Source organism: Acipenser ruthenus, chromosome 20 (assembly GCF_902713425.1).
Source record: "Acipenser ruthenus chromosome 20, fAciRut3.2 maternal haplotype, whole genome shotgun sequence".
Classification (NCBI taxonomy): domain Eukaryota; kingdom Metazoa; phylum Chordata; class Actinopteri; order Acipenseriformes; family Acipenseridae; genus Acipenser; species Acipenser ruthenus.
In genome coordinates, this window is record NC_081208.1 from 15,670,133 (window position 1) to 15,814,311 (window position 144,179).

General features: G+C 43.2%; 6 protein-coding genes and 1 long non-coding RNA gene across 8 annotated transcripts in view; 3 read left to right on the forward strand and 4 right to left on the reverse strand.

Annotated features, from left to right (window-relative positions):
* Positions 1-20,036: 20,036 nt before the first annotated feature.
* On the reverse strand, positions 20,037-38,022 carry LOC131698927 (CD209 antigen-like protein A). The gene is made up of 5 exons (XM_058993987.1): positions 37,883-38,022; positions 27,895-27,987; positions 22,797-22,948; positions 22,473-22,597; positions 20,037-22,348 (listed from the first exon to the last, which is right to left on the reverse strand). The coding sequence occupies exons 1-4, from the start codon at positions 38,007-38,009 to the stop codon at positions 22,568-22,570; spliced, it is 402 nt and encodes a 133-aa protein (XP_058849970.1). The 5' UTR covers positions 38,010-38,022; the 3' UTR covers positions 20,037-22,348; positions 22,473-22,567.
* A 12,911-nt stretch (positions 38,023-50,933) lies between these two features.
* On the forward strand, positions 50,934-63,214 carry LOC117962999 (C-type lectin domain family 4 member M-like). The gene is made up of 7 exons (XM_058994083.1): positions 50,934-51,012; positions 53,699-53,791; positions 54,545-54,712; positions 54,880-55,374; positions 61,636-61,787; positions 61,986-62,125; positions 62,339-63,214. Exons 1-7 carry the CDS (start codon positions 50,934-50,936, stop codon positions 62,514-62,516), a joined length of 1,305 nt encoding a protein of 434 aa, XP_058850066.1. The 3' UTR covers positions 62,517-63,214.
* A 1,812-nt stretch (positions 63,215-65,026) lies between these two features.
* LOC131698929 (uncharacterized) lies at positions 65,027-73,753 on the reverse strand. Its single transcript, XR_009307939.1, has 4 exons — positions 73,692-73,753; positions 71,378-71,450; positions 70,598-70,714; positions 65,027-65,166 (listed from the first exon to the last, which is right to left on the reverse strand). It is a non-coding gene; the product is annotated as an uncharacterized LOC131698929 (long non-coding RNA).
* Positions 73,754-75,468: 1,715 nt separating this feature from the next.
* LOC117425220 (asialoglycoprotein receptor 1-like) lies at positions 75,469-89,115 on the forward strand. The gene is made up of 6 exons (XM_058993989.1): positions 75,469-75,569; positions 80,929-81,045; positions 81,512-81,841; positions 85,791-85,942; positions 86,141-86,280; positions 86,493-89,115. Exons 1-6 carry the CDS (start codon positions 75,473-75,475, stop codon positions 86,671-86,673), a joined length of 1,017 nt encoding a protein of 338 aa, XP_058849972.1. The 5' UTR covers positions 75,469-75,472; the 3' UTR covers positions 86,674-89,115.
* Positions 89,116-93,947: 4,832 nt separating this feature from the next.
* LOC131698928 (glutathione S-transferase kappa 1-like) lies at positions 93,948-95,478 on the reverse strand. Its single transcript, XM_058993990.1, has 2 exons — positions 95,077-95,478; positions 93,948-94,268 (listed from the first exon to the last, which is right to left on the reverse strand). Exons 1-2 carry the CDS (start codon positions 95,252-95,254, stop codon positions 94,156-94,158), a joined length of 291 nt encoding a protein of 96 aa, XP_058849973.1. The 5' UTR covers positions 95,255-95,478; the 3' UTR covers positions 93,948-94,155.
* A 12,470-nt stretch (positions 95,479-107,948) lies between these two features.
* Positions 107,949-119,952, forward strand: LOC117425210 (CD209 antigen-like protein B). Its single transcript, XM_058993988.1, has 7 exons — positions 107,949-108,116; positions 113,357-113,449; positions 114,297-114,413; positions 114,805-115,134; positions 118,135-118,286; positions 118,487-118,626; positions 118,840-119,952. The coding sequence occupies exons 1-7, from the start codon at positions 107,990-107,992 to the stop codon at positions 119,018-119,020; spliced, it is 1,140 nt and encodes a 379-aa protein (XP_058849971.1). The 5' UTR covers positions 107,949-107,989; the 3' UTR covers positions 119,021-119,952.
* Positions 119,953-135,708: 15,756 nt separating this feature from the next.
* LOC131698930 (pleckstrin homology domain-containing family G member 6-like) overlaps positions 135,709-144,179 on the reverse strand; it is a 25,822-nt gene continuing 17,351 nt past the window's right edge. For both annotated transcript variants that reach the window (XM_058993993.1, XM_058993992.1), the window contains exons 11-17: positions 143,901-144,020; positions 143,615-143,747; positions 142,888-143,003; positions 142,205-142,341; positions 139,848-140,810; positions 139,322-139,570; positions 135,709-136,872 (exon numbers count right to left, since the gene is read on the reverse strand). In XM_058993993.1, coding sequence (XP_058849976.1) covers positions 136,863-136,872; positions 139,322-139,570; positions 139,848-140,810; positions 142,205-142,341; positions 142,888-143,003; positions 143,615-143,747; positions 143,901-144,020 — 1,728 coding nt within the window. In that variant the 3' untranslated portion in view covers positions 135,709-136,862. The remainder of the gene's footprint in view (positions 136,873-139,321; positions 139,571-139,847; positions 140,811-142,204; positions 142,342-142,887; positions 143,004-143,614; positions 143,748-143,900; positions 144,021-144,179) is intronic.

Genomic DNA, 144,179 nt, shown 5'->3' on the forward strand with positions numbered 1-144,179 from the left:
GTTTATTCTATAGATAGATAGTTAGTTAGATAGAATAAACGTACATATAACTGATTGGGGAGAAACGAGCGTGTTAGATTGCACGTTTGGAGTTTGATTTGTATTTTACTTTTGATTTGAGTATTCCAATAGAGATTCGTGTGCAGGTTGTTATTTTGATTTGACCCTGTGTTGGATTGTTATGTTTGCTTTCATTTTGATTTGTGTACCATAGTTGCATTGAGTTTCATATTTATTATGCGTGTTTGTGTGGTTTTATTTCTATTTAGTTGCACTTAGAAATTTCTCCACTCCTGTATAACTTTTGATGTTTAGTTGAATGACTGCTAATACAATATTGATACCCAGATTAACTTTACACTATTGTATTTGTAAATCCAATAAGAACTCTTTAACTGGCTAACTGCTGAGTGTTTGATAGCATTGCGGTGTCTCAAACCTGCAAATCCATTCTAACTCTAGTAACCATGTATTGATTGTTATTGCTGAATTTGCAGAATAACACAGTGTAACAATTTTTTTTTTTTTGTTCCTGGGTAGTAAGTGTTATTTCCTAATTGCTTATGCCTCAAAAGTATAGAAAATGGCAATTATTCCCCACAAACTTTGCTTTTGTGACCAGGACAGTGATATTTTGAAATTTACCTATTTTCCAGAACATTCCAGATAGATTCAGTGCTGAGTAAACTTGGAGTAACTTCTAGAACTTTCCAGTAATATAAATAGTAGTATAAATACAGGGGCCTTAAGCCCACCAGTTCAGTTTAGTTCCAGCTGCCTAAGTGGATACATATCTGCATTTTTCTGAGATGGCATCAAGAGGCTGCAAGCATCCGGCAGACGCATTTTGCTATGTATGCGGCCAATTTATCAAGACAAGAGTGAAAAAGTACTCCGTGGAAGCATCTGCTAAGATGTGTGAGACCTACAAGGCATATTTCGGCATGCCTGTCGGGGATCAAGACAAACCCTGGGCACCTCACCTGCGAGCACTGCAAAAAAACTCTGGAAGGTAAGATGGACAATTGTTGCTCGGAATTTTATGTTATAAAATTTGTTAACATTTTTAAAATTGTAAAAGTTTTTAATTTTAAAATGTTTTACAATTTTCAATGTTATTGAAAAAATATATCATATATGAAAAATGTTGCGAGAATCTCTTACACATTAGTCATGGGTGAAATAAATGTATTTTTGTAGGATGGTACAGAGGGGAAAAGAGAGCCATGAAGTTCGCTATCCCAAGAATTTGGCGGGAACCCACTGACCACTCAAGCAACTGCTACTTCTGCATGGTGGACGCTTCCAAGCGGACCGAGTTCTCTGTGGGGAGGAACAACGTCAAGTGGGAGCCACTGGTGGACCCCCGGAAGGTGCTGATGCCAACACTGCACATCAAATTGGGCCTTATGAAACAATTTGTCAGAGCTCTAGATAAGGAGTCGGCAGCCTTCAAGTACCTTCAAGACTTCTTCCCTAAGCTGTCTGAGGCAAAGATCAAAGCCGATGTCTTCATCGGACCACAGATAAAGAAGATCCTGGAGTGCAATAAATTCCCCAAGAAGCTCACTAGTAAGGAGAAAGTGGCTTGGAACAGCTTTGTCGCAGTGGTTCAGGGCTTCCTGGGCAATCGCAAGGCCAAAAACTATGTGGAGCTGGTTGAGAGTCTGGTGAAGAACTACGGCACAATGGGCTGTAGGATGTCCCTCAAAGTCCATATCCTTGATGCTCATCTTGATAAATTCAAGGAGAACATGGGAGCGTACTCGGAGGAGCAAGGCGAGCGCTTCCACCAGGATATACTGGACTTTGAACGCCGCTACCAAGGACAGTATAACGAGAACATGATGGGAGACTACATTTGGGGGCTGATTCGTGAAAGTGATTTACAGTATAATCGTAAATCTTGAAAAACTACTCGCTTCTAAATCTTTTGTAGTCATTTTTGTATTACTTTAGTATAAATACATGTTAATTTGGATTCATATGTTTTTTTTCTGACTTTACGTGAACGAAAAGACACACATTCGCCCGTTTTCTCATTGGTAAATTTCAAAATATCACTGTCCTGGTCACAAAAGCAAAGTTTGTGGGGAATAATAGCCATTGTCTATACTTTTGAGGCATAAGCAATTAGGAAATAACACTTACTAACCAGGAACAAAAATTGTGTTACGTAGTGTAATCATATGTACTAACAGCAGTGGTAAAAATCTTCTTAAAATAAATAAAGAAATCAAATCGTGGTTTGTTATGTTTTGATCAGATAAGAATTATCTAAATATAAAATATTATAAAAATGTAGATGATATAAATAATCCCTCCTACTTTAACAGCTATATTTTCCCTTTGCTGAAAAAAATACTGGAATAAATCAGCTTCTGTTACTTGTACAAAAAAAAAAAAACTTTCGGAGAATGTCTAAACTTTTAACAGTAGTAAAGTGAAGCAGGACATGTTTAAATGTGACCCCTAGGTACTTACCATCCTGTTGTGCACCTGCTCTCTTGCCCTGGGGTTGGTTTACTGTGGAGTAGACATCCTCCGAGGGATTCTGCAGCACATTGTAAATGCCGTCCATCTCCATTGCTAGTGCTGTAGAGAAGTGAGCTAGAGAGGAAGTTGTGACTGTTAATATAACAGTACAGACTCTGCAGGGCTGGACAGGGGCTAGAGGAAGTGGGGTTTCACAATTCAGTCTGTGTGATGCAGTGTTACCGCTGCCCATCTCTGTAGCTATTGTGCTGTATGACTAGTGAGCTACAGATGACTAAGATAGGGGTTTAAAAGGTATTGCAAGTGGAATCTCTCTGCCTTTCACTTTCAATAGGGGTTCCAAATCCTCTTATCCTGCGATTCTAACAGGACACAGCACCGTCTGGATAAACAAACATCACAAGGTGTCCCATTGATACCACATTGTGGTCTTGCTGCTTGTACAGTGATTGAACCTGGTATAACTGAGAAACAATCCACACACTCACACATTGAGGAAGGAGTGCAATAAAACAAGCAGGAGACCTTTAAAGAGATCCACACTTTATTATTATATAAAACACAGCAATGTTGATGGCAGTTACAATGAGAGAGAGTTTATACCAGATCACGCCGACCTCACAAGCATTAAAGGAAAAAAAAAAAAAAAGATGGTTGTATTTTTTTTAATAAAGCTAATACAAAGTAAGCAGACGTAAAGCATTGGTTAGCTCTGTATTAAAATGTAAAGCTCAGAGTATGAGACCCGAGTGTGTGTGTGTGTGTGTATGAAAACATTTAGTAAATAGACACCAGGGAATTATACTGTATATGAACAGGATTGTGGGAACAACTCCTCTAACAGTAATGAAACTTGATCAGGACATTCTTTAGCACAAGTTATTGAGATGATCACAATCTGGGGGTGTGTGGAGTTGCTGTTTCTCTTCATATGCCTCAGTTCCATTAGTCTCTGTGTCTTTGGTGGATGAAGGTTGTGGTGATCTGCTTTCTTTCTCTGCACTGTAGGTTTCATATTCTGAATCCGGGTGTTTTTAGTCCTGTTTGGGGTCTAGCAAAGCTGCGTCTAGCGAGCAGTGTCTGTTTGTATTTCAGTGGCAGCCTGTCTGCAGCATGAGGGTAACCAGGTGTAGAGAATATTTAACCAGCGGGGATCGCTGAGATAGTTTCACAAACCCTTCTGACTGGCACAGAGCACAGTGTATCACCCCAGCTCTGCAGGGAAGCTGCTCTGTAATCGATGACGGCACAGTCTGCATTAGAATGCCGTTTACCATTATGAGAACACAATGCGTTGTCTGGCTCATTGTCTTTCCAGTACTTGAAATAGATGAATATTTAATGAATACCTTGCCATGGTAAACCATACAGCAAGTGAACTGGGACCAGTGCCTCTGACTCTCTTAAATGGACAGACAGCGGGCTAGTTCAGCAGCCTCTCATTCATGCCTTTCACCTTCCTCTTGAGGAGGCCTGGGTTCCAGTCTTTTCACTTTCTGAACACTGGGACTGGAGCCTTCAATTCAGAATGAGATGGCACGGGAATTCACAGCAAAACATTTAAATGAATACATTGAAAAATACATACATACATACAGTGTAGATTGTGCTTTAGGGTGTTATTGCTCTGCACTGTGCCACAAAACACAGTGTCACCAGGTTAGTGTCATGTTCTCACGTTGTGCTCTGTGTTGTCTACCCAGAGAAACTCTCCCTCTGTGACCTCATCAGAGTCCAATCCAAAAGAAATCTCTGATTCGTCTCACCTGGCTGTGTATGAACTCCTAAACAAACCACAACCACAGTCAACTGGAGTCATCACTGACATAGTTTTAGTTTCAGATTCCAGAGTAGAGCCAATAAGGAGGCCAAGTCACGTTCATCAAACCTGAAACTAAAGGAGTCTGGAAACCAAAACAACAAAATGAACAGCAAAACAAGAAGGGGCCTGGGAGAATGTTGTGCTCAGGTTCATGTAAAGTTCATGTAAAGCCTTGGTCACGACACATTAATAAAGAGTTGTATGAGAATAGATTAAACTAGGGAAATTGTCTTTCAGTACAATTACAAATAATACAAAGTATTAATATAATGCAATGTGTTGCAAATGTTTCATAATTCCCGATAATGTTTAATAAGAATCTATTTACTTCCATGTGATCTGACAGTTTGAAAATATTTCCTTGCATGTAATTGGAAGTTAGCCAAAGTGAGTTCTTTAAAATATGAAGGTTTCTTTTGGTGTTTTATGGGTTGGGAGGGCTCACACCAGCTCTCTTTAATTGTAATGTTTTAGAGGAGGGAGGAGGACGGTTTAAGTGTCTGATTGTTTGTTTAGAATGTCAAGATGTTTTTTTTTTTTTTTATTCATTCTTGTCTGTTGTATTCAAAGTGCGGGATACGAGCCCCCTCTGCCCTATGGGTTAGGCCCTGTGATTCTATCAACTGTTTAAACTCTTTCAACTGAAAGATTACCTACCCTGATAACTCATTTAAAGGTTCCAGTGTCTTATACAGCACTGTAGATACAAAACTCTGCTTCATCAGAAACAGTGCAGACAGTGTTGGCTCTCCAGTTTGTTTGCATTCCCTCAGGTAGTTTTAGCTGCAGGCAGGCACACAAGCTTCCTCCCTCTTTGAAGCTTTCTGTCACTCTTTCTGTCGCTCTCATGTGAACTAAACATTCCCGTTTGTTTACATTGTTGTGTTTTTGTACACCCTCGTGACGTCTGTGCTGTGTGGGGACTCGCTGTGGTGAGGAGAAAAAAACATAATTCGACATTCCAAATTGGGGGGGGGGGGGGGGGGTAAAAATAATAATTGGTCACTCAATTACAAAAAAAAAGGACGCCTTACCATTTAACTAAAGAGCAATCTCTTCAGTCGAGGTAAGTACATGTCTTATGATCTTATGACGATGTCACTGTTATTAACTCATCAGCCACTAGGAGGAGTTTGTTTCACGTGGTTTAAAGAACACTTTGAATGCAGAAGTATGAGCTTCACCCCCAGTGTTCATGATTGTGCTGATCCATTCCCCTCTGGAGTTTAGAATAGGACATGTGTGTGTGTCTGGCTGTGTACCTTGTAAGGATAAATGACCACAAGGGGGTGTGCAGCTGTAATTGCTGTCCCCTCTGAAACTAGGTTTTGTGTTTGTAGATTTTCTGTTTACTAATTCACAGTTGTCACTGTTGCAAGCAGGGCTGCAGCCAGGAATTTTGGGACCCGGGACAAGTCCTATGAGAAGGGCCCTCCTCTCAATTCAGCTAGCACACATTGACAGAATTTACCTTGTAAACAACCTTCTAATTTTATAACGTATTTTAACAAAACCTCACTTGTCACCCATGAACAAAGACATGTATTCATCTTGATTCAAATACAGTAAACCTATTTGAATAATTAATTTCTAATCTATTTAGATACACATTCACATGTACTTATTCACCTACAATTAATAGCCCATGTCAAAGAAGCAAAAACGGCTCACATTTTTCTTATGCAGATACTTACAGACTGTAGCTTAACTGCTTGCTATTAGCCATGCAAGGAGGCGGAGACAAGATTGAATTTTCAAAAAAAAATAGTTTAATTTTAAAAGAAACAATTAAATACTGGAGTATAATTATTGTGCAAATTCAGCAATAACAATCAATACATGGTTACTAGAGTTAGAATGGATTTGCAGGTTTGAGACACCGCAATGCTATCAAACACTCAGGAGTTAGCCAGTTAAAGAGTTCTTATTGGATTTACAAATATTCAGTGTAAAGTTAATCTGTGTATCAATATTGTATTAGCAGTCATTCAACTAAACATCCCCTCTCCCCTCCTTCCTGTTTTCTTTCTCCAGTTTTAAATGCAGCGGGTCAAAGTTGATAGGCCGAGCTTCAATAGGCTTCCTGCAGTTGAGCCAATAGCAGAGCAGTATTAGCGGTTGCCGAGGCAACAGGTACGCAGGTTAATAATGCACAGACACAACACGGAAGCAGATTGCAAGGCTGGACCAGAGAAGGAGCAGCGTTCGAGAAATCTATGACGTCAGCACATTTAAAACGGCGATTCTACTGTAAAAAGCAAAATACATAGCCCCACCTAAACACACGCTACATCTTATATCTAAAAAAGCAAAGTATGCATGAACATGGAAACAACGTATTATTACTTTTTAAATATCAATTCATTATATTCAGTGCAGCAGAATTATCAAAGAGGAAGTGAGAATTTGAAAACAGTTATTGATTTACATGACAGCAGCATTAACGCTTCTCAGACAGGTTTGTTTGGTACTTCTCGTTTACATAGATAACGTATCTTCTTCATAGGTAATCTATTGTGTCCAGATAATGATTTATAATACAATTAGTTTTCCAGTTTATACAGCCTAGTACTTGTACCGCAGTTCAAAGGTCAAGTTCAAAGCTGACAATGGATTCTCACATCACCTGCCCGAAAAACAATGTTCTATCGAATGCACCATTGGAACTGAAAGACACTGAAGAACACATATTGAAGGAGAGAAGGACAAGGTCCTTCAGTTTAGCAGCACACTTTTTTATGCTGTTTACATCTAATCAGATTTGAACTCCCTGCTTGAGGAATCGATTGCCATGTAAAAACATTTTTGCAATTTTTTATTTCAGATTTAAAATCTCCTAAAGAAGACCAAGAAAAATATATCGTCCAACTGAGAAATGTTTCTTTATTTTATGGTCAGTTGGAGACGAAGCAGCACAACTTGACCAGTCAATACAGCAGACTCAATGAAACCCATTCAGAACTGCAGAGCAACTGCAGCAGACTCAATACGTCACTATCAGAATGCAAACAAGAGAACGAGACGCTGTCCCTGAAATCCTCAATCTTGGATAAATATTGTCCTCTCCCTTTGAATGGTGAGTTATTTTTATGTTTTTTACATTTTTATTGAAACTTGGCTAAGACATTCTTCAGCAGAAGTGATTGAGGGTATCATAATATGGGATATATGGAGTCTGTCTGTCCATCCAACAGTCTATCAGTCTGTATGTCCCATTAGATTTTTGCATTTCTCTAGAACTGTGATCACAAATCCAAATGTGACTACGAAATTTTACTTTTGTTAACTTTAATATATACTATAACTAGATTTCCTTTTAGTTTCAGTATCTAGTGTTTTAAACAGTATATTCCAGCTCTTGGTTCAATTGTGTAAAACAGTCACAGCCACCTCCCTCTAGCTGTAGCTCTGCTTCCCTCTGCAGCAACACCTCCCTCCAGCTGTAGCTCTGCTTCCCTCTGCAGCAACACCTCCCTCTAGCTGTAGCTCTGCTTCCCTCTGCAGCAACACCTCCCTCTAGCTGTAGCTCTGCTTCCCTCTACAGCAACAGCTCCCTCTAGCTGTAGCTCTGCTTCCCTCTGCAGCAACACCCCCCTCTAGCTGTAGCTCTGCTTCCCTCTGGAGCAACACCTCCCTCTAGCTGTGGCTCTGCTTCCCTCTGCAGCAACACCTCCCTCTAGCTGTAGCTCTGCTTCCCTCTGCAGCAACACCTCCCTCTAGCTGTAGCTCTTCTTCCTCTGCAGCAACACCTCCCTCTAGCTGTAGCTCTGCTTCCCTCTACAGTGCAGGAAGCAGCAGTTTATCTATAGTGTTGCATTTGAAATAATTGCATTACCTGATTTAACACTAAAAAATAGGGGGGTGGGGAAATAATGTTAATAAAGCTACTAAGAGGTAAGAAAATGTAATATATACAATTATTACATAATGAAACCTAACTAACATAGCACATTCTAATCTCCAGTAACTGTCTGTGTACAGCACTTTGGGTTAGGACTGTGCCTTATTTAACAATTTTTAAACTAGCGTACCCTGACCCAGGTGTTTCCTGTGTCTATCAACTAGACAGAAATTGAGAAAAAAAAGGAATACATGGCTATGCTGTTTTGTGTAGTAACCTATTTAAAGGTGGGAATCTCATAGTGGTCAGTGTACAGGTAACCAGGGACTGAGGCAGATAGGTAAGTTCCTGCTTCAAGTAATTTTAAATTAACTACATTCAGTTACATTGTAAGGTGGTGTTTGAATTAGCTGAGTTAGTGTGTGATTAGTACCAGGTGAGTGGTTAAATTGAATAGAAGTTGATTTGCTATTTGATTGGTTTCCACACAGTTTAGTTGGATCTTTTGCCACGCAGTTGTTATATTTATCAGGCAGCTTATTTCCGCGTCAGCAAGAAGCACCAGCAAACCGAAGAGCCACAACAAAAGAGCCGGGAGTCTAGCTGTGGTAGTCCAGCGAGGGGAGGCCTGCGCCGAGACGCTGTTCGAATAGATCCGAACCCAGCGCTCTAGAAGAAGCCATCTACTAGTCAGGTCTGTACCCTCCACCCCACTGCTCCCACTGTACCTATTTGTCTCTCCTGTCCTGCTATGACTGTCTCTCACATCCCTGTTCTGTCCTCTCGCCCTCACCCTCTGCCCTCTTTCTGCCGGTGCTCCTCCAACACCTCTAACCTCATCCCTCTGCTTCTCCCCCCCTCCCGCACACTCTCTGGTGCACTCTGGAAATGCCAGTCTTCTGCTAACAAAGCTGATTTCATCTCTGCCTTTGCCTCCCACCTCTCTCTCGATTTCCTTGCTCTCATTGAAACCTGGCTGTCCCCTGATAACACTAACTCCTGCCACCCTGTCCTCTCTCTACGTCCTGTCCCATACCCCACGTCTCACTGGACGGGGAGATGATACTGGTCTTCTCCTCTCTCCCTCCTTACTCTTTTCTGTCCCCTCCGACCTCTCCTCACTCTCTGTTGATACCTTTTGAATTTCATGCAGTCCAACTAACCTCTCCCTGTCAACTCCTGCTAATTCTACTGTACCGTCCCCCTGGGCCTTTCGCTCACTTTCTAGATGAACTCGACTATCTACTCTCCTCCTTCCCCTCTCTGTCTACCCCAACTGTCCTGTTAGGTGATTTCAATATCCATCTCTCCAACCCCAGCCACTCTGCCGGATTCCTCCCTCTCCTTCACTCCTTCGACTTCTGTCTCTCTCCATCCCCCCCTACCCACAAAGCTGGCCGTCAACTGGACCTCACCTTCTCCAGGGCCTGCTGCCCCTCCACCCTCTCTGTCACCCCCCTGGACCTCTCTGATCACTATTTCATCTCTTTTTCTCTGTCTCTCCCCTCTCTCCCTGCTCCTCCTATCCCCACTGTCGCCTCTCGCCGTAACCTCTGCTATCTCTCCCCCTCTGTCCTTGCCTCCACTGCTCTCTCTCACCTCCCTTCTATCGGCTCCTTCTCACCTCCCGACCTGCTCGACCCTCCCCACCCCAACCCTGGCTCTCCTCTGCGCTCCGCTCAGCAAGAACCACACTGCGATCTGCTGAAAAGAAATGGAAGAGAACCAAACTCCCTGCTGCCCTAGACCTCTACCGCACTCTCCTCTCCTCCTTCTCCTCTACTCTCTCCTCTGCTAAATGTACTTATTTCCAATCTGTAATCCAAGCCTCCACTAACAACCCACGTAAACTATTCTCTACCTTCTCCTCCCTCCTAACCCCCCCCTCCTCCTCCCTCCTCTATCTCCTCTGATGACTTTGCCTCCTTCTTCTCTTCTAAAATCTCAGATATCCGCAAACTCTTTAACACCTCTCACTCCCCACACCCCCTCCTGCTCCAACCCCTACACCCACTGCACCCGCTACAAACTCACCCTCCTTCTCCACCTTCTTGTCCCTCTCAGACTCTGACCTCTCCTCCCTGCTCCAGGGTCACAAACCCACTATGTGTGCCCTGGACCCCCTCCCCACCCCCCTCTTTCAAGCTGCTACTCCTGCTCTACTTCCCTTCATCTCCTCCCTTCTCAACACCTCTCTCCTTTCTGGTCTCTTTCCCTCTGCCTTCAAACAAGCCTCTATCACTCCCCTCCTCAAAAAACCTACCCTCGACCCCACCTCCCTCCAGAGCTACCATCCTGTCTCCCTCCTACCCTTCCTCTCCAAAACCCTCGAGCAGACTGTACACCGCCAGCTCTCTGCTTTCCTGTCCAACCACTCTCTGCTCGACCCTCTCCAATCTGGCTTCCGCTCTGCTCACTCCACTGAAACCGCCCTCCTGTCTGTCACCAACTCACTAAACTCTGCCCGAGCTGCCTCTCTCTCCTCTGTCCTAATTCTCTTCGACCTCTTTGCTGCCTTTGACACTGTCGATCACTCTATTCTACTATCCAGTCTCGCTGACCTGGGAATCTCTGGCACTGTTCTGGCCTGGTTCTCCTCCTACCTCTCCAACCGCACTCACCAGGTAACCTGGCGTGGAGCAACCTCCACACCTCACCCTCTCTTAACTGGAGTCCCCCAAGGGTCAGTCTTGGGTCCTCTCCTGTTCTCTCTCTACACCCGCTCCGTGGGCCCCCTCATCACATCCTATGGTTTCTCATACCTATCTGTCTGTCAGCTATCTCCTTCTGGATGCACTCGCATCACCTCAAACTCAACATCTCTAAATCTGACCTCCTTTTCTTTCCCTCCTCCTCCTCCCCCTCCTCTGATCTCTCTATCTCTGTTCCTCTGGAATCTACCACACTCTCTCCCTCTTCCTCCGCTAAGAACCTCGGAGTCACCCTGGACCCCTGCCTGTCTTATTCCCAGCACATCTCCACTCTGGCACGCACTTGCCGATTCTTCCTGAGCAACATCTGAAGAATCCGACTCTTCCTCACCAACTACGCCACCCAGCTCCTGGTCCAGGCCTTGGTACTCTCCCACCTAGACTACTGCAACTCCCTCCTGGCTGGCCTCCCTGCGTCCGCCACCCGTCCGCTCCAGCTCATCCAGAACTCCGCTGCTCGCCTGGTGTTCTCTCTGCCTCGCTTCTCACTCGCAACTCCACTACTCCGCTCACTCCACTGGCTCCCGATCACCGCTCGCATCCAGTTCAAGACTCTTGTACTAGCCTACAGATGCCTTGACCAGACTTCACTCAGCTACCTCCAGACCCTCATCTCTCCCTACACCCCCACTCGACCTCTCCGCTCCACCTGCACTAGAAGACTGGCTCTACCTCCTTTACGCTCCCCTGCCTCCAGAGCACGCTCCTTCTCCACCCTCGCCCCGCAGTGGTGGAATGACCTTCCTACAGATGTCAGGACTGCCCAGTCCCTGATCATCTCCCGGTGCCTCCTCAAGACTCACCTCTTCAGAAAGCACCTGTAGATCTCCTCTGTTTTTCCTCTTAGACACCTATCACCCTTCCTTAAATGCGCTTTACTTGCTCTTATCTGCCCCCTATTTTTCTGCATTTAATCCTGTACTTTAGAGTACTGTAATCTGCCTAGTGTTATTTATTTAATCTGTAGTATTTTGTATTTAATTATATCCTGATGCAACTATCACTGACACTGTTATCTGCTCCATTACTGAATCGTATTTTGTCACACTTGTACTTGCTTGAACCAAAGTCATTGTATTTATCTTGCTCTTAATTGTATTATTACTTGTACTGTGATTTCTTGAAATGTATTTGTTTACGACTGTAAGTCGCCCTGGATAAGGGCGTCTGCTAAGAAATAAATAATAATAATAATAATAATAATAGTGAGCTGTAACCGAGCTTGAAGAGATCATTCATAATCCACTACTGCAGGAGATCAGCATGTCTGCCTACAGAGTGCCCTGCACTGCCACCTAGTGGCTAAACCTGCAATACAGTGCGATCATTGTCATTAGAGGTCTGCTTGGGCCTAAATTTAAAACCCGTTCCAAACCCGACCCGAGCGTGAGACCTTTGAAATATTTGCATACCCGACCCGACCATCTCCACAAATATATTCCAAACATACGCTATTGAAACTAAGTACCTTCAGTGTAGAGTATTCCGATTTCCAGTTAAAACGTAAATAAAGAAACTATCGCTCTCAATTAATCATATCTCATTTACTTCCTTTCCTAATAATCCAACACTGTGTTATTTACCATAAATAGCCACACAGAAGATGCTCTTGCAAATTAAACATTCAACAACAAATATTACACCACAACCATGGCTTTTTTATTTTCTATCAATTTAGGGTGTCCAATTATTATTTAAGCTTGGCTCACCGCTACCACCCCTGTGCTGACTCGGGAGCGGCGAAGACGAATACACGCTGTCCTCCGAAGTGTGTGCCGTCACCCAACAGCATCTTTTCACGCTGCAGACTCACCATGCAGCCACCTCGGAGCTACAGCTTCAGAGGACAACACAGCTCCGGGCAGCTTACAGGCAAGCCGGCAGGCCAAACTACAGGGGTCACTGGTGTGCAGTGAGTCGAGGACACCCTGGCCGATTTCCCTTCTTTTTGCTGTCATATTTCAGTAATATTTTGCAAGATTTGCATTGTACAGCCACGTGGACTTTTATTATCGCTGAATACAACAATGTCGTAATTTTTCCAAACAGTGAATTTAGACGTACCGTTTCTAGCAATGTAATGATCCACTGCTACATATTCACCTGTTGATAGTTTTTCAGCCTATATATTTTAAATGTAGAGAATCTCTCCTTTGCACACATTTTTGGTTAACTGACGTGCACACTAGAAGTCCTCGCCACTCACGGCAGCGCTTCACTCACGTGAGTTATTTCTAGACAGGCAAAAAAGAAGAGGGAAGTGATTTTCAGAAGCACTTACACACAGAGGAAGGAACAAATACTCACTAAAAATGAAAAACACCATAATCCACTCACTGATAACACACCGACCCGACCCGAGCCCGAACTAGAATATACAAACTACACCTGACCCGACCCGAGCCCAAACTAGAATATACAAACTACACCCGACCCGACCCGACCCGAGCCTGAACTAGAATATACAAACTACACCCGACCCGACCCGACCCGAGCCTGAACTAGAATATACAAACTACACCCGACCCGGAATATTATAACTATCCCCCTTAAAGTGTTACCTTATAGCTCTGTTAACATTATCACTGGCTTCTCTTCTACTGTGAAGATTTTTTTAAAACATTGATTCAGGATATGCAGAAATTTATAAATCAACTCTGTAGGTGGAAAATTGCTGCTGCTTCCTGGTACCCAATCACTTCCTGCTGTATTTAAAGACTGGTACAGACCCATCTTATCCAGATTAAAAATACCAGGGAGTTTGTCCACACTGTCCCTTGAGGCCTTTCCTCTCTCCAGTGCAGTGCTACTCAACTCTGACCCTCGACGTCCATTCCAGTCCAGGTCTTTATTCCAAGCAGGTCCTCAGTTAGTGATCTGCCTCTTCGCAGGTTCAATCTGAGCAGATTCAACTGTTTTAGAACTCCTGCTTGGAGTAAAAACCAGGACTGGACTCGATCTCGTGAGCCAGAATGGAGTGCCACTGCTCTAGTGTAGCACAGGAATGTGTGAAACAGGCATTTGCATTTAGAGCACCATGTGATTGGAGAGGTCTGCCGGAAATCATAACTAATGAGCTCAGCAAAACAGACTTGAGATCATTAGAAACGTGTGCTGGTAATGTGTGTTGTAATTGTACATGATGATACTGTGTTGCAAAGTGATAATTAGTAGCAGGTGCAGTGCGGATGCAGTAATTCCAATAACAAACAGACAACAAAGTCCAGGTGAAATGAGGGTTTTAATGATTAGAAATCCAATTGTCTGATGATCAGCCAGAAAACAATAATTATCTGGCAATACACAACTATGTGTATTGCACAGTAATGAAAAAGTGTTGCAGTCCTGCAAACAATAAACACGGTACAAAACACACACAGTTAGACACACACGATCACCGGTCCAAAATGAGTGCTCTCAGTGCTTGTGGTCAAGTACAATATATTACATGCTATTGGTGAAAAACAAGTGCTGTGGTGATCCGGCTTTGTGCTGGCCCCTGGCGACAGCTCCGGATTTGTGTTTAGCCGTCTAGTGCTATTTAACAAAAAAACCACACACAGTTACTAAACAGAAACTCTTTCTTTTATTTTTGGGATATCTCCCGGTCCTTCCAATCTCCTCGTATCTTCTAAACCCAAGCGAAGGAACCGATTACAAGTCTCTCTGTCCCCTTTTTATGCTGTCACGCATGACCCCTTGGTAAACTAATGCAGCTGCCTTTACAATCAGTGCCTGCTACATTGTTTAAATTCCTGGTCAATACTTTCTTGCAACAGAGACTTGCCTTCTTCCAGACTGGCCAACTCCCCGACCTGGGAAAGAACTGTCAGTCCAGCCCGTCAAAAGAACTTTCTCCTCACTGCTTAGCACCCTCACAGGTCGGGAGGGAGATTTACAACCAGAACTCATTATTTTGCCGTCAGATATCCACCGCTCTGAGTGGAGCCGAAGGAACACTCGGCTGAATCTATCTTTCCCATTACTCCCCCCTCCCAGGAAAAATAAACTGCATTTTGATGGTCTTTCCCTGCACTGTGTACCATATGGTACATGAAGGGCTGCAATGCCAGATACCACGAGTTATCCGGGCATTGCTGTCCTTCATTGTGCTTAACCACTTGAGTTGGGCGTGGCCTGTGACAAGATCAAATGAGTGTCCCAGCAGGTAGTATCGTAAAGAGTGAGTAGCCCATTTAATGGCCAAATACTCCTTTTTCGACTACAGAGTAGTTGTGTTCCCGAGGTAGCATTTTGTTACTGATGTACAGTATCGGGTGTTCTACTCCGTCTACCTTTTGAGACAAAACAGCACCCAAACCCACATCCGATGCGCCGGTGTGGAGGATGAATCTTTTCTTGAAATCTGGTGTGATAAGAGTGGGGGCCTGGCAAAGTATACGCTTAATAGTATCAAACGCCCCCTGACACTCAGCTGACCACTTAAATAAATTTGGATCACTCTTTGGTGAGGTCAACTAAAGGGTTAACCACTGTGGCATACTCGGGGATAAAGCGGCAGTAATAACCGGCTAATCCCAGTAGTGACTTCACCTGAGTTGGTTTTGGGGATCGCTGCATCAACCAAAGCCTGGATTTTAGTGACTACAGGTCTCACCCTTCCATTCCCCATTACAAATCCCAAATATTGAGTCTGTCTTGGCAAACGCACATTTTCTCAAGTTAGCTGTCAGCCAGGCTACCCTTAGAGACTGAAGGATAGCTGCAATCCTAGCCAAATGGTCTCGCCAGGTGGAGCTGTATATGACCACGTCATCAATATACGCTGCTGCATATTCATGATGTGGGCAATAAACCTGGTCCATCAGTCTCTGAAAGGCAGCGGGCACACCATGTAGCCCAAACGGCATGGTTTTAAAGTGAAACAGCCCCTCTGGTGTTGAAAATGTGGTTTTCTCTGTAGAACTGCGTGTTAATGGGATCTGCCAGTATCCCTTCGTCAGGTCCAAAGTGGAGATAAACCTTGCCTTACCCAGTCTGTCTAAAAGTTTGTCGACCCGAGGCATAGGGTACGCATTGAACTTGGCAATAGCGTTTACCTTCTTGAAATCCATGAAGAAGAGGTTGGTGTCGTCTTTTTTAGCCACTATGACAATATGACTGCACCATAGGACTGCTCCTGGAAGGTTCAATCACCACAAGTTCGAGCATGTCCCATACCTCTTTGCGAACGCCACTTCATCGACTTTCTGGGATTCGGTCTATGATATTGCACGGTATTGTCAATTAAATTCTCATGCCATGTAATAGTGGAATGTAGTATTCTTTGGTAAAACTAAGTCAAGCTGATGTATGTTTCAACTGGTACCATCATTAGTTTAATCAGTGTTTGACAGAACCTCTAAGGGTGCGTTTTCAATGTGAGCAACAACACTCAAGCGTGTCTGAATTGTCTGCTTGACTTGGTTTCGTATAGTTTACCCCAGTAGCTCTGATGAAGGCACAAGCCCAAACATTTGTCTGTTATAAGTTTTAAGTTTTACCTGTTCGCTGATTGGTCGATGTTTCAACATCCCAGGCTGGAGAGAAGACGAGGCTTCCCGCATATTAGTTGCAGAGGCTTGTGGGATTGGCTGGCTCACAGGAAGTGAAATAGAAGCTGAAACAGGTGACCCAGGAAGCACTGAATCGCAAGGTGAGTGTGTGACATTCTGATGTGTGTGTGTGTGTGTGTGTGTCTACTGCAATGTTTATACTGTCTGTCTTCGTGTTTAATGTATTGTTGGTACCCTAGTGTGTCTGTGTGTCACGGGTGGGGTGACCTGAGATAACCTTGACGATAATACCTATGTAGCTGACGACTATGCCACCTTGTTTTTAATAAGGCAAGGACCTTATTAACCAAATGATAATTATACTCTCCCGTTCAGGTTTTTTGATCCCCAGGTTCCCACACACAATGAAACCGTATTGGGTAAAACAAATTTTATTGTTCTCGACAGGGTACTAAAAACAAAAAGGATTGCTAGACTAAAATCGAAAAAAGGACCACACTAGGTAATGCCAAAAACAAAACAGAAAAAAAGCAAAAATCCACAGCACACTAAGACAATCCCCTCCTGTCGGTCACTGGCTCCAAGACAAAAATAAAAACAAGGTTCACATAAAACACCACAGTCACGGACGTAACACAAAAATGGGACAAAACAAAAAGAAATAGTCTGGGGCTAAATCCCACGCTCCCGGGGTCTCCCCCTCCAACTCGCTTGGTCCGTAATCGGACTCCTCGTCACTGGTAGGACAGCCGCTCTTTGCTGGAACTCTCCCGGCCGATCGACCACCACCCCGAAGAACCTGCGACCAGAAAGCAGGGTAAAGAAAAAGGGGCCGTCAGGAACTGTACCACAGGTAGTAAACTGCACCCCGTCCTCCGAGTTCTGATCACTTCCCTTCGGCCAGTCTTTCACTTCGCGTTTCCCTAAAAAAATAGACTAGGAATTTGTCTGTCTGTGTAAACAATAACACAAATAATCCTTTCTTCTTATTTCTTTCAGTGCGGGTAGCATTCAGAATATAACCCCTCTCCCAGATCCGTGGGGAGAAAAGCCCAGGTGTCCAAAAGCAGGGACACCAACCAATAACCTGTATCTTGTTCCAGAAACAGTTCAATAACAAAAGCGAGTGAACAAAAGAAAACTATGTTGGTTATCACATATAATAGCAGCCACAAAATACAGCCTTCCATCCTATACTGTCCCGCACAAAAAGATAAGAATAAAGAATAAAAAAAAACAGTTTTTCCAAACCCGTTGGATCCAACGATTAAAACTCTGGCCAGTTCCCTCAGCAGCGTTCCAGCCAGAAGAAAAATAACACCGTGTAACAATTTTTTTTTTTTTGTTCCTGGGTAGTAAGTGTTATTTCCTAATTGCTTATGCCTCAAAAGTATAGAAAATGGCTATTATTCCCCACAAACTTTGCTTTTGTGACCAGGACAGTGATATTTTGAAATTTACCTATTTTCCAGAACATTCCAGATAGATTCAGTGCTGAGTAAACTTGGAGTAACTTCTAGAACTTTCCAGTAATATAAATAGTAGTATAAATACAGGGGCCTTTAGCCCACCAGTTCAGTTTAGTTCCAGCTGCCTAAGTGGATACATATCTGCATTTTTCTGAGATGGCATCAAGAGGCTGCAAGCATCCGGCAGACGCATTTTGCTATGTCTGCGGCCAATTTATCAAGACAAGAGTGAAAAAGTACTCCGTGGAAGCATCTGCTAAGATGTGTGAGACCTACAAGGCATATTTCGGCATGCCTGTCGGGGATCAAGACAAACCCTGGGCACCTCACCTGCGAGCACTGCAAAAAAACTCTGGAAGGTAAGATGGACAATTGTTGCTCGGAATTTTATGTTATAAAATTTGTTAACATTTTTAAAATTGTAAAAGTTTTTAATTTTAAAATGTTTTACAATTTTCAATGTTATTGAAAAAATATATCATACATGAAAAATGTTGCGAGAATCTCTTACACATTAGTCATGGGTGAAATAAATGTATTTTTGTAGGATGGTACAGAGGGGAAAAGAGAGCCATGAAGTTCGCTATCCCAAGAATTTGGCGGGAACCCACTGACCACTCAAGCAACTGCTACTTCTGCATGGTGGACCCTTCCAAGCGGACCGAGTTCTCTGTGGGGAGGAACAACGTCAAGTGGGAGCCACTGGTGGACCCCCGGAAGGTGCTGATGCCAACACTGCACATCAAATTGGGCCTTATGAAACAATTTGTCAGAGCTCTAGATAAGGAGTCGGCAGCCTTCAAGTACTTTCAAGACTTCTTTTCTAAGCTGTCTGAGGCAAAGGTCAAAGCCGGTGTCTTCGTCGGACCACAGATAAAGAAGATCCTGGAGTGCAATGAATTCCCCAAGAAGCTCACTAGTAAGGAGAAAGCGGCTTGGAACAGCTTTGTTGCAGTGGTTCAGGGCTTCCTGGGCAATCACAAGGCCGAAAACTATGTGGAGCTGGTTGAGACTCTGGTGAAGAACTACAGCACAATGGGCTGTAGGATGTCCCTCAAAGTCCATATCCTTGATGCTCATCTTGATAAATTCAAGATGAGCATCGGAGGAGCAAGGCGAGCGCTTCCACCAGGATATACTGGAATTTGAACGCCGCTACCAAGGACAGTATAACGAGAACATGATGGGAGACTACATTTGGGGGCTGATTCATGAAAGTGATTTACAGTATAATCGTAAATCTCGAAAAACTACTCACTTCTAAATCTTTTGTAGTCATTTTTGTATTACTTTAGTATAAATACATGTTAATTTGGATTCATATGTTGTTTTTTTCTGACTTTATGTGAACGAAAAGACACAAATTTGCCCGTTTTCTCATTGGAAATAGGTAAATTTCAAAATATCACTGTCCTGGTCACAAAAGCAAAGTTTGTGGGGAATAATAGCCATTTTCTATACTTTTGAGGCATAAGCAATTAGGAAATAACACTTACTACCCAGGAACAAAAATTGTGTTACATAGTGTAATCCAGCAAAGAGTCGATTTCCCAAGATTTATTTCGATTCCCAACTCTGAGCTGCTCGCCAGCAGTGGCAGGGATTTTCAGCAGGGACAGCACCCATTGGAGAGCACACAGCACAGCTAGGCTGACTGCAGGAACAGCACCCATTGGAGAGCACGCAGCACAGCCAGGCTGACTGCAGGGACAGCACCCATTGGAGAGCACACAGCACAGCCAGGCTGACTGCAGGGACAGCACCCATTGGAGAGCACACAGCACAGCCAGGCTGACTGCAGGGTCAGCACCCATTGGAGAGCACACAGCACAGCCAGGCTGACTGCAGGGACAGCACCCATTGGAGAGCACACAGCACAGCCAGGCTGACTGCAGGGACAGCACCCATTGGAGATCACACAGCACAGCCAGGCAGACTGCAGGGGATTTTGTTAAACACATGATTACATCATCCATAATCTGTGAATAAAGGTGTGTGTTAAAAATAGACTAAGTGGAGTGATCTCTCCTGTACTATTAGAGCCTTCTACAGTGTTGAGTGGAGTTCTCTTTCCTATAGACCTCTATACAGCTTTGCAGTGTTGAGTGGAGTTCTCTTTCCTATAGACCTCTATGCAGCTCTCCAGTGTTGAGTGAGGTTTTCTTGGCTTTATAACTCTAGATCAGCAATGTTAATAGTTAGAATAAAAAAATATTTCACATTAAAAAATGTTTATTAATTAACTCAAATAATATACAAACTTGAATAGTCCCCCCAGAATCACTACCAAATACAGCGCAGAGGGGTCTGCAGAGTTCAATACAAATACAAATAGAATAAAAAATAATAAACTCATATAATATACAAAGCAATAGTTTAATCAACCTGCTGAAGAACATTGTACAAGTAAGACATTGCACTGAAACCTGCATCTCATAATCTTGTTCAATTTGACTCTACAATCTGGCTAAATATTTATCACATTCTTCCAGAGTTTGGCCTTTTGTGTGTGCACTCTGCTTTATCAGTAACAATGCAAGCTTTCTGGCTTGTGAACTAAACAGACAGCCAGCAATTGTTTTTACAAAGTGTTGTAAAAACAATGGCTAACCAGCACAAGCCTGCTAAAGCACAGGAACATTTACCAGGGTGAACTTTTATAATGAGTATCAGTGCAGGGATATAAAATGATAATACTAATCTGCTGAAGTAGTTGTTTCAGTGGGTTGCTCTATTGTAGCTCAGAGCAGAGCCCTCGGATATAGTTTCGAAATGTCTGGATCCTGTGTGACTAACTAGTCATCCCTCTTGTGAACAACTAGAGGGAGCAAAACTCCAAAGACTCGGTTATACAATTAAGCAAAACATAATGACTTTGAGAAAGACTCCACTTGGTGAAATATCTTAATTTCATAAGTTATCTTCTTTTAGTTTTCTTGTCTGACTTCATTTACTTCACACAATCATAAACTCTGCACAGTCTGGTGCCTTCATCAGTGTGCTGATTCAGACTGTTTGTGGGGGTGTGCTTCTATCAGTTAGGTAGGGCTGGCCCCTCCCTGTGAGGAATCAGGTTGAATCTCCCCATCATTACCATTAAGCCTTTGATTCCCAATCTTGTTGTTGGGGTCCTCATTCAAGATGTGGAGCTTTCTTCACTGATCGGGTCTTTCTGTCTCTCCCACTCTGCATGGTGAACATGATAACTGTTTATTTATTTATTTATTTTTTTACAGGAGATCAGGGTTCGGGAGTCCCCTGGGTGTATGTGTGCAGTGGTTTTAAATAAACACTGACCTTTCTGTTCACATTGCTAAACTACCTGAGATCAGTTTTATATCTCAGCTGCAATTTCATATTGTGAGATTCTTAATGTTTCAGCTTTGTTTATGAACAAACAATGCAATTCTGTTGTCACGGCCAGACTTCATTCAGTACAAACAACCACCAGCTCATTGTTATCTCTGCTTTTTCATAATGTGGAATCAAACGGTTAATATGGTAATGTTGGGGGATGACCTGCATGCTTGTCTATCTGAACTGAGTTTCTTCTATTCTTTCTCGTCTCTCTTTGTGCTTCAGTGACGTTAGTTTCCTTTTTTCCTGATTGTCCTGTGTGGCAGGGCAGAGGAGAAGCCCTGAACATTGTTAGAGGGGGCGGGGCAAAGCCCTGCCTGGAAATCATGTATTGGGTTGTGTTTATGTAGCACGGGTGAATGTGCTGGCAAAAGGGATTTTGTGTTTATTAAAAAGACGAGTGTTTTGTTTATTATTGGTTTGAATGTGGTCTGGCACAGGCGGTGTTAGCAGCTCGCCTCTGACAGACAGCTCATGAGAATGCGTGGTCAACAGTCAGTGATTATTGACAAATTGACTGTCGGCCACGCAAACCAAAACTCTCGTGCAGAATGTGTCCGTCTTCAAATTAATTAATTGGGTGTTGATTCGGAGATGACCTTGAGTATATGAACCTGTCTGTTTCTGTGTTCAAGGTGGGTGTTTGAGGGAGAGGGAGAGAGAGAGGGAATAGGGAGGGGGAGGGAGACAATCGAAAACGAAAGTAAAAATAAAACTACAGGATCAGTGAAGGCGACTGCCCAGCCTGACCTAGGTATCGTTTTGTTTTTATGTGTTCGTGATTTGTTTTGTTTTAAATATTTATTTTTGCTCTGTGAGCGTTGTTTTTGTTTAATTTTATTTTTAAATAAATACGCATGCACCAGCGCTTTCACCCGAGTACCTGCCTGTGTGTGTCTGTGTCAGCTTTCTGCTCTGGGGACGTCGTCACTCGGTCAACCTGTCACATCCTCTTTTTAGACTTTCATTGCCACAAATTGTCACAAATCCTTTGATATTGTTTTTTGCATGAGACATAGAACCAGGTCTCATAGGAATTCCAGTCTGGTTCTAGTCGTGCACAGTCTTCACCAGACGGGTCCTCTTCCTTATGGTCATCAGGCTCATTACCACCATCACTCCTAGTGACCCAGAATCTGAAAGAGATGAGGAGCAATGCCAGTCAATATCACACAATATCAGCAGAAAATGACTAGGTTGTTTGCTGCTGTATCCTTTTAATCCTCAGCAGTGATTTCAGAATGAGATTGAAGCTCGTACTTTGCCTTGTCATTGAGAGGAGTGTCGTCCACCCAGAGCCAGACTCCTTCAGTAACAGCATCAGTCAGACCTATCCAGTGGGAATTCCATCCAGTCTAGGCTTTAGCTTTATCCAATAAGAATCTCTACACAGAAAACAAACTCCCTTTAGCAACAGTTTACAATGGAGCTGTAACATCATGAGGCAAAGAGGGGTGTCTTTTTAAAGAAAGAGAGACCCTTACTGTACTTAAAGGAAATTAAGAAATACATGAGAAGCAATTTTTCCTGACAGTTTGTTTTCTGCAAAATTATTTTTAAACTTGAATATTTGCAATACTATACCTGCTCTGCCTCGCTCTCTATAATCACCAGGTCTGCTCCCATTGACACACAGCTAGCCCGGCTGGAGTTCCAGTCCATTGTATCAGTTGAGAAGTAGTAGCACTTTCCATTGGACTCCACCCAGTTCACTGGACAGGCTTTACAAACCCGCTCTGCACAATGAGAGAAAGAAAATGTGCCTGTTAAACAGAAACACCTGGAGATCTGAGGGTCTGGAACCAACTCCCCAGTAATGTTGTTGAAGCTGACACCCTGGGATCCTTCAAGAAGCTGCTTGATAAGATTCTGAGATCAATACGCTGCTAACAACCAAACGAGCAAAATGGGCCGAATTGCCTCCTCTCGTTTGTAAACGTTCTCATGTTCTCAAGAAGAGGGTTGCACCTACAACACAGGGCTAAATTCTCAGCATTAGCATTAGCATGATTTTATGGGGGGCAGTGGTGACTGTACTGACAGCCAAGACTGATACCCCATTGAGTACCCCACCCCCAAACCAGTCAAACCTGACCCGTCTGGATCCATGGAGAGAGACACAGATACAGTAGATAGGTGAATATAATCTCTCTCTCTCAGGATTGTGGGATTGTGGGAGGGGCTTGCGAGCTGAGAGCGTGGTGTTTGAATAGTGTAGGTCTGTTTTACAGCCTTTTTTTTACTATTTTACATGCTTTCTAGTTTAAAGAGATTTGACATCCTTTTCTTTAAACTTTGATTTATTTTATTTTTTTTTAATGATCATTATTTGTATTACTTATTTATTAATTTATTGGTTTGGCCGGTTGGATGTTTAGTTTGTGTAGCCCCAGGATGGGCTCTCACTCCGGCGGGATGGAAGCACTAACACAGAGACATGTGTTCAGGCATTTCTGACAGCGGGGTCGCGCTTCAGGACGTGCTGCTATCTGTGGGTAGGATTACTGGTTTTAATAACATCAAGTCCGCTTCTAGGATGAATAAGGCTATTGCTGTGTTTTTAAACCAAGAAGCACTAGTAAACAGGATTGTTGAAGAAGGTTTCAGTATTAATGGTGCTTTCATAACTGCAATGCCCCTATCAACCCTACTAAAAAAGGTTATCTCAAATATTCCTCCTTTTATCCCCAATGCTATGATAGAACGTGATAAAAAATGTGATAAATTCCGCTAGGCTGCAAAAACCAGAAATTAAACATGTCTTGTCCTTTCGCAGACAGGTGTTTGTGTTGCTGCACAACCCAAGGCAGTATTTAAGTGTAGCCTGGAGATTTGTGGGGGAGAGCAAGGAGTGAAATATTTTTCAACTTCAGACACAATGAAATACTTTCACTGCAGTGAAGAGGGTCATATGAAACAGGCCTGCCCTAAACTCAAGAGGGAGGCTGCTACGGAGGGCAGAGCAGATGAAGGACAGGGGACTGCTCAGGCTGAGGGTGTTCGGGGAGCGCAGGTGGAGGAGTTGCTGAAGAGACCCGTGCCTGCATCCAGAGCTAAGAGGAGTCTTGCCACAGCAGAGCCGCCCACAGAGACTGAGTCCACTGTACAAGAACACACTGCCAATTCAAAAGGGAGTTTCACAGCAGTGATTAAAAAAAGAATGAAAATGAAAAAAGGAGAATCAGTGCTTAAGGCAGCTCCCCACAGTGGCAGAGGGGGGTCTCAACCCAGCATTCCAGGGGAGCCGAGCCTTGTCTGCGGGAGAAGACAAGGAGGAGGAAGGAGAGCTCTCTGACATCTCGCTGCTTTACGACATCCCGGACAGCCAGCACAGAAATAAAAAGTTGTACCCGCTAGAGCTGTTCAGTAGATTTATGGATGAAACTAAAGGTAAAAGGGGAGTGAGATTGCAACTTTCTTCCCAGATTTGAAACTGTTTTTAATTTAGGCTAATATAGTTTTAAGAAAAGTAATTGAGTTTGATAGAAAAAAAGATTTTGTTTGAAAAAGTTTGTGAGCACTGCTAGAAAAATGGTGGGTGAATGAAAAAGCTCTTAAATGGATCAAGTCACTTCTATAGCTTTTACCCTTGTTTTCTGTTATTTATTGTCATATTTTTATTATTCATCTTAATAGAAAGGTTTACTTTAAGCTATTTTAATCTAAATGGCTGCCGTGATGTTAATATGAGAGGCCAGTTACTTGATTTTATTGAGTCAAATAAGGCAAACTCTATTTTACTGCAAGAGACTCATTCTGACAGCAGTACTGTCAGAGTGGAAGGGGAAGGTGATTTTAAGTCACGGCTCTAACGTTAGTGCTGGGGTGGTAGTTTTATTTTCACTGGGGCTGGGAGCAGAGATTGTGTCTGTGGAGGAGGTCGTGCAAGGGAGGCTTTTAAAAGTTGAAATTAAATTAAATGGGGGTTTCATTGATCTTTATAATATTTATGCTCCTAATTTGGGCATTACAACTATTACAAGGCACTCAGTTCATAGATTTTTATACTGTTATGGGACAACTGGAGAAGAGAGAAGAGGCGTTTCTCCAGTTTGAGGCAGTGGTGGGATGTGGAGAAAACTCAAATTAAGATTTTCTGCCAGTAATACACCCAGAACATCACTAGACAAATGAATGCAGAGGTCAGCCAGTTAGAGATTGAGATTTTAGAGATTGAGAGAGCGCTGGCCACAGCACGGAGGGGACATATCGCAACCTGAAAAAGAGGAAACCGCTCCTGATCAAGGGGTCGCTGGTGAGAGCAAGATTCATTGAACTAAGAGACATGGATGCCTCCACAGCCTTCTTCGGCTTGGAGAAGAAGGTATCTGAACACAAGCAGATGCTGTTACTGAGGCTGCCTGGGGAGAGAGATCTCCAGCACTGCGGAGCTTCGTAGGGCCGCGGTGGACTTTTACTCTGAGCTGTATCTGGCTGAGAAGTGCGACCAGGAGTAGACGGAGTGGCTATTGGAGGGTCTCCCTAGCCTGAGTGAGGGGGAGCGCTGCGGCCTGGACAGGCCTGTCTCATTTGGTGGGCTCACGACCGCCGTCACACAGTTCTCCAACAACACAGAACCTGGGCTGGATGGACTTCCGGCTGAGTTTTATAAACACTTTTGGAAATGTCTGGGAAGTGATCTGCACAGGTGCTGAAGGAGTGTGTGGTGGAGGGAGATCTACCCCTGAGCTGCCGCAGGGCAGTACTGACTTTTGTTACCCAAAAAACAGGCGCCCTGTGTCGCCATTGTGGTGCGATTATAAAATCCTCTCCAAAGCTCTGGCCAGCTGTCTTGGAGAATGCTTGAGCGCCATGGTGTACAGAGACCAGATGTACTGTGTGCCAGGGCGCTAGATTTTGGGCTGGTGTCACTTGACCAGGAGAAAGCTTTCGACAGGGTGGACCATGGCCTTTTATTCCACACACTGGAGGTGTTTTGTTTTGGTCCTGTTTTTATCTCTAACATCAATATTGTATACCCTGATATTTTTAGCTTTAAGTTTAATAGCAGTCTAAGCCAGCCTTTCCCAGTGGAGAGAGGGATCAGACAGGGCTGCTCTCTGTCGGGGATGCTTTACTCGCTATCCATTGAACCGTTGCCACATCGGCTGAGGGAGCGTCTTGCTGGCTTGGCCATGCCTGCCCTCCCCTCCGCCCAGCCCGTCTGTCTCTCAGCGTACGCCGACAACCTTAACATTTCTGTGACCACTGATAGAGACGTGATGGTGCTGGAGTCCTGCATGTGATGCTTTAAAAGAGCTTCCTCAGCGCAGGTGAACTGGGCCAAGAGTGGGGCGTTCCTGGCAGGGAGCTGGCTGGGAAGGAAGGCCTACGTGCAGCAAAACTGGGAGAGTGTTTTGGTGAAGGTGGCAGGGAGATTACAGGGCTGGTAATGGCTGCTGAACCGCCTGCCCTTCAGGAGGAGGGTCCTTGTGATTAATAACTTGGTGGCATCCATGCTGTGGCACAGACTGGTGTGTTTGAACCCTCCCCCAGGGCTGCTGGAGCAGATCCAGAAGAAACTGGTCAATTTCTTTTGGAATGGAAACCATTGGTTGAGGCCAGCAGTGCTGTACCTGCAGTGGCGCGTCCTGCATGGCTTCATGTCCACGAACCGCTAGCTAAGCCAAGTTGACCCAGATGTGGGGGAGCAGTGTCCCTTCGGCCCCGCCGTGGAAACAGTGTTTCACAGACTGCCCACGACCCCGGCCTGCTGACGAACCTCAGGGTGCGTTTTACTAAAGCGCTGTTCATTTTTAGTATTACATATTCTTACATATGCCGCTATCGGTGTGCCCTGGTCATCTTTCTTTATGTCTTGACGGTGTAGCCGTGTGTTTTGTTGTTGTATTGTTTTGCAGCGTGGATGGGAAGCCCCATCCATATTAAAAACCGCGTGCAGAAGGTGACTATGTCCCGAGTTAATTGTTTAAATTTTTGATAATTGTGAGATGGTGACCTGTATATAAATGTCAGATGTGTGACTACTGTGCACTGTCTTTTGCTTTATTAACTGTGTGTTTTATTTTAAGATTTTGAGTGTATTTATTATTTACTTTTTGTTTTGGTTGTATTTAAATAGCAGCAGAGCTTCCACCTGCCCTGCAGCCACACACCTACATTCATACTACAAACTACATTTAAATAATAACAATAATAATACAAATAAACACAGGGGCCGTGTGTACCCCGTCACACCCACACACTGTGCTGTTAGAGGCTGGGAGCTGCTGCTGGGAGCTCAGAGCGTCTGCAAAAGCAATGTCAAACTTGAGGAGCTCTTTAAAACAGTCCAGCACTGCTAGCCCTGTTCACAAAGCTGCAGCTCAGGAGCTAGCTAACAGGTGTTTCAACAGGGTGTGTGGATAAATACAGCAAGGCTGTTCTGCTGTTGGCTTACAAGGAAACTTGATTCACAGTATGTGTTCACTAGATTGCACTCTCTACAATACAGACACTCTGCTGATCCAGTCTGTGTGGGTAAAGGGAACCTGGCAGCTAGAACTGAAGAGCTGGCCCTGAATTCAGGTCAAAGCACCTTAACACCCAGACTAAAGGGAATAAACCATGGCTGAGTATTGACAATGAGAAGCACTCTGAATGATTCCAGACATCATGAAAAGGTAAGGGAGAATGTAATGTAACATGATGACACTGACAGCAGTGCTATTCATGGGCTCACCCGCTGTGCGGCTGGGGTCTGTCTGCTGCTGCTGCTGGGAGCTTGGAGCTTCTGCAAACTTCACTGTAGCATAGGTGACATCGTCTTCCCTTCCTGGGAGTGAAGACAAACAAAACACAGGAGAAGTGAACATCTGATCTGACCATTTTACTAGCAGAGCATCAGATAGTAGGCTCTTATTAACAATCCTTTAAAATCAAGTTCAACTTAAAGCAGCACTAAACAAGGCTTTATCAAATCCATTCCCTTACCTCTTACTGGCTTTAAATTATTACTGCCCAGCCTTTAAAGGAGAGCTAACCAAGTCTGAAAATCCATTGTCTTACTGCTTATTATCCCGAGCAACATTATCTGTTCCTTTGTTTATGGTTTAGAGAAACGCTGAAGGATGAAAGTAAAATAACCTTGAGTGTTTGTTTGTTTTGTTCTGTCTTGTCTAAGCAATTCGCCAAAGGCCAGAACTTACCCGGACATCACTGCACTTTGTTTCACAAAGACCTGTAATTACACCACAAGCACTTTAGCACGCACTGTGGACTTGTTCCTGCACCTGCACACAGTTAACCACCTTGCCACAGTGGGGAAAAAGTATTTAAAGCCTATAATTTGTAATGAATAAAACTGAAGATCCAGAATAGTTGTGTGATTCGTATGCTGTGTATGACAGCTCTGCACAGTCCAGTGCACTTCCTGCAGAGCGCTCTCGCTCGCTCTCTCTCGGGTTGTGGGAGGGGCGTGGGAGTTTGGGAGCGTGTGTGAGTTGTTGCTAGTCGGCTCTCACTGCATTCTTTTTTTCTATATTATATATATATATATATATATATATATATATATATATATATATATATATATATATATATATATATATATATTTAAATATATAACGGCAGAGATTATATTGTGTTTGCTACTACAGACACCATGAAATGTTTTAATTGTGGAGCACAGGAGCATCTTAAACATACCTGTCCCAAATTACAACCGAACCCCCCTGCTAGTACTGCCGCTGGCGATGGCGAGGCAGCCGGGGAGGCTCGGGGAGCTCAGGAACAAGAACCGGCGAGACAGCGACCTGTACCCCCACCCCGACGATCGAGACCAGCTGAAGTGCAGGAGCCCGTGGTGCAGACTGCTGCCCCGGAGACTCCCGCAGTCAGTGCTACTGTGACTGAACGTGACGGCATGTTCACAGGAATAATTAAAAAAAGAAAAAAAAAAAAAGCATTCTGGGAGGGGAGCGGGGAGGAGTCGATCTGGGGCCCCGTTTCGGTTTCCCAAGCCAGCAGCGGAGGGTCTCAGCCCCTGTGTGCGGCGGGGCCGAGCTCCGTCTCCGTGGACAGTGGCAGTCAGGGTCAGGCACACCCGCCCCATACTGCCGCTCCGGGTGACTCGGAGCTAGGAGGGAGCGCCAAGGCTGAGTCTCATCTTGGCCGGGGCGAACCCTCCTGTTCGGGGAAGGCTGAGGACGTGAGCACCAGTTCTCATGCTGGTGCTGTCGCTGTCTTAACCCCGGATGCTCCTTCTGAGCCGACTGGAGCTGCAGAGACGGCGTTGGTTGCGGACCAGGAGATTGAGGAGGCAACCCTAGAACCGGAGGTGACCGTAGAGGGCGAGTGGAACATGGAGTGGGGGATGTCGGAATGCGGAGAGGAAGAGGAGGATAACGGAGAGGTTCCTGACTTCTTGCAGCTCTCTGACCTCCCGGCCAGCCAATCCTCCAAGCGAAAATTATACACACTTGCTCAGATTAACAATTTTTTTAGGTAAGACAAAAGGTAAGAGGGGGGTTGAAGTTTCATCCTTTTTCCCGGATTTGAAATTGTTTTTGTTGTCTGTCAATATTATTCTCAGGAAAACAACTTTGGCCGAATTTGATCAGAAAAAAAACGCTATCGTTTGAAAAAAATTGTTAGTAGTTCCCGTAAATGTTTAACTAAAACCAAGCATTGAAATGGATTATTTTACAGTGCATACTTTTATCCTTGCTTGTTTTATTTTTTCAAATGCATGCCTCACTTTGTTATCCATGGAGAAACTAATTTTAGCAACTTTTAATATTAATAGTTGTAGAGATTTTAAAAAGAGAGCCCAATTATTTGATTTTATTAACCAAAAAAGGGCAGATATAGGTTTTTTTTACAAGAGACGCACTCAGACAGCGCTAATCAGGCTCACTGGCTGTCTGAGTGGAAAGGCGATTGTATTTTAAGCCACGGCTCGAATCTCAGTGGGGGGGTTGCTGTTTTATTTTCTCCTGGATTGGGCGCAGAGATTTTATCAATTGATAAATTTATACCAGGGAAACTTTTAAGAGTGCACGTTAAGCTTGGGGGGACTTTTATTGATCTTATTAATATTTATGCTCCTAACCTAGGGGGAGAACAGATTTTATTTTTTAATAAATTATCAGAGTTATTGGGAAAGTGTGACCCGGTACGTTTACTCGTGGTAGGGGGGGATTTTAATTGTACTTTGAATTTTAATCTTGATCGCAACCACGGGGAACCCCATCCCCAGTCTGTCTGTAAACTGACTGCTGTTGTAAATACACACAACCTAGTGGATGTTTGGAGAACTGCTCATCCCAATGTTAAACAATATACTTGGATTAAATTACAACATAGTCAGCTCTCTGGTGTGAGGTTAGATAGATTTTATACCACTAGAACTCACAGCAATAAGTTTATTGGTTGCCATATTTCCCCTTCGCCATTATCTGATCACCACTTTGTGTCCACCACTGTTTCTTTACCTTCTGAAATTCCTGTTAAATCTTATTGGCATTTTAACATCAAACTCCTTCAAGACCTACAGTTTTGTGAAAATTTTAAAATTTTTTGGGCCAATTGGCAGACACAGATGCGTCACTTTGACATCCTGAGACAGTAGTGGGATATTGGTAAAGTACAGATTAAAGTGTTTTGCCAACAGTACACTCAGTACTCCACTAGGTGTGTGGCAGCGTCAGTCAGTGAGCTGGAGAGAGAGATATTGGAGTTGGAGAGGCAGCTGGATGGCCAAAGCAGTGAGACAGCGTGTCAGAACCTACGGGAAAGGAGGCAGTGTCAGGGCAGGCTGCTGGAGGAGAGGGTGCAGGGCTCGCTGCTCAGGGCACGCTTCACTCAGCTAAGAGACATGGATGCTCCCACAGCCGCCTTCTTCGGGCTGGAGAAGAGGAGGCTAGAACAAAGACAGATACATTGTCTGAGGCTGCCCTGTGGGAAGGAGGTGAGCAGCCCAGCGGAGCTGCGCCAGGCGGCAGTGGAATTTTATAGTGAATTATATAAATCTGAAGGCTGGATGCGGCACAAATACATCAAGGTCTCCCCAGATTGAGTGAGGGGGAGAGCAGTGAACTGGATTCCCCCCTCACATTTCAAGAGCTTTCCAAGGCTGTTATGCAGCTGTCCAACAGCAAGGCACCCGGCATCGATGGACTGCAGCCGAGTTTTACAAGCACTTCTGGCCCTTGCTGGGTCAGGATCTGTACCATGTGTTGACTGAGTGTATCAGGGAGGGAATACTCCCACTGAGCTGTCGCCGAGCCGTTATCACCATGCTGCCTAAAAAGGGGGACTTGTGTAACCTTAAGAACTGGCGTCCAGTGTCTCTTCTCTGTTGTGACTACAAGTTGTTTTCCAAGGCTCTGGCTGTCCGGCTGCGGGGCTGTCTGGCGTCAGTGGTGCACCGGGATCAGTCTTACTGTGTGCCCGGTCGCTCCATCGCCGACAACCTCTTTTTAATTCGGGACCTTTTAAATGTATCCAAACCTTTTAACCTGAATTTTGGCTTAATTTCGCTTGACCAAGAGAAGGCATTTGACAGGGTTGATCACAAATATTTATTTGCCACATTGAAGGCTTTTGGTTTTGGTCCTGTTTTCATTTCTTATATTAATCTTTTGTATTTTAATGTGTTTAGTACAGTGAAGTGAACAACAGCCTGAGTCGGCCCTTCCCAGTTCAGAGGGGGATTCGGCAGGGATGCTGTCTCTCCGGAATGCTGTACTCCCTCTGCATAAAGCCCCTGCTGCATCAGCTTCGTCTGCACTTGACTGGCCTGGCAGTGCCTGCACTGCCCCACGCCCTGCCCACACAACTCTCTGCCTATGCTGAATGTCTTTGTCACTGGAGACCGAGATGTAGCCACCCTGCAGGATTGCATCCATACCTTTGAGAGGGCTTCGTCAGCCCAGGTCAACTGGACCAAGAGTGGGGCGTACCTGGTTGGCAGCTGGAAGGGTGCTACTCCTCCCTCCTTACCCCAGACCTTGTCCTGGAATACAGTTGGTCTCAAGATCCTGGGAGTGTTCCTGGGTAATGAACAGTTTATGCAGCAAAACTGGGAGGTGCTGCTGGAGAAGGTTCAGGGGCAGCTGCAGAGATGGCAGTGGCTTCTCTCCCAGTTGTCTTTCAAGGGGAGGGTGCTCATCATTAATAATCTGGCTGCCTCCATGCTGTGGCACAGACTGGTGTGCCTGAACCCCCCCCCTGGACTGTTGGAGCAAATCCAGAAGAGCTTGTTGCAGTTTTTCTGGAGCGGGCATCACTGGCTGCGCCCCATGGTGCTGTACCTTCCCCCAAATGAGGGGGGCTTGGGACTGATTAACCTCTCTTGCAGGGTGGCTGTTTTCCGACTGCAGGCAGCCCAGCGGCTGCTTTACTGCACGGGGCTGTGCTGGCAGGGGCTGGCCTTCTCTCTGCTGCACCGGGCAGGCCGGCTAGGTTTGGACAAACATCTTTTTTTAATTTCCCCTGACAGATTCCCCAACTCAGGACTGGACACCTTTTATAGTACTATGTTTAATGCCTGGCACCTCCTTCACACCAGCAGGACTGACTCCTCCCTGTGCAGCCAGTGGATATTCGAAGAACCCCTGTTTTTTAATCCTATTTTTAATCACACTAATTTTAATTCTGTCACTATGTGTGGTGTGTTTCTAAATGCTGGACTTACAAAACTGGGCCATCTTATTGAATTCACAGATTTTCGGTGGAGGTCCAGCAGGGAACTGAGTGTGTTGCTGGGTATCAGATCAGAGAGGTTCCTGGAGAACATGCTGGCTGACCTGAAGGCCTCCTTGAGCCCGGCTGTCTCTGGGTTTGTGGAGAGGTGTCTGACGGAACGTGTGGTCCTCGAACCCGATCCATTGTTCCCCACAGTGCTGGTCTCTCTCTCAGTCCCCCTGGCGAAGGAAGAGCAGCCAGGGAGGCTGCTGTCAGTGCACAACCTCACTGAGCTGCATTTTCATGCCACAGAGAAGAAACAACTGTACCACCTGTGTGTTAAATCTCACTGTTCCCCCGAGTTGAGAGATCTGGTGGATACTAAGTGGAGGGCACACCTGGGGGTGAGCGAGGCCGTGCTCCCGAGTTGGCGCTCTCTGTATAAACTGCCCCTGCCCAAACGCTCAGGAGACCTGCAGTGGCGTGTGTTGCACAGCATTGTGGCCACAAACCGCTACTTGAGCCATGTAGAGCCTGGAGTGAGTGAACAGTGTCCCTTCTGCCCTGCCTCCGAGACTGTGTATCACCTGTTCACTGACTGCCCCCGATTACTTCCTTTTTTCCAGCATTTAACAGACCTGTTGGCATCTTTTGGTGTTATTTTTAGTAAAACGTTACTTGTTTTTAGTATCACCTACAAATCAAAACAGCGTCAAAAATGTGTGCTTGTTAATTTTATCCTTGGTCAAGCGAAGTTAGCCATTTATAAATCTCGAAAAAACAAGATTTTAGCCACTGGTTTTACCGATGCCTGGAGTGTTTTTAGAGTTCTGCTTGTTAGCAGGATTCAGGTAGATTTGTTTTATTACCGTTTGGTAAAGGACTTGGACAAGTTTAAACAGAGGTGGTGTGAGGAGGGTGGGCTGTGTGACGTGAGTGAGGAGGGGGAGCTCAGTTTGTTATTTTAACCTTGTCACTCTAAAAAGATTTATTTTGTAACTTTGGTTGTTTTTTTGACAGCTTAATTGTTGTTGTTTTTTTTGCTGTGATGGTTTCCTTTTGTGGCTATCTTGTTTTATGTATTTTGTCTTTTGTTTCAATAAAGGGATTTTAAAACTCAAACTCTCTCTCTCTCTCTCTCTCTCTCTCTCTCTCTCTGTGCAGCACTGTGGACTCAGGCTGTTGCATCCTTTACTGTGCAGCGTGTGGTTTTCTTCACACTGCTCTGTGGCTCTCGATACTGTATCGCCTTGTGCATCATTTACAGTAAACTGTCACACTTCTCTCTGAGTGCAGACCACACTGTACCAGCTTGAGGGAGTGTGAGAGAGTACAGTGGCGTAGTGTACAGTATCTCACAGCACAGAAGTGGCATGTTAAACAAATACATTAATACATTAATCAGCCATTGCTGTGGACCTACGTAATAGAATACACTCGTGATTTCCATTACACGAGAGTAGATGTTAAAACTTCATGCTGATTTGAACTCGGCTCTCGCCAAGATAAGCACCAACTAAGACGTAGCTTTACAGTAAACTAATGTGATCCATATGTGTCTCCCTCCATTTACGTTTCCTTCCATATGATGATGTAGATATCCTTCTGTCTGGTGTTAATGGCTGAAGTGTAATGCTGGCTCCAGGGATCAGCTTATTTTGCCTCCCTGGTGCATCAGCACACACAACAGCTGCGATGCTGGCTCCGGGGATCAACCACAGTGCGGCCTCCCCAGCGCATCAGCATGACAACCGTCTGGATTGAGCTAAGTAGGGTACATCTCTGGGGTTTTCAAGTGGGCACCTTCCATCCTCAGTGTTTCGTCGACTAGCCCATGACACCTCAAGAGGGCTCGACGGTGATTCTGGGGTCCCAGCATCACTCCCCTCCGTCCCCCACTCAACTCAGCCCAGCTTACTTACCTGTACATCAGCGTTCTTTCTTTCTATTGTGCTTGAGATCCCCAGCCAGAATCTTTCCGTCTCAACCACAGCCAGTTGCTGCTCCTCTCTGCTGCTTCAGATAAGTTCTTCACTGTGTGACGCAACTCTTGGCCACTGAATCCGATGTCTATGAGAAACAGGGTTGTAGAGTGTGCCACAAATCCTCGACAACCCACTTCCACTGGGTAAACCCGAACTCTCCATCCTCGCTGTTCCGCTTCAGTGGCTAGTTGAGCATACCGCAGTTTCTTCCTCTCATACGCCTCATCTACAGCATCCTCCCATGGCACTGTTAACTCTACCAGGTGAACAACTCGTTAGTGACTTGTGACTGGGATGGGCTGAAAAGAAAAAAGATTATTTTTGTTACTGTTTAGGACCAATAAATTCAGGACCAATAATTTTCAAAGTTAGGCTAAAATTTATATTTACAAAATGAATTATTCATGTAATATATTCTAAATGAATAAGACAACATCAGTATTACACTTAATAAAATAATAGTTATAATAATGAAAACATACATACTGTTAAAAGGCTAATAAGTCAATTGGTTAAAGTCTCCTGTTAGCATTAAGCTTGCTTTGCAGTGGTGTATTAGTGTTTGCTTTCTAATTGTCTGTATAATGTTATTGAAGGGTTTTGTATTCAATAAGCTTCATTGATAAACCAGGAGTTGAGTTGAGTTGAAGTTGGAAGGCAATGTGTACAGCGTGTGAGCTGCAGTAATGTAAGAGTGGAATCTGTCTGCATCCAGCTCAATTATTGATACAAGAGTTATTTCTTCACCACATCCGAACCCCGATATTACAGTGAGAGATATGCGGGCGGTAATGGGGCGTGCAATGAAGTCTGTAGGAGGCTGAAGTTTACTTCTTATTCGCCAGTTGCTTATTTGCCCAGCTTCTTATTCGCAAGCTTTTAAGTGCATAAATGTATTTGTCTATGTTGAAGAAGTAGCCTTGAATTTAACTGGTTAAATCACTTGGGCCATCGATTTCTCTGTAGGTACCTGAAGAGGGGCAACCGCTCTACAAGCCCCACTTGTATTTAGTCCAGCCCAACATGGTTTACTGGGGCAGAACAGAGGGCAAACATACCACATATGCCAATTGCACAGCTTCTTTGCTGGAAAAAAGCCTTGTATTTAAAGGGTTAAATCACTTTGGGCCGCAGATTTTTCTGTCGGTACCTGACAAGAGGCAACCCCTCTACAAGCCCCACTTGTATTTAGCCTGGCCCAACGTGGTTTACTGGGAAAGAACAGCGGGTAAATATGCCACATATGCCAATTGCTCAGCTTATTGTTCGCTCTTTATGGATGTACGTTGAATAAGTAGCCTTGCATTTAACGGGTTAAACCACGTTGGGCCGGGCTAAATACAGGTGTAGCTTACAGAGGGGTTCCCCCTCGCCAGGTACCTGCAGAGAAATCGGCGGCCCAATGTGATTTAACCCGTTAAATGCAAGGCTACTTATTCAACATAGATACATAAAAAGTGAATAAGAAGCTGAGCGATTGGCATATGTGGCATGTTTGCCCGCTGTTCTGCCCCAGTAAACCACGTTGGGCCGGGCTAAATACAGGTGTAGCTTGCAGAGGGGGTGCCCCTCGCCAGGTACCTGCAGAGAAATTGGTGGACTAACGTGATTTAACCAGTTAAATTCAAGGCTACTTCTTCAACGTAGACAAATACATTTATGCACTAAAAGCCTGCGAATAAGAAGCTTCTCACAAATCTCAGATTCAAAATGCATCCAGAGTTAAACATTGCCTTAATCCTAAATGTGGACATCCTCACTGCAACACAGTAAGTTAACCTCTGTATATGTATTAGTGAAATGTACATTCAATGCATATAGAAATTGAAAATTGATGTGTTTGAGTGGTGTTTATTCTGAATAACCGAAAAATAACCGATTTTACCAAATAATAATAAAAAAAACAGAAAAAAAACAGAACTAAACAAAAAATAAAAATCCAATGCCTAGTCCTAACTTGGCATGGTTAGTTTTAGTACATTTCAAGGGCGAGGTTCAGCAAAACAAAAATAAAATAAATTTTAATAAAATCACGGAAAAGTCAACAAATAATGTAGTTTTAGCTACATCAACATACACAAGAGCTTTTAAATAGTAGACCTACAGCAATAATATAAAGACTTGACTACTGACAAGTTTAAATGTTACTTTAGAGTACAATAGTGCATACTTCAGTTTCTGGTTGGAGTCGGGTCTCGTTTTCCACGATTCTGAAGCAGCATGTTGTAAATGAAGCCTCTGTATGTTGGTAAAATTTTGTTCTCCGATGCATTTGTTCTTCCGTCTACCCCCTTGCAACACTCTCCTCACAATGGATTGTTCTGTGTGGTGTTTCTTTCTGAGAGGATGCCATCTCATTAACAGAGCAGCAGTTCACACAGAAGGACCCACACACAGACACCCCTACACACAAATGCACAAGCACAGAGACACACACACACATACATAGTACAGCTCAATTTCAAACAAGTCAGAATTACAGACAGTTCTTAGTATTTTAAAAGTAGTTCAAAAGGCAATATATTGCAGGATGAGTTCTGATTTCTGGTTTGTTTGCTGTAGTCAGCACTACCCATCATTTTCACTCCTAAACAAATATTATTTATGTGCATATTTATTAAAATCAATTAGACTGAGACCATTTCTCCCAGTGCAATTCAATACATAAACCAGAAACAGAAAACTTGTATCGTCATTCCAGCAAACTGTTTAACTTTGTTGAGAAAAAAAAAACATTAAAGAAATTGAGAAAATAATCTAGTCAAAACGTGTGTAACTGAATTTATGAAGTTTCCTTATTTCTAAATGTAGCATTATTGAGTGTTTAATAGTTATGGATGAGCAGAAATATCCTTCCCACCTCCCCAACATTAGAAACCCGAGTCTGGTTACAGCAAAGCAGCTCTTTACCACTGCAAACTGGCAAAGAGAGTTACACAGCAGAGTCTGAGACCCAGTCAAGTGTGTCAGCAAAGCACAGAAAAATGTACGCAGCAATTTTAAAGGGAGCCCGTTCTTCATGTAATAAAGCATCAAGTTTACAGAGACAATGCTCACCTGCACACAGTTTAGCAGCTGCTTGGTCGCCTGGTTTCCGAGTGAACTTGACACTGGAGTAGAGAACTTCACCAGACATCTTGTTAGATTGTTGTAAGATTGTAGCAGAATGGAGGGAGACCAGCATGAAGCTAACACAGGAAGAACTTATAAGATCTGGAGTGGCTATTTAAAACTCAGTGGCTATGTAGTCTTCCTGTATACTGAACAACTCAAAATCAACAACACATCTTTTTTACAGTGGTTCATTCTGTAAAGAGGAAGCTACAAAAAACAGCACTTGTTTTTCTCAAGAAGGATGATTTTTTTTTTCAGGGTGTAGTATTCAATTTTATAAGCTGCACCCCTCTGTGATTTAGTATCTTTTGAAGCATCCCTGTAAGGGGAGCCTGTATTATAGTATGAGTTAGTGAACCCGCTGTCACTGCACCTACTACAGCTAATATCTCAAAACCATTGCAGCTGCAACTTCATATTTCCAGTGTTGTGGAAACTCTGCAGCAAAATCTAAACACACCTTTCACATTGACCTGTGACCTAATGGCTGCCACATTGGGCACGCTGTGTACGTTTGCTGTAATTGATGATCATTTTGGACAACCCCTTTACTGAATACAAGTGAAATGCAACAATGGGCTGATTACGCAGAGGAGAAGAATGCTTCTACTTTTCTCTACTCCGACTCGCTGGAGGCCATGATGTTCATCTTCCTTCAGTGTACTGACTGACGCAACGTACTGACGATAATCGTGCACCCCCCCCCCCCCCCCCCGCTTCACGGTTTGGTTCTCACTCGACTCAACAAACAGCCAGTGGAAAAATCACCCGCACTGCGAGGGCTGGGGCCGGGATGTGCCAGTGGAACAGGGTGTCAGTGTCTTTATAGTAGTAGGAGCAGCACTGTCTAGTGCACAGCTACTGTGTATTGACAGCAATAAAAAAGGAAACTTGATTCACAGTGTGTGTTCACTAGATTGCACTCTCTACAATACAGACACTCTGCTGATCCAGTCTGTGTGGGTAAAGGGAACCTGGCAGCTAGAACTGAAAAGCTGTCCCTGAATTCAGGTCAAAGCACCTTAACACCCAGACTAAAGGGAATAAACCATGGCTGAGTATTGACAATAAGAAGCACTCTGAATGATTCCAGTTGTAAGATTATGGTGCCAGGAGTGGCGTGCCTTTTAATGATGCCAGAATAGGTGCCGAAGGTGTAGGAGAAGGAGGAAAGCACAACAACGAAAGTGTGTCTGAATCACAACACTTTATTATGAGCCTCTATAGAAATGCATTCAATTATATAAGCAGCAAGTATAATACTGAACATGGATATTACCCAGATTCTAGAGGGAACACAGGCGACAGGCGTCTGTCCTTCAACAGTAGGTAGCTTCGGGGAAGATCAGCTGGCTCTGTGTTTTATCCTCCAAGTCTGTGTCTCAGTCTTGCTCGCTAACCCACCTTTTTATCTCCCTTACTTTCGGTCTTAGTCACGTCATCCCCAAGCAGCTACTCGGGCGAAGCAGCAGGTGTTGGCCAGGAGCTGAAAGAACTGGTGTTTCACACTTCAGTCTGTGTGGCACAGTGTAAATGCTGCTCATCTCTACACATAGGGCCTCATTTACGAAAGGGCACTAAACATTATGGTGATCATGATTTCATGATTTCCGTATTTACTTTGCAATTGTATTCATTATCGCATGAAATAATGGGCATATTAAGGCACACACTGATTTTATTGTGCCACACTATGGTAATCAGAATGACTATGTGATGTGCATGGTCATGCATGATAATCAACTGTGCACCTTAAAGAGAGTGATAATTTATTTTTTATACACCAGGCTTTAAGCACTGATAGACACACTATTTAAACCTGTTTTCCTGGGCTGAAATGTATCTGGCATCATGGAGGGATTACTTGCACACAGAGGTGGTATGGGTAGCAGTGGTGGCGTTTGTCCCGTGGTGGCCCTATGCAAAGCTTGATTCCTGGGCCCCTATTCCCTATTCTTACCAGTAATACTATGCTACAATACCATGACTTTCAAACAGGGCAACGACACTATTAAATGTATTGCATTTTACAGCAATCGCAAAAATGAGTTCATTTTTAAATGTCTTTCTGTTTTTTGCTTAAATCGTGGTTACATGGTTACGCAGCACATACTGAAATAAACTTGCACACAGCTTTAAACCCCAACAGTTTTTTATTGTTTTTTTGTTAATCGCCTATGGCGTACAGATAAAAAGAACGGTAAAATGGCTAAAAGTCATTAATTCTGGTACAGACGAGGTGAATATACATTTTTTCTAGTAACTGAGCCACGTCAACAGGGACCCCCTTGCCGCCCAGGACCCCGTGCAATTCCATGGGCTGCGTGTGCCTAAAGCCGCTGCTGTTGTGAACGAATCGCTATCGTGCCAAAAAGGTTTTCTTTAAAAGGGTGTTTTCTTATCCAAAGTGTTCTTTTAGGAGGTGTTCCTATACGCGGACACTTAATTTTTTAATTTTTAGCTTAAAAACAAAATCAGACGCAATAATAATAAACATTTGAAAAGAGATGGGTTTCATATACAATCGCAACAGCCCAACATGTTCTCAAAGAGGCCTAAGTGTTTGCACAATCCACACAGATGTTGCGCTTCTCCACATAGTGCAGTGCACTTTCCACACACTGCCTTGGGCACAGCTATCAAGAGTCTTGTTCCCTTTGCATTTGGCACCCTGGCATTGTTGTCTCTTGGGGCTGGCACCGGGGTCGCTACCTTCAGCTGCAGGTACCTGCTTTGCACTCATCTTCTGTTCAAAATGTTTCTGGCAAATTTTTTCGGCTAGCTGCCCGAAACTGCACAAGAAAAACCAACCCAACAAACATGATCCAATCTCTGGCTGCCCTGTTGTCTTTGCAGCCAATCACAGTAAGAATAAGAACAATTCAATGTAACACAGGTAGAAGCACCCCAGTCCAGCTACAAATCCAAAACCATCTTCAGAGGCAACCGCAAAAAAAGGGGCCTATGAAATCAAATCAACTAGTTTATAACTTATTACTGCATGTCCTTATTTTATTTATATGTATGGCTTCATATTGAAGCTGTAACATGTTCACTGAGTTTAAAAATTCAATTAACTTGCTTGCTGAGCTGATGAAGAACCTTGTAGAACACACGCATGGTTGTACAGGAGTTATTATTATTATTATTATTATTATTATTATTATTATTATTATTATTATTTATTTCTTAGCAGACGCCATTATCCAGGGCGACTTACAATCGTAAGCAAATACATTTCAAGTGTTACAGTACAAGTAATACAATAATAAATACAATGACTTTGGTTCAAGTAAGTAAAACTGTGACAAAATAAAATTCAATATTACAGCAGATAACAGTGACAGTGATAGTTACATCAAGATATGATTAAATACAAAATACTACAGATTAAACACTTGGCAGATTACAGTACTCTGAAGTACAGGATTAAATGCAGTAAAATAGGGGGCAGATAAGAGCAAATAAAGCGCATTTAAGGAAGGGTCCCAGGGGAAAAACAGAGGAGTTCTACAGGTGCTGTCTGAAGAGTTGAGTCTTGAGGAGGCGCCGGAATGTGGTCAGGGACTGGGCAGTCCTGACATCTGTAGGGAGGTCATTCCACCACTGCGAGGCGAGGGTGGAGAAGGAGCGGGCTCTGGAGGCAGGGGAGCGTAGAGGAGGTAGAGCCAGTCTTCTAGTGCAGGCGGAGCGGAGAGGTCGAGTGGGGGTGTAGGGAGAGATGAGGGTCTGGAGGTAGCTGGGTGCAGTCTAGTCAAGGCATCTGTAGGCTAGTACAAGAGTCTTGAACTGGAGTTCAAAGTAACATTACAGTTTAAAATATAAGGCTATTTTTTAATGCCTACCCCATTACCATTAAAGATTGTACAGTATTTATCGAGATTACTCATGACTTCAAGGTAATGTTGTATTTTACCCCTCTGAAAATACATTTTACTCTCTCAGTGTTAAAATCAGAGGGTAAGTTACTCCCAGACCCAAAATAAAAAGGCCTCCTAGCAAGATGGCAGCCAGTTGGACTGAGCAATACAGAAACATGACTTTATAACAACATTTAAATATTAGAGCTGGGGGCTTGGAGCTTCTCTAAACTTCACTGCAGCGTCGGTGACATCATCTTCCTTTCCTGTGTGTCATGATAATGGAGAAGAAACAAAGAACCCACCAGTTTGATGGGTGGATCTCTATTAAATGTTTTCTGTATCATTGTACTTGAAAACTCGCTATAGAATCCTGGCTTTAAAACGATTGTGTATCTGTTAATGAAAGGGACAAACTGACAAGCTGTATTATAGCAGGGAGGCACAGGAGCAGCAGCACCACAGTACTCAGGTAAAGTCGTAGTGCCACAGTGTGCTGAGTGGAATCTGTACTGGATAGCGGATAGGCACAGTGTTTGAAACTGCTGGGAAGTGAAGGCTTTCACTTCCCCATTCAGCAATACTCAGCTATATTAAAATGGGTGTGAAAACCCTAAACTAACATAGTTCTGACCAAATCGCTGTTTCTCTGAAATGATGCTCTGTCGATTGAGGAAGTTCAAAAGCTAAATAAAGGGGGTGCTAAATAAAAACTTCCTGTTCTGCACAAATTAACATAGCCAGCCTTTGCAAAAAGCAAAGCACAGTTCAGCATCACACAGGGGTGCAAAAAAGGAGGCAACTACACTGCTGGTTTGTGCTGCATTCTACCAATAGCAGCCTCATCCCATTGTAGCTGCCCTATACTTGTTAGCATTGCTCCTCAGTATAATACAGAGCTACTGTTGTTGTGCCACTGTCTGTATTGCAGTTAAAGATTGTTATTGAAGGTTACGGCTAGAAAATGTTTGTGTCGGGTGCGTTTATTTAGTTTTCTATCAATGTGGCCCTTCTGGCATCCTCTGAATGCCTTTTCAATTTGTTATTTCATTTTAAACCGTTAAAGGCAAAATCATAACAAAACATAGAATAGTGTGTATACAGCTCTGGAAAAAAAGTTAGCATCACCTAGAATGTTTGAATTGAGACAGAATTAAAAAAAAAAAAAAAAAAAACTATATGAACATAATTTAGATATTTTATTTAAACTAATATAATTAAAGAAACTACAAAATGATATTGTAAAACAGTACCGGAATCCATAATAGTTGCACAGTGTGTTATGTTAGATTTCAAAATGTTGCATTTTTCAATTTGTTAGTTTTTTAAGTATATGGAAAACTACCAAGCGGTATGTAATTCAATATGTTAACATAACATTATTCAGCAGGTTTTATTTGATTTTTTGAAGTGTGTTCATTCTAAAGAGTGATGCAAAACCTTTGGCCATAGCTGTACATTGAGCAAAAAAAGTGGAGGGGCAAAATATACAGTTTGCCGTCACGTGCCCTTTCTGCCCTATGGGTTAGGCCCTCTGATTGTATCGACTGAAAGACTGCCTGCCCTGATAACTCATTTAAAGGTTCCAGGTAGTTTTAGCTACAGGCAGGCACACAAGCTTCCTCCCTCCTTGAAGCTTTCTGTCACTCTTTCTGTCTCTCTCATGTGAACTAAACATTCCCCTTTGTTTACATTGTTGTGTTTTTGTACACTGTCAACATTTTACAAGAAGCTCCTAGAAAGCTGATACTGTGAGGCATGTGAGGGTACATATGGAAATGAATCCATTCAATTCAAATACACTGCATCTTGTAATACAGAGCTGCTTGTCCAATCTCTAACATGAGTTATGGATGTCTGATTTACTTGCCTTCTTTTTTCTTTTTCATGATACTGAAAGCTATGATTGTAGGATATTTTAACCTCTGGTTATTTCCATGGTACAGACCACACACTCTTCAATATCCAGTCTTGTCCAGTATAAAGGAATCGTTGTCAGGCCATGTCAGATTGCTTCAAATGTTTAAACCTTAGTGTATAGATGCCATTCCTCTTGCATTAGGCTTCGTTATTGTTTTGGTTTCTTCTTTCTAGGTGTTGTGTCGCTACAGAAACGCCTGAAACATAGATCTCAAACTGATGCACAATTCTGCGCCGATTTGGTTTGCAGATAACGTCCCAAATTCTGGGCTGCTTTGGTTTTTAGATAACGTCCCGAATTCTGTATTTTCAAATTCAAGCCAGTTTTGGAGATATTCTGCTCAGCTGACAGCCGAGTTTCTAAGTCATGCATGCACAATTTACCATAAACTGGACCGTTAATTCATTTAAGAGTAACCCTTAGTACATGAATCAAAGTTAATGTATTTTTACTCTCCCCAGAAAACATTTAGGAACATGGTATACCAAAAAAAAAGTACATCACATTTGCTTATGTAATGTCCATCAATATATAGTGAGGCTTTGGGGTTTATCAGAACTTCTGGGTTTAAGAGACCAGTGCCCTTCAACAACTTCAAATAAATCCTATTGTATTGTATTAGTCAACATTTCCCTTATCTATTCCTGATAGTTTATACTGTAGGTCAGGGGTTTACAACCTTTTTTTGAAACTGTACCCCTTCTATCTGGAGATTTCAGCTCGAGTACCCCTTTACAATTTTCGCTCAACTGAATGGTACCTCAATTACAATAAAATGGAGAATAATCTGATGACCCCCCCCCCCCCCCGTTTATTTAATAAATTTGGGTGACAAACTGCTGGTTTAGGACAGAACAACATACAGTAGGCTTAATTCTTAAAACTTTTAAATACAAGTATTTGGATGCACAGAATTAAAAAGACAAGTATTGGGTTAGGAGCACACCTATTTTTTTGTAACTTTGACAGCCTTTTTTAAATTCTGACAGCCTTTTGTAAAAGTGAAGGCCTTTTGATACCCAGCATACACTGCAATACCCAGCAGAGTTATACACTGATATTCTGATAGCACAGCAATTAAAATGAAGTTGTGTTCCTCAAATACACAATAAATAGTGATATTTATAGGGTATACAGTTATACAGCGATACAGTGGTTTCGGATACTGATACTGTGATCACAAAACACTTGGAATGGACTTAAGTTGGTGCTTCTGTTGCATAAATACACTACAAAATGTGCACATTTCAGGTCTTATATATAATGGACATTTTTTGTATGTATTTTGTTATGGGAAACCGCGGTCGGGGGGGGGGGGGGGGGGGGGGTCCTCCTGTCGTACCCCATGAGTCCACAAATCCTGGGCCAACAAACTCGCTAGTACTCTCTTTAGATGCACAACAGTCTTAGCTAAAGAAAATGGCTTCTTTCGAGTTCATACGACCCACGACCGCCATTAGCTGAGCCTTACCCCGATGGTGGTTTTATAATGGGATTTGCCATAGGGAAGGGGGTGGTCTCTTATCGTACCCGTATCTCCACGACCCCTGGGCCAACAAACTCAGGACATTCTTTGCGTGCACAAGAGTCTTAGCTAAAGAAAGACATCAGCCACGGGTTCATACGCCACCCCACCGCCAGATGGTGGGCGTTGCCCCACAGGGGTTTTATAATGGGATTTCCCATAGACATTTTTCAGGGTGCTATATCTCAGGTTCCGGGGGTCCCCGAGACTTGAAAATCGGTACCGAGGTCCACCTCGGGGCCCCTGTCGATCCCTCCAAGCGACGTGTCCCCAGCTAGAAAGGACACCAGTTTAGACTTTTTTTTGCCAACCTGGAGCTTAAAAACTATTGGAAATGCAACCTTGACATGCCATCATGCTGGAAATGTGTAAATTTGTTGAAAATGTACCATTTGAAAACGGGTGGCTCCCTGTGAAAGAGGGCCCCCATACATGACCCTAGGAAGTTCAACCCGGTTTCTAGGCCCCAGGGTCATGGAGATATGACCACGAAAAGGGTAGTTTTTGGACATTTTTGACAGGGCGTATCTCGGGTACTGTGGGGGTTAAGAACTTGATTTTTTTTTTGCGGCGGGGCCCCATGGGGACCCACACAAGGAGTCACCATTTTCATTGGTTCAGATGCCAGGATGGCTTTGCAAAGTGAATTTTTTCGTCATGACATGAGTTTTTGGGTGAACCACCACACTGTTTTAGGGGGTGGTTTGGGGTGCTCCCCTGAGTCTATATCACTTTGAATGGTGGTTCTACGTGCTCGGGTTCGAGAGATATGCCTGAAATGTGTTTTTCAACCCTGCTATAGACATGAATGAGGCTGAACACCCTGAAAATATTTTTTGCAAAGAATTGCTACGAAACTGGGCATATTACATTCAGGCTGGTCTAGAACCCTTCGAACGGTGGTTATAGGTGCTCTGGTTCGAGAGATATGACTGAAAATGTGTTTTTTAACACTGCCATAGACATGAATGGGGCTGAATACCCGAAAATATATTTTGCAAAGAATTGCTACAGTGGGTGTATCCGTGCTGGGGTTGCATGGTGGTGTGTGCATGCAGGGGTTGCATGGTGGTGTGTGCGTGCAGGGGTTGCATGGTGATGTGTGCGTGCAGGGGTTGCATGGTGGTGTGTGCGTGCAGGGGTTGCATGGTGGTGTGTGCGTGCAGGGGTTGCATGGTGGTGTGTGCGTGCAGGGGTTGCATGGTGGTGTGTGCGTGCAGGGGTTGCATGGTGGTGTGTGCATGTAGGGGTTGCATGGTGGTGTGTGCGTGCAGGGGTTGCATGGTGATGTGTGCGTGCAGGGGTTGCATGGTGGTGTGTGCGTGCAGGGGTTGCATGGTGGTGTGTGCGTGCAGGGGTTGCATGGTGGTGTGTGCGTGCAGGGGTTGCATGGTGGTGTGTGCATGTAGGGGTTGCATGGTGGTGTGTGCGTGCAGGGGTTGCATGATGGTGTGCATGCAGGGGTTGCATACTGGTGTGTGCATGCAGGGGTTGCATATTGGTGTGTGCATGTAGGGGTTGCATGGTGGTGTGCATGTAGGGGTTGCATGGTGGTGTGTGTGTGTCCAGTGGTCTTATGGTGGTGTGTGCGTGCAGGGGTTGCATGGTGGGTGTATGTGTGCAGGGATTGCATGGTGGTACACGTGTGTGGAGGGGAATTGGAGTTCAGGTTTTGCACAAAACAGGGGCGGGAAAAGACTGGGAAGGGTAGGGCAAAAGAAAAATTACTACAATCATTTATTTTCACTGTCGACTCCCAGTCTCCTTTCCCTCACTTTATGATTTTATTTTGTGATTATTTAATTATTGTCAAAATAAACGGCCTTCATCTACTCACAGTTGCAGTCTCATTTCTGTCCAAAAATAACCTGATACACTTCAATATATTGATGGACGTTACATAAGAAAATGAGATGTCCTTTTTTCGGAATACCATGTTCCTTCCCAAAAATGTGTTTTAATATTAGCCTTTAATAAAGGAAAACGACTGCTTTAATTAATTGTCATGGATGACTTAGAAACTCGCTGTCAGCTGAGTCCCCAAAACTGGGCTGAATTCGAAAATGCAAAGCGGCCCAGAATTTGGGACGTTATCTGCAAACCAAATCGGCCCAGAATTTGGGATGTTATCTAAAAACCAAAGCGGACCAGAATTTGGGACGTAAATGAAAACAGGAGCAGTCTATATGTACAACTGTGATTACATTAGCGATAAACTAATGTATCCTCTAACAAAACTGCAATAGTGTATACATTTTATATTAAAATATATCGCAAAAACGATTATAGATATATGCTACTTGAAAGAAAAAAGTACACTACCACAGAAAGCCAATTCTTACATTTGTGCATAACATGATAATTCATATAAAGAAATCACCCATAGTTTGTTATATCAGTACAGCGTAATACCACATTATATTTTAATGATAAGTTTGTGGAAAGCAGATCACTCTCTCTGTCTGATCACAATGTTAAAAATGCCTGCAAGCTTTTCCACTTGTGTGACGACGTATTCATGTGACAGACATGGACCAATCAAAACGCGAGACTGTTAAGCGGTTCCATCCCAAAAACCGGGCCTGTGTCATACCTCACCAGACCAGACCAGACCGGACCAGACCAGACCAGACCAGACCAGACCAGACCAGAGCAGACAAGACCAGACCAGAGCAGAGATTTTAATAGCGTGACACTTTGGTGTTCTTAAGGCGAAGCATAGTTACTACCGACCGGAATAAGAGACCTGTTGGAAGGTGTTCAGAGGGTGTTTGGTGCGGTGAGTTTGTTGATTTGTTGTTTTGGACGTTGTGTAAATTATATTTCATATTTGCCATTCGCTTTTAGCTATGTAAAGAGAAGCTATGCTTGTACTGGGTCGCGAGTTTACCTCTGTTACAGTTTTAGTGCATTGTAATTTGTGATTGGTGTGTATGCTGCTGCTTATTGTTTTACTATATTGTATGTATTTGTATTAAGATATTTGGGTTTGTCTGATTTTTTTAAAGGGGAAACTGGGTTGCATAACTTGCTGTATTGTATTAAATTATCATTATTTTTTTTTTATCCTCCCCAGATGTGCAGATACTGTAGTTGTGGGTAATTAGTATTGATTTTGCTTGTCTGTAGTGGATTTGGCTATTTACACAGAAGGTATTTGGAGTTTTCACTGCTGTTTGAAATTGTTTGTATATTTATGTTATTTCTATTTAATTATATGTTTCTTTTGCTTTTTGACTGCGCTTTTGGGATTTGATATGACTGTAAATTGACTGCAATTTAAGATTTAAATTGATCCTGGTGCCTGTTAACCCTGTATCTGCTGCTGTCCCCCTGGGACACCTTTGGAAATGAGCTCCTGAAACTCAAGCAGCCTCAGGGTTTGGGTTCCCGGTTCGTTGTTGTTGTTTCCTGGTGAGACCGCTACTAGGCCAGGGGCTGGGAGATTATTATAGGCTGGACTGTCAATATTTTAATTGTGTATTTAATAAAGTATATACCTTTTTACCAAGTACTGCATTGTGTGTGGTTGTGTATGGTGGGTCGGTGCTGGGTTACACTGGGATCCTTGGAGCAGTGGTCGGGTGGACATCCCGACGTTGTGGCCAGCAGTGTGGAGTAGTGGTTAGGGCTCTAGACTCTTGACCGGAGGGTTGTGGGTTCAATCCCCAGTGGGGGACACTGCTGTTGTACCATTGAGCAAGGTACTTTACCTAGATTGCTCCAGTAAAAAACCAACTGTATAAATGGGTAATTGTATGTAAAATAATGTGATATAATGTATAATATGATATCTTGTAACAATTGTAAGTCACCCTGGATAAGGCGTCTGCTAAGAAATAAATAATAATAATAATAATAATAATAATAATAATAATAATGGGGCCACTGTTCTGAAGGTGGAAGAATCTGGGGCTGCTTACAGATACGATTTTGTCACGGAGGTCATGAATTTGAAATGGATGTAAAACGCATTTGGTTTGGCATTTCCTTTAAAAAATTCAGTACGTCATGTAGTGGAAATACAAATATGCGAGTATCTGTTTGGTTGTGTATGCACACAGTATTTACATGTAGCTATGTAGGTCAGCGAATGAGATTTGTATTTTGTCGCTGAGCGAGCATGTAAATGAACACAGATCGTATGTTTCTGTAAACTCTCGGTTGTGATCTTCACATACATACAGCACTTGTCTGCTTGACTCAGTCTCTTCTAGTTACAATAACACTGATGAAGGCGCTAGCCTTGCAACACTACATACTGTGATTGTGGAAAAATAAAATCAAAGCATCCCGGGTAGATTACTCTAAGGGGTTATTTTTTCTTGTGCAACACCCACAATCAAACCTGACCTAGAGAATCACAGAACACAGCTGTGTAGCGAGTATGAAGGCAGAATCTCAAAGCGTTTTTATCACCTGGGAACCAAAAAGTCACCTGACACCAATGTGGCAGCCATCTTAAATCACAGGTCAAAGTGGCTGCACAGTTTCCACAACACTGAAAATATGAAGTTGCAGCTGCAATGATTTATGAGATATTAGCTGTAGTAGTGCAGCGGCGACGGGTTCACTAACTCATACTATAATTAGGGCTTCTGATTTTCAGTTTTAACTGATAAAGCATCCCGATACAAAAAAAAAAATGAAATCGGTGGATAGCCAATAAGGAAAGCACCAGAAAAACTGTGGAAATGGTTAATCAATTCACGTTAACTTTACCCCTTTCCCATTAAAAAATAAAACCTATTACAAAAATAATAATAAATACATTTCTCAGTGCTGATGGGCAAAATCCCGCCTTCCTGACTTGTATCTATCATTGATTCGTTCTGAATACTTTGAACCAGCCCCAACTACCGAGTGACAGCACATTCCTACATTTCTATTGGAGACTCAGCGCAAGAGATCTAAAACGAGATTACAATCAGGATGGAGGCTCGTTAGCGGGATTTAAAGCTGTATTACAGTTAAGATACAGAGGATTTAAAACAGAATTGTGGTGAAATGTACAAAAATGCCGACACACAAAAACCCCAGAAGAATGAGCCCGTGGCCAGAGGGATTTTGTTGTGGAAGACAGCAAAACAAAAGAAGATACCACTTAAGTGTGCAAGTACTGTCGAGTCAAAACTATACATATTTTGACAGAAAAAAAACTAAAAACTAAATGCTGAAGCATTTTGGAAAGTAACCGAAAACACTAATTTCATACAATATATCAAAAACGAAAGCCCCCCCTTCAAAAAAAAAAACTATTTACATAAAACTCAAAAATAGCTAAAAATAAGCACCAAAAAATACAATTAATAAAACCCGAAAAACAGAAGCCCTAGCTATAATACAGGCTGCCCTTACAGGGGTGCTTCAAAAGATACTAAATCACAGAGGGATACAGCTGATAGAAATGAAACTCAGACCCTGAAAAAAAAAAAACATTGCAGTTGTTTTTTAAAAAAAGTACCGGTGCTGAATTTGACAATTTTGCTTGTTGTTTGTAGCTTCCTCTTTACAGAAATAACTTCTGACACGGGTTGTTGATTTTGGGGAACTGTCTTCATTACCGTATAATTAAGAATACAAGAAGATCACATTGCCCATGGGGCTCTAGATCTCTTAGGTTCTTCCTGAGTTAGCTTCAGGCTGGTCACCCTCCATTCTGCTACAATCTTACAACAATCTAACAAGATGTCTGGTGAAGTTCTCTACTCCAGTGTCAAGTTCACTCGGAAACCAGGCCACCAAGCAGCTGCTAAACTGTGTGCAGGTGAGCATTGTCTCTGTAAACTTGGTGCTTTATTACATGAAGAACGGGCTCCCTTTAAAATTGTTGCGTACATTTTTCTGTGCTTTGCTGACACACTTGACTGGGTCTCAGACTCTGCTGTGTAACTCTCTTTGCCAGTTTGCAGTGGTAAAGAGCTGCTTTGCTGTAACCAGACTCGGGTTTCTAGTGTTTAATTTAGAAATACCAATAGAGCCAATACCTTTTATTGGACTAACTAAACAATAATTAATCACAAGCTTTCAAGACCTCAGCGTTGTCTTCTTCAGGTGTAAGTAGGATAGAGAGAGTGATGTTTTTCCTACTATCACATCTTCTCTTTGTCCATCGTCTCTAGACTAATAAGGCTACCATTTCATCTATCAATGAAATACCTAATGAAACTTCATTTTTTCAATGTTTTTCTGCTCAACAAAGTTAAACAGTTTGCTGGAATGAAGATACAAGTTTTCTGTTTCTGGTTTATGTATTGAACTGCACTGGGAGACATGGTCTCAGTTTAATTGATTTAATAAAAGATACGAGAAAATAATATGTATACTATAAAGAGTATGTGTGTGTGAATGTGTGCGTGTGTGAATGTGTGTGTGTGCGTGTTTCTGTGTGTGTGGGTGTCTGTGTGTGTATGTGTTTGTGTGCGTGTGTGAACTGCTGCTCTGCTAATGAGATGGCATCCTCTTAAGCCCCATTCACACTGGCATGCTCTACCCAGGTCAGAACCTACCCGGGTCAGGACCCGGTGTCATGCGGGTCGGCTACGCGATTTCACACGGCTTTTGATAAAGCAGGATCCACCTGGGTGACAGAAGCAAACACACAACACATGTATCAATCCCCCGGGAGCAGCTTGTTACAGACATTTCCATCCAAGCTTCTCTGGATTGAACTGTGAGTGTTGATTAGAGCAAATGTTTCTACATCCCTGTTGCAATCTGGCTCATGGTGTGTCTCAATCAATAAAAATATGGCTCATCAGAATAAACAGAAATGTTCCTTGCAGTAGAAACCTTCATGCAGGCGTGGCTGTTTGTTATTTCGTTGGCTTACGAATGACCGTCATGCATTTTATCTCGCTCGGGTCAAAGCGTGTCATCCCACATCCTGAGGTGGGTCGCTGGGACCCGGGTCAACCCGGGTACAACCTAGGTACGTGGTTTCACAGGATTGTGACCCGGGTAACCAGAATACGAGTAGGAGTGCCAGTGTGAAAGGGGCTTAAAAAAGAAACACCACACAGAACAATCCACTGTGAGCAGAGTGTTGCAGGGTGATTACACTCTGGTGTACCATCTGGACTCTGTGATTCTGAGAGCTCTACTGAGGCCAGAGGGGTGCTTTATGTTACGACTGAAACATAAACTGGATCTAAACAACAAGACCCTTTAGAGGGTCCCTTTAAAGCAAGTGCAGAGACAATGGCAATTTTCCAGAGATGAATGCAGTTTCTGTAACTGTACAAAATGAGTCAGAAACTGAACTTCTCCTTCCACAGATTTCTCAAGCAACCTCAAGTTGTTAGTTTCTCCTTGTGAACATTGTAATGATTACAGGCTGGATGAAAGGCATTTAGATGATGTGCATTATTGTAAGATGCCCCTCTTTCTTTCTGCTTCGGTTTCTGTTTTGAAACTGCCTGCACACTCTAAAGCAGAACCAGCTATTGAGTAACAGCTTGGATTTTTGGGTTTCATTTTTAAATATGTATCTTTAAGGAACAGGTTTTTTGTGATTTTGTTTTTGCACACCAAGAATTTTGGTGAAAGAATTGTCTTAGTTTCTATCAGCATTTCACACACACAAGGGCAATGGGACATCCAGGGGAACGGGACAATGAGGCTCTATGAGATCAAATCACAAATAGCCCTCTTATTACAATCCACTCATTAGACATGTATCCTCTCTCTGTGGTGTTGTGTCAAGAGTACACACTGTCAAAAGATCTGCTCTTCCACTGATAAATAACTCAACCTACACTTGGGAGTGGCACTTTCATTCTACTACAGGAAAATTAACATTATTATTAATGTATTTGTTTAACATGACACTTCTGTGCTGTGAGATACTGTACACTACGCCACTGTACTCTCTCACACTCCCTCAAGCTGGTACAGTGTTTACTGTAAACGATGCACAAGGGCATTAGGGTGAAGAAAACCACACGCTGCACAGTAAAGGATGCAACAGCCTAAGTCCACAGTGCTGCAGAGAGAGAGAGAGAGAGAGAGAGAGAGAGAGAGAGAGAGAGCTCTGCAGGAAGTGCACTGGACTGTGCAGAGCTGTCATACACATCATACGAATCACACAACTATTCTGGCTCTTCAGTTTTATTCATTACAAATTATAGGCTTTCAATATTTTCTTCCCCCTCATGTAACTTTCTTCTCATTCTTCTGTAGATCAGCTAGTTTTACAGGCTTCTTTATTTTCACTTTCTCTATGAGAAAGAATTTTCAGTCCTTGGTTAGCTCTCCTTTAAAGGCTGGGCAGTAATAATTTAAAACCAGTAAGAGCTAAGGGAATGGATTTGATAAAGCCTTGTTTAGCGCTGCTTTAAGTTGAACTTGTTTTTAAAGCATTGTTAATAAGAGCCTACTATCTGATGCTCCGCTAATAAAATGGTCAGATCAGATGTTCACTTCTCCTGTGTTTTGTTTGTCATCACTCCCAGGAAGGGAAGACTATGTCACCTATGCTACAGTGAAGTTTGCAGAAGCTCCAAACTCCCAGCAGCAGCAGCAGACAGACCCCAGCCGCACAGCGGGTGAGCCCATGAATAGCACTGCTGTCAGTGTCATCATGTTACATTACATTCTCCCTTACCTTTTCATGATGTCTGGAATCATTCAGAGTGCTTCTTATTGTCAATACTCAGCCATGGTTTATTCCCTTTAGTCTGGGTGTTGAGGTGCTTTGACCTGAATTCAGGGCCAGCTCTTCAGTTCTAACTGCCAGGTTTCCTTTACCCACACAGATTGGATCAGCAGAGTGTCTGTATTGTAGAGAGTGCAATCTAGTGAACACATACTGTGAATCAAGTTTCCTTTTAAGCCAACATCAGAACAGCCTTGCTGTATTTATCCACACACCCTGTTGAAACACCTGTTAACTAGCTCCTGAGCTGCAGCTTTGTAAACAGGGCTCGCAGTGCTGGACTGTTTTAAAGAGCTCCTCAAGTTTGACATTGAGCTTGACATTAACAGCAGCTCCTAGCCTCTAATTCTTCTTATTATAATTATTTATTTCTTAGCAGACGCTGTTATCCAGGACGACTTACAATTGTTACAAGATATCACATTATTTTTTTACATACAATTACCCATTTATACAGTTGGGTTTTTACTGGAGCAATCTAGGTAAAGTACCTTGCTTAAGGATGCAGCAGCAGTATCCCCCACCTGGGATTGAACCAACAACCCTCCGGTCAAGAGTCCAGAGCCCTAACCGCTACTCCACACTGCTGCCCTATACTGAAGTGTATCTTTGACTGAGTGTTTGAAGTTATAACTCCAGAAAGTTTCTTTAGTATACTGTGTACTGTATCCTGAGCTGTGTTCTCTCTCCTCAGACCCCACCCCGCCTGTGAGTGCTGCTGGCAAGGCCTCTTCATACAGACAGCCTGCACTGGTCCTCCTCATCCTGTGCTGTCTCTTACTGGCTGCCATCATCTCCCTCGCTGTCTATCGTGAGTATTAACACACTGCTGTTTGTTAGCAGGGTTTCAAATCGCTGCATTTCAGAGTCAGATTTACTGAACTGATTAATCAGCTTTAAACATGTACAGAACAAGCTGGTTGAGTGCATTCAACTGAACAAAACTGTAATTCACGCTTGTTTATTTGTTTTTCTCAGATTTCAGAACTAAAGAAGATCCTGAGAAATACACCAGCCTGTCCACAAATTATTCATCATTACTGAATCAGCTCCAGGACTTGAGCAGTGACTACAGCAACCTCAACAGGAATCATTCTGAGCTACAGAGTAACTATAGCAAGCTCTCTGGATCTCATTCTGAGCTGCAGAGTAACTATAGCAGGCTCAATGAAACTCATTCTGATCTGCAGAGTAACTATATCAAGCTATCTGGATCTCACTCTAATCTGCAGAGTAACTATAGCAGGCTCAATGAAACTCATTCTGAGCTGCAGAGTAACTATAGCAGGCTCAATGAAACTCATTCTGAGCTGCAGAGTAACTATAGCAGGCTCAATGAAACTCATTCTGAGCTGCAGAGTAACTATAGCAGACTCCAAAAAGAAAATTCAGCATTGAAAAAGCACAGTACTGAGCTGTCTGTCAAATCAATCTTGGATAAATACTGTCCTCTCAAAGAAGGCTCTTCAAAGGGTGAGTTGTGAATTCTATACAATCCCATCATCATCAACAGACAGAGAGAGAGAGAGAGCTTTGCAGGAAGTGCACTGGACTGTGCAGAGTTGTCATACACAGTATACGAATCACACAACACAGAGATAGAATTTTGAAAATCAACACATTCTACACCATAAAACAGCAGCAACAATGACTAAAACACAGACAGCAGCAACAGTGATAGATCATTTTAAAAATTTAAAATGAAATTGCCATCTTCACCCACCACACACACTCCCTCCTCAATGCACCACCGCATCTTGCTTTTATTCTGGTTGCAAACAGGACTCTAAAAACACACAAAGCATCATCTATACCAGTGCAGGACATACTGTTCTTGTGGGATTTCAAAATGGTTAGGTTCGCTTGACATTGAAGAAAGTTGACCAGGGCACACCGATAGCGGCATATGTAAGAATACTTAATACTAAAAATGAACAGCGCTTTAGTAAAAAGCACCCCAAGGTTCGTCAGCAGGCCGGAGTCGAGGGCAGTCTGTGAAACACTGTTTCCACGGCGGGGCAGAAGGGGCACCGCTCCCTCAACCCGTCTCAGCTAGCGGTTCGTGGCCATGATGCCATGCAGGATGTGCCATTGCAGGTCCCCGGAGTGCTTAGGCAAGGGCAGCGTGTACAGCACCCTTCAGGACAGCAGCGGCAAAGAAAGACGTGAAAGATGCAAAGGCTGCCCTTCGAATCGGTGATATCATGGGGCAAGTTCAGCATGGAAGAGTGGGCCTTGGTCTCAGTTCAGCTCCTCCTACATGGCACAAGGCAGCCCCAGCTCAACGAAGGAATCTGGTAGTCAACAAGGTGCAAAAGCAGGAGGAGAGGATGAGGTGCTTAAAGGCCATTTCCCAGGCCAAGCAGGAAGAATGGATGAGATGGGAGAGTGTGGAACAACGCAAGATCGGCTGGCAAGACTTATGGACAATGGAACAGAGCAGGATCAGTTTCCTCATCAGATCAACATATGATGTTCTCCCATCACCACAGAACCTAAACCTCTGCGTGGGTGAGGATCCCTCATGTCCTTTGTGTTCATCACCTGCAACATTAAGGCACATTTTGACAGGATGTAAGGTGGGTCTTAGCCAAGGACGGTTTACTTGGCGCCATGACCAGGTGCTGCGATGTTTGCCCTTACAATTGGAAGACAAGCGTAACATGACCAATAAGTTGCAACCAGTTCCATCAAAGCATTACACAATATTGTGACAATATTCCTCCTTCCAGGAGAGCAACAGCCAAGAAAAGGTGTAAAAGCCAAGCCTCGCCCAGGACAACTGGAAGCTGCTAAATGCTGGCAGATGTTGGTAAATGGCTTATTTTTCCACCCGAGATTGCCACCACTAACCTTCAACCAGACATTGTCTTGTGGTCTGGATCAGCACGCCTTGTTCATCTGGTAGAGTTAACAGTGCCATGGGAGGATGCTGTGGATGAGGCGTATGAGAGGAAGAAACTGCGGTATGCTCAACTAGCCACTGAAGCAGAACAGCAAGGATGGAGAGTTTGGGTTTACCCAGCAGAGGTGGGTTGTCGAGGATTTGTGGCGCACTGTACAACCTGATTTCTCAGAGATGTCAGGTTCGGTGGCCAAGAGTTGTGTCGCACAGTGAAGAACTTATTTGAAGCAGCAGAAAGGAGCAGCAACTGGCTGTGGTTGAGACGGAAAGATTCTAGCTGGGGATCTCAAGCGCAATAGAAAGAAAGCAACACTGCTGTACGGCTAAGTAAGCTGGGCTGAGTCGAGTGGGGGACAGAGGGTGGTGATGCTGGGATGCCAGAATCACTGTTAAGCCCTCTTGAGGTGTCGTGGGCTAGTCGACGAAACACCGAGGACGGAAGGTGCCCACTTGAAGATCCCAGAGATGTACCCTACTTAGCTCAATCCAGACGGTTGTCATGCTGATGCACTGGGGAGGCCGCACTGTGGTTGCTGGGGAGGCAAAATAAGCTGATCCCTGGAGCCAGCATTACACATAAGCCATCAACACCAGGCAGAAAGATATCTGCATCATCATATGGAAAGAAACACAAATGGATGGAGATGCAGATGGATCACATTAGTTTACTGTAAAGCTACGTCTTAGTTGGCGCTTATCTTGGTGAGAGTCGAGTTCAAATCAGCATGAAGTTTTAACATCTACTCTCATGTAATGTTAATCAGACAGGGGCAGCTTGTACAGCACCTTCCAGGACGGCAACGCAGACTCATCCACCGGTAGGTGTCACTCAGGTCTCTTAACTTGGGGTACAACTGTGCTGTACAGCTGCCTCTTCAATGCAGAGTGGAATTGCAGGTCTGACTCTCTGTCCAGTGATAACAGCATCACGGACTGCTCACCCCCCTCCTCCTCCTCCAGCATCGCAGGGAAGAGCAGCACCGAGGGTGAAACTGGCTCATGCTCCAGGGCCTGTCTCTCTGAGTGGCACTGCGCCACGAACTTCGACACAGCAGGGCTTAAGGGAGGCTTTGCTCTCTCCCAGAACCCTCTCCATGAATCGTACTGAGAGCAGGCCCAGTGCTGCAGTCAGCTCAGCCCCACTCTTCCATCGCCACTCAGTCCAGTCTATCAGGTGACACAGGGTGGTGAATCTGGCCTCTAAAAACACTGAAAAAAGCTGTTTGTAATTAAAATAAACGCCACATTTAAAAATGTCATTAAAAAAGAGGCTCTTTGAAAACACAATTAGTGCATTCTGTCCTTAAAACCTTTACTAACCTCCAGGCATTTAACATGTTCTTATAAAAACTTTCCAACCCTGTCTAAACTGAGCTCTCCAGCCCACCTCAGGAGAGACAGAGCTAGGCCTTTCCAGTTCAGTTTGGGGGAGTACAGCAGACTCTGGGCTGCCTGCAGTCTGAAAGCAGCTAACTGGGAGGAGATGTCAATCAACCCCTGCCTCCCTTCATCTCAGGGCAGGTACAGCACCGCTGGCTTCAACCAATGGTTTCTATTCCAAAAGAAATTGACCAGTTTCTTCTGGACCTGCTCCAGCAGCCCTGAGGGAGGGTTCAGACACACCAGTCTGTGCCACAGCATGGATGCCACCAAGTTATTAATCACAAGGACCCTCCTCCTGAAGGGCAGGCGGTTCAGCAGCCATTACCAGCTCTGTAATCTCCCTGCCACCTTCACCAACACCCTCTCCCAGTTCTGCTGCATGTAAGCCTCTGTACGCAAGTATGCCTTCAGCACGTTCAGTCCAGCTCTGTTCCAATCCAGAACCCGAGGCAGAAAGGGAGGGGCTCTTCCCAGCCAGCTCCCTGCCAGGAGGCCAAGCCAGCAGGACACTCCCTCAGCCGGTGTAGCAGCAGTTCAATAGATCTCGAATAGAGCAGCCCTGTCTGTTCCCTCTCTCCACTGGGAAAGGCTGGCTTAGACTGCTATTAATCTTAAAGCTAAAAATATCAGAGTATACAATTTTGATGTAAGAGATAAAAACAGGACCAAAAGCAAACACCTCCAGTGTGTGGAATAAAAGGCCATGGTCCACCCTGTCGAAAGCTTTCTCCTGATCAAGTGACACCAGCCTAAAATCTAGATTTAAAAACATTAGAAACATTAAAAAGGTCTCTGATTTAAAACAAATTATCAAATATAGAGCGCCCCGGCACACAGTACATCTGGTCTCTGTGCACCATGGGGCTCAAGCATTTTCTAAGATGGCTGGCCAGAGTTTTGGAGAGGATTTTGTAATCACAGCACAACAGTGACACTGGGCCCAAGTTCTTCAGCTCAGATAGGCCTCCTTTTTTGGGATAACAAAGTCTGTAATGCCCTGCGGCAGCTCAGGGGTAGCTCTCCCTCCACCACACACTCCTTCAGCGCCTGTGCAGATCACTACCCAGACATTTCCAAAAATGCTTATTAAACTCAGCCGGAAGCCCGTCCAGCCCAGGTGCTGTGCTGTTGGAGAACTGTGTGATGGCGGTCGTGAGCCCACCAAATAAGACAGGCGTGTCCAGGCCACAGCGCTCCCCCACACTCAGGCTAGGGAGACCCTCCAATAGCCACTCCGTCTACTCCTGGTCGCACTTCTCAGCCTGATACAGCTCGGAGTAAAAGTCCACCGTGGCCCTACGAAGCTCCGCAGGGCTGGAGACCTCTCTCCCCAGGCAGCCTCAGTAACAGCATCTGCTTGTGTTCAGATACCTTCTTCTCCAAGCTTAAGGCTGTGGGGGTGTCCATGTCTCTTAGTTCAATGAATCTTGCTCTCACCAGCGACCCCTTGATCAGGAGTGGTTTCCTCTCTTTCAGGCTGCAATATATTCCCTCCGTGCTTTGGCCACCCAGCGCTCTCTCAAAATCTCAATCTCTAACTGGCTGACTGCTGCATTCATTTGTCCAGTGATGTTCTGGGAGTATTGCTGGAAGAAAATCTTAATTTGAGTTTTCCCCACGGATTGGGGATTGGGTTCATCATGATTTCTGTCTAAATAAAATCCCCACCCACCAGTATAAAATGTTCTGGATCACACTTTCCTAAAATCTGATTCAGACTTTTAAAAAATAAAATCTGTTCTCTGCCCAAATTAGGAGCATAAATACTACAAAGATCAATAAAACCCTGTGGCAGAGTAGTTGCAATGACGTCACAGACCAGGAAAGAGTAAATCATAAACAACGAAGTGCTGGGCAAACTGTAGCGCAACTGGCGCTCAGCGCGTTTATTTAAATAATAAAACAAAATATTTAAACAGAACAAAAGACAGAAACAAAAGGGCACGTTGGCCAAACAAAACAAACAAACAATTGTGCTAACAAATATTGTGCTGGCAATTCCAGCACAATAGCAGTTGTTTTTGCTTTTCTCTTCTCTCCTTAACTCCCGTTCCTTACTCCCTGAACACTCTCTCCTCGAGTGCAGAAAAGCTGCACGTTTTTATACAGGTGACCATCTCCCGATTAGCAACAATTAGTCAATTAATTAAATTGGGAGATGGTCACCGGCTGCACGGGGTTTTTAAATAATCAAATGCAATAAACAAACACACGGCTTTCCACTGTCATCTCAAAATAATAACTAAGACGGACGGCTTTGTCCGCCTGCATAAAACTACAATACTACTACTAATAATAATAATAATAATAATCATAATAATAACAATAATAATAATAAAACACACATGAATAAATATAAAGGGGTGGGCACTTTGCCACAAACCCCCATTTAATTTCATTTCAACTTTTAAAACCTCCCTTGCACGACCTCCTCCACAGACACAATCTCTGCTCCCAGCCCCGGTGAAAATAAAACTACCAGCCCAGCACTAACGAAAGAGCCGTGACTTAAAATCACCTTCCCCTTCCACTCTGACAGCCAGTGTGCTTCATTACTGCTGTCAGTGTGAGTCTCTTGCAGTAAAATACAATTCGCCTTTTTTGACTCAATAAAATCAAATAACTGGGCTCTCTTATTAACATCACAGCAGCCACTTTCATTAAAAGAGCTTAAAGTAAACTTCTCCATGGAGGATGACGCATAAAACATGACAATAAATAACAGAACACAAGGGTAAAAGCTACACAAGTGACTTGATCCATTTAAAAGCCCATCATTTTTCTAGCAGTGCTCACAAACTTTTTCAAACTAAATCTCTTTTTTCTATCAAACTCAACTACTGGTGCTTTTATTAAACTACATTAGCCATTGTACCAGTGTATAGTGAGGGAATAGCAGAGCGTAGGTTGGAGACCCGAGCTGACCGGTTTAGCGGTGGTCGGGGACGCTGCATGAGCAGTGTCTTTTGTTTGTAGTTTTTATTACTGTGTTTTATTTTCCCTTTTTCTTTCACCTTTTGTTTTCATTTTTATTTCTCAGCACCTGCGCGTGCTGCCTGATACAAGTGCAACCGCTTTACCATCGTTGGTATTGGGGATAGAAGAACCAGTGCCACCTGGTGGTTAATAATGGAAAGAAAAGAATAATAAAACTGGGCACCAGAGAGGTGTTTCAATTAAAACCTTCTGTCTCCCATGTCAGTGAATTCCCACACCCTCCCACAGGGACAAATAAAGCCTCCCCCCCCCCCCCCTCCCTCCATTTACTCATCTGTCCCAATACTATTTGGAGTGGAGGGGAGATGTATCCTTGTGTAAAAAAGTATCCTTGTGATCAAATCATGCTAATGCTAATTCTGAGAATCTAGCCCTGTGTTGTAGGTGCAGCCCCCTTCTTCAGATCTCCAGGCGTTTAACATGCACTGCTTCTTTCTCTCATTGTGCAGAGCGGGTTTGTAAAGCCTGTCCAGAGAAGTGGGTGGAGTCCAATGGAAAGTGCTACTACTTCTCACCTGATAAAATGAACTGGAACTCCAGCCGGGCTAGCTGTGTGTCAATGGGAGCAGACCTGGTGATTATAGAGAGCGAGGCAGAGCAGGTACAGTATTGCAAACATTCAAGTTTAAGAATAATTTTGCAGAAAACAAACTGTCAGGAAAAATTGCTTGTCATGTATTTCTTAATTTCCTTTCCTTTAAGTACAATAAGAGTCTCTTTCTTTAAAAAGACACCCATCTTTGCCTCAAGATGTTACACCTCCATTGTAACTAACAGTAAACTGTTGTTTTCTGCTCAGAAATTCTTATTAGAGAATGATAAAAGCAAACCCCTATTGGGGAATGCTGAAAAGAATTCTTACTGGATCGGCCTGACGGATGCTGCTACTGAAGGAACCTGGCTCTGGGTGGACGGCACTCCTCTCAATGACAAGGCAAAGTAAGAGCTTCAATCTCATTCTGAAATCACTGCTGAGGATTAAAAGGATACAGCAGCAAACAACCTAGTCATTTTCTACTGACATTGTGTGATACTGACTGGCATTGCTCCTCATCTCTTTCACTAAGTGCTGATTAAGTGTTGCAGTGAAACAGTGAGCATGTCCAGTTTAGTGCTGTGATACTGACTGGCATTGCTCCTCATCTCTTTCAGATATTGGCACGGTAATGAGCCTGATGACTGGAAGGGAGAGGACTCGTCCGGGGAGGATTGTGCACGTCTTGCATACTTGACAAGCCCGGCAAATTCTCTCAAAGCCTGGTTTGATGCATCGTGCACACGACAGCAACATAGAAGGATTTGTGAAACCACGGCATTGATAAATATATAAAACCAGTGTGGGTCTGTTTCACTTTCTCTCTCTATTTAGATAGCAAGCAAGCTACAAAATGAATCCCACAAGTTACTTACATTTCACTTTATTAAACTATAGTATCTAAGTGTTTTTATGAAATATATAAAAAGTACAGTAAAAAAATCAAACCAGAGCTTTTATAAAGAGTTTGTGATTCAAATGCCATTGTGATTATTGTTTTTATATTCCCCCTGACGTTTGCAATCATTTATAAAAACAGATCTAGAGAACAATGATAATAACTCAGTATTGGAGGAACAGAACAATTACAAACATCCCTTAGAAAAGCTTCCCATAGTAAAAGCACAGCAAAGTGTAATGAAGCACAGTGAAAGCATGGGAAAGCATAGGCAAGCATTGTAAAGCACAGAGAGGTATGCTAAAGCATATTAAACATGGCAAGCCAGGGCAAGCTCTGGTAAATGCATAATATAACCATGGGAAAAGTGCAATAATACCATATAATAGTAAGGGAAGTGAAAAACACAGTGTATGACTCACCCTGCACACCACACGGTCCAGCCTTTACCAGGTGAGCCACTCAGGGATCCTTAAAGTGAATATTGATAGGTATGAAAGTTTAATAATGCTTTGCTTGCCTTTGTTTTGAGCACATTTCAATTTTTTTTTGGATGTATTGTTAAGTTTCTTTTTGTACGTTTGAATATTAAAATAATGATATAACTCCCGAGCATTCAACTATACCAGCATTCTTACTGCAAGCTTTGGTTATCGTTTTTAAAAATGGTTGCGTTTATCTCCGACATAACTTCCTTTTGTACCAAAAATCGTCCCTTGAAGAAACTGCGTTTATCTCAGAGAAGAGCGAGTAGAGTCATGTGACGAGCCCTGCAAGAACACAACCAGTTTGACAAGAAATACAAGCACTGATAAATCATAATAATTTGTTTCAAGTTTTATTGGGGGGGAGGGGGCAGAATTATCCCTGATTGGATAATTGCTACAGCATGTTTAATCATAATCTGATATTCAAGAGGGACTCCACAATGACTGGACTGGGAATGATCTAGTGCAGAGGTTCCCAAACTGTGGTACGCGTACCCCCACTGGTACGCGAGACGTGTTTAGGGGGTACGCGTTACAAATTGTGTAATGGCGAACATTTTTGTTTTGTTTTGTTTGTTTTTTTTGCATTTTCATAAGACTTGCCATACTCACAAAACTTTAAAACGCATTGGAAATTCATTTTAATTTCTGCCAAGAAATGGAGAAACAAACAGAGCCGTGCAAGACAATCTCGCAGCAGCGGGACACTTGGGATCAACGCTGTGGTGTGCTCGTTTATTTCAAACCTCCAAGAGGTAACAATGAGAACAAGGATACACAGGGACAGTGACGTACAGAACTCTCACCACCAATAACTGTACAACGCGAATTAAAGGTATTATATTTATGACGTATGTTTTTAGTTTTTTATTAATTACATTTTTTTGGTGCTTATTATGAGCTATTTTCGATTTTTATGTAAATCATTTTTTCAGAGCTTTCGATTTGTATGTACTGTATGAAATTATTGTTTTCTGTTACTGTACTTTACAAAATGCTTGTTTTTTTTCTGTCACAAAGTAGTAACTGTACAGTACCACACTTTGTACCTTCTTTCCTTTGTTGTCTTCCACAACGAAATCCCTGTGGTCATGGACACATTCTTCTGGGTTTTTTGTGTTTAGGCATTTTTTTTTTACATTTCGCCACAATTTGCAATTCTGTTTTAAATCCTACGTATCTTATCTGTAATATAGCTTTAAATCCCGCGAACAAGCCTCCAGTCAAGAAAGTATTCAGAACTAATCAATACAAGTTAGGGAAAGGTAGTTTGTTTTTGTTGTTTATGTATTAGGTTTTTGAGTTATGTGAATTGAGTATATTTCCAGTGTTTTTCTGGAGTTCATTATACACAGATTATTATTATTATTATTTTTTTGTATCAGGGGTGTTTTATCAGTTAAACCCTAAAATCAGAAGCCGTAATTATATTATTATAGTCATTTATATTGTAAGTATATTAATGTGTATGTGTATAAATCTGTGTATTATGAAAGCATATATTAAAAACAACATGAAAATATAAATCTGTATGCTAGGGGTACGCAGACAGTTGATAGGTCTGGAAGGGGGTACGCGGCAATCAAAAGTTTGGGAACCTCTGATCTAGTGATGACTGGCGCCCTCTTGTGGCTGGTAGTGGCATGGCTATAGTAACTGAGGCACCAGACATTCTTGATAATTTGCTATTTCCTGTATTAAAGTAGATTCTGTGATGCCTGTATGTGTATATAATGTAGTTTAAGGATATTCAGATATAGGACTCCCCATATAAATGCATTTTATATTTGTATTGATATATAAATAAATAACTGAATTCCTGTTGAACATTCTCATAGTTTTGAAAACTTTCATTTTATCAAGTTATAAGCAAAAAAGGCAGTTAAGAATTGAAAATCAGAAAATGAATTCTACCCAGCATGATGTCAAATGATCTAACTAGTGACTGATAAAGCAATTGATTTGACACAGTATTCATAAGTGCTCACCAGTAAGTGTCAGGGTGCAGCTGTTAAAAAGGGTCTCCTTCTCTTCACTTGCAATCTCTTGCATGAGGGAGCTGGATAGGGAACAACAAATGAGAAATTTAAAGAGGCGTCCTTTTTACATGAAACAAACACAGTAATTGTAAATCAAGGGATTCATTTTATTTTGGATTAGGAATTTGTGCTTTAACTGCTCTGCAAACGTGCCACCTGATCCTCACGGTTGTACATGCATTGAAGTGGTAAAGTAGCAGAATTTTTTATGCAATTGTTGCGAGTTGGGGGCTGCCCCTGTTCTGCTTGAAGTCAAGGTATATGCATTTAGCCTTCTAACAGTAGTGCCCTATTTTAGTGTATGGAGCAACTATGATCTCTGCAGCAGCCCCACTACAATGCTTTGCAGGTGAAATTGGGATATTTTCAAAACGCATATTCCAATTGTTGCATTTATACATAAGAAAGTTTACAAACGAGAGGAGGCCATTCAGCCCATCTTGCTCGTTTGGTTGTTAGTAGCTTATTGATCCCAGAATTCCATCAAGCCGCTTCTTGAAGGATCCCAAGGTGTCAGCTTCAACAACATTACTGGGGAGTTGGTTCCAGACCCTCACAATTCTCTCTTTGTAAAAAAGTGCCTCCTATTTTCTGTTCTGAATGCCCCTTTATTTAGTCTCCATTTGTGACCCCTGGTCCTTGTTTCTTTTTTCAGGTCAAAGAAGTCCCCTGGGTCGACATTGTCTATACCTTTTAGGATTTTGAATGTTTGAATCAGATCGCCGCGTAGTCTTCTTTGTTCAAGACTTAATAGATTCAATTCTTTTAGCCTGTCTGCATACGACATGCCTTTTAAGCCCGGGACAATTCTGGTTGCTCTTCTTTGCACTCTTTCTAGAGCAGCAATGTCCTTTTTGTAACGAGGTGACCAGAACTGAACACAATATTCTAGGTGAGGTCTTACTAATGCATTGTAAAGTTTTAACATTACTTCACTTGATTTAAATTCAACACTTCTCACTATATATCCGAGCATCTTGTTGGCCTTTTTATAGCTTCCCCACATTGTCTAGATGAAGACATTTCATCTAGTCAACATAAACTCCTAGGTCTTTTTCATAGTCCCCTTCTTCAATTTCAGTATCTCCCATATGATATTTATAATGCACATTTTTATTGCCTGCATGCAATACTTTACACTTTTCTCTGTTAAATTTAATTTGCCATGTGTCTGCCGAGTTCTGAATGCTGTCTAGATCATTTTGAATGACCTTTGCTGCTGCAACAGTGTTTGCCACTCCTTCTATTTTTGTGTCGTCTGCAAATTTAACGAGTTTGCTTACTATACCAGAATCTAAATCATTAATGTAGATTAGGAATAGCAGAGGACCTAATACTGATCCCTGTGGTACACCACTGTTACCTCACTCCATTTTGAGGTTTCTCCTCTAATCAGTACTTTCTGTTTTCTACATGTTAACCACTCCCTAATCCATGTGCATGCATTTCCTTGAATCCCTACTGCGTTCAGTTTGAGGATTAATCTTTTATGCGGGACTTTGTCAAAAGCTTTCCTGAAATCTAAATAAACCATGTCGTATGCTTTGCAATTATCCATTTTCAATGTTGCATCCTCAAAAAAGTCAAGTAGGTTAGTTAGACACGATCTCCCTTTCCTAAAACCATCCTGACTGTCTCCCAGGATATTGTTGCCATATAGGTAATTTTCCATTTTGGATCTTATTATAGTTTCCATAAGTTTACATATAATAGAAGTCAGGCTTATTGGTCTGTAGTTACCTGGTTCGGTTTTGTCTCCCTTTTTGTGGATTGGTATTACGTTTGCTATTTTCCAGTCTGTCGGTACAACCCCTGTGTCAAGAGACTGTTGCATGATCTTGGTTAGCGGTTTGTAAATAACTTCTTTCATTTCTTTGAGTACTATTGGGAGGATCTCATCCAGCCCAGGGGATTTGTTTATTTTAAGAGCTCCTAGTCCCTTTAACACTTCTACCTCTGTTATGCTAAAGTTATTTAAAATTGGATAGGAACAGGTCGACATGTGGGGCATGTTGTCCGTGTCTTCCTTTGTAAAAACCTGTGAAAAGTAATCACTTAATATATTTGCTATTTTTTTTTCTTCATCTATGATTTTGCCATTTGTGTCTCTTAGACATTTAACCTCCTCTTTGAATGTTCTCTTGCCATTTTAATATTGGAAAAAGATTTTGGAATTGGTTTTACCCCCCTTAGCAAATTTTTTTCTCTCTCTCTTGGCCTTTCTAACTTCCTTTTTGACTTGTGTTTACAGTTCTTAGTACTCTTTCTGTGTACTTTGTTTTTGGTCTCTTTTAAACGCTCTGTAAAGTGCCTTTTTTCGCTGATTTTTTTTTTAATTGATCCATTAAACCATTTTGTCCATTTTGTTTTAGATTTAGATTTGTCTACTTTTGGGATGTAATTTTTTTGCGTCTCTAGTACTACATTTTTAAAAAACAGCCATCCTTTTTCTATAGATGTTTTCTCTATTTTACTCCAATCTACTTCTGTTAGTCTCTGTTTCATACCTTCATAGCATGCGCCTATTATTATGCCCTTTGAATTTGTGTCCATTATTCTGACCCATATTGATTCAGCATTGTTTTCTTTGTCCAGATTTAACACCTGGGCTTCAAGACTATTTCTTATGTATAGAGCTACCCCTCTGCCTCTTCTGTCCTGCTTGTCTTTCCTATACAGTGTGTACCCACTAATATTATATTCGTCTCCATCACTCAGACAACCAAGTTTCTGTAACACCTATCACATCGTAGTTACTTGTTAGTGCAGTAGCTTCAAGTTCTAACATTTTCTTTCTGAGACTTCTAGCATTGATAAATACATTTAATAGTTGTCTTACCTGAGTTGTTGCCCTTGTTTTGATGTGGTCTCCCTTCTGTTTTTTTTTTGTTTTCTCCCCCCTTCCTTTGTAGTTTAAATGCTTCTGGACCTCCTCAAGGATCCTTTCTCTGAGTACATTGGTTCCCTTTCTGTTTAAGTGCAGTCCGTCCCACCTATATAGATAGTCCTTGTTGTAGAATGTGCTCCAATGTTCAAAGAAAGGTGAAGCCTTCCTGTGTGCACCACGATTTCAGCCATGCATTTTGATTTTGTATTTCCAGCTGTCCATATGGTCCTTTGTAAGGTGCCGGCAGTATCCCAGAAAATACCAGTTTTGGTCTTGTCTTTTAATTTCCTTCCTAGCTCTCTGAATTTGTTTTGCAGGGATCTTGGTCTGTCTCTTCCAATGTTGTTTGTACCGATGTGGATGACTACTACCGGGTCGTCTCCTGTTCGTTCTAGGAGCCTGTCCACGTTCTCAGTGATGTGCTTGACAGAGGCTCCTGGAAGGTAGCACACTGTTGTAGTAAGGGGGTTCAAACTGTGAACTGAACTTGCTGCGTTTCTCAATATGGAGTCCCCATCAATCATGACCTCCCTTCTTTTTGCTGCCTGGCCAGCACTGTTTATAGTGTCCTGGATGTTGTTCCTTTCATTCTCTTGATGTTGGTTTTGGTCATCTAAATGTTGAAGTGGCTCAGATTTGTTGGCTGTTTGGATTTCTGGTGGTTGTGTTTGATGAAGTTTCTTTTTTTCTCTGGTTCTGCCTATCTGAACCCAGCTGTTTCGACTCTCTTCCATCTCCCTGGTGGCTTTCAGTCTGCTAGGGGTGCAGACTTCCATGAATTGTGGGTGTGTCAGCTCCTTAAGCTCCTGTTGCTGTCTCATTTGCTCCAGCTCCTTTTCTTGCAGACTTACTTGTTGAAGCAAGTCCTGGATCGTGCGGCACTTTACACAAACTTGGTTGAGCTCTGCTGGGTTTTCTCGGATTTCCCACATCATGCAGTTGTCACAGATTTATTATTATTATTATTATTATTATTATTGTATTTGTATTTGTATTTAACTCTGTAGACCCCTCTGCACTGTATTTGGTAGTGATTCTGGGGGGACTATTCAAGTTTGTATATTATTTGAGTTAATTAATATAATAATAATTTTTATTTTATTTTATTTGTATTTAACTGTTAACATTGCTGATCTAGAGTTATAAAGCCAAGAGAACCTGACTCAACATTGCACAGCTGTATAGAGGTATATAGGAAAGAGAACTCCACTCAGCACTGCAGAGGGCTCTTATAGTACAAGAGAGATCACTCCACTTAGTCTATTTTTAACAAACACCTGTTTTTGCAGATTATGGATGATGTAATCATGTGTTTAACAAAATCCCCTGCAGTCAGCCTGGCTGTGCTGTGTGCTCTCCAATGGGTGCTGTCCCTGCAGTCAGCCTGGCTGTGCTGTGTGCTCTCCAATGGGTGCTGTCCTTGCAGTCAGCCTGACTGTGCTGTGTGCTCTCCAATGGGTGCTGTCCCTGCAGTCAGCCTGGCTGTGCTGTGTGCTCTCCAATGGGTGCTGTCCCTGCAGTCAGCCTGGCTGTGCTGTGTGCTCTCCAATGGGTGCTGTCCCTGCAGTCAGCCTGGCTGTGCTGTGTGCTCATTACTGGGCACCCAGCTGGTACATACAATCCCAGAGAGGGTTTACAGCAGATAGAGTCGTGGAGTACAGTGCTGCAGATAACAAACAGTTCAAACCAGAACTCCACAGTATTACATTTAAATGAACCAGTTTAACCAGCTCCTCAACCAGCACCTAGTCTCCTGAACCAGCACGACCAGCTGCAAACCAGTAAGACACACCAGCTCTGACCACACCTGCTGTGGCTTACCTGGCCTGTGGTGTGAAGTGTTGCTCAGATGAACTGTCACCTCTCTCTGGCAGCACTGAATCTCTTTTAGAATAAGAGGACACTGCAGCATGAACCTCCATGGAGTACTGCAGCTGTTCCAGGTAGGAGGGGGCGAGTGGGTCGCTTACGGCTCTCCTCATGAGTGAATAACCACAGCACTCTAACGCTCATGGAGCATTCTGTTTATTTAGTCTGGGGGGACGTGGACCAAAGACCTGGATGTTTCCACCCCAGTAGTGTTACAGCACTAAAGAACTGAACATTAAGCATACAGGCAAAGACTAATCACACACACACTCATAGTGTCTGAACAACATAGCATTAAATAAGACTACGTGCACACAGATTATTATTATTATTATTATTATTATTTATTTCTTAGCAGACGCCCTTATCCAGGGCGACTTACAATTGTTACAAGATATCACATTATACATTATTTCACATTATACAGATATCACATTATTTTTACATACAATTACCCATTTATACAGTTGGGTTTTTACTGGAGCAATCTAGGTAAAGTACCTTGCTCAAGGGTACAACAGCAGTGTCCCCCACTGGGGATTGAACCCACAACTCTCCGGTCAAGAGTCCAGAGCTCTAACCACTACTCCACACTGCTGCCCAGATACACTAGGGTACCAACAATACATTAAACACGAAGACAGACAGTATAAACATTGCAATAGACACACACACACAGACTGTCACACACTCACCTTGTGATTCAGTGCTTCCTGGGTCACCTGTTTCAGCTTCTATTTCACTTCCTGTGAGCCAGACAATCCCACAAGCCTCTGCAACTGATCTGCCGGAAGCCCCGTCTTCTCTCCAGACTGGTCGATGTTTCAACATCCCAATCAGCAAACAGGTACAACTTATAACTCATAACAGACAAATGTTTGGGCTTGTGCTTTCTTCAGTGCTACTGAGGTAAACTATACGAAACAAAGTCAAGCAGACAATTCAGACACGCTTGAGGGTTAGTCTCACTTGAGTGTGGTTGCTCACGTTGAGAACACACCCTTAGAGGTTCTGTGAAACACTGATTAAACCAATGATGGTACCAGTTGAAATATACATCAGCTGACTTAGTTTTACCAAAGAATACTACAATCCACCATTACATGGCATGAGAACTCCATTGACAATACAGTGCAATATCAAAGACCAACACTAGATGGCAATAGAATGCCATTCACAATTCAGTACAACCCAGCCAAAAATACTCAACCACAGATACTCAGGCAAAACCGAGACATTTATCTACATGCCAAAAATACTAAATGAAACTTAATAAGTTAAATGTAAAAAGCTTACTGACTAGATGCCTATTAAGATGTCTTTAAATGAACACACTGGAAATACTGTAGTTGAAACATCTGTCACTGAATTTATTATGTCTATTTTATTTATTTCTAAATTTGATTGAAATATTACAATCCAGCACTATCCAGTTTAAGCCATTCTGTATAATTATTCATATAGCCACCCCTCACCTGTTGCAGGGACTCTGGGGTGGTGATGTCCTGGTCTTTGCTCCAGATTTTTCTCCTCCACCAGACAGGCTTCCTGCCAGCACAGGAAGTGAGGTCAGCGCTGGTGAGCGACACTGTCTGCACTTCCCACTGTCAGCTCCAGGACTGCGCGAGGCATGGAACACTCGCTTTAACAAATCTGTTACTTTAAAAAGCTTTCCATCTCCTACCTTCAACATAGTGAATTACTTCCCTGTTTAATATCCTAGAATGTGTGTCCTCAATGAATCTATATTGCTGTTTCCACTTTGATCATTATTTACAAGGGTTACTAAACTAAAGCCCTTTTCTTTTTTAACCACTGCTTCTGAAAAGGCTCCTAATACAACCTGAATTCATTTCACTTTGCGGGAGTGCGTGGTTTTAGAAGTGACCACTAGAGGGTGTGCACCTGCAAGTTCTGCCCCCTTGCAATCGCAACAACTGTGAATTAGTAAACACAAAATCTACAAACACAAAACATAGTATAGCCTATTGTGTAAACTCAATCTGTGGAGAATGGTAGATATCTGTGTGTGAATGTGACAGCGTGAGAGTCAGTTGACGCAGACAGTAGGTAAAGGACAAACACTTGCGGGTTTGGGTCGGGTTGCAGGTCTTATTAAAGCAGGTCGGGTCGCGGATAAGAAGACGGTGTTGCAGTGGGTTGCGGGTCGGGTCCTGTAGTAGTGGTTCCGGTTCGTAAGAATCGGACCCGGACCGGACTCTACCTCGGGGTCCCCAGCAAAGCTCAGCCTCTTTGCACAAGGCATTCATTGTTTAACCATGAAGCCAGCGGTTCATGTCCAGCTCTTTGCCTCACCTTTCCATTCCACTATATATTTTGCCCCTCCACTTTTTTTGCTCAGTGTACAGCTATGGCGAAAGGTTTTGCATCACTCTTTAGAATTAACACATCAAATGAAACCTGCTGAATAATGTTACATTATCATATTGAATTACATACCACTTGGTAGTTTTCCATATACTTAAACTGACAAATTGAAAAATGCGACATTTCGAAATCTAACATGACACACTGTGCAACTATTATGGATTCCGGTGCAGTTTTACAATATCATTTTATAGTTTCTTTAATTATATGATTTTAAATAAAATATCTAAATTATGTTCATATAGTTTTGTTTTTTAATTCTGTCTCAATTCAAACATTCTAGGTGATGCTAACTTTTTTTCCAGAGCTGTATACACACTAATCTATGTTTTGTTATGATTTTGCCTTTAACGGTTTAAAATGAAATAACAAATTGAAAAGGCATTCAGAGGATGCCAGAAGGGCCACATTGATAGAAAACTAAATAAACACACCCGACACAAACATTTTCTAGCCGTAACCTTCAATAACAATCTTTAACTGCAATACAGGCAGTGGCACCACAACAGTGGCTCTGTATTATACTGAGGAGCAATGCTAACAGGTATAGGGCAGCCTTTTGTGCACTCCTGTGTGATGCTGAACTGTGCTTTGCTTTTTGCAAAGGCTGGCCATGTTAAGTTGTGCAAAACAGGAAGTTTTTATTTAGCCCCCCTGAGCTTGTGCACTTCCTCAATCCACAGAGTATCATCATTTCAGAGAAACAGCGATTTGGTCAGAGCTGTGTTAGTTTAGGGTTTTCACACCCATTTTAATATAGCTGAGCATTGCTGAATGGGGAAGTGAAACCCTTTACTTCCCAGAAGTTTCAAACACTGTGCCTATCCGCTATCTAGTATAGATACATGTGCCATTCTATACATTTAATCCATTCTCATACAACTCTTTATTAATGTGTCGTGACCAAGGCTTTACATGAACTCACCCTCCTGAGCACAACATTCTCCCAGGCCCCTTGTTTTTGTTGTTTTGTTTTCCAGACTTCCTTAGTTTGAAGTTTCAATGTGACTCGGACACCTTATTGGGTCTACCCTGGCATCCAATTTAGATTTGAATTAAACATTAAAACTATGTCAGGGATGAGTCCAGCTGACTGAGGTTGTGGTTTGTTTAGGAGTTCATACAGAGCCAGGTGAGACGAATCAGAGATTTATTTTGGATTGGATTCTCTGATGAGGTCACAGAGGGAGAGTTTCTGTGGGTAGACAACACACCTCTGAGTACAACGTGAGAACATGACACTCTACACTGTAGTGCACTGCATTCAAACCTGGTGACACACATTGTTTTGTGGCACAGTGCAGAGCAATAAAATCCTGATGCACAATCTACACTGTATGTATACATTGTTTTTATTTATTCATTTAAATGTTAAACACACAGTGATAATCTGCAGCTCACCCTGGTTCACCACACAGTCATGAGGATCCTTCCCCGTCACCTCCAGGCTTGTAGAAGAAAGCACCAAACAAAAGAAGAACCAAGGGCAGGCTCTCCAGCCCCTTTTTAAAGGCAGGAGACCAGGGTTAATTGATGATCAATTCTTCAATTGACACCTGGCCACCTGCTGCACATTCCTTTCCATTAGGCAGGAAGGGGAGTTTACCCTCCTAACCCTGCCATATCCAAAGCTAAACATTTATGTGTAAGTTAAACAAACCCATATTCTTTACAGGGGCAGGCCCGCCACATTCATTTAAATGTTTCAATGTGAATTCCTGTGCCACCTCGTTCTGAACTGAAGGCTCCAGTCCCAGTGTTCAGAAAGTGAAAAGACTGGAACCCAGGCCTCCTCCAGAGGAAGGTGAAAGGCATGAATGAGAGGCTGCTGAACTAGCCCGCTGTCTGTCCATTTGAAAGAGTCAGAGGCACTGGTCCCAGTTCACTTGCTGTATGGTATATCAGGTACTAAAAAGACAATGAGCCAGACAACGCATTGTGTTCTCATAATGGTAAACGGCATTCTAATGCAGACTGTGCTGTCATCGATTACAGAGCAGCTTCCCTGCAGAGCTGGGGTGATACACTGTGCTCTGTGCCAGTGAGAAGGGTTTGTGAAACTATCTCAGCGATCCCCGCTGGTTCAATATTCTCTACACCTGGTTACCCTCGTGCTGCAGACAGTCTGCCACTGAAATACAAACAGACTGACACATTCACAGCCCTGCTTGTAGCAGCTCAGCATCGCTAAAACTGAAAACACCCTGATTCAGAATATCAAACCTACAGTGCAGCACCCGCCACGGCTATCAATACACAATCAGAGCTACAGGATCAGAGTCATGAAAGAGAAAGAAAGCAGATCACCACGACCTTCATCCACCGAATACACAGGGACTAATGGAACTGAGGCATATGACGAGAAACAGCAACTCCACACACCCCCAGATTGTGATCATCTCAATAAATTGTGCTAAAGAATGTCCTGACCAAGTTTCATTACTGTTAGAGGAGTTGTTCCCAGAATCCTGTTACACCTGGTGTGTGTTTACTACTCTGTTACACACTCACACACTCTGGTGAAATCGGGTAGCATACTCTGAACTTTACATTTGAATACAGAGCTTACCAATTGTTTCCAATCCATCTACTTTGTATTAGCTTTATTAAAAAGTGACAAACACACAAGCATATATATAAAATATTTTCTTTAATTCTTGTGAGGCCGGCCTGATCTGGTATAAGCTCTCTCTCATTGTAACTGCCATCAACATTGCTGTGTTTTATATAATAATAAAGTGTGGATCTCTTTAAAGGTTCCCTGCTTGTTTTATTGCAGTCCTTCCTCAATGTGTGAGTGTGTGGGTTGTTTCTCAATTATATCGGGTTCAAGCACTCTACAAGCAGCAAGACCACAATGTTATATCAATGGGACCCCTTGTGATGTTTGTTTATCCAAACTGTACTATGTTCTTTTAGAATCGCAGGATAAGAGGATTCGGATCCCCTATTGAAAGTGAATGGCACAGAGTCCACTTGCACTACCTTTTAAACCCCTATCTGAGTCCTCTGTAGCTCACTCCTCATACAGCACAATAGCTACAGAGATGGGCAGGGGTAACAGATTTAAGTGTGAATCCCCACTTCCTCTAGCCTCTGTCCAGCCCTGTAGAGTCTGTACTGTTAATATAACAGTCAGAACTTCCTCTCTAGCTCACTTCTCTACAGCACTAGCAATGGAGATGGACGGCATTTATACTGGGATGCAGAAACCCTCGGAGGATGTCTACTCCACAGTAAACCAGACCCAGGGCAAGAGAGCAGGTGCACAACAAGGAGGTAAGTACCAGGGGTCACATTTAAAGATGTCCCACTTCACTTTACTACTGCTAAAAGTTTAGCCATTCACTGAAAGGTTTTTGTTGTTTAATAGAAGCTAAAGAAAGACATATTGCTTCACATGTGCTTTATTTATTCAAGTACTTTTTTCAGCAACTTAATCTTGAGGGAAAATAAGCTTTATTAAAGTAGAAGGGACAAGTAATATCATCTACATTTTTATAAGGTTTTATTTCTTATCAAAACATGACAAACCAGGGTAAGCCATGGTGAATGCATAGTATAATCAAGCGAAAACTGCACAATGACCCTGCAAATGTACCATGGTACACTTTTATAAGAGAATATCCTATTATGTGTGTTCTCCATCATTCTCTATTGTTTCTGTTTAGATCATTTAGAACAGGGGTCTCCACCCAATCAATCTCTGAGTCTTTGAAAGTCAATCTCACAAGGTTTACTGATTGTTTTGTATTCACTGTATTTTAAAGAATCACGTTTATATTTGTATTTCGAGATGCATGAAATACTTTGTGCATCTGGCTTTGTTTTCAATTGCTCTGCAGTTCTATCACTGCGTCCTCTTGTCTTTATTGGTCATGCACGAGACAGACATCAGCGTTTAGTCTGCAGTAAGATTCCAGGCTTGAATTGTTGTGTTTGATTTCTGTTGGAAAGTGTTACGGGAGTAGCATTCACTTGGACTGGTTATTGTGGGGGAGTGCTGAATTTGCAATTTTGCTTGTTTTTTGTAGCTTCCTCTTTCCAGAAATAACATGAAAAAAAGATGTGTTGTTGATTTTGTTGTTCAGTATACAGAAAGACTACATAGCCACTGAGTTTTAAATAGCCGCTCTAGATCTCGTAGGCTCCTCCTGTGTTAGCTTCAGGCTTACAATATTCTATGACAGCTATAAGACCCTCCACAGCGGTGCATTACCAGGGATTATGGACTGTTTGGGTAATGGGGCCGAGACGAAGTTGTTACAGCACAATTAATTATTAATTTTATTTGAACTATTTATTTTGTTTTTGGTTTTTTGAATGAATCCTTCCACGTAAGCACTCTAAAATGAATGTGCTACAGACTATAGTCCTCCATTATAAGAAAGTTGCCTTTGAGCTTCTCTATGAAATGAGGGTACAAAACAGCGCGTTTAAACTAACTTTTGCCATTATGTTTTCGATTTCATTTTTCCCTAATGACATGCCAGTATAATACATATGTATCGCTCACATTATGGAGCGTCCAATGTAAAAGCACAAATATTTTACCAGGTGTTTCTTTTTTTCAGATTTCACTTAATGCATACATGTTAACAAAACATGCTTCAGTCTTTAAATCTTTTTTTTTTTTTTTTCATTTGGCAAGTCAACATAAATCCGAAATACATCTTTTGTTGTCTGCAATTAAATCTGGAAAAATAAATCTGTTTTTCAAAATAAATAGTAATATTCCAAGCTCAATCTGAAGCTAACATACAAAATGTTAGAACTTAAGGAAGCAGTGTGGAGTAGCGGTCAGGGCTCTGGACTCTTGACTGGAGGGTTGTGGGTTCAATCCCAGGTGGGGGACACTGCTGCTATACCCTTGAGCAAGGTACTTTACCTAGATTGTTCCAGTAAAAAAAAAACAGCCGTATAAATGGGTAATTGTAAGTAAAAAATAATGTAATTGTATGTAAAAATAATGTGATATCTTGTAAAAATTGTAAGTCGCCCTGGACAGGGGCGTCTGCTAAGAAATAAATAATAATAACAACAACAACAACAACAACTACTGCACTCACAAGTAACTACAATGTGATAGGTGTTACAGAAATGTGGTTGTCTGAGAATGATGGAGACAAATACAATATTAGTACACACTCTATAGGAAAGACAGGCAGGACAGAAGAGGCGGAGGGGTAGCTCTATACATAAGAAATAGTCTTGAAGCCCAGGTGTTAAATCAGGACAAAGAAAACAATGCAGAATCAATATGGGCCAGAATAATGGACAAAAATTCAAAGGGCATAATAATAGGAGCATGCTATAGACCGTCAAATTCAGATGCCGAGCAAAATAATCTGTTATACAATGACATTTGAATTGCGTGTATGCTAATGGGGGATTTCAACTTCCCCCTTATAAAATGGGAGAACCCGGTGGGGAGCACGACGGACGAAATTGAAATGCTAGAAATGACAAATGACTGCTTCCTAACGCAATTTGTCAAGGCACAGACTAGAGGGGAGGCATGCCTTGATTTAGTCTTTTCAAATAACAAAGACAGAATAACTAAAACAGAGGTCAGACAGCCATTGGCAAACTCAGAACACAACATGGTCTCACTCTCATTTTAAGTGTTTTTTAAAAACCCAAAAGTAATGACTAAAGCTAAGGTTTACAATTTTAGAAAAGCAAACTATGAAGGTATGAAACAGAGACTAACAGAAGTAGATTGGAGTAAAATAGAGAAAACATCCACAGAAAAAGGATGGCTGTTTTTTAAAAATTTAGACTAGAGGTGCAAAACAATTACATCCCAAAAGTAGACTAATCTAAATCTAAAACAAAATGGACAAATGGTTTAATAGATCAATTAAAAAAAATATTCACCGAAAAAGGGCACTTTTAAGAGTGCTTAAAAGGGACCAAACACAAAAGTACACAGAAAGAGTACTTGGAACTGGAAACACAAGTCAAAAAGGAAGTTAGAAAGGCCAAGAGAGAGATAGAAATCAATATTGCTAAGGGGGCTAAAACCAATTCCAAAATGTTTTTCCAATATTATAACAGCAAGAGAACATTCAAAGAGGAGATTAAATGTCTAAGAGACACAAATGGCAAAATCATAGATGAAGAAAAAAAAAGCAAATATATTAAATGATTACTTTTCACAGGTTTTTAAAAAGGACACGGACAACATGCCCCACATGTCGACCTGTTCCTATCCAGTTTTAAATAACTTTAGCATAACAGAGGTAGAAGTGTTAAAGGGACTAGGAGCTCTTAAAATAAACAAATCCCCTGGGCCGGATGAGATCCTCCCAATAGTACTCAAAGAAATGAAAGAAGTTATTTACAAACCGCTAACCAAGATCATGCAACAGTCTCTTGACACAGGGGTTGTACCGACAGACTGGAAAATTGCAAACGTAATACCGATCTACAAAAAGGGAGACAAAACCGAACCAGGTAACTACAAACCAATAAGCTTGACTTCTATTATATGTAAACTTATGGAAACTATAAGAAGATCTAAAATGGAAAATTACCTATATGGTAACAATATCCTGGGAAACAGTCAGCATGGTTTTAGGAAAGGGAGATCGTGTCTAACTAACCTGCTTGACTTTTTTGAGGATGCAACATTGACAATGGATAATTGCAAAGCATACGACATGGTTTATTTAGATTTCCAGAAAGCTTTTGACAAAGTCCTGCATAAAAGATTAATTCTCAAAGTGAACGCAGTAGGGATTCAAGGAAATGCATGCACATGGATTAGGGAGTGGTTAACATGTAGAAAACAGAAAGTACTGATTAGAAGAGAAACCTCAAAATGGAGCGAGGTAACCAGTGGTGTACCACAGGGATCAGTATTAGGTCCTCTGCTATTTCTAATCTACATTAATGATTTAGATTCTGGTATAGTAAGCAAACTTGTTAAATTTGCAGACGACACAAAAATAGGAGGAGTGGCAAACACTGTTGAAGCAGCAAAGGTCATTCAAAATAATCTAGACAGCATTCAGAACTGGGCAGACACATGGCAAATGACATTGTAATGTATTGCATGCAGGCAATAAAAATGTGCATTATAAATATCATATGGGAGATACTGAAATTGAAGAAGGGAACTATGAAAAAGACCTAGGAGTTTATGTTGACTCAGAAATGTCTTCATCTAGACAATGTGGGGAAGATATAAAAAAGGCCAACAAGATGCTCGGATATATTGTGAGAAGTGTTGAATTTAAAATCAAGGGAAGTAATGTTAAAACTTTACAATGAATTAGTAAGACCTCACCTAGAATATTGTGTTCAGTTCTGGTCACCTCGTTACAAAAAGGATATTGCTGCTCTAGAAAGAGTGCAAAGAAGAGCAACCAGAATTATCCCGGGCTTAAAAGGCATGTCGTATGCAGACAGGCTAAAAGAATTGAATCTATTCAGTCTTGAACAAAGAAGACTACGCGGTGATCTGATTCAAGCATTCAAAATCCTAAAAGGTATAGACAATGTTGACCCAGGGGACTTCTTTGACCTGAAAAAAGAAACAGGGACCAGGGGTCATAAATGGAGATTAGATAAAGGGGCATTCAGAACAGAAAATAGGAGGCACTTTTTTACACAGAGAATTGTGAGGGTCTGGAACCAACTCCCCAGTAATGTTGTTGAAGCTGACACCCTGGGATCCTTCAAGAAGCTGCTTGATGAGATTCTGGGATCAATAAGCTACTAACAACCAAACGAGCAAGATGGGCTGAATGGCCTCCTCTCGTTTTATAAACTTTCTTATGTTCTTATGCAGATGAGTCCCCACCCATTGAAGCATTTGACATATGAATTCTACACATAGAGGAGGCATGGAATATCAATCAATCTTTATTTTATATAGTGCCTTTCATAGTGGACCACCATCACAAAGCGCTTTACAAGATGCAGTAACAACAAGACAATCCATATTACTTTAAAAATACAGAGAAATGCAAAATACATGATATACAGTAAAAAAATATATATAATACATTAGTGTGGAAAGTGCATAATACACGATAGTACCATAATACATGAAATAGTACATTAAATAATTGATTGCAGGGTTATAGATCTCAATATGTATGCAGGACACCACAGAACTCACACACACGCCCTTAGTTAGAGGACAATAGAAAGCTATCGCCGTTCACTTTACACTAAATTTGCATCAACTTCACAATTCAACACGTCCCCAAACACAGTTTGGATAACTTAATAACTTTATTTAATTTTTTTTTTATTTAAGTGCAGGCTGCTTACCTAAGCAAGCAATGATTCTAACAAATAAAACTACAATCCACTTACCTATTTCAATGCTGATTCAAACAGCAACGTGAATTCCAGCCAGGGGAAGAAGCAGATACCACACGTGTTTGCAGATTAAGCTCTCAAATCTTAACTGTCCTCAGTCAAAAAGAGAATGGATTTTCAGTTCTTGGTTAGCTCTCCTTTAAAGGCTGGGAAGTAATAATTTTAAGCCTGTAAGAGGTAAGGGAATGGATTTGATAAAGCCTTGTTTGGAGCTGCTTTAAGTTTAATTTGAAGTTATAACTCCAGTATACTAAAGAAACTTTCTGTGTACTGTATCCTGAGCTGTGTTCTCTCTCCTCAGACCCCACCCCGCCTGTGAGTGCTGCTGGCAAAGCCTCTTCATACAGACAGCCTGCACTGGTCCTCCTCATCCTGTGCTGTCTCTTACTGGCTGCCATCATCTCCCTCGCTGTCTATCGTGAGTATTCACACACTGCTGTTTGTTAGCAGGGTTTCAAATTGCTTGCATGGTATTCTCTAACTTAATCATCACCTCACAATGGGGCCATTTCACAAACAACTGATCAAAAGTTTTGTTTTTTAAAAGTCCAAGTTGATGAATTAAATAAAGTTTGACATTCAGTTTTATTCTCCTTTGGTTGATTCAATACATGTTAAAGCCCATGAAACTGTTCTAAACTGATGTTGGCTTCTTCAATGAAACTCAAGGAATGTGTCATGAATATGAAACTTGTATTCACATAAATGGACTTGTGAAAAGAGCATTCAGATACCAGTTTCCCATGACCAGTATGTGAAGCATGAGTCAGATTTACTGAACTGATTAATCAGCTTTAAAGATGTGCAGAATAAGCTGGTTGAGTGCATTCGACTGAACAAAACTATAATTCACCCTTGTCTATTTGTTTGTTTGTTTTTCTTAGATTTCAAAACTAAAGAAGACCTTGAGAAAAACACCAGCCTGTCCACAAATTATTCATCATTACTGAATCAGCTCCAGGACTTGAGGAGTGACTACAGCAACCTCAACAAGAATCATTCTGAGCTGCAGAGTAACTATAGCAAGCTCTCTGGATCTCATGCTAATCTGCAGAGTAACTATAGCTGGCTCAATGAAACTCATTCTGAGCTGCAGAGTAACTATAGCAGACTCCAAAAAGAAAATTCAGCATTGAAAAAGAACAATACTGAGCTTTCTGTGAAATCATCAATCTTGGATAAATACTGTCCTCTCAAAGAAGGCTCTTCAAAGGGTGAGTTGTGAATTCTATACAATCCCATCATCAACAACAGACTGGATGAGAGAGAGAGAGAGAGAGAGAGAGAGAGAGAGAGAGAGAGAGAGAGAGAGAGAGAGAGAGAGAGAGAGAGAGAGAGAGAGAGAGAGAGAGAGAGAGAGAGAGAGAGAGAGAGAGAGAGAGAGAGAGAGAGAGAGAGAGAGAGAGAGAGAGAGAGAGAGAGAGAGAGAGAGAGAGAGAGAGAGAGAGAGAGAGAACTCAACCAATGGTTTCCATTCCAAAAGAAATTGACCAGTTTCTTCTGGACCTGCTCCAGCAGCCCTGGGGGAGGGTTCAGACACACCAGTCTGTGCCACAGCATGGATGCCACCAAGTTATTAATCACAAGGACCCTCCTCCTGAAGGGCAGGCGGTTCAGCAGCCATTACCAGCTCTGTACCTTCCCTACCACCTTCACCAACACCCTCTCCCAGTTCTGCTGCATGTAAGCCTCTGTACGCAAGTATGCCTTCAGCACTTTCAGTCTAGCTCTGTTCCAATCCAGAACCCGAGGCAGAAAGGGAGGGGCTCTTCCCATCCAGCTCCCTGCCAGGAGGCCAAGCCAGCAGGACACTCCCTCAGCCAGTGTAGCAGCAGTTCAATAGATCTCGAATAGAGCATCCCCTACAGAGAGCAGCCCTGTCTGTTCCCTCTCTCCACTGGGAAAGGCTGTCTTAGACTGCTATTAATCTTAAAAGCTAAAAATATCAGAGTATACATGTGATGGGGTGCAGCCTATTTTGTGGTGGTTCTGTATTTTTTGTATTGTTTAGAGTGGATGTGAGTGAGTTTGGGGTGTGGTTCAGGGAGTATGTGTGGAATGTGTGGAATGTGCCTGGGCTAATGAGGTGCGAATTGCCTAATTAGCCCAGGCACCTGTATAAAAGGGAGTGGTTGGGTATGTTAGTGGGAGAGTGTTTGTAACAGAGAGAAGACGTGTGTTAGAGAGAAAGGGAGTGGTTTTTTTGGTTTGTTTAAAGCCTGTTTTGTGTTTGTCTTTTTGGTTGGCCATCGTGCCTTTTTATTTGTGTTTTGTTAATTAAAATATTTTGGTTTCACTGCACTTTCTGTCTCTGACTCTTCCCTCTGCCGCTATCCTGCCACAATACAATTTTGATATAAGAGATAAACACAGGACCAAAAGCAAACACCTCCAGTGTGTGGAATAAAAGGCCATGGTCCACCCTGTCGAAAGCTTTCTCCTGATCAAGTGACACCAGCCTAAAATCTAGATTTAAAAACATTAGAAACATTAAAAAGGTCTCTGATTTAAAACAAATTATCAAATATAGAGCGCCTCGGCACACAGTACATCTGGTCTCTGTGCACCATGGGGCTCAAGCATTCTCTAAGATGGCTGGCCAGAGTTTTGGAGAGGATTTTGTAATCACAGCACAACAGCGACACTGGGCGCCAGTTCTTCAGCTCAGATAGGCCTCCTTTTTTGGGATAACAAAGTCTGTAATGCCCTGCAGCAACTCAGGGGTAGCTCTCCCTCCACCACACACTCCTTCAGCACCTGTGCAGATCACTACCCAGACATTTCCAAAAATGCTTATTAAACTCAGCCGGAAGCCCGTCCAGCCCAGGTGCTGTGCTGTTGGAGAACTGTGTGACGGCGGTCGTGAGCCCCCCAAATAAGACAGGCGTGTCCAGGCCGCAGCGCTCCCCCACACTCAGGCTAGGGAGACCCTCCAATAGCCACTCCGTCTACTCCTGGTCGCACTTCTCAGCCTGATACAGCTCGGAGTAAAAGTCCACCGCGGCCCTACAAAGCTCCGCAGGGCTGGAGACCTCTCTCCCCCGGGCAGCCTCAGTAACAGCATCTGCTTGTGTTCAGTTACCTTCTTCTCCAAGCTGAAGAAGGCTGTGGGGGCGTCCATGTCTCTTAGTTCAATGAATCTTGCTCTCTCCAGCGACCCCTTGATCAGGAGCGGTTTCCTCTCTCTCTTTCAGGCTGCAATATATTCCCTCCGTGCTTTGGCCACCCAGCACTCTCTCGATCTCTAAAATCTCAATCTCTAACTGGCTGACCTCTGCATTCATTTGTCTAGTGACGTTCTGGGTGTATTACTGGCAGAAAATCTTAATTTGAGTTTTCCCCACGGATTGGGGATTGGGTTCATCATGATTTCTGTCTAAATAAAAATCTAAAGTACAATTCAAATCCCCACCCACCAGTATAAAATGTTCTGGATCACACTTTCCTAAAATCTGATTCAGACTTTTAAAAAATAAAATCTGTTCTCTGCCCAAATTAGGAGCATAAATACTACAAAGATCAATAAAACCCTGTGGCAGAGTCGTTGCAATGACGTCACAGACCAGGAAAGAGTAAATCATAAACAACGAAGTGCTGGACAAACTGTAGCGCAACTGGCGCTCAGCGCGTTTATTTAAATAATAAAACAAAATATTTAAACAGAACGAAAGACAGAAACAAAAGGGCACGTTGGCCAAACAAAACAAACAAACAAACAATTGTGCTAACAAATATTGTGCTGGCAATTCCAGCACAATAGCAGTTGTTTTCGCTTTTCTCTTCTCTCCTTAACTCCCGTTCCCTGAACACTCTCTCCTCGAGTGCAGAAAAGCTGCACGTTTTTATACAGGTGACCATCTCCCGATTAGCAACAATTAGTCAATTAATTAAATTGGGAGATGGTCACCGGCTGCACGGGGTTAATAAATAATTAAATGCAATAAACAAACACACGGCTTTCCACCGTCATCTCAAAATAATAACCAAGACGGACAGCTTTGTCCGCCTGCATAAAACTACAATACTACTAATAATAATAATAAAACATACATGAATAAATATAAAGGGGTGGGCACTTTGCCACAAACCCCCATTTAATTTAATTTCAACTTTTAAAGCCTCTCTTGCACGACCTCCTCCACAGACACAATCTCTGCTCCCAGCCCCGGTGAAAATAAAACTACCAGCCCAGCACTAACGAAAGAGCCGTGACTTAAAATCACCTTCCCCTTCCACTCTGACAGCCAGTGTGCTTCATTACTGCTGTCAGTGTGAGTCTCTTGCAGTAAAATACAATTCGCCTTTTTTGACTCAATAAAATCAAATAACTGGGCTCTCTTATTAACATCACAGCAGCCACTTTCATTAAAAGAGCTTAAAGTAAACTTCTCCATGGAGGATGACGCATAAAACATGACAATAAATAACAGAAAACAAGGGTAAAAGCTACACAAGTGACTTGATCCATTTAAAAGCTTTTTGATTCGCACATCATTTTTCTAGCAGTGCTCACAAACTTTTTCAAACTAAATCTCTTTTTTCTATCAAACTCAACTACTGTCGCTTTTATTAAACTACATTAGCCATTGTACCAGTGTATAGTGAGGGAATAGCAGAGCGTAGGTTGGAGACCCGAGCTGACCGGTTTAGCGGTGGTGGGGGACGCTGCATGAGCAGTGTCTTTTGTTTGTAGTTTTTATTACTGTGTTTTATTTTCCCTTTTTCTTTCACCTTTTGTTTTCATTTTTATTTCTCAGCACCTGCGCGTGCTGCCTGATACAAGTGCAACCGCTTTACCATCGTTGGTATTGGGGATAGAAGAACCAGTGCCACCTGGTGGTTAATAATGGAAAGAAAAGAATAATAAAACTGGGCACCAGAGAGGTGTTTCAATTAAAACCTTCTGTCTCCCATGTCAGTGAATTCCCACACCCTCCCAGAGGGACAAATAAAGCCTCCCCCCCCCCCCCCTCCCTCCATTTACTCATCTGTCCCAATACTATTTGGAGTGGAGGGGAGATGTATCCTTGTGTAAAAAAGTATCCTTGTGATAAAATCATGCTAATGCTAATTCTGAGAATCTAGCCCTGTGTTGTAGGTGCAGCCCCCTTCTTCAGATCTCCAGGCGTTTAACATGCACTGCTTCTTTCTCTCATTGTGCAGAGCGGGTTTGTAAAGCCTGTCCAGAGAAGTGGGTGGAGTCCAATGGAACGTGCTACTACTTCTCACCTGATAAAATGGACTGGCACTCCAGCCGGGCTAGCTGTGTGTCAATGGGAGCAGACCTGGTGATTATAGAGAGCGACGCAGAGCAGGTACAGTATTGCAAACATTCAAGTTTAAGAATAATTTTGCAGAAAACAAACTGTCAGGAAAAATTGCTTGTCATGTATTTCTTAATTTCCTTTCCTTTAAGTACAGTAAGAGTCTCTTTCTTTAAAAAGACACCCATCTTTGCCTCAAGATGTTACACCTCCATTGTAACTAACAGTAAACTGTTGTTTTCTGCTCAGAAATTCTTATTAGAGAATGATAAAAGCAAACCCCTATTGGGGAATGCTGAAAAGAATTCTTACTGGATCGGCCTGACGGATGCTGCTACTGAAGGAACCTGGCTCTGGGTGGACGGCACTCCTCTCAATGACAAGGCAAAGTAAGAGCTTCAATCTCATTCTGAAATCACTATGAGGATTAAAAGGATACAGCAGCAAACAACCTAGTCATTTTCTACTGACATTGTGTGATACTGACTGGCATTGCTCCTCATCTCTTTCACTAAGTGCTGATTAAGTGTTGCAGTGAAACAGTGAGCATGTCCAGTTTAGTGCTGTGATACTGACTGGCATTGCTCCTCATCTCTTTCAGATATTGGCACGGTAATGAGCCTGATGACTGGAAGAGAGGTGGGGACTCGTCCGGGGAGGATTGTGCACGTCTTGCATACTCGACAAGCCCGGCAAATTCTCTCAAAGCCTGGTTTGATGCATCGTGCACACGACAGCAACATAGAAGGATTTGTGAAACCACGGCATTGATAAATATATAAAACCAGTGTGGGTCTGTTTCACTTTATCTCTCTATTTAGATAGCAAGCAAGCTACAAAATGAATCCCACAAGTTACTTACATTTCACTTTATTAAACTATAGTATCTAAGTGTTTTTATGAAATATATAAAAAGTACAGTAAAAAAATCAAACCAGAGCTTTTATAAAGAGTTTGTGATTCAAATGCCATTGTGATTATTGTTTTTATATTCCCCCTGACGTTTACAATCATTTATAAAAACAGATCTAGAGAACAATGATAATAACTCAGTATTGGAGGAACAGAACAATTACAAACATCCCTTAGAAAAGCTTCCCATTGTAAAAGCACAGCAAAGTGTAATGAAGCACAGTGAAAGCATGGGAAAGCATAGGCAAGCATTGTAAAGCACAGAGAGGTATGCTAAAGCATATTAAACATGGCAAGCCAGGGCAAGCTCTGGTAAATGCATAATATAACCATGGGAAAAGTGCAATAATACCATATAATAGTAAGGGAAGTGAAAAACACAGTGTATGACTCACCCTGCACACCACACGGTCCAGCCTTTACCAGGTGAGCCACTCAGGGATCCTTAAAGTGAATATTGATAGGTATGAAAGTTTAATAATGCTTTGCTTGCCTTTGTTTTGAGCACATTTCAATTTTTTTTTTGGATGTATGGTTAAGTTTCTTTTTGTACGTTTGAATATTAAAATAATGATATAACTCCCGAGCATTCAACCATACCAGCATTCTTACTGCAAGCTTTGGTTATCGTTTTTAAAAATTGTTGCGTTTATCTCCGACGTAACTTCCTTTTGTACCAAAAATCGTCCCCTGAAGAAACTGCGTTTATCTCAGAGAAGAGCGCGTTCTGTGCAGAGTAGAGTCATGTGACGAGCCCTGCAAAAACACAACCAGTTTGACAAGAAATACAAGCACTGATAAATCATAATAATTTGTTTCAAGTTTTATTGGGGGGGAGGGGGCAGAATTATCCCTGATTGGATAATTGCTACAGCATGTTTAATCATAATCTGATATTCAAGAGGGACTCCACAATGACTGGACTGGGAATGATCTAGTGCAGAGGTTCCCAAACTGTGGTACGCGTACCCCCACTGGTACGCGAGACGTGTTTAGGGGGTACGCGTTACAAATTGTGTAATGGCGAACATTTTTGTTTTGTTTTGTTTTGGGTTTTTTTTGCATTTTCATAAGACTTGTCATACTCACAAAACTTTAAAACGCATTGGAAATTCATTTTAATTTCTGCCGTGAAATGGAGAAACAAACAGAGCCGTGCAAGACAATCTCGTAGCAGCGGGACACTTGGGATCAACGCTGTGGTGTGCTCGTTTATTGCAAACCTCCAAGAGGTAACAATGAGAACAAGGATACACAGGGACAGTGACGTACAGAACTCCCACCACCAATAACTGTACAACGCGAATTAAATGTATTATATTTATGACGTATGTTTTTAGTTTTTTATTAATTACATTTTTTTGGTGCTTATTATGAGCTATTTTCGATTTTTATGTAAATCATTTTTTCAGAGCTTTCGATTTGTATGTACTGTATGAAATTATTGTTTTCTGTTACTGTACTTTACAAAATGCTTGTTTTTTTCTGTCACAAAGTAGTAACTGTACAGTACCACACTTTGTACCTTCTTTCCTTTGTTGTCTTCCACAACGAAATCCCTGTGGTCATGGACACATTCTTCTGGGTTTTTTGTGTTTAGGCATTTTTTTTTTACATTTCGCCACAATTTGCAATTCTGTTTTAAATCCTACGTATCTTATCTGTAATATAGCTTTAAATCCCGCGAACAAGCCTCCAGTCAAGAAAGTATTCAGAACTAATCAATACAAGTTAGGGAAAGGTAGTTTGTTTTTGTTGTTTATGTATTAGGTTTTTGAGTTATGTGAATTGAGTATATTTCCAGTGTTTTTCTGGTGTTCATTATACACAGATTATTATTATTATTATTTTTTTTTTTTGTATCAGGGGTGTTTTATCAGTTAAACCCTAAAATCAGAAGCCGTAAGTATATTATTATAGTCATTTATATTGTAAGTATATTAATGTGTATGTGTATAAATCTGTGTATTATGAAAGCATATATTAAAAACAACATGAAAATATAAATCTGTATGCTAGGGGTACGCAGACAGTTGATAGGTCTGGAAGGGGGTACGCGGCAATCAAAAGTTTGGGAACCTCTGATCTAGTGATGACTGGCGCCCTCTTGTGGCTGGTAGTGGCATGGCTATAGTAACTGAGGCACCAGACATTCTTGATAATTTGCTATTTCCTGTATTAAAGTAGATTCTGTGATGCCTGTGTGTGTATATAATGTAGTTTAAGGATATTCAGATATAGGACTCCCCATATAAATGCATTTTATATTTGTATTGATATAGAAATAAATAACTGAATTCCTGTTGAACATTCTCATAGTTTTGAAAACTTTCATTTTATCGAGTTATAAGCAAAAAAGGCAGTTAAGAATTGAAAATCAAAAAATGAATTCTACCCAGCATGATGTCAAATGATCTAACTAGTGACTGATAAAGCAATTGATTTGACACAGTATTCATAAGTGCTCACCAGTAAGTGTCAGGGTGCAGCTGTTAAAAAGGGTCTCCTTCTCTTCACTTGCAATCTCTTGCATGAGGGAGCTGGATAGGGAACAACAAATGAGAAATTTAAAGAGGCGTCCTTTTTACATGAAACAAACACAGTAATTGTAAATCAAGGGATTCATTTTATTTTGATTAGGAATTTGTGCTTTAACTGCTCTGCAAACGTGCCACCTGATCCTCGCGGTTGTACATGCATTGAAGTGTAAAGTAGCAGAATTTTTTATGCAATTGTTGCGAGTTGGGGGCTGCCCCTGTTCTGCTTGAAGTCAAGGTATATGCATTTAGCCTTCTAACAGTAGTGCCCTATTTTAGTTTATGGAGCAACTACGATCTCTGCAGCAGCCCCACTACAATGCTTTGCAGGTGAAATGGTGATGTTTTCAAAACGCATATTCCAATTGTTGCATTTATACATAAGAACATAAGAAAGTTTACAAACAAGAGGAGGCCATTCAGCCCATCTTGCTTGTTTGGTTGTTAGTAGCTTATTGATCCCAGAATCTCATCAAGCAGCTTCTTGAAGGATCCCAGGGTGTCAGCTTCAACAACATTACTGGGGAGTTGGTTCCAGACCCTCACAATTCTCTGTGTAAAAAAAAGTGCCTCCTATTTTCTGTTCTGAATGCCCCTTTATCTAATCTCCATTTGTGACCCCTGGTCCTTGTTTCTTTTTTCAGGTCAAAAAAGTCCCCTGGGTCGACATTGTCTATACCTTTTAGGATTTTGAATGTTTGAATCAGATCACCGCGTAGTCTTCTTTGTTCAAGACTGAATAGATTCAATTCTTTTAGCCTGCCTGCATACGACATGCCTTTTAAACCTGGGATAATTCTGGTTGCTCTTCTTTGCACTCTTTCTAGAGCAGCAATATCATTTTTGTAACGAGGTGACCAGAACTGAACACAATATTCTAGGTGAGGTCTTACTAATGCATTGTAAAGTTGCATTACTTTAACATTACTTCACTTGATTTAAATTCAACACTTCTCACAATATATCCGAGCATCTTGTTTGCCTTTTTTATAGCTTCCCCACATTGCCCAGATGAAGACATTTCATCTAGTTAACATAAACTCCTAGGTCTTTTTCATAGTCCCCTTCTTCAATTTCAGTATCTCCCATATGATATTTATAATGCGCATTTTTATTGCCTGCATGCAATACTTTACATTTTTCTCTATTAAATTTCATTTGCCATGTGTCTGCCCAGTTCTGAATGCTGTCTAGATCATTTTGAATGACCTTTGCTGCTGCAACAGTGTTTGCCACTCCTTCTATTTTTGTGTCGTCTGCAAATTTAACAAGTTTGCTTACTATACCAGAATCTAAATCATTGATGTAGATTAGGAATAGCAGAGGACCTAATACTGATCCCTGTGGTACACCACTGGTTACCTCACTCCATTTTGAGGTTTCTCCTCTAATCAGTACTTTCTGTTTTCTACATGTTAACCACTCTCTAATCCATGTGCATGCATTTCCTTGAATCCCTACTGCGTTCAGTTTGAGAATTAATCTTTTATGCAGGACTTTGTCAAAAGCTTTCTGGAAATCTAAATAAACCATGTCGTATGCTTTGCAATTATCCATTGTCAATGTTGCATCCTCAAAAAAGTCAAGCAGGTTAGTTAGACATGATCTCCCTTTCCTAAAACCATCCTGACTGTCTCCCAGGATATTGTTGCCATATAGGTAATTTTCCATTTTGGATCTTATTATATTCCATAAGTTTACATATAATAGAAGTCAGGCTTATTGGTCTGTAGTTACCTGGTTCGGTTTTGTCTCCCTTTTTGTGGATTGGTATTACGTTTGTTATTTTCCAGTCTGTCGGTACAACCCCTGTGTCAAGAGACTGTTGCATGATCTTGGTTAGCTGTTTGTAAATAACTTCTTTCATTTCTTTGAGTACTATTGGGAGGATCTCATCCGGCCCAGGGGATTTGTTTATTTTAAGAGCTCCTAGTCCCTTTAACACTTCTGCCTCTGTTATGCTAAAGTTATTTAAAATTGGATAGGAACAGGTCGACATGTGGGGCATGTTGTCCGTGTCCTCCTTTGTAAAAACCTGTGAAAAGTAATCACTTAATATATTTGCTATTTTTTTTTTCTTCATCTATGATTTTGCCATTTGTATCTCTTAGACATTTAAACTCCTCTTTGAATGTTCTCTTGCTGTTATAATATTGGAAAAACATTTTGGAATTGGTTTTAGCCCCCTTAGCAATATTGATTTCTCTCTCTCTTGGCCTTTCTAACTTCCTTTTTGCCTTGTGTTTGCAGTACCAAGTACTCTTACTGTGTACTTTGTGTTTGGTCCCTTTTAAATGCTCTTAAAAATGCCTTTTTTCGCGGAATATTTATTTTTAATTGATCTATTAAACCATTTTGGCCATTTTGTTTTAGATTTAGATTTGTCTACTTTTGAGATGTAATTGTTTTGCACCTCTAGTACTACATTTTTAAAAAACAGCCATCCTTTTTCTATGGATGTTTTCTCTATTTTACTCCAATCTACTTCTGTTAATCTCTGTTTCATACCTTCATAGCATGTGCCTATTATTATGCCCTTTGAATTTGTGTCCATTATTCTGACCCATATTGATTCTGCATTGTTTTCTTTGTCCTGATTTAACACCTGGGCTTCAAGACTATTTCTTATGTATAAAGCTACCCCTCTGCCTCTTCTGTCCTGCCTGTCTTTCCTATACAGTGTGTACCCACTAATATTATATTAGTCTCCATCACTCTCAGACAAACAAATTTCTGTAACACCTATCACATCGTAGTTACTTGTTAGTGCAGTAGCTTCAAGTTCTAACATTTTGTTTCTGAGACTTCTAGCATTAAGATAAATACATTTAATAGTTGTCTTACCTGAGTTGTTGCCCTTGTTTTGATGTGGTCTCCCTTCTGTTTTTTTGTTTTCTCCCTCCTTTCTTTCTAGTTTAAATGCTTCTGGACCGCCTGAAGGATCCTTTCTCTGAGTACATTGGTTCCCTTTCTGTTTAAGTGAGGTCCGTCCCTCCTATATAGATAGTCCTTGTTGCAGAATGTGCTCCAATGTTCAAGAAAGGTGAAGCCTTCCTGTGTGCACCACGATTTCAGCCATGCATTTTGATTTTGTATTTCCAGCTGTCCATATGGTCCTTTGCAAGGTGCCGACAGTATCCCAGAAAATACCACAGTTTTGGTCTTGTCTTTTAATTTCCTTCCTAGCTCTCTGAATTTGTTTTGCAGGGATCTTGGTCTGTCTCTTCCAATGTTGTTTGTACCGATGTGGACGACTACTACCGGGTCGTCACCTGTTCGTTCTAGGAGCCTGTCCACGTTCTCAGTGATGTGCTTGACAGAGGCTCCTGGAAGGTAGCACACTTTTGTAGTAAGGGGGTTCAAACTGTGAACTGAACTTGCTGTGTTTCTCAATATGGAGTCCCCAACAATCATGACCGCCCTTGTTTTTGCTGCCTGGCCAGCACTGTTTATAGGGTCCTGGATGTTGTTCCTTTCATTCTCTTGATGTTGGTTTTGGTCATCTAAATGTTGAAGTGGCTCAAATTTGTTGGCTGTTTTGATTTCTGGTGGTTGTGTTTGATGAAGTTTCTTTTTTTTCCCTGCTTCTGCCTATCTGAACCCAGCTGTTTCGACTCTCTTCCATCTCCCTAGTGGCTTTCAGTCTGCTAGGGGTGCAGACTTCCATGAATTGTGGTTGTGTCAGCTCCTTAAGCTCCTGCTGCTGTCTCATTTCCTCCAGCTCCTTTTCTTGCAGACTTACTCGTTGAAGCAAGTCCTGGATCGTGCAGCACTTTACACACACTTGGTTGAGCTCTGTTGGGTTTTCTCGGATTTCCCACATCATGCAGTTGTCACAGATTACTGGCTTGAAGACCATGTTGTAATTTTTTTTTTTTTTTGTGGAAGTTTAGTTTAGCTTCTGCAGCTGTCAACCTGCTTTCAAACTGCTTCACTCCACTGTACTTGTCCACGACTGTACTTCTCTCACGCTGTCGCTTCCACACGCTGTCGCTGGGAAGACTACCTGCCTTTTGTTTGTTTGTGCTTGTGCTGCGAGCTCCGCCATTCCCCTGTGTCTCAGAACACTGCGTTTATACAACACTTTACAATACATATCTATGCTTCACCTGCTCGCCTTTGCTTTACCATGATTGTGCTGTGCTTTTACCCTGGTATACCACACACTTTTACAAGGGAGGCCATTTTTTATAGACCTTCAATATTGTGGCTCACTCCATTCTGACTACAGCTCCCATCATCCCTCACTGGTACTGCTGGGGCACAGGATGATGGGAGCTGTAGGCACTGTATTGAATATGCAGCCTTCTGTCTTTCCCCATATTTAAGGTTGTTCCCTCACAATCCTGTATTGATAAAATGTGCATTATAGGTTTTCTTGTAAAATGTTATCAGTGTAAAAAACACCAAAGATGTAAACAAATGAGAAGGAGAGCTCCTGTTCCTCTTCCCTTTGTTTCCATTTGTGTTTTTCTTCCCTGAGCTGAAGCAGAGCTCCCTGTATATACAGCGTTCCTATCATACCCCAGGGAGCAGCAGGTGAATGGCTGGCTGTCTGTTTAGTTCAGAAGCCAGAAAGCTTGCATTGTTACTGATAAAGCAGAGTGCACACACAAAAGGCCAAACTCTGTATTTGCAGATTATGGATGATGTAATCATGTGTTTAACAAAATCCCCTGCAGTCATTTTATTTGATTCAAATATTACATCAAACACTTTGCAATTTAAGCCATTCTGTGTAATTATTCCTATAACACTAAAACACAGAAAACATACAAGTCCTTGAGAATGCAGCGCAGTAGCTCAGCCCAGACACTAGGTGGCGGTGAGCCAGCCACCCCTCACCTCTTGCAGGGACTCTGGGGTGGTGATGTCTTGGTCCAGATTCTCCTCCACCACTGTCACAAACTGCATCTCAGACAGGCTTCCTGCTGACACAGGAAGTGAGGTCAGCGCTGGTGAGCGACAATGTCTGCACTTCCCACTGTCAGCTCCAGGACTGCGCGAGGCATGGAACACTCGCTTTAACAAATCTGTTACTTTAAAAAGCTTTCCATCTCCTAACTTCAACATATTGAATTACTTCCCTGTTTAATATCCTAGAATGTGTCTCCTGAATGATTCTCTATTGCTGTTTCCACTTTGATCATTATTTACAAGGGTTACTAAACTAAAGCCCTTTTCTTTTTTAACCACTGCTTCTGAAAAGACTCCTAATACAAGCTGAATTCATTTCACAGTGAGGGAGTGGGTGGTTTTAGATGTGACCACTAGAGGGTGTGCACCTGCAAGTTCTGCCCCATTGACCTCACTGACAGAATTGCTTTTACGCTGAGCAATCCAGAGCAGAGGTGGGCTGGCTGCCGATCCCGGAGAACAGAGACCAGCCCTGCCTCTTATCCATGCTGAATGGCTCAGTGTCTGGCCACTAGGGTTTGCTGTTGTGCGATGAGGAGAAGCAATCACTGCAGGTTTCCCATCTCCCACCCTGGGAGCGTCAGAGCCAATGAGACACCCCCCTTGGGGTCCCCAGCAAAGCTCGGCCTCTTTGCACAAGGCATTCATTGTTTAACCATGAAGTTAGCGGCTCATGTCCAGCTCTTTGCCTCTCCATTCAATTCAATGGGGCTGAGACGCCAAGCCATTACACCTGCTCCACATGACTAGCTTTTCTTACTGTAATAACTGTGTGGGCCAGTCGGTCCATTTAATGTCTGCAGGTGCACACAGACAGACCTTTCTCAAACATGGCTTCGAAGGGGTTGCTGGCAGCCTGGATCGGCACTTTGCAGTAGGAGGCGAGTCTCTGCAGGTTCTTCGTCATGTACAAGGGCTTATTGGGGACCAATCCTGGGGGCTTGTTACCTGAAACATACAGAGAAGAACACAGACAGAGACCCCGAGCATGAGACATTCATCCCCTGCCACACAATCAGAGCCGTCAGGATCACAAAGAGAAAGTGGATCACCATGAGCACTACATGCACTGTAAGCACTGTGTGACATCAGAGATGGAAATGAGACTCCCATTGCATAGCAGTGTGATGCATTCCTGGTTTTACTATGACTTTAATAAGACACAACTGAGCTTGCTACCTATACACTGTCGCTAATCAAGCTTGTAGTGAAACCTGGAATGGGTGAAAGTGCTATGCAACAGGAGTCTTATTCCCATCCCTGTGCCATACAGACAGACAGATCCACAGATGCCTCCAGGTACCCCAGATTGATACTCTCAAAAACTTGTGATAAAGAATGTCCATGTTTACCCTCTTGCCTCTCCCTCTCCTCCCACCCCATCCTCCACCTCCTCTCTTCCCTATCCCTCTCTCCTCTATTCTCTCCACCTCTCACATCTCCTCTCGCCCCTCCTCTCTCCACTTATTTTCTCCCCTCATCCTCCTCCTTCTCCCTCTCCCCCATACCCTCTCCCCCACTCTCTCTCACTCACCAGATCTCTGCATCAGTTTGAGATATATGTTTCAGGCGTTTCTGTAGCGACACAACACCTAGAAAGAAGAAACCAAAACAACAATGAAGCCGAATGCAAGAGGAACAGCATCTATACACAGGTTTGTACACTTGAAGCAATCTGACATGGCCTGACAAAGATTCCTTTATACAGGACAAGTTTGGATATTGAAGAGTATGTGGTCTGTATCATGGAAATAACCAGAGGTTAAAATATCCTACAATCATAGCTTTCAGTATCAAAGAAAAAGAAAAAAGAAGGCAAGTAAATCAGACATCCATAACTTATGTTAGAGAGTCCTAACCAAGTTTCATTCCAATTGAACAAGCAGCTCTGTATTACAAGATGCAGTGTATTTGAATTGAATGAATTCATTTCCATATGTACCCTCACATGCCTCACAGTATCAGCTTTCTAGGAGCTTCTTGTAAAACCTACCTTATTTAAACATTAGTCACCTCTACCTCGCTGTCTTGTGTTTTTTCGTTTTTGGCTTAAACCTAAGCGATTTCAAGACCCATCTACATTTGCGTACCTCAATAATGGAGTACTTACAGCAGTTGTCATCGGATTCAGAGGATTCCCAGGATTTTCTGCAATCCAGGGTCCATCCAGTCTCCATTTTTTCTCCCCTTCTGCTATTTCAGTTACATCTGATCAGGCTCCTGATCAGGCTCTCGACCAGGTTCCAGTTCAAATGTTGCCTACCGTTCCTGCCACCCAAACATCGAATCTGCGGCGATCCAAGCGTCTTCGGACTGGCCCATGAATAAATTGATAAAAACCCTCCTTAAAAATGGTAATGCGATTCCGGCAGGGAGTGATAGAGAGTCTCTTTTCATTCTCTATTGCAATTCAGTCTCAGCAGAACCAGTCTTTCCTCCGAAAAAACATAATCAGCCGCGCCCAGCCATTCAGCGTCCTAAAACAGACAGCAGGCAGTCTATTCCGGATCTAACCACCCCCACAACTAGCACCGCTAACCAGCAGCCAGCCATTGAAATCCAACATTCGCAAATATTCAACGAGATAAAATCATTTATGCAGCCTTTTTCCGATACTCTATCTTGGGTCAGTTCTCAACTGTCGGATCTAGAAAAAAAGGGTGTCTGTTATGGAACGGGGAAAACAATCTACAGCGCAGTCATTAATTTCAGCATCAAATGCCGCAGCGCCGCATACAGCTTCTTCCGGTCCAGCCCTAATTTCAGCCAGCGAAGCAGATCCTCCAATATACAACCTCGCTACTGCATCTACATACGGATCCTCCTCTCCAACTGCAGCGAGACGTCACACTATATCTCCACAAATCAGACGTGTCATTCTCGAAGGTAAGGACATTAATCTTGTTTCACTATTAATGACGACTTCGGAATTCTTGGACCATAGAGTAGTCGATTGTGGAGAATTGGCGGTAACTCTAAAATCCAGAGATCCCAGACTGCTAAAAAATCTTACATTAGGGGAGTTTGTCCTTGCTTTCTTCATATTCAGAGATGTGTTATGCTCCGTATATCCTAACCGCAGAGCTGAATTGGAATCTTACGAATATTACATCGTGGAGCTGTCTGTCAGATACGGAGGGACTATGTTTTATGAGTATCATAAAGCATTCTCTGCAAAAGCAGCAGCGATATTGGCAGCAGATAATCACATCATCAATTGGGCAAAACCTGATCCAGATCTATTTAATAGAATTTTTGGTGGTTTAAGGGCTAATGCATGTGGGGTCTGCGCTTCAACAGCTCATTCAACAGCCCTCTGCCCTAAAGCTGCAATTGCATCAACTTCTAAAGCACCCGGTTTCGCCGCTAATTCATACAGATCTTCAGTACCTAATCCTATACATTCTTCAGCTCCCCTCGATCAATCTACAAGGAAAGACAAATACGGGCGCAGTATCAGATTTTCAGGAGGAAGACAAATCTGCAACAATTTCAATACTGGCTTCTGTTCGAATAAGCAATGCAATTTTATCCACATGTGTAGCAAGTGACTTTCCCCGATGCTCACCGTCTTTACTCCTATAAACATCCTGGCGTTATCAAGTAAATTACAGAATCATCCCGACAGTAACTTAATTAATTACCTGATCGACGGATTAAAAAATGGTTTTTCAACCGGTCTTACTCAAATTCCTTCTTCCTCGTTCCAAAGCAAAAATCTTTATTCAGCGACTCAAGATCCACAATCAGTGCAGTCTCTCATCGAAAAAGAGATTAAAAAAGGATTTATAGTCAGTCCATTTTTAGCTCCTCCTTTTCCAGTATATAGAATTAATCCTATCGGCATTGCCACGAGGAAAATGTCAGGAAAAAAGCGTCTCATTATTGATTTATCAGCACCACGGGGGTAAAGCACCAGCAGCATTAACTCATTAATTCCCCAAGATCAATTTTCCCTGCATTACATCACTATTGCAGACGCAATACATTCAATTAAATTAGCAGGTTGTGATTCCTGGTTAGCAAAAGCAGATATATCAGACGCATTTAAAGTAATGCCAATCCATCCTTCTCTCCGTCACCTGTTTGGTATATGCTGGGAAGGGAAGTTTTATTTTGCCACTCAATTGACTTTTGGCTGCCGCAGCAACCCGAAGATATTTGATACCCTGTCGGAAGCATTATGCTGGATCCTTCTTAATGTCTATCATGTCCCGTTCTTGCTCCACTTGCTGGACGATTTTTTAGTAATTTCTCCTCCTTCAGATGCACCAGCAGAAGCAATTTCCAATCTTAAAATCTTATTTTCTGAAGTTAGCGTTCCGCTTTCAGAAGAAAAATCAATCGGTCCCCTTCATTCTTTGGAATTCCTTGGAATCATTCTAGATACAGAAAAGTTTGAAGCCTGCCTGCCTGAGTCTAAACTTAACCATATTCGTTTGCTCATTCAGGATTTTCAGATCAGTAAAACAATTAAAAAACGGGCACTGCTTTCATTGCTGGGTTACTTTAATTTTGCAATACATATCATTCCACAGGGGAGGACGTTTATATCTCGGCTGCTAGTGCTGGCATCAACAGCAAAAAATCTGGACTCCTATTTAAATATCTCTTCAGAAGCTAGGAAAGATATTAAAATGTGGTCTGCGCTTATTCAGCACTGGAACGGTCTCTCTATGTTTTATGATGATTTCATTTCAGCTCCTCATGATATGGCTTTATTTACTGATGCCTCATCTCTGGGATTCGGAGGTCTATTTAATAATCAATGGTTTTGCAGTACATCGCCTGAGGAAATCGAGAACATATCTCCTCATCTAAAATCCACAGCTCTCCTAGAGATATACCCAACAGTAGCAGCTGCCCAGCTATGGGGTCATCTCTGGTCTAAGAAATCAATACTATTTTATTGTGATAATTCAACTACAGTGCATATTATAAATAAAGGACGTTCCTCCTCCGCTCTTATAATGCAATTGCTGCGGCGGCTAGTATGGATTTCAGTCTCTAATAACTTCCTAATACAAGCTCGCCACCTACCGGGCATTTTTAATAATGCAGCTGATGCTCTTTCCCGTTTACAGATTTCCAAATTCCACAGTTTGCTGCCCTCAGCTCTGCAATATCCAGCAGCAACGCCACAGTTCAATCAGCTGATTTTCAACTAAATCCAACTATTAATAAACTTCTTAATTCAGCTCAAGATTACATGGCATCAGCACTTGCCCCATCTACCAGATCCTCGTACTCTACAGGTTGGGCATGTTATGTAACTTTTTGTTTACAAAGCAGGATAAATCCTACTCCATTCAACCAGGACTGGATCATGGCGTTCATAGTGCATGCAAAGGACTCTCTACATCTGGCACCAGCTACAATCAGACTATATTTGTCAGGAATTCAGCATCAATTTCGCTTGATGTCCATCAATTCCCTAACTCTATTATCAATTCCAGCAGTTCGTCTCCTTTTACGAGGAATTTCCAAGTGCTCTCCGGCTCTTTCATCTGCTCGCCTGCCTATTTCTATAGACATTCTCAGTAAATTGATTTCAATTCTCCACCACGGCTGTTTTTCTCCATTTGATGATTTAACTATGGAAGTCATATGTCTATCCACATTTTTTGGATTTTTGAGATGTTCTGAATATACAGTTCCTTCTATTGCCAGCTTTCCTACCCTAGGTATCCGCTGCAGTGACCTCAAGCTCATCCCAGATTCTCATTTCATCTTATTTCTTCGCATTTCAAAAACAGATCAACTGCGGCAAGGACCATGTATTCAGCTTTCTAAGATCAACTCTCCTCTGTGTCCCTTCACTTCCATGTTGAAGTACATTGCAGAACGCAAAGCCATTTCATCCTCAGCCCCTTTGTTTATCAATTCAAGCCGGTCCATTGTATCAAGGCATTGGTTTTCAACACACCTTTCCACTGTGGTATCCAGAGCAGGTCTTCCTTCGCAATTCTACACTCCTCATTCATTTAGAATAGGGGCAGCTACTTCAGCTGCAAAAGCCAACATTAACCAGCATTTAATTAAAAATATGGGGTGCTGGACTTCATCAGCAGTTGAAAGTTATATTCGTTCTTCATCATCTGAAATATCCTCCGCACATCAGTCCATTGCTAGTATGTCCGGAGTGGGGACGACCTTTCTGCCTGAGCCACCAAAGATTTCCCCCTGAGAAACAAAATTTAAAGAAAGGGTTTTTTTATCTTTCCACTGTGCAGAGGGACTTCACGTAGTCATTAGGGTACAGTCTACTAACCCCTTTGTCACGTTAAGTGTTTGTTTTCTTTTGTCTAAATGTTTTCTCATTTCTTCTTTCTTATGCATTGGCGGTTCTCTCTTTTTTCTTCATGTTGCATCAGCGGGGAGCCGGGGGTCCATCTTTTGAGGGGTTAGTGATTCCACTTTCTCCAACCCTTTAAGCTCCGCTTCATTTACCTCATAGAGGAGGGTTCTCCATGAGTCAGAGGGGACCCCCGGCCAAACCCTTCCATCTGCATGTATGTTTCTTTTGGGATTCTTCTTTCAGGTCTGATGCCTCTATGTGAGGGTTCCCAAGCGGTGGCATCCCTCGTGTTTGTTGGGTCTCCTCAAAGACGGTGGCCTTTCTCCTGTTTGTCGGGTCTCCTCAGCAATGGAACCCCCCTTCTATTATGTTGGGCTTCAAAGAGGTGGAACACCACGCATTATATGTTTTAACAAATACTAACTTTATGTTTTCTTTCCAGTTCGCGAGCCTCTTCGTATGTCGGGTAACCTCAGAGACGGTGCCCCTCTTGGTATGTCGGGTCACCTCAAAGACGGTGGCCCCCCTCCTGTTTGTCGGGTCTCCTCAGCGACGGAACCCCCCTACTGTATATGTTGAGTCAGGAAGAGCCGGAACCTCTTTTGTGTTATCAATACTAATTCATGTTTTCTTTCCGGTTCACGAGCCTCTTCGTATGTCGGGTGACCTCAGAGACGGTGCCCCTCTCGTATGTCGGGTCACCTCAAAGACGGTGGCCCCCCTCCTGTTTATCGTGTCTATCGATCAAGTAAATGTTGGGCCTGGAAGAGGCGGAGCCCCTCTCTCCATGTGTATATGTTTACTAACTCTGTCAATAAACACTATCAGGTGGCATAACTCCGCCCCGTGAATGTTACGTTAACATATTGAATTATATACCACTTGGTAGTTTTCCATATACTTAAACTAACAAATTGAAGAATGCAACATTTCAAAATCTAACATGACACACTGTGCAACTATCCGGTACAGTTTTACAATATCATTTTGTAGTTTCTTTAATTACATGATTTTAAATAAAATATCTAAATTATGTTCATATAGTTTTTTTAAAAAAAATTCTGTTTCAATTAAAACATTCTAGATGATGCTAAACTTTTTTTTCCAGAGCTGTATACACACTATTCTATGTTTTGTTATGATTTTGCTTTTAACGGTTTAAAATGAAATAACAAATTGAAAATGCATTCTGAGGATGCCAGAAGGGCCACATTGATAGAAAACTAAATAAACGCACCTGACACAAACATTTTCTAGCCGTAACCTTCAAAAACAATCTTTAACTGCAATACAGACAGTGGCACCACAACAGTGGCTCTGTATTATACTGAGGAGCAGTGCTAACAGGTATAGGGCAGCTACAATGGGATGAGGCTGCTATTGGTAGAATACAGCACAAACCAGCAGTGTAGTTGCCCCCTTTTTTGCACCCATGTGTGATGCTGATCTGTGCTTTGCTTTTTGCAAAGGCTGGCTATGTTAATTTGTGCATAACAGGAAGTTTTTTATTTAGCACCCCCTTTATTTAGCTTTTGAACTTCCTCAATCGACAGAGCAGTGGCATTTCAAAGAAACAGCGTCTTGGTCAGAGCTGTGTTAGTTTAGGGTTTTCACAACCATTTTAATATAGCTGAGCAATGCTGAATGGGGAAGTGAAAGCCTTCACTTCCCAGCAGTTTCAAGCACTGTGCCTATCCGCTATCCAGTACAGATTCCACTCAGCACAGTGTGGCACTACGACTTTACCTGAGTACTGTGGTGCTGCTGCTCCTGTGCCTCCCTGCTATAATACAGATATGTGTACAGCCTGTCAGTTTGTCCCTTTCGTTAACAGATACACAATCATTTTAAAGCCAGGATTCTATAACGAGTTTTCAAGTACAATGTTACAGAAAACATTTTATAGAGATCCACCTATCAAACTGGTGGGTTCTTTGTTTCTTCTCCATTATCATGACACACAGGAAAGGAAGATGATGTCACCGACGCGGCAGTGAAGTTTAGAGAAGCTCCGAGCCCCCAGCTCTAATATTTAAATGTTGTTATAAAGTCATGTTTCTGTATTTCTCAGTCTGGCTGCCATCTTGCTAGGAGGCCTTTTTATTTTGGGTCTGGGAGTAACTTACCCTCTAATTATAACACTGAGAGAGTAAAATGCATTTTCAGGGGGTAAAATGCAACATTACCTTGAAGTCATGAGTAATCTCGATAAATATTGTACAATCTTTAATGGTAATGGGGTAGGCATTAAAAAAGAGCCTTCCACTTTAAACTGCAATGTTACTTTGAACTCCTGTACAACCATGCATGTGTTCTTCATCAGCTCAGCAAGCAAGTTAATTGAATTCTTAAACTCAGTGAACATGTTAAAGCTTCAATATAAAACCATACAAATAAATACAAGAAGGACATGCAGTAATAAGTTATAAACTAGTTGATTTGATTTCATAGGCCACTTTTTTTTGCGGTTGCCTCTGAAGATGGTTTTGGATTTGTAGCTGGACTGGGGTGCTTCTACCTGTGTTACATTGAATTGTTCTTATTCTTACTGTGATTGGCTGCAAAGACAACAGGGCTAGCCAGAGATTGGATCATGTTTGTTGGGTTGGTTTTTCTTGTGCAGTTTCGGGCAGCTAGCCGAAAAAATTTGCCAGAAACATATTGAACAGAAGACGAGTGCAAAGCAGGTACCTGCAGCTGAAGGTAGCGACCCCGGTGCCAGCCCCAAGAGACAACAATGCCAGGGTGCCAAATGCAATGGGAACAAGACTCTTGATAGCTGTGCCCAAGGCAGTGTGTGGAAAGTGCACTGCATATGTGGAGAAGCGCAACATCTGTGTGGATTGTGCAAACACTTAGGCCTCTTTGAGAACATGTTGGGCTGTTGCGATTGTATATGAAACCCATCTCTTTTCAAATGTTTTTTTTTTTAATCATTTTTTGCAGTTGGGCTTTATATAATATGTCTGTATATAAGACCATGTCTGTTCAAATGTTCATTTATTTACAATGTTTCTGTTGTGCAGATGTTTTATATGAGGTGCCTGAATAAAACTACAACTTATATCCGATTGTTTGTCCTTTCTTTATTATATTTATGTTGTTTTTAATACAGCGGTCAAATTGACCACTCATGGTAGTTCTGGGTATGCATATAACTCCAATAGATCTAGTGTTAATCTATTCTCATACAATTCTTCATTAATGTGTTGTGACCAAGGCTTTACATGAACTCACCCTCCTGAGCACAACATTCTCCCAGGACCCTTCTTGTTTTGCTGTTCATTTTGTTCTTTAGTTCACGCTTGTTTTGATGAGTGTGACTCGGACGCCTTATTGCGTCTGATTTAGTTTTTAAGCTAAATATTAAATGATGTCAGGGATGAGTCCAGCTGACTGTGGTTGTGGTTTGTTTAGGACTTCATACACAGCCAGGTGAGACGAATCAGAGAAATACAAACAGACTGACACATTCACAGCCCTGCTTGTAGCAGCTCAGCATCGCTAGACCCCAAACAGGACTGAAAACACCCTGATTCAGAATATCAGATGTACAGCGCAGCCCCCGGCACAGCTATCAATACACAATCAGAGCTACAGGATCAGAGTCATGAAAGAGAAAGAAAGCAGATCACCACGACCTTCATCCACCGAATACACAGGGACTAATGGAACTGAGGCATATGAAGAGAAACAGCAACTCCACACACCCCTAGATTGTGATCATCTCAATAACTTGTGCTAAAGAATGTCCTGACCAAGTTTCATTATTGTTAGAGGAGTTGTTCCCACAATCCTGTTCACATACAGTAATTCCCTGGTGTGTGTTTACTACATTGTTCCACACACACACACACTCGGGTGAAATCGGGTATCATACTCTGAATGTTACATTTTAATACAAAGCTAACCAATACTTTCCAATCCATCCTCTTACTTTGTATTAGCTTTATTAAAAAAGAATACAAACACACACACACACACGCATGCACGCACACACACAAAGACACTCACACACACACACACACACACACACTCACACGCACACTCACACACACACACACACGTCCTTCCTCTCTTCACACTGCAAAGCAAAATGGCAGACAACAGAAAATGAATTACAAAATACAAAACAAAACAAATATGTTGCAAACACTAAAATCATCATAAAAAACTTTGCTTTCAGTGTTTTCTGACTTCCTAAAATTCAAATACATCCAACTTGTAATTCTATGCCACAGTGAGAAAGTCAGACAGACAGTTCTATGCCAAAAAAACCCATTAATAACTATGTGCTATGGATTTCAAAAACATGACTGATTCATAAAACAAATATGCACTGCAGACCTCGGCTCATAGTGGGAAGCTAAAGGCCCCTCCGGAAGAACTACAGTTACCTCCAGGGGACAATGCCCTCAGAAAATCCCAGCCCTATGGCCCCCGAGTTCTTCCCTCTGAGGCCATACTTCCTGTGACGAAGTGCCCGCCCCTGTGTGTATTTTGTGTGTTATGTGTTGTATGTTGCGTGTGTTAATGTTGGTGTATAGTCATTGGTACACGGGATATAAACGGGTCTGTGTTTCACGTGTATTTAAAAATGTAGATTTGTATTTAGGCACGAGGAGGTCACAAATCACTTCACGTGCTGGTTAAATGTAATATGTGAGCACGGGGTTGCACAGAATTAATTCACATGCTGGGATTCAAGTGAATAATTAATTAGTAATTGAATCCCAGCACAACAGTATATATAGATGCACATTTCTTTCACTCGGGGTTGTGTGTTCGGTGAGTGGAGAACAGGATAGGAGACGGAGGTAGTAATAGTAAAAAGTGATAAGTAGTAAAATCTGCTCACCGTGTTTTGTCGGTATAGTTCGTTTTGTTTGTCTTTTTATTTTGGCGTATAGTGCCGTGTCCTGTTTTGTGCTTGTGTTTGTTTGTTCAACCTTTTTATTTTCTGTTCTGTTTATTAAATGCTGAGCGAAAGCATTCGCTCAGCTCCACCAAACCACACCTCTCTGTTGTTTTATTTCCTGCATCTGGTCTGACGCCACCCACTCCGGCCGTCTTTGTGACACTTCCCCACTATATGCCTTCTCTCCAGTCCATATGTACGATATACAGTAGTGTCCGCGTATAGGAACACCTCCTAAAAGAACACTTTGGATTAGAGAACACCCTTTTAAAGAAAACCTTTTTGGCACGATAGCGATTTGTTCACAACAGCAGCGGCTATAGGCACACGCAGCCCATGCAATTGGACGGGGTCCTGGGCGACAAAGGGCTCCCTGTTGACGTGGCTCAGTTACTAGAAAAAATGTATATTCACCTCGTCTGTACCAGAATTAATGACTTTTTGGGTGTTGGGGTTTAAAGCTGTGTGCAAGTTTATTTCAGTATGTGCTGCGTAACCATGTAACCACGATTTAAGCAAAAATCAGTAAGACATTTAAAAATGAACTCATTTTTGCGATTGCTGTAATAAAATGCAATACATTTAATAGTGTCGTTGCCCTGTTTGAAAGTCATGGTATTGTAGCGTAGTATTACTGGTAAGAATAGGGGCCCAGGAATCAAGCTTTGCATAGGGCCACCACGGGACAAACGCCACCACTGCTAATCCCTCCATGATGCCAGATACATTTCAGCCCAGGAAAACAGGTTTAAATAGTGTGTCTATCAGTGCTTAAAGCCTGGTGTATAAAAAATGAATTATCGCTCTCTTTAAGGTGCACAGTTGATTATCATGCATGACCATGCACATCACATAGTCATTCTGATTACCATAGTGTGGCACAATAAAATCAGTGTGTGCCTTAATATGCCCATTATTTCATGTGATAATGAATACAATTGCAAAGTAAATACGGAAATCATGAAATCATGAACTAATTGCAATGATGGTGCACCATAATGTTTAGTGCCCTTTCGTAAATGAGGCCCTATGTGTAGAGATGAGCAGCATTTACACTGTGCCACACAGACTGAAGTGTGAAACACCAGTTCTTTCAGCTCCTGGCCAACACCTGCTGCTTCGCCCGAGTAGCTGCTTGGGGATGACGTGACTAAGACCGAAAGTAAGGGAGATAAAAAGGTGGGTTAGCGAGCAAGACTGAGACACAGACTTGGAGGATAAAACACAGAGCCAGCTGATCTTCCCCGAAGCTACCTACTGTTGAAGGACAGACGCCTGTTGCCTGTGCTCCCTCTAGAATCTGGGTAATATCCATGTTCAGTGTTATACTTGCTGCTTATATAATTGAATGCATTTCTATAGAGGCTCATAATAAAGTGTTGTGATTCAGACACACTTTCGTTGTTGTGCTTTCCTCCTTCTCCTACACCTTCGGCACCTATTCTGGCATCATTAAAAGGCACGCCACTTCTGGCACCATAATCTTACAACTGGAATCATTCAGAGTGCTTCTTATTGTCAATACTCAGCCATGGTTTATTCCCTTTAGTCTGGGTGTTAAGGTGCTTTGACCTGAATTCAGGGACAGCTCTTCAGTTCTAGCTGCCAGGTTCCCTTTACCCACACAGACTGGATCAGCAGAGTGTCTGTATTGTAGAGAGTGCAATCTAGTGAACACATACTGTGAATCAAATTTCCTTTTTTATTGCTGTCAATCATACAGTAGCTGTGCACTAGACAGTGCTGCTCCTACTACTATAAAGACACTGGCACCCTGTTCCACTGGCACATCCCGGCCCCAGCCCTCACAGTGCGGGTGATTTTTCCACTGGCTGTTTGTCGAGTCGAGTGAGAACCAAACCGTGAAGCGTGGGGTGGGGGGTGGGGGTGCACGATTGTTGTCAGTACGTTGCGTCAGTCAGTACACTGAAGGAAGATGAACATCATGGCCTCCAGCGAGTCGGAGGAGAGAAAAGTAGAAGCATTCTTCTCCTCTGCGTAATCAGCCCATTGTTGCATTTCACTTGTATTCAGTAAAGGGGTTGTCCAAAATGATCATCAATTACAGCAAACGTACACAGCGTGCCCAATGTGGCAGCCATTAGGTCACAGGTCAATGTGAAAGGTGTGTTTAGATTTTGCTGCAGAGTTTCCACAACACTGGAAATATGAAGTTGCAGCTGCAATGGTTTATGAGATATTAGCTGTAGTAGGTGCAGTGACAGCGGGTTCACTAACTCATACTATAATACGGGCTTCCCTTACAGGGATGCTTCAAAAGATACTAAATCACAGAGGGGTACAGCTCATAAAATTGAATACTATACCCTGAAAAAAAAAATCATCCTTCTTGAGAAAAACAAGTGCTGTTTTTTGTAGCTTCCTCTTTACAGAATGAACTACTGTAAAAAAGATGTGTTGTTGATTTTGAGTTGTTCAGTATACAGGAAGACTACATAGCCACTGAGTTTTAAATAGCCACTCCAGATCTTGTAAGTTCTTCCTGTGTTCACTTCATGCTGGTCTCCCTCCATTCTGCTACAATCTTACAACAATCTAATAAGATGTCTGGTGAAGTTCTCTACTCCAGTGTCAAGTTCACTCGGAAACCAGGCGACCAAGCAGCTGCTAAACTGTGTGCAGGTGAGCATTGTCTCTGTAAACTTGGTGCTTTATTACATGAAGAACGGGCTCCCTTTAAAATTGTTGCATACATTTTTCTGTACTTTGCTGACACACTTGACTGGGTCTCAGACTCCGCTGTGTAACTCTCTTTGCCAGTTTGCAGTGGTAAAGAGCTGCTTTGCTGTAACCAGACTCGGGTTTCTAATGTTGGGGAGGTGGGAAGGAGATTTCTGCTCATCCATAACTATTAAACACTCAATAATGCTACATTTAGAAATAAGGAAACTTCATAAATTCAGTGACATACATTTTGACTAGATTGTTTTCTCAATTTCTTTAAAGTTTTTTCTGCTCAACAAAGTTAAACAGTTTGCTGGAATGAAGATACAAGTTTTCTGTTTCTGGTTTATGTATTGAACTGCACTGGGAGACATGGTCTCAGTTTAATTGATTTTAATAAATATGCACATCAATAATATTTATTTAGGGGGTTTTAATGATGGATAGGGCTGACTACAGCAAACAAACATAAATCAGTCCTCATCCTGCAATAGCTTACTTTTTGAACTACTTTTAAAATACCAAGAACTGTCTGTAATTCTGACGTGTTTGAAATTGAGCTGTACTATGCATGTGTGTGTGTGTGCGTGCATGTGTATGTGTGTGTGTGTCTTTGTGCTTGTGCATTTGTGTGTGGGTGTCTGTGTGGGTGTCCTTGTGTGTGAACTGCTGCTCTGAGATGGCATCCTCTCAGAAAGAAACAGTGTCACTAAGGGGGGAGCGACTAAAGAGGCAGTTCTGTTAAAAAAAAAAAAAAAAAAAAAGATAGAACATTTTAAATGAATGCATAAATGACTGCTAATTGGGCCAAGTTCTTACCTTTCAAATGAGCCGTTGACGATTACTCTAGGTAGGACTTGTAGAACCGGAGAAATTTTGTTTGAAGTGGCAAGTGTGTCAGTGAAACTGCAGTGAACAGTGTCGATAAGTGTAAAAAAAAGTGCTGTATTAATGTAAATCGCGTATTTTTTCCGAGATTTAACAAAAAAAAAGTACAGATTTAGCTAAATACATAAATATTAACAAACACATTCTTAAAATTCGGGGTGTAAGCGCAGCTCTGCAACATACAATGCCAAATCAAACACGTCAATGGGCATGGGCTTGCATGTTAAGAGCTATGCACACCGGACGCGGGCTTGTGAATCAAAAATAATTAAAACTATTGATTTAAATGGAGTAATGCACAACACAAGCGAAGCGAGTGGAGTGAACGAAGCGAGCAAATATAGAAATACATTTGTTTTACTTGTATTTTGCTACGCGCTGTTCGCGTCGCAACGGACCAATCAGAAATAAGGTCAAAGGTAGCGGCTGTCAGACTGTCAGTGTCTCGCGCACGCAGAGGTTACCACAGAAATAAATAAAAAAAAAATCTGCATCAATGAGAATTTAATTATTCAAGTAGAAAAATATAATGTTCTTTATGATGCCAGTGTCTGTGGTTATAAAGACAATAAAAATGACGTACGTGTCAAGAAATAGCAGAACAATTAGAAAGATTATTGCACTTCTCTCACCTTAATTTTAGTCAAAGTGACGGGGAGCGCCACACACTGTTTCTTATTTCTGTAAAATGATGCATCTTTATTTTTTATAATGTTGACCAATAATAATAGTAATCACATTAGTTATTTTACAAGCCGATGGTAGCCTATTCCCTAAACTGATTCTTTTTTTCAGTGTGTGGTGTTCCCATGCTCTTCTGTGTTTTTTATTTATTTTATTCTGTCTCCACAAAAGGAGAAAGTCTTTTCTTTTCATGACAGCTACATTTTTTTTTTGTACTCGTGCTGTATTCGTGTCGTTCGCTTAGCTCCCGATGTGCATAGTGTATTTTGTGAAAACCTAAGATTTAATTGCTGAACGATAATGTTTTTCAGATTTATCTGTCAGGTAACTGTTGAATCGTCAAGTTTAAACAAAACACGGACGGGGTAATTTCCCCGGGGACCAACGCCTCAAAGGGGGGCCTTATATATATATATATATATATATATATATATATATATATATATATATATATATATATATATATATATATTAAAACAACTAGCCCTGCACAAGACCCTTTGCGTTCCCACCACCACATTAAAAAGAGAAACTCCCGTACTGCACAGCGAGCCGATGTGCTTCTGTTGTGTAATGATTGTGTATCCAGGCGCTGTCAAACACTTCCTTTCACACAATGATTTGAACTTTCACATTTCATATTTTACCACACCAAAAAGCTGAAAAAAAAAGGCAGAGCAATTAAAGTTTTTAAAAAACTTTAAAAGAACTCTAAAGTTGCACAATATTTACCACAGTATGAATTATTCTAGTATTAAGATCTATAATTTGCTCAAAACATCGTGTGCAGCAGTTTGTTATAAACACTGTATCGTGTAAAATAAATAAAGTACTTTCTTCAGCTGGTGGTAAACACAGTTAGAGAATGATCGGTTGTATTGCTTAAAATACAAATATATTTACCAATACAGGCTATTAGTTAAGAGCAGAGATGAGTGGTTTATTTTTGGCACGGGATACATAAAATAGTGTATAGCAACATAACTACTTTGAGAAAAAGTCAACTATCCTGCTGCAGATTTTAATTGAGATATTGAAACTTCTACGCGTCGTTGACAGTTTCCTTCAAACCCATTATCAAAACAGTGTTCAGCTGAAATGATCTTCCTCAGAAGCTGCTAAGATTGCAAGTATCATTGCTTGGTTTAGAAGTAACGAGTGTATTCTATTACGTAGGTCCACAGCAATGGCTGATTGGTCAGTAGCAATGTCTTTGCACACTGTCCGCCTTCTGAAAGCTGAGTAGTGAATGATTGACATCCAGGGGAACGGGACAATGAGGCTCTATGAGATTAAATCACAAATAGCCCTCTTATTACAATCCACTCATTAGACATGTATCCTCTCTCTGTGGTGTTGTGTCAAGAGTACACACTGTCAAAAGATCTGCTCTTCCACTGATAAATAACTCAACCTACACTTGGGAGTGGCACTTTCATTCTATTACAGGAAAATTAACGTTATTATTAATGTATTTGTTTAACATGCCACTTCTGTGCTGTGAGATACTGTACACTACGCCACTGTACTCTCTCACACTCCCTCAAGCTGGTACAGTGTGGTCTGCACTCAGAGAGTAGTGTGACAGTTTACTGTAACAAGGTGTTACAGTGTCGAGATGCACAGAGCAGTGTGAAGAAAACCACACCCTGCACAGTAAAGGATGCAACAGCCTGAGTCCACAGTGCTGCACAGAGAGAGAGAGAGAGAGAGAGAGAGAGAGAGAGAGAGCGAGAGAGCGAGAGAGCGAGAGCTCTGCAGGAAGTGCACTGGACTGTGTAGAGTTGTCATACACAGCATACAAATCACACTACTATTCTGGCTCTTCAGTTTTATTCATTACATATTATAGACTTTAAATATTTTCTTCCCCCTGTGGCAAAGTGGTTAACTGTGTGCAGGTGCAGGAATGCAGCAGTGATTAATGAACAGACAGACAACAGTAATCCAGGTGCAATGTTATTTTTATTTTAAATCCAATTGTCTGATGACACAAAACACACAGTAAATAATAACGATGATAAGCAATACAGCGGTGTGGATTGCTTTATTGTAATCCACGGGTTGGTCCCGAAATAATAAACAGTCCCGTTCTTAAAAACCCACACTAAACACAAAACACACAAAACACAAACACATGTACACATAGTGCGTGCTAAAGTGCTTGTGGTGTAATTACAGGTCTTTGTGAAACAAAGTGCAGTGATGTCGGGTAAGTGCTGGCCTTTGGCGACAGCTCCGGATCGTGTTCAGCCTTCTAATAAAAACAAATTTTGAATTGCTTAGATAAGACAGAACAAAACTAACAAACACTCACGGTTATTTTACTTTCATCCTTCAGCGTTTCTCTTAACAATAAACAAAGGAATAGATCACCATGCCACATCCCCTATTTGTACCTTCAGTCACACACCCTTGGTTAGCGAGTGCAGCCGTTTCTCCTCCAATCCGCGGTTGCCACATCGCTTTCCCTCCGGGGCGATGACTCTGGGTTACCGCAGATGGCTGACTTCCACCTAACCCTAGGAATGAATTGTCAGACCATGCAGTCCAGGGCAATCTGTTCCCTTTACACTGTGTTCTCACAGGTCGGGAGGGAGATGTATCACTGTGGCAATGTGTCCCGCCCCTGTGTGCATTTCTGTGTTATATGTTGCGTGTGGTGTGTTAATGTTGGTGTATAGAGATGGCTGCACGGGATATAAATGGGTGTGTGCAGCACATCACTTCACATGCATTAAAAGTAATTAATATGTGAGCACGAGGTTGCACATAATTAATTCACGTGCTGGGATTCAAGTGAATAATTAATTAGTAATTGAAGCCCGGCACAACAGTATAAATATATGCACATTTCATTCACTCTGGGTTGTGTGTTCGGTGAGTGGAGAACGGGTGAGAGAGAACGGAAATACAAGAAAACAATTGCTACTGCGTGCTGGTAGGACCAGCGCGATACTTGTTTGTTTATTTTACTCACTTGTTTGTTATTGTTTAGTGATAGTCCGTTTTGTTTGTCTGTTTATTTTGGCCGCAATTGCCATGTCCTGTCTTCTGTTTTGTTCAACCTTTTTATTTTCTGTGTGTTAAATAAAACACTGAGCGTTGCCATTTGCGTTTTCAGTTTCATCACTACTGCTTGTGTCTGTGTATTTCTCTCTGGCCTGAAGTCATCCCTGCAGCTAGTCTGTCACAATCACCAAGAATCATTTTGTCTCTGTCACACTCCCCCCCCCCCTCCCCCCCCATGTAACTTTCTTCTCATTTTTCTGTAGATCAGCTAGTTTTACATACTTCTTTATTTTCACTTTCTCTAAGAGAATGGATTGTAAAGCCCTGGTTAGCACTCCTTTAATGGGGAGCAGTGATAATGTTGCTCGGGCTAATAAGCGGTAAGGCAATGGATTTTCACTCCTTAGTTAGCTCTCCTTTAAAGGCTGGGCAGTAATAATTTAAATCCAGTAAGAGGAAAGGGAATGGATTTGATAAAGCCTTGTTTAGCGCTGCTTTAAGTTGAACTTGATTTTAAAGCATTGTTAATAAGAGCCTACTATCTGATGCTCTGCTAGTAAAATAGTCAGATCAGATGTTCACTTCTCCTGTGTTTTGTTTGTCTTCACTCTCAGGAAGGGAAGACGATGTCACCTATGTTACAGTGAAGTCTGCAGAAGCTCCAAGCTCCCAGCAGCAGCAGCAGACAGACCCCAGCCGCACAGCTGGTGAGCCCATGAATAGCACTGCTGTCAGTGTCATCATGTTACATTACATTCTCCCTTACCTTTTCATGATGTCTGGAATCATTCAGAGTGCTTCTTATTGTCAATACTCAGCCATGGTTTATTCCCTTTAGTCTGGGTGTTAAGGTGCTTTGACCTGAATTCAGGGCCAGCTCTTCAGTTCTAGCTGCCAGGTTCCCTTTACCCACACAGACTGGATCAGCAGAGTGTCTGTATTGTCGAGAGTGCAATCTAGTGAACACATACTGTGAATCAAGTTTCCTTTTAAAACAACATCAGAACTGCCTTGCTGTATTTATCCACACACCCTGTTGAAACACCTGTTAACTAGCTCCTGAGCTGCAGCTTTGTAAACAGGGCTCGCAGTGCTGGACTGTTTTAAAGAGCTCCTCAAGTTTGACATTGCTTTTGCAGAAGCTCTGAACTCCCAGCAGCAGCTCCCAGCCTCTAACAGCACAGTGTGTGGGTGTGATGGGGTACACCCGCCCCTGTGTTTATGAAGCCATGTATTGTGTGTGAAACCGGTGGCTCGGTCTAAAACCGTGGTATTTTAAAGGTATTTATTATTTTTCTTTGGGACAATGTTATTAAAATAGCAATGCTGCCCATATAATCTCACTTCTTTAGTGACAACTGTATGGGCACCTCACTCTCTGAACAAATATAATTTTCCTACAGAAACAAACATGGATTTCTGCGGTGAGACTGGCAAGGATTTCATGAAGTCATTTCTTTACAGCAGTGTATCTTGTGACTGAGTGTCACAAACTCCAGAAAGTTTCTTTAGTATACTGTGTACTGTATCCTGAGCTGTATTCGCTCTCCTCAGACCCCACCCCGCCTGTGAGTGCTGCTGGCAAAGCCTCTTCATACAGACAGCCTGCACTGGTCCTCCTCATCCTGTGCTGTCTCTTACTGGCTGCCATCACCTCCCTCGCTGTCTATCGTGAGTATTCACACACTGCTGTTTGTTAGCAGGGTTTCAAATCGCTTGCGTGGTATTCTCTAATTTAATCATCACCTCACAATGGGACCATTTCAAACAACTGATTAAAAGTTTGGTTGATTAAATACATTTCAAAGTCCATGAAACTCTTCTAAACTGATTTTAGTTTCTTCAAGGAAAGTGTCATGAATATCAAACTTGTATTCACATAAATGGACTTGTGCAAAGAGCATTCAGATACCAGTTTCCCATGACCAGTATGTGAAGCATGAGTCAGATTTACTGACCTGATTAATCAGCTTTAAACATGTGCAGAACAAGCTGGTTGAGTGCATTCGACTGAACAAAACTACAATTCACGTTTGTCTATTTGTTTGTTTGTTTTTCTCAGATTTCAGAACTAAAGAAGACCCTGAGAAATACACCAGCCTGTCCTCAAATTATTCATCATTACTGAATCAGCTCCAGGACTTGAGCAGTGACTACAGCAACCTCAACAGGAATCATTCTGAGCTGCAGAGTAACTGTAGCAGGCTCAATGAAACTCATTCTGAGCTGCAGAGTAACTATAGCAGGCTCAGTGAAACTCATTCTGAGCTGCAGAGTAACTATAGCAGACTCCAAAAAAAAAATTCAGCATTGAAAAAGAACAATACTGAGCTTTCTGTGAAATCATCAATCCTGGATAAATACTGTCCTCTCAAAGAAGGCTCTTCAAAGGGTGAGTTGTGAATTCTATACAATCCCATCATCAGCAACATTCTGGCTTTTCAGTTTTATTCATTACGAATTATAGGCTTTAAATATTTTCTTCCCCCTGTGGCAGACTTTGACTTTTTAAAAAACCTTTATCCAACAAGTTAAATTTGCATTACATATTTAATATATATTCCTGTATATAGGTATACAGTGAAACTTCTTTTTTTTTTTAAATAAAAAATATAATTTGAATCACAGAAACAACTGCAACTCCCCTTCTTCCCCCAATGCACACAGTCCCTCACTCACACACCAGCGCTGTTCAAACATCAGAAGATCACGGATCAAAGAACAGTATGTAAAATCAATCTTAATCCTGGCCTTTAACAGGAATCATATTAGCATCAGTTGAACCACAGTTCTGCAGCTTACTTTGTACAAATATAAAATTAATTAAAAAGCATTTAAATCTTTCTTTCCTACTATAAGGGTGATTAAAAATAATTTATTTAAATTAGTTTCTTTGTAAAAGTCACATTAAAAGAGTCCAGTAATCGTGCAATAAAAGCAAACAAAAAATCAAGCAGTCTACAGTCAGCAAATAAGTGGAATACAGTCTCCTCCTCTCCACAACTGTGGGGTCGACATGCTGAACATAACGCCCTGTGGCGATGATGCAGTGCAGGATGCGCCACTGCAGATCCCCTGAACACTTGGACAGGGGCGGTTTGTACAAAGTCCTCCATATCGGAACAGTATCATTAGCACATTTCATATGGTCCAACCACTTAACGTCAGGCAGAGTCCGCGGGGCACCCACATGGCACACCTTCACACAAAGCTGGTACAGTTGTTTTTTCTCAACAGAGTGTCAGTCCTGCACCATCTCCCCTCAAACTCCTCAGGTACAGCAGGAGATTCACAAAACCAGGGCAAGCTGGCTTCTCTTCGACAGCACCACCTTCAGCCACAGCCTGCCCCAGCATCTCTCTCTCTCTAGGAGAGAAAGATTCTCTGAGTTCATTTAAAACTCTCTCCAGTACTCGGAGGGAATGGACACCCAGCTGCCTGGCCAGGCTCTCCACTTCTCTCCACTGCCCGGCACTCACCAGCAGCAGATGTTTTAGTTTGGTGACTCCTCCAGCCATGAACACAGAGCACAGTGCCCCGCAGTGGAGACTTTCCACAGGAAAAAAAGGATTGAAGACCAGCGGCTCTTCCAGCAGTGAGCTTGTGGTTAAAAATTCCTCTTGTCTTTTCACTTTAACCACTTGCCAGGAGTTGAGTAGATTCCTATAAAACTGTGGGAGCCCAGAGGTGTCTATCCTGGACACATTCACCAGGAACAGATGCCAGTCCCATCCCAGCCCCCTCACACTGCGAAGGAAACAGAAAGCAGTGTGACTCCAGCTCAACTGCTGAGAAAACAGCAGCCGTTGAGCCGCCTGCAGCCGGAAAGCAGCTACGCAACTGTGAACATCGATCACCCCCTGGCCCCCCTCTCCCGGGGGTAGGTATAGAACAGCAGGCCGGAGCCAGTGATGTCCATTCCAGAAGAAGTGTATGAGCTCTCTGTGAATCTCAGTTAATAGCTCTGGGGGAGGGTCTAGGCACACCAGTCTATGCCACAACATGGAAGCCACCAAATTATATATTACCAGGACCATCCCTCTATAGGAGAGCTGAGGAAGCAGCCATCTCCAGCGCTGCAGCTTAGCCTTCACATTATTCACCAAGCTGTCCCAGTTATGCCTTCTGTACTGTTGTCCCCCCAGATACACTCCCAGCACTTTAATTCCTGTCCTCTCCCTTCGCAATGGCTGTGGAAGCGAGGGGGACTGGTTCTATTCCACACATCACATCAGACGGAGAAGTGATAAAAACATTTATATTGTTGGCATTAGCAGACAGCCGGACTGGAGGAGCACTTGGGGATTTTCAGACCAGCCAGCTTGATGCGGAGCCGACAAAGCAGGGGTTCAATAGAAAGGGCATACAGTATCCCGGACAGTGAACAGCCCTGCCTCATCCCACTCGATTATCACAATCCTGAGACAGTGTTCACCTATCTACTGTATCTGTCTCTCTCTCTGTGCTGGCTGTCTGACGCATGCATGATCCTGCAGGAGGAGCTTGGGAGCCCAGTGGGATCTGCCTGTCAATCATGGCAGTGACACAGAGGGGTTGGGTGAGGGTGTGTTGTCTTTCTCTCTCTCTGAGTGGTCGAGAGGCAGGCCTTGGAGAGTCGCTCCACCTATAAGAACTACGCTCTGTTACTCATTCAGGCTGGCGATTGCAGGGTAAACCCAGTGATACTGGGTTCGGAAGCGAGGTAAATAAACCAAGGCAAGAACGCCAGCAGCTGCAGTGAGAGAACGGGATGCCAGCACGGCTGAGGAAGACAGACGCTATTAAATAAAATTAAAATAATTGTTACGTACCCGAGGGGACATGTGTAGTTAGCTGGGGTAACCTTGGCAAATCCAGTGTATAGTGAGGGAATAGCAGAGCGTAGGTTGGAGACCCGAGCTGACCGGTTTAGCGGTGGTGGGGGACGCTGCATGAGTGTCTTTTGTTTGTAGTTTTTATTACTGTGTTTTATTTTCCCTTTTTCTTTCACCTTTTGTTTTCATTTTTATTTCTCAGCACCTGCGCATGCTGCCTGATACAAGTGCAACCGCTTTACCATCGTTGGTATTGGGGATAGAAGAACCAGTGCCACCTGGTGGTTAATAAAGGAAAGAAAAGAATAATAAAACTGGTCACCAGAGAGGTGTTTCAATTAAAACCTTCTGTCTCCCATGTCAGTGAATTCCCACACCCTCTCACAGGGACAAATAATGCACCACCCCCCCCCATTTACTCATCTGTCCCAATACTAGTTGGAGTGGAGATGTAGTATCCTTGTGATAAAATCATGCTAATGCTGAGAATCTAACCCTGTGTTGTAGGTTCAGCCCCCTTCTTCAGATCTCCAGGCGTTTCTGTTTAACATGCACTGCTTCTTTCTCTCATTGTGCAGAGCGGGTTTGTAAAACCTGTCCAGAGAACTGGGTGGAGTCCAATGGAAAGTGCTACTACTTCTCACCTGATACAATGAACTGGAACTCCAGCCGGGCTAGCTGTGTGTCAATGGGAGCAGACCTGGTGATTATAGAGAGCAAGGCGGAGCAGGTACAGAATTGCATTAATTCAAGTTTAAAAATAATTTTGCAGAAAACAAACTGTCACGAAAAATTGCTTGTCATGTATTTCTTAATTTCCTTTCCTTTAAGTACAGTAAGGGTCTCTCTTTCTTTAAAAAGACACCCCTCTTTGCCTCAAGATGTTACACCGCCATTGTAACTAACAGTAAACTGTTGTTTTCTGCTCAGAAATTCTTATTAGAGAAGGCTAAAAGCAAACCCCTATTGGGGAATGCTGAAAAGAATTCTTACTGGATCGGCCTGACGGATGCTGCTACTGAAGGAACCTGGCTCTGGGTGGACGGCACTCCTCTCAATGACAAGGCAAAGTAAGAGCTTCAATCTCATTCTGAAATCACTGCTGAGGATTAAAAGGATACAGCAGCAAACAACCTAGTCATTTTCTACTGACATTGTGTGATACTGACCGGCATTGCTCCTCATCTCTTTCACTAAGTGCTGATTAAGTGTTGCAGTGAAACAGTGAGCATGTCCAGTTTAGTGCTGTGATACTGACTGGCATTGCTCCTCATCTCTTTCAGATATTGGCACGGTAATGAGCCTGATGACTGGAAGAGAGGTGGGGACTTGTCCGGGGAGGATTGTGCACGTCTTGCATACTTGACAAGCCCGGCAAATTCTCTCAAAGCCTGGTTTGATGCATCGTGCACACAGCAGCAACATAGAAGGATTTGTGAAACCACGGCATTGATAAATATATAAAACCAGTGTGGCTCTGTTTCACTTTTTCTCTCTATTTAGAAAGCAAATAAGCTACAAAATGAATCCCACAAGTTACTTACATTTCACTTTATTAAACTATGGTATCTAAGTGTTTTTATGAAATATATAAAAAATACACATTAGAAAAATCAAACCGGAGCTTTTATAAAGAGTTTGTGATTCAAATGCCATTGTGATTATTGTTTTTGTATTTCCCCTGACGTTTGCAATCATTTATAAAAACAGATCTAGAGAACAATGATAATAACTCAGTATTGGAGCAACAGAACAATTACAAACATCCCTTAGAAACGCTTCCCATAGTAAAAGCACAGCAAAGTGTAATGAAGCACAGTGAAAGCATGGGAAAGCATAGGCAAGCATTGTAAAGCACAGAGAGATATGATAAAGCATATTAAACATGGCAAGCAAGGGTAAGCTCTGGTAAATGCTTGTATAACCATGGGAAAAGTGCAATAATACCATGGTAAACTTATAAGGGATCATATAATAGTAATGGAAGTGAAACACACACCGTATGACTCACCCTGCACAGCACGCGGTCCAGCCTTTACCAGGTGAGCCACTCAGGGATCCTTAAAGTGAATATTGATAGGTATGAAAGTTTACTAATGCTTTGCTTGCCTTTGTTTTGAACACGTTTCAATTTTTTGGGATATATTGTTAAGTTTCTTTTTGTACGTTTGAATATTAAAATAATGATATAACTCCCGAGCATTCAACCATACCAGCATTCTTACTGCAAGCTTTGGTTGTCATTTTTAAAAATTGTTGCGTTTATCTCCGACATAACTTCCTTTTGTACCAAAAATCGTTCCCTGAAGAAACTGCGTTTATCTCAGAGAAGAGCGTGTTCTGTGCAGAGTAGAGTCATGTGACCAGCCCTGCAAGAACACAACCAGTTTGACAAGAATTACAAGCACTGATAAATCATAATGATTAATAATTTGTTTCAAGTTTTAGTGGGGGGGGGGGGGGGCAGAATTATCCCTGATTGGATAATTGCTACCGCATGTTTAATCTTAATCTGATATTCAAGAGGGACTCCACACTGACTGGACTGGGAATGATCTAGTGGTGACTGGCTCCCTCTTGTGGCTGGTAGTGGCATGGCTATAGTAACTGAGGCACCAGACATCCTTGATAATTTGCTATTTCCTGTATTAAAGTATTCTGTGATGCCTGTGTGTGTATATAATGTAGTTTAAGGATATTCAGATATGGGACTCCCCATATAAATGCATTTTATATTTCTATTGATATAAAAATAAATAACTGAATTCCTGTTGAACATTCTCATAGTTTTAAAAACTTTCATTTTATCGAGTTATAAGCAAAAAAGGCAGTTAAGAATTGAAAATCAGAAAATGAATTCTACCCAGCATGATGTCAAATGAACTAACTAGTGACTGATAAAGCAATTGATTTGACACAGTATTCATAAGTGCTCACCAGTAAGTGTCAGGGTGCAGCTATTAAAAAGGGTCTCCTTCTCTTCACTTGTAATCTCTTGCCTGAGGGAGCTGGATAGGGAACAACAAATGAGAAATTTAAAGAGGCGTCCTTTTTACATGAAACAAACACAGTAACTGTACATCAAGGGATTCATTTTATTTTGATTAGGAATTTGTGCTTTAACGGCTCTGCAAATGTGCCACCCGATCCTCGCGGTTGTACATGCATTGAAGTGGTAAAGGAGCAGAATTTTTTATGCAATTGTTGCGAGTTGGGGGCTGCCCCTCTTCTGCTTGAAGTCAAGGTATACACATTTAGCCTTCTAACAGTAGTGCCCTATTTTAGTTTATGGAGCAACTACGATCTCTGCAGCAGCCCCACTACAATGCTTTGCAGGTGAAATGGTGATGTTTTCAAAACGCATATTCCAATTGTTGCATTTATACCGAGTATTTATTTGATTTAGAACGACCAATTTGTTTGCTTTTAAACCAATTAAATTGTTAAAAAAAAAAAAAAAAAACTATTCTATGTCCTTTCATTTTAATTCTGTACATGGGCTTGTTGTACTAATGCTAAAATATACACTTACACGAAACCTCGCTTAATATAATTGTAGGAATGTCAGCACTGTACTTGCATCCAGAGCTCTTCTGCCGATGAAAATGAAAATACAGGCAACAACAAAACAGTATTCGGTTCAACAGAGACAGTCAGAAGCTTAAACACATTTAAGCAAAGTGCTCCGTGTTTCTGCTTAGTTTGAAATTTGAATGTGCCTCCCCTGCTTGCTCTGCGGGGCTCAGCCAATAAAACTAACTTGGCATGTGTCCTGCTATCTCAGAGCTCAGCTCACAGCTCAGCTCACAGCTCACAGCTCACAGCTCACAGCTCACAGCTCAGCTCACAGCTCACAGCTCACAGCTCAGCTCACAGCTCACAGCTCACAGCTCAGCTCACAGCTTACAGCTCACAGCTCAGCTCACAGCTCAGAGCTCACAGCTCACCGCTCACAGCTCAGCTCACAGCTCAGAGCTCACAGCTCACAGCTCAGCTCACAGCTCAGAGCTCACAGCTCACAGCTCACAGCTCAGCTCACAGCTCACAGCTCACAGCTCAGCTCACAGCTCACAACTCACAGCTCACAGCTCACAGCTCACAGCTCACAGCTCAGAGCTCAGCTCACAGCTCACAGCTCACAGCTCACAGCTCACAGCTCACAGCTCAGCTCACAGCTCACAGATCACAGCTCAGCTCACAGCTCACAGCTCACAGCTCAGCTCACAGCTCACAGCTCACAGCTCAGCTCACAACTCACAGCTCAGCTCACAGCTCACAACTCACAGCTCAGCTCACAGCTCACAGCTCACAGCTCACAGCTCACAGCTCAGCTCACAGCTCACAGCTCACAGCTCAGCACACAGCTCACAGCTCACAGCTCACAGCTCAGCTCACAGCTCACCGCTCACAGCTCAGCTTACAGCTCACACCTCACAGCTCAGCTCACAGCTCACAGCTCACAGCTCAGCTCACAGCTCAGAGCTCACAGCTCACAGCTCACAGCTCACAGCTCACAGCTCACAGCTCAGCTCACAGCTCAGAGCTCACAGCTCACAGATCACAGCTCAGCTCACAGCTCACAGCTCACAGCTCAGCTCACAGCTCACAGCTCACAGCTCAGCTCACAGCTCACAGCTCACAGCTCACAGCTCAGCTCACAGCTCACCGCTCACAGCTCAGCTTACAGCTCACACCTCACAGCTCAGCTCACAGCTCACAGCTCACAGCTCAGCTCACAGCTCAGAGCTCACAGCTCACAGCTCACAGCTCACAGCTCAGCTCACAGCTCACAGCTCAGCTCACAGCTCAGCTCACAACTCACAGCTCAGCTCACAGCTCACAACTCACAGCTCAGCTCACAGCTCACAGCTCACAGCTCACAGCTCAGCTCACAGCTCAGCTCACAACTCACAGCTCAGCTCACAGCTCACAGCTCACAGCTCACAGCTCAGCTCACAGCTCAGCTCACAACTCACAGCTCAGCTCACAACTCACAGCTCAGCTCACAGCTCACAGCTCACAGCTCACAGCTCAGCTCACAGCTCAGCTCACAGCTCAGCTCACAGCTCACAGCTCACATCTCACAGCTCAGCTCACAGCTCACAGCTCACAGCTCAGCTCACAGCTCACAGCTCTCAGCTCACAGCTCACCGCTCACAGCTCAGTTTACAGCTCACACCTCACAGCTCACAGCTCACAGCTCAGCTCACAGCTCAGCTCACAGCTCACAGCTCACAGCTCACAGCTCAGCTCACAGCTCACAGCTCAGCTTACAGCTCACACCTCACAGCTCACAGCTCACAGCTCAGCTCACAGCTCAGAGCTCACAGCTCACAGCTCACAGCTCACAGCTCACAGCTCAGCTCACAGCTCAGAGCTCACAGCTCACAGATCACAGCTCAGCTCACAGCTCACAGCTCACAGCTCAGCTCACAGCTCACAGCTCACAGCTCAGCTCACAGCTCACAGCTCACAGCTCACAGCTCAGCTCACAGCTCACCGCTCACAGCTCAGCTCACAACTCACAGCTCAGCTCACAGCTCACAACTCACAGCTCAGCTCACAGCTCACAGCTCACAGCTCACAGCTCACAGCTCAGCTCACAGCTCACAGCTCACAGCTCAGCTCACAGCTCACAGCTCACAGCTCACAGCTCAGCTCACAGCTCACCGCTCACAGCTCAGCTTACAGCTCACACCTCACAGCTCAGCTCACAGCTCACAGCTCACAGCTCAGCTCACAGCTCAGAGCTCACAGCTCACAGCTCACAGCTCACAGCTCACAGCTCACAGCTCAGCTCACAGCTCAGAGCTCACAGCTCACAGATCACAGCTCAGCTCACAGCTCACAGCTCACAGCTCAGCTCACAGCTCACAGCTCACAGCTCAGCTCACAGCTCACAGCTCACAGCTCACAGCTCAGCTCACAGCTCACCGCTCACAGCTCAGCTTACAGCTCACACCTCACAGCTCAGCTCACAGCTCACAGCTCACAGCTCAGCTCACAGCTCAGAGCTCACAGCTCACAGCTCACAGCTCACAGCTCACAGCTCAGCTCACAGCTCACAGCTCAGCTCACAGCTCAGCTCACAACTCACAGCTCAGCTCACAGCTCACAACTCACAGCTCAGCTCACAGCTCACAGCTCACAGCTCACAGCTCAGCTCACAGCTCAGCTCACAACTCACAGCTCAGCTCACAGCTCACAGCTCACAGCTCACAGCTCAGCTCACAGCTCAGCTCACAACTCACAGCTCAGCTCACAACTCACAGCTCAGCTCACAGCTCACAGCTCACAGCTCACAGCTCAGCTCACAGCTCAGCTCACAGCTCACAGCTCACATCTCACAGCTCAGCTCACAGCTCACAGCTCACAGCTCAGCTCACAGCTCACAGCTCTCAGCTCACAGCTCACCGCTCACAGCTCAGTTTACAGCTCACACCTCACAGCTCACAGCTCACAGCTCAGCTCACAGCTCAGCTCACAGCTCACAGCTCACAGCTCACAGCTCAGCTCACAGCTCACAGCTCAGCTTACAGCTCACACCTCACAGCTCAGCTCACAGCTCACAGCTCACAGCTCAGCTCACAGCTCAGAGCTCACAGCTCACAGCTCACAGCTCACAGCTCACAGCTCAGCTCACAGCTCAGAGCTCACAGCTCACAGATCACAGCTCAGCTCACAGCTCACAGCTCACAGCTCAGCTCACAGATCACAGCTCACAGCTCAGCTCACAGCTCACAGCTCACAGCTCACAGCTCAGCTCACAGCTCACCGCTCACAGCTCAGCTTACAGCTCACACCTCACAGCTCAGAGCTCACAGCTCACAGCTCACAGCTCACAGCTCAGCTCACAGCTCACAGCTCAGCTCACAGCTCAGCTCACAACTCACAGCTCAGCTCACAGCTCACAACTCACAGCTCAGCTCACAGCTCACAGCTCACAGCTCACAGCTCAGCTCACAGCTCAGCTCACAACTCACAGCTCAGCTCACAACTCACAGCTCAGCTCACAGCTCACAGCTCACAGCTCACAGCTCAGCTCACAGCTCAGCTCACAGCTCACAGCTCACATATCACAGCTCAGCTCACAGCTCACAGCTCACAGCTCAGCTCACAGCTCACAGCTCTCAGCTCACAGCTCACCGCTCACAGCTCAGTTTACAGCTCACACCTCACAGCTCACAGCTCACAGCTCAGCTCACAGCTCAGCTCACAGCTCACAGCTCAGCTCACAGCTCACAGATCACAGCTCAGCTCACAGCTCACAGCTCAGCTCACAGCTCACAGCTCACAGCTCAGCTCACAGCTCACCGCTCACAGCACAGCTTACAGCTCACACCTCACAGCTCAGCTCACAGCTCACAGCTCACAGCTCAGCTCACAGCTCAGAGCTCACAGCTCACAGCTCACAGCTCACAGCTCACAGCTCAGCTTACAGCTCACACCTCACAGCTCAGCTCACAAATTACAACTCACAGCTCACAGCTCAGCTCACAGCTCACAGCTCAGCTCACAGCTCAGCTCACAGCTCACAGCTCACAGCTCAGCTCACAGCTCACAGCTCAGCTCACAGCTCAGCTCACAGCTCACAGCTCACAGCTCACAGCTCACAGCTCAGCTCACAGCTCACAGCTCACAGCTCACAGCTCAGCTCAAAGCTCACAGCTCAGCTCACAGCTCACAGCTCACAACTCACATCTCACAGCTCAGCTCACAGCTCACCGCTCACAGCTCAGCTTACAGCTCACACCTCACAGCTCAGCTCACAGCTCACAGCTCACAGCTCAGCTCACAACTCACAGCTCAGCTCACAGCTCACAACTCACAGCTCAGCTCACAGCTCACAGCTCACAGCTCACAGCTCAGCTCACAGCTCAGCTCACAACTCACAGCTCAGCTCACAACTCACAGCTCAGCTCACAGCTCACAGCTCACAGCTCAGCTCACAGCTCAGCTCACAGCTCACAGCTCACAGCTCACATCTCACAGCTCAGCTCACAGCTCAGCTCACAGCTCACAGCTCAGCTCACAGCTCACAGCTCACAGCTCAGCTCACAGCTCACAGCTCAGCTCACAGCTCACAGATCACAGCTCAGCTCACAGCTCACAGCTCACAGCTCACAGCTCACAGCTCAGCTCCTAGCTCACAGCTCACAGCTCAGCTCACAGCTCACAGCTCACAGCTCAGCTCACAGCTCACAGCTCACAGCTCACAGCTCACAGCTCACAGCTCAGCTCACAACTCACAGCTCACAGCTCACAGCTCACAGCTCAGCTCACAGCTCACAGCTCACAGATCACAGATCAGCTCACAGCTCACAGCTCACAGCTCACAGCTCAGCTCAGTTCAGCTCAGCTCAGCTCACAGCTCACAGCTCACAGCTCACCTCAGCTCACAGCTCACAGCTCACAGCTCAGCTCACAGCTCACAGCTCACAGCTCAGCTCACAGCTCACCGCTCACAGCTCAGCTTACAGCTCACACCTCACAGCTCAGCTCACAGCTCACAGCTCACAGCTCAGCTCACAGCTCAGAGCTCACAGCTCACAGCTCACAGCTCACAGCTCACAGCTCACAGCTCACAGCTCAGCTTACAGCTCACAGCTCACAGCTCAGCTCACAGATTACAACTCACAGCTCACAGCTCAGCTCACAGCTCACAGCTCAGCTCACAGCTCAGCTCACAGCTCACAGCTCACAGCTCAGCTCACAGCTCACAGCTCAGCTCACAGCTCAGCTCACAGCTCACAGCTCACAGCTCACAGCTCACAGCTCAGCTCACAGCTCACAGCTCACAGCTCACAGCTCAGCTCAAAGCTCACAGCTCAGCTCACAGCTCACAGCTCACAGCTCACATCTCACAGCTCAGCTCACAGCTCACCGCTCACAGCTCAGCTTACAGCTCACACCTCACAGCTCAGCTCACAGCTCAGCTCACAGCTCACAACTCACAGCTCAGCTCACAGCTCACAGCTCACAGCTCACAGCTCAGCTCACAGCTCAGCTCACAACTCACAGCTCAGCTCACAACTCACAGCTCAGCTCACAGCTCACAGCTCACAGCTCACAGCTCAGCTCACAGCTCAGCTCACAGCTCACAGCTCACATCTCACAGCTCAGCTCACAGCTCACAGCTCACAGCTCAGCTCACAGCTCACAGCTCTCAGCTCACAGCTCACCGCTCACAGCTCAGTTTACAGCTCACACCTCACAGCTCACAGCTCACAGCTCAGCTCACAGCTCAGCTCACAGCTCACAGCTCAGCTCACAGCTCACAGATCACAGCTCAGCTCACAGCTCACAGCTCACAGCTCACAGCTCACAGCTCAGCTCACAGCTCACAGCTCACAGCTCAGCTCACAGCTCACAGCTCAGCTCACAGCTCAGCTCACAGCTCACAGCTCACAGCTCACAGCTCACAGCTCAGCTCACAGCTCACAGCTCACAGCTCACAGCTCAGCTCAAAGCTCACAGCTCAGCTCACAGCTCACAGCTCACAACTCACATCTCACAGCTCAGCTCACAGCTCACCGCTCACAGCTCAGCTTACAGCTCACACCTCACAGCTCAGCTCACAGCTCACAGCTCACAGCTCAGCTCACAACTCACAGCTCAGCTCACAGCTCACAACTCACAGCTCAGCTCACAGCTCACAGCTCACAGCTCACAGCTCAGCTCACAGCTCAGCTCACAACTCACAGCTCAGCTCACAACTCACAGCTCAGCTCACAGCTCACAGCTCACAGCTCAGCTCACAGCTCAGCTCACAGCTCACAGCTCACATCTCACAGCTCAGCTCACAGCTCAGCTCACAGCTCACAGCTCAGCTCACAGCTCACAGCTCACAGCTCAGCTCACAGCTCACAGCTCAGCTCACAGCTCACAGATCACAGCTCAGCTCACAGCTCACAGCTCACAGCTCACAGCTCACAGCTCAGCTCCTAGCTCACAGCTCACAGCTCAGCTCACAGCTCACAGCTCACAGCTCAGCTCACAGCTCACAGCTCACAGCTCACAGCTCACAGCTCACAGCTCAGCTCACAACTCACAGCTCACAGCTCACAGCTCACAGCTCAGCTCACAGCTCACAGCTCACAGATCACAGCTCAGCTCACAGCTCACAGCTCACAGCTCACAGCTCAGCTCAGTTCAGCTCAGCTCAGCTCACAGCTCACAGCTCACAGCTCACCTCAGCTCACAGCTCACAGCTCACAGCTCAGCTCACAGCTCACAGCTCACAGCTCAGCTCACAGCTCACCGCTCACAGCTCAGCTTACAGCTCACACCTCACAGCTCAGCTCACAGCTCACAGCTCACAGCTCAGCTCACAGCTCAGAGCTCACAGCTCACAGCTCACAGCTCACAGCTCACAGCTCACAGCTCACAGCTCAGCTTACAGCTCACAGCTCACAGCTCAGCTCACAGATTACAACTCACAGCTCACAGCTCAGCTCACAGCTCACAGCTCAGCTCACAGCTCAGCTCACAGCTCACAGCTCACAGCTCAGCTCACAGCTCACAGCTCAGCTCACAGCTCAGCTCACAGCTCACAGCTCACAGCTCACAGCTCACAGCTCAGCTCACAGCTCACAGCTCACAGCTCACAGCTCAGCTCAAAGCTCACAGCTCAGCTCACAGCTCACAGCTCACAGCTCACATCTCACAGCTCAGCTCACAGCTCACCGCTCACAGCTCAGCTTACAGCTCACACCTCACAGCTCAGCTCACAGCTCAGCTCACAGCTCACAACTCACAGCTCAGCTCACAGCTCACAGCTCACAGCTCACAGCTCAGCTCACAGCTCAGCTCACAACTCACAGCTCAGCTCACAACTCACAGCTCAGCTCACAGCTCACAGCTCACAGCTCACAGCTCAGCTCACAGCTCAGCTCACAGCTCACAGCTCACATCTCACAGCTCAGCTCACAGCTCACAGCTCACAGCTCAGCTCACAGCTCACAGCTCTCAGCTCACAGCTCACCGCTCACAGCTCAGTTTACAGCTCACACCTCACAGCTCACAGCTCACAGCTCAGCTCACAGCTCAGCTCACAGCTCACAGCTCAGCTCACAGCTCACAGATCACAGCTCAGCTCACAGCTCACAGCTCACAGCTCACAGCTCACAGCTCAGCTCACAGCTCACAGCTCACAACTCACAGCTCAGCTCACAGCTCACAGCTCACAGCTCACAGCTCAGCTCACAGCTCAGCTCACAACTCACAGCTCAGCTCACACCTCACAGCTCAGCTCACAGCTCACAGCTCACAGCTCAGCTCACAGCTCAGAGCTCACAGCTCACAGCTCACAGCTCACAGCTCACAGCTCAGAGCTCACAGCTCACAGCTCAGCTCACAGCTCAGAGCTCACAGCTCACAGCTCACAGCTCAGCTCACAGCTCACAGCTCAGCTCACAGCTCACAGCTCACAGCTCAGCTCACAGCTCACAGCTCAGCTCACAGCTCAGCTCACAGCTCACAGCTCACAGCTCACAGCTCACAGCTCACAGCTCAGCTCAAAGCTCACAGCTCAGCTCACAGCTCACAGCTCACAGCTCACATCTCACAGCTCAGCTCACAGCTCACCGCTCACAGCTCAGCTTACAGCTCACACCTCACAGCTCAGCTCACAGCTCACAGCTCACAGCTCAGCTCACAACTCACAGCTCAGCTCACAGCTCACAACTCACAGCTCAGCTCACAGCTCACAGCTCACAGCTCACAGCTCAGCTCACAGCTCAGCTCACAACTCACAGCTCAGCTCACAACTCACAGCTCAGCTCACAGCTCACAGCTCACAGCTCACAGCTCAGCTCACAGCTCAGCTCACAGCTCACAGCTCACATCTCACAGCTCAGCTCACAGCTCAGCTCACAGCTCACAGCTCAGCTCACAGCTCACAGCTCACAGCTCAGCTCACAGCTCACAGCTCACAGCTCACAGCTCACAGCTCAGCTCACAACTCACAGCTCACAGCTCACAGCTCACAGCTCAGCTCACAGCTCACAGCTCACAGATCACAGCTCAGCTCACAGCTCACAGCTCACAGCTCACAGCTCACAGCTCACAGCTCAGCTCAGTTCAGCTCAGCTCAGCTCACAGCTCACAGCTCACAGCTCACCTCAGCTCACAGCTCACAGCTCACAGCTCACAGCTCACAGTTCACAGCTCAGCTCACAGCTCACAGCTCACAGCTCACAGCTCACAGCTCACAGCTCAGCTCAGTTCAGCTCAGCTCAATTCAGCTCAGCTCAGCTCACAGCTCACCAACAGGTTGACCCTGCTCTTTTTAAAAGGCTCTTCATTGTTTAATTGAAGGCAGCTGTTGAATCAATTACACAATCACCTACTTTACAATTATGGCATCTAAAATGGCTGTCCATCGATCCTGTGGCCTCCTGGGAATTGAAGTCCTGCTGCGCCAGACCGGCAGGACTACATTTCCTTAAAACGGGTACAGACTGCGCATAATCCGTGGCCCAAAATACCTGCCGTCGACCAAAATGCCCCACACTTCATCACACATCCCCCTCCCCAGCTCAGACTCGAGGGGTTGAGCGACACCAGACAACAAACAGTGAACTCTGGATAACATGTCTGCATTCCCCTGCTTTGCCCCAGCTCTATGTTCAATTAAAAAGTTGAATGTCTGTAAACTTAACAACCACCTTGTGACCCTCGCATTCTTTTCCTTGCTTTGGTGCATCCAATTAAGAGGGGCATGGTCGGTAATCAATGTAAACTGCCCCCCTAAGAAATAGTATCTTAACGTTTCCAGGGCCCACTTAATGGCTAAGCATTCTTTTGCTACCACTGCATAGTTTCGTTCCTGTGGATTAAGTTTCCTGCTCAAGAACATAACAGGGTGTTCTTCGCCTTCCGCCTCCTGTGATAATACTGCCCCTAGCCCAATCTCAGAGGCGTCAGTTTTCACAATAAAACAGCCTGAACCTTCTGTAAATGTGTGTCCCAGCTGGTACTATGCACTACCACATCATCCAGATAGGTGGCGGCATACTCCCTATAGAGTTTTAAAATCTTATCCATTAAACGCTGGAACGTTGCGGGAGCCCCATGAAGACCGAAGGGTAGTACGTTGTACTGGAATAGGCCCTCAGGAGTGGAGAATGCCATTTTGGCTTTGGCCTGTTCAGTGAGTGGTACTTGCCAGTAGCCTTTAGTTAAATCTAAAGTGGTGAGATACGGTGAATTTCCTAACTCGTCTGACAAAAAATGAATTGTTCTCAGAAAAAAATAAAAGCTGTTGTGGTGAAAACAGAAGTACTCTGGCGAAAAAGGAATTTAAAATGTAATTTATTTGATTGTGAGGGGGATCTTCTTTCGTGAGGTTCTTTCGTTCTCGCGAAAAAATAAGTACTCTGGCGATAAAACAATGTGGACAGCCACGGCTGAGTCCTCGGGAGAGGTTTGACTGAGACAGACAACATTTCCCGAGCAGCAGTGTGAGGTTCCTTACATTTTAATTGCTGATATCGCAGCCTCTGTTCAAGCAACAAAGACAAGAGATCCCTCAATTTGTTCCCCTGCTCTCCCTCTACTGGGATATGTGTTTTGCCTGTTATTATTTTGTTGAATGTGTGTGGTTGTGCTTGTGTGTTACTCCTCGCTCTGTATCTCTCACTACACTGGCCCATTCTCCCTGCCTGCCTGTCAGTTCTGTGTGTGAGGTGATTACATCACTATAGTGTAGTGGTGAGGACTTTTGCCTAGCATGCCAAAGGTCAGTGAATCGAAAAACATTTTTGTTAATATTAATTATACTTTTATACTAACTAACAAAATCCCTGTGTCACCTTTGACCCCTCCCTCTCTTACTCTCAGTACATCTCGACTCCTGTCACTTCTTCCTCAGCAACATACGCAGAATTCACCCCTTCCTCACCGACTACTCCACACAGCTCCTAGTTAGCTACCCCCCTCCGTTCCCCCACTTCCAGATCTCGCCCCTCAGTGCTGGAACGACCTACCCACGGATATCACGACTGCTCAGTCCCTGACCACCTTCCGGCGCCTCCTCAAGACACACCTGTTCAGATAGCATGTGCAAACCTCACAACTCTTGTATTTGACATTACTATTATAGGTATCCATACTCACACCTTTTGTAATTGCTTTTATTTGAAATCATTCTCATCCATAATTACTACATGCTCATACTGGACTTTACTTGTATAAGCAAATAGTTTTACTATAGGTTAACTGCTCTTAGTCGAACCTGCTAATTATTTACTGTATTCTCTATTATTTGCTCTTATTTGATTTTGATCTTTGTGATAGTCTGAAATGTGATAGTTTACAATGTGATACTTTGTACTGTGATATTTTGTAACAATTGTAAGTCGCCCTGGATAAGGGCGTCTGCTAATAAATAAATAAATAAATAATAATAATAATAATAATAATAATAATAATAATAATAATATTATTAATAATAATAATAATAATAATGTATTAGTTTGTGTTCATGAGTGCGAACATCCAAATTGCTAACAAATTGCTTGAAAACTATCAACTATATTACTTTAGCTGAGAGAGATGCTATGGCCACAAGTTTTGCATTACGTACAATTACTGCAGATAACGTTCACAGCGAGACAGGCTCCACCCTGTACAATTAAATTATATTTGTGTGGCAAAATAATTATAGAAACATGTTATACTCAAGCCACAGACAATTATTATGAAACTTCTCTTACATACTTTAGAGACATGAATTATTATTATTATTAAAAATGCCTTATGTATTTTTTTATTAAATAGTAATTCCAAACATAATGGAGGTGTGGAGAACAAAAGATGAACATACTAGAATTGTATCTTTTGTAGTTTTTAAGATATTATCGATATTGTAAAATAAATGTTGTTCATCTTATTAGCATAAGTGTCGCTGACTTCAGTGAGACATGTTCACTGAAAGGGATACCTTGTGTTTTACCCTGCAGCTCAGCAATCCCTGGGGCAATGAACTCAAGGGGGTCTCGTTAGATGACCAATGGTCTTAGCTAAAGAAAGCCCAATGGTGGCCGTTTTCACAAAGGTGTTTTTGGCAAATTGTATGATTTCCCATAGACTGCATAAGAAGCATTTATTTAAAGTGACATTCACCAAAACTACTTTTTTTAAAGGGTTCCTCTGATATTTAGTGTGCATAGTCATACTTATTCAAATCCCAGAACACTTTGAATGGAGCGTCTACGTGCCACGCTTCCAGAGATACGCCTGAAAACGTGCTTTTTCGTGACGCAGAGATTAATGGGATGGGTGGTGGACTCTTATCTGACCCCCTAACTCTGCGACCCCTGGGGCAAATCAATATTAGGAGCGTGTTCAGATAGCTTCTGCACGACAACCAAACAAGCCACAAATCCTATATGTCGTTTCCGTGCATCTAAGGGCAGCTACTGCTGCAAAACCAAAAGAGCCAAGTACTTGAGCTTCAGGATTCATTATCTGCATGTCCCCCTAATACGCTGTGGTGCGTTTCAGCCACCTGGGCCTTTCAGAACCTGTTTGAGGGCCTGGTATTAGATGCTCATTTTTGCATAGAACAATAAACACGGTTTGCAGGTTCTTTTTTTATTTAAATCAGTCTATGTATGTAAGGCTCAAGCATAGCTCTCTGGATAGCTAAGACCCTTGGGCATCTAAAGATACCCCCTCTTGCAGCAGTGGTTGCAGAATTACAGGGTCAGATAAGAGTCGACCACCCATGCCATAATCTCTATGGCACGAAAAAACATGTTTTCAGGCATATGTCTGGAAACGTGGCACGCAGATGCTCCGTTCAAAGTGTTTTATGATCAGAGTAGCAGCCTGAGTGTAACATGCCCAATTTCAGAGCAATCCTTAAAAATATATTTCTGGGTGTATGTCACTTTAAATAAACAAAAACACATGCAGTTCTGCGCTGGCACTGGCATTGAGGCCATTGTACAGTTTGCCAAAACCCCCTTTGGGAAAATGGCCACCTATGTTTGGAATTACTATTTAATAAAACAATACACAAGGTATTTTTAATAATAACTGACATCAAGCATATAATTCATGTCTCTAAAATATGTAAGAGAAGTTTAATAATAGTTGTCTATCGATTGAGTATAACATGTTTCTATAATTATTTTGCCATCAAAATATAATTTAATTGTACATGGTGGATCCTGTCTCGCTGTGAACACCATTTCATGTGTTGATGATCACCTACAGACCCCATGTTTGGCTCATGGACTATTCAAATGAGTCTGATGTGTCTTGTCCTGTTTTTCTACCAAAAAGTCCATCATCAACTGCTGAATAAAGCAACCAAGAAAACTGTGTGAGCCATTCCCTCCTCAATGACCTAACTTTGTTGTGTGAGGTCTTCTCTATTTTTCATGAAGCTGCCATGGATGCATGAAAACCTCACAGCACTTTGCATCTGACAGAGTGTGTGTTCTTACAATAGGCCACTGTTATACTTCTCTGTACCTGCATCTAATTCTGTAAAGACAAAATCATTTTTTTCCTTTTGTTTATTTCTATAATAAAAACATTGTACAGCTATTTTTCCTCATCTAACCTGAACCAGTGCTGCTGTCCTCAAGATGGCCATCTGGAACTCTCCTGCAGATGGGTGATCCTGGTTTCATACCCTGAGGCTTATTTTTGGAGGGGGTGGGGAGCATTTACAGTCTGTATTTTATTTTAATAATAATAATAATAATAATAATAATAATAATAATAATAATAATAATAATAATAATAATAATAATAATACAATATTGTACAGCTAGCCAAATCTCATATATAAGCATTGTATTTTTATCATAACACATTTGTCCATCTTCATGTTTTAATAGTTTCACAATTGATTAATTGAGCATGTCAAATAGATAACTAATGTTGCTTCTGTTCAAATCTAGTTAAAAGGCATCATCATTTTTATAAATTTGTATATACAACGTTCAAATCTACACAAACATGTAAATATGGCCAATGGCAAACTAGGTTAGCAAAACTAAATCAAAAGGAAAAAAAATATTTTAAGCAAACAACTTTGCCCTGAAATGCTTCTAAAAGTAAACTTTTTTTTTGTTTAAAATATTCCAACAAGCACAGCAATCACACAACAGGCTCTTTTCTAATCAGCTAATAGCTTAGCATCTGTTTTACAAAAAACAGAAAAATAATACCGAAAAAGTTTAAAATACTAGTCTGTGCCTTGCCAGAGGGTCTTTGGCAGCCTCTTTCGGTTTTCTTTGTAAGCAATAGAAGATTGGCCTTTTCCACAGCTAGCCAATCAGAAGTGATAGGGGCATAGGTCATAGGTCAGCTGTCTTGGAAAGAAGAGGTGACAAGTGAAACAAAGCACCAGCACGATGTCGTTTTTATGAACGCATCACACTCCGATTATTACTTAAAATAAAGAAATACAAAAAATCCTGAATGTCAGAAATGTGGATTGATATAGTTTTAGGAAAGCATCACATCCGGATTATTACTGTATTTAAAATAAAGAAATACAAAAGGTCTTGAATGTCAGAAGTGTGGCTCGATATTCGTTTTGTGACCGGTTCACGTGAGCCGCTGTGAAGTGGTCTGATTCCACACCTTCCTACATGTAGTTGCTGCAGCTATTGTGGCAGAGCAAAGGCTCTGCACCTGGGTGTGGGTGTGTTTCATTGAAGTTATTGAAGTCAACTACCCCTGGACACACCCTATAAAAACAGACAAAGGAATGTTTGTTGGGAGAAGAGATGGTTCTGTGAAGGTGCTGCCCAGCCTGAACAGAGGTGCAGTGAAAGAGACGAGGTAACGTGCTAGATATATAAAGTGTTTTGTTTGAAATTTTTATTATTTTCCTGTTCTGTTTGTTTTTGTAAAGTAATAAAAGTGCACCAAGGTGCTTAAACTGCAGTTACTGCCTGTGTGTTTGCTACTCCTGCTGCTGACCAGCCTTGACCGCCCGTCAGGTTACCACACTATCAATACCAAACACTGTGCTGCGGGGCAGCTGCTGCAATATCACAATGAATACAAAGATTGAATTATACAGAATAACAAACATGATTTTCTGATTACATTCAAGACTTTATTAGACACATTATATATATATATATATATATATATATATATATATATATATATATATTGCATATGTGTATATATAGCATATATTTTAAATAAAACATATTAAACTAGAATTATAGCCTATATACCATTCTCCCTTAAATTATGCAAAGATACAGCATAACAGAAACAGCAATACTGTATAGAAGTTAATGAGTCATCTGCTATTTGCCTTAGTTTATTCTACTTTTCTCTATGCAGAGTTACTGATATAGTGTTTGAAGTGAGGGATGAACTAGCTATGCAGCATTGTAAGACCTGGAAGAAACTGACTCACTGCTGAACTGTTGGAAGCACCAGCCCAAACAGGAACTCACTGCTGAACTGATGGAGACACCGGCCCAAACAGGAACTCACTGCTGAACTGATGGAGGCACCGGCCCAAACAGGGACTCACTGCTGAACTGATGGAGGCACCGGCTCAAACAGGGACTCACTGCTGAACTGATCTAGGCACCGGCCCAAACAGGGACTCACTGCTGAACTGATCTAGGCACCGGCCCAAACAGGAACTCACTGCTGAACTGATGGAGGCACCGGCCCAAACAGGGACTCACTGCTGAACTGATGGAGGCACCGGCTCAAACAGGGACTCACTGCTGAACTGATCTAGGCACCGGCCCAAACAGGGACTCACTGCTGAACTGATCTAGGCACCGGCCCAAACAGGGACTCACTGCTGAACTGATCTAGGCACCGGCCCAAACAGGGACTCACTGCTGAACTGATCTAGGCACCGGCCCAAACAGGGACTCACTGCTGAACTGATCTAGGCACCGGCCCAAACAGGGACTCACTGCTGAACTGATCTAGGCACCGGCCCAAACAGGGACTCACTGCTGAACTGATCTAGGCACCGGCCCAAACAGGGACTCACTGCTGAACTGATCTAGGCACCGGCCCAAACACTTGTTAGCTGCTTGACTTGATTTATAATGAACTTGTACTGTGTTTATTTTTTAAATCTCAGTTTAGATCAATAAAAAGGTTTTGTATTGTTGATCTGTTTCCGAATGTCACGGTCCTGTTGTACAGGATTGCTTTTTGATAGAATGTCCTGTCAGTTAAAATGTTCCAAATCTTCTGTATATTCAAAAGTCTCATGATAGTCACGTGTCTGCTCAGGAAAGCATGTTTCAGTCTCTCTTTCTTGGAGGGTTACTTGAGCTACACGTGTCTTCTAGAAGGATCTGGTGGAGAGAAACATACAGCATCTTAAATAAAGCATGTATTTTAAAGGTTCACCATAGCGCCCCTACAGTTCAGGAGGAGATTTACCAGGCTGGCTCAATGCCATGCATGCTGAAGAATGTCTTGACCAAGTTTTAAAACAATTTGTAAGAGCTTCTCTTGGTGTAACAATGTGAGTGTGGCGGACAGACAGACACCCGCCACATACCGCCAGAAAACTGGAGAATCTGGAGAACTGGATGTTCTCTGGACATTTGTAAAAATATAAGTGGACATAATGGATGGACAGTCAGTCCATGTGCTCCTAGATTTTCATACTCTCAATAACTAGAGAATGTCCGAACCAAGTTTCATTACGATTGGCTAAGCGTTTGTCTATTTGAACAGCGTTCACTCGTTATAAGGAAGCTACAGTGCCTTGCGAAAGTATTCGGCCCCCTTGAACTTTGCGACCTTTTGCCACATTTCAGGCTTCAAACATAAAGATATGAAACTGTAATTTTTTATGAAGAATCAACAACAAGTGGGACACAATCATGCAGTGGAACCAAATTTATTGGATATTTCAAACTTTTTTAACAAATAAAAAACTGAAAAATTGGGCGTGCAAAATTATTCAGCCCCCTTAAGTTAATACTTTGTAGCGCCACCTTTTGCTGCGATTACAGCTGTAAGTCGCTTGGGGTATGTCTCTATCAGTTTTGCACATCGAGAGACTGAAATTTTTGCCCATTCCTCCTTGCAAAACAGCTCGAGCTCAGTGAGGTTGGATGGAGAGCATTTGTGAACAGCAGTTTTCAGTTCTTTCCACAGATTCTCGATTGGATTCAGGTCTGGACTTTGACTTGGCCATTCTAACACCTGGATATGTTTATTTGTGAACCATTCCATTGTAGATTTTGCTTTATGTTTTGGATCATTGTCTTGTTGGAAGACAAATCTCCGTCCCAGTCTCAGGTCTTTTGCAGACTCCATCAGGTTTTCTTCCAGAATGGTCCTGTATTTGGCTCCATCCATCTTCCCATCAATTTTAACCATCTTCCCTGTCCCTGCTGAAGAAAAGCAGGCCCAAACCATGATGCTGCCACCACCATGTTTGACAGTGGGGATGGTGTGTTCAGGGTGATGAGCTGTGTTGCTTTTACGCCAAACATAACGTTTTGCATTGTTGCCAAAAAGTTCGATTTTGGTTTCATCTGACCAGAGCACCTTCTTCCACATGTTTGGTGTGTCTCCCAGGTGGCTTGTGGCAAACTGTAAACAACACTTTTTATGGATATCTTTAAGAAATGGCTTTCTTCTTGCCACTCTTCCATAAAGGCCAGATTTGTGCAGTATACGACTGGTTGTTGTCCTATGGACAGAGTCTCCCACCTCAGCTGTAGATCTCTGCAGTTCATCTAGAGTGATCATGGGCCTCTTGGCTGCATCTCTGATCAGTCTTCTCCTTGTATGAGCTGAAAGTTTAGAGGGACGGCCAGGTCTTGGTAGATTTGCAGTGGTCTGATACTCCTTCCATTTCAATATTATCGCTTGCACAGTGCTCCTTGGGATGTTTAAAGCTTGGGAAATCTTTTTGTATCCAAATCCGGCTTTAAACTTCTCCACAACAGTATCTCGGACCTGCCTGGTGTGTTCCTTGTTCTTCATGATGCTCTCTGCGCTTTAAACGGACCTCTGAGACTATCACAGTGCAGGTGCATTTATACGGAGACTTGATTACACACAGGTGGATTCTATTTATCATCATTAGTCATTTAGGTCAACATTGGATCATTCAGAGATCCTCACTGAACTTCTGGAGAGAGTTTGCTGCACTGAAAGTAAAGGGGCTGAATAATTTTGCACGCCCAATTTTTCAGTTTTTTATTTGTTAAAAAAGTTTGAAATATCCAATAAATTTCGTTCCACTTCATGATTGTGTCCCACTTGTTGTTGATTCTTCACAAAAAATTACAGTTTCATATCTTTATGTTTGAAGCCTGAAATGTGGCAAAAGGTCGCAAAGTTCAAGGGGGCCGAATACTTTCGCAAGGCACTGTATTTATACCACAGAACCAGTTACTAAACGGCATGGTCGTTGCCCTATAATGCCACTGTAGCATGGTCTTGTAACTATGGCTCCCAGCTGCAGTGTTAAGCTGAGGGAACACAAAACCATTTTTTAAGAACAGGGGCGTGAAACCTGGTTCTAGGAGACCGGGAGACCTAGTATGGGGCAACTTTGCTGTATCAAACCCCAAGTCTCCCCTGGTGTGCCATGCAGTGGCATGAAACCTAGTCTCCTGAAACCACGTTCTAAACCACAAAGTGGTTTTGCGTTCCCTCAGCTTTATAAAGGGGGAGCGCTGTATGTGTAATGCTCTTAGTGTGAAGTGCTGTATCCCTCGTCACTTGGCATATGCTTCTGCAATGGCAGATAATAAAATAAAATAAGGTGTAACTCACGCAGTGTGCTGGTCGAATTCTGTGCCTCGGATCTTCTGCAGCTCTGAGAGAGTCAGCCTCCTGCCCGACCGCCGGTCCCCCTCCACCCCCTCCTCCTTTCCCCCCTCGCTCTGGAGGGCACGGGGGTCTCCAGATTCACAGACCATCTCCTCACTGGGCAGCAGACCCCTCCTCCCTTCAGAGGCATCGCCCTCCCCCCAGGCCCCAAGAGGGAGGGGGAAATCAAAGAACACAGGGGAGTGTCTATCTCTGGAAACCAAGCAGAAGAAAAGGAGGCTGTACCAGTTAAAGAAGCGCTAATGAATGCTTTACAATCCATTTCCATACCTATTATTAGCACCAGCAACATTATCACTGCCCCCCTCTTTAAAATTTGTTTGTGAAGGTGCAGTTGACCCCCTTTTTCCTGTCTCTTATGGTACAAGACTACTGCTTAATTAAGGCATGAGCCTAAACGCTTGTCTGCTTGACTCAGTCTCTTCCACTAGCTTGTCTCTGGGTGTTGTGAACCAGGGGGTTTGTTTACCTGAGCTGGTTGTGCAGTCTCTCCATGTACTCCATCTCTTCCGGGTCGAAGGGCGCGTCCTGGTTCTCGGTGGCCCCAGAGTAGGCATGGCCCTTCACAAACTCAAGGTCCTCGGCCTCCAAGAGCTGGTCCACGTCACTCCCCTCGCTGCTGCCGTCCCAGGATCCGGTGCCTGCCAGGGAGAAGCTTTTCTCGGACCCGTGTCGGCTGCTCCAGTCCTTCTCCAGAGCCTCGGCCCGCAAGAGGATATCTGCTACTGAACGGGACCTGGCTGAGCCCCTTGGGGTCCTTGAAAACAAATTGGGTGCGGAGTGGGCACCTAAACTTGACATGTTGACACCAGAACGGTCACTTTGGGTCCTTAAACAGGATCCCGCTGTGTTGGAGTTCAGATGGTCTGCGGAGAGCCATTTTTGGGGGAAGTAAGGTTCGGGCACCACGTAGGGTGCCTCAGTTTGGGTCCTGGAAGTGCCAGGCGGAGAAAGGGTGTTTGAGATGTGATTGGAGGCTGACAGCCACCGCTGGGTCCTCAGCATGCGGTCAGGAATGGAGTACGGCAGATCCGCAGATGTCACGTCTGGATTTGAAATGGGGTCTGGGGTCCTCAGGTTGAAATCAGGTGCCGTCGAAGTGAAAGATGCATTAGAGTTTGAGTTTGAATCAGGCGGTGAGTGGGCATCCTGGTTTGAAGACTCTGTCCCAGGTCCTGACAAACCTGGCTGTGTGAGGTCGAAGGTCGTCAGCAGGGGTGTCTTCCTGTTGGGGGTGTGTAGTGGTTTCCTCCGGCGGATTCTCGGAGACACCACGTTCCTGGAGAAGATCCCCAGATCCTCCGGGTCAGGAGAAATGGGGCCCCCGGGTTCGGATTGGCCCTCTGCCTTTGTCGACGTTGTGTTCTGAGATTCACTGTTGGTTACCAGCAGCTGGGGGATGAGCATTCCATTCCTGGCTTCCGTTTGCTGGCTGTGAAAATAAACAGGGAGGCCCACAGAAGACGAATGAGGGCAGAACACTGGAACCCGTTGTCTAACGACGAAGAGCATGAACAATGTGAAAAGCAAAGCACTGTCCCCTACATCTGTTAGTATCCCCCAGAATCAGCTACTCTATAATAATGCTCTTCTTTCTTTCTTTCTTTCTTTCTTTCTTTCTTTCTTTCTTTCTTTCTTTCAAGGCTAAGCTATGAAATAATGTAGAAAACTAATTCTCCTGGCTTTCAGTACAGTCTATGCTGCCTCTCATGCTCCCTCTCTCCCTACCTCCCTGCCTCTCTCCCCCCTCTCCCTCCTGTCTCTCAGTACAGTCTGTGCCACACTGCATGCTCCCTCTCTCCCTCCCTCCCTCCTTCCAGTCTCTCAGTACAGTCTGTGCTGCACTGCATGCACTGTAAACATAATGTGTAAAAAATAATGTAATTGTATGTAAAAATAATGTGATATCTTGTAACAATTGTAAGTCACCCTAGATAAGGACGTCTGCTAAGAAATAATAATAATAATAATAATAATAATAATAATAATAATAATAATAATAATAATAATAATAATGCTCCCTCTCCCCCCTCTCCCTCCTGTCTCTCAGTACAGTCTGTGCCGCACTGCATGCTCCCTCTCTCCCTCCCTCCCTGCCTCTCTCCCCCTCTCCCTCCTGTCTCTCAGTACAGTGTGTGCCGCACTGCATGCTCCCTCTCTCCCTGCCTCTCTCCTCTCTCTCCCTCCTGTCTCTCAGTACAGTCTGTGCCGCACTGCATGCATCCTCTCTCTGTCCCCCTCTCTCCCCTCTCTCCTGTCTCTCAGTACAGTGTGTGCCGCACTGCATGCTCCCTCTCTCTCCCTCCCTCCCTGCCTCTCTCCCCCCTCTCCCTCCTGTCTCTCAGTACAGTCTGTGCCGCACTGCATGCTCCCTCTCTCTCCCTCCCTCCCTGCCTCTCTCCTCTCTCTCCCTCCTGTCTCTCGGTACAGTCTGTGCCACACTGCATGCTTCCTCTCTTTGTCCCCCTCTCTCCCCTCTCTCCTGTCTCTCAGTACAGTCTGTGCCACACTGCATGCTTCCTCTCTCTCTCCCTACCTCACTGCTTCTCTCCCCTCTCTCCCTCCTGTCTCTCAGTACAGTCTGTGCCACACTGCATGCTCCCTCTCTCTCCCTCCCTCCCTGCCTCTCTCCCCTCTCTCCTGTCTCTCAGTACAGTCTGTGCCTCACTGCATGCTCCCTCTCTCTCCCTCTCTCCCTGCCTCTCTCCCCTCTCTCCTGTCTCTCAGTACAGTCTGTGCCGCACTGCATGCTTCCTCTCTCTCTCCCTCCCTCCCTGCCTCTCTCCCCACTCTCTCTCCTGTCTCTCAGTACAGTCTGTGCTGTACCTCTTGCTCTCTCTGTGCGACAGCGACGGGGAGTTCTGTGTGGAGAGGACAATCTGGGACTCAAGTTCCTCCACAATCTCTCTCAGTTCCTTCTCACGCCGGTGTGTCTCTGCCTGCTTCAGCTTTATCAGATCAGCCTGGACAGAAACAAGAGACAGTCAGACAGACATACATTGGCAGAGAGCAGACAGACAGACAGACAGACAGAGATAGGCAGACAGAGACACAGAGAGACAGAGAGACAGGCAGACAGAGAGGGACAGACAGAGAGAGGCAGAGGGACAGACAGAGAGACAGGCAGACCGAGAGAGACAGACAGAGTGATAGACGGAGACAGACAGACAGACAGACAGACAGATTGACAAACAGATAAACAGACAGACAGAGAGAAAAAGACAGATAGGCAGACAGAGAGAGAAACAAACAAACAGAGAGACAATGAGACAGACCGAAAGACAGGTTCCATTTAACAAAGGATTATGATACAATTATATAACATGCTAATGAAGGTCCCCAAATGAAAAGTGGGTAAACTCAGTTTGCCACAGTTCCCCTTGACTACACTGCTGCTCACCAGTGTGTTACTATACCACCTCCTCATACTGCATCCTCCTGTGATTGAACACCAGTGTGTTACTATACCACCTCCTCATACTGCATCCTCCTGTGATTGAATTCCATACCTGAGCGCTCTGGATTGACTGCATCCACTGCTTGCTCTTCTCAGCGCTCGCTGCCTGGATGGTGTAAGCAGCAATAGCGCAGTTGAACTCGTTCCGACAGATCAGCAGGAAGCTTCCTGGAGAGGAACATTACACACCGGCATGTCACACTTGAGAATTATTGTATTTCTTGTTCTTATTGTATGACTTATATTGTAACACTTGAATGTATTTGTATTTGCTTGCGATTGTAAGTCGCCCTGGATAAGGGCGTCTGCTAAGAAATAAATAATAATAATAATAATAATGAAAACACATGAAAGATTACCAGCGAGAGGAGGCCATCCAGCCCGTCGGAGAGGAACATTACACACCGGCATGAAAACACATGAAAGATTACCAGCGAGAGGAGGCCATCCAGCCCATCGGAGAGGAACATTACACACCGGCATGAAAACACATGAAAGATTACCAGCGAGAGGAGGCCATCCAGCCCATCGGAGAGGAACATTACACACCGGCATGAAAACACATGAAAGATTACCAGCGAGAGGAGGCCATCCAGCCCATCGGAGAGGAACATTACACACCGGCATGAAAACACATGAAAGATTACGAGCGAGAGGAGGCCATCCAGCCTATCGGAGCTTGCCTGGTTCCTAGTAGCTGATTGATCCAAGAACTCTGGAAGCACTATAGACATGCTCACATTGACAGACATGCACAGACGGACAGACAGATGCTATACCTGAGTCTTTCAGTGCTCTGCACACAGCCCTGTCAATCAGCACTGGAGCCTGCGTCACTTTGGCCGTCTCACTCTTTTTGCTCAGTTTAGTGAAGAGCAGAACATCAGAGAAGAGGAAGGCATGAACTTCCACCTACAGACAGGAAACAGCAGAGTCGAGGTTACAAGACACCGGGGGAGGGAGACTTGAGGTAACTGAGTCAAGCAGACCAGCGTTTGGGTTCTAGTGGCTTCATCAGTGATATTGGGGTGAAACCTGAGTGATACATGTATTCTTCTTGTTCACCTTGCTGTCTTTGCCTTCTCGGATCTTCAGGCTGTCCTCCAATAGCAGCTGTCGAATGTGGTGAGGTCCCACCCCCACCATGGGATTGGTCAGATCTAGCTGACAGAATTCCTTAACATGCTAGAGAAAGAAAGAGAGAGAGAGAGAGAGAGCGAGAGAGAGAGAGAGAGAGAGAGAGAGAGAGAGACTAATGTTATTCCTTAACAGTGGTTAAGCTAACAGTACGCATTGTGGATAATGTCATTTTTAATCATTTATTTTTATTCACTGTTTCTTCAG

Coding starts and splice junctions, on each gene's coding strand:
- LOC117425220 (XM_058993989.1), top strand. CDS start 75,473: ATGGACGGCATTTATACTGGGATGCAGAAACCCTCGGAGGATGTCTAC. Junction 81,046..81,511: donor CATCTCCCTCGCTGTCTATC/GTGAGTATTCAC, acceptor TGTTTTTCTTAG/ATTTCAAAACTAAAGAAGAC. Junction 86,281..86,492: donor CCTCTCAATGACAAGGCAAA/GTAAGAGCTTCA, acceptor CATCTCTTTCAG/ATATTGGCACGGTAATGAGC.
- LOC117962999 (XM_058994083.1), top strand. CDS start 50,934: ATGTCTGGTGAAGTTCTCTACTCCAGTGTCAAGTTCACTCGGAAACCA. Junction 53,792..54,544: donor AGACCCCAGCCGCACAGCGG/GTGAGCCCATGA, acceptor AACTCCAGAAAG/TTTCTTTAGTATACTGTGTA. Junction 61,788..61,985: donor TAGAGAGCGAGGCAGAGCAG/GTACAGTATTGC, acceptor TTTTCTGCTCAG/AAATTCTTATTAGAGAATGA.
- LOC117425210 (XM_058993988.1), top strand. CDS start 107,990: ATGCTGGTCTCCCTCCATTCTGCTACAATCTTACAACAATCTAATAAG. Junction 108,117..113,356: donor AGCTGCTAAACTGTGTGCAG/GTGAGCATTGTC, acceptor CTTCACTCTCAG/GAAGGGAAGACGATGTCACC. Junction 114,414..114,804: donor CACCTCCCTCGCTGTCTATC/GTGAGTATTCAC, acceptor TGTTTTTCTCAG/ATTTCAGAACTAAAGAAGAC.
- LOC131698927 (XM_058993987.1), bottom strand. CDS start 38,009: ATGCTGGTCTCCCTCCATTCTGCTACAATCTTACAACAATCTAACAAG. Junction 22,949..27,894: donor AGACCCCAGCCGCACAGCGG/GTGAGCCCATGA, acceptor CTCATTGTGCAG/AGCGGGTTTGTAAAGCCTGT. Junction 22,598..22,796: donor TAGAGAGCGAGGCAGAGCAG/GTATAGTATTGC, acceptor TTTTCTGTGTAG/AGATTCTTATTGGATAAAGC.
- LOC131698928 (XM_058993990.1), bottom strand. CDS start 95,254: ATGTCTCATGCTCGGGGTCTCTGTCTGTGTTCTTCTCTGTATGTTTCA. Junction 94,269..95,076: donor CGAAGCCATGTTTGAGAAAG/GTCTGTCTGTGT, acceptor CTGTGTCAGCAG/GAAGCCTGTCTGAGATGCAG.